The sequence below is a fragment of the Talpa occidentalis genome, unplaced genomic scaffold (genome assembly GCF_014898055.3).
Source record: "Talpa occidentalis isolate TD23 unplaced genomic scaffold, MPIMG_talOcc4v2.1 talOcc4.5, whole genome shotgun sequence".
Classification (NCBI taxonomy): Eukaryota; Metazoa; Chordata; class Mammalia; order Eulipotyphla; family Talpidae; genus Talpa; species Talpa occidentalis.
Window position 1 is genome coordinate 80836769 of NW_023604861.1, and position 144179 is coordinate 80980947.

Genomic DNA, 144179 nt, shown 5'->3' on the forward strand with positions numbered 1-144179 from the left:
TGGAATAAAGCAGAAAGCAATTGAAAGTGATTTAAGTTGGGAGAACAGGGATAGTTTGGCTTCTTGGAGATTTGAAATGAAGAAGGAACAGCAAGAAGTTAATATGGCTAGAATGAGTAAGGAAGAAATGGCTTGAGTTGTCATTAATGAGGAGGCCACAAACCAGATGAAACAGGACTTACACCCTGGTAAGGTGTGCAAATTTTATTCTAAATGTTAGGGAGCTAGCTAGAGAGTTTTAAGCAAGGAATTGATGTGATTATAAATTGGAGTGCAAAATTAAGCATTCTGCCTACAGCACTGAGGATAGTCTTGGGGTTGGTTCAAACTTGGAAGTAGGGAGACCAGTACCTTCTGGAAGATTTCTGTTCCACTGAACTTTTCACTTCTGTTTCCGTATTTTTAATTCTTAAGAAGATTCTTTTGATTCTCTGAATATTCTATTTTATGACAATCTTTTCTTTTTTCTTAAATGAGACTTCTTTTATATTTCAGTTGATACTATAACTTCTTGAAGTTCTATTTTCTTCAATGACTTTCCATTCTCTTGTTTTCAGTCTCATTTTCACTTTGACATCCAAAGATGTCAAGTTCTATTAATTCCTGGGACTTGGTTGGGGGGGAGGAGGGTTTGTTCAATCATACAGACATGGTTATTTCTTAGCTGTTCTTTTTGATTTGGGCGATTTTGCTTTCATGGATAGCTAAATCCTGTTCTTCAACTTCCAAATTTTGTTGCCATTTCTCCTCTCTTGTTTCCTTTTCTCTGTTAAAAATCCCTTTGTGGGGTCTCCCTTGGTGGCACAACGGTTGAGCGTTAGGCTGCGAAGCCGCCTGCACCCTTTGCAGCGCTGGTTTGATTCCCAGCCACCTGCAAAGGTCCCACACTGCTCCACAGACCTCTCCTGCCGTGCTCACTGCTCCCCTCAGCAGTGTATTTCGCCACTCTGCCTGTTCTGTTCCCTGCTCTGGCTCTGGTGAATTCTCCTCACCCTCCCGCGCTTCTGACTGTACCCAGTGCTTGTATAAATAAATAAACAAACAAACAAACCAATAAATAAATAAATAAATAAATAAATAAATCTTTGGGGAAAAAAATCCCTTTGCAGTTGTTTTCATGGGATCCAGGAAGAATCAGAGACACATGGGAACATCTAATCTGTCATTTCTAACTGGAGGTTCAGCTGCCTTTTTTAAAATTTAATGTAAGGTTTTTTTTTTTTCTTTAATTTTCTTACTTTAAAGATTTGAATCCTAAGGTCCAGGGAGGCTTCCCAGGTAGTAGGAGATAAAATGGAGATGGGACTAGGTTTTCTTATTGATGGCCATATATGCTCTTCCCACAACTTCACCCTGACCTGGACAGTTTCAGGAGAGTTGATTTGATAAAGGTGAGTAGATTTACTTTCTGTGGTTTCTATGACCAAGAGCCATGCCTTTATCTCTAAAGTCTGAGAGTTTGGAAATTATTTGGTTCTTAATCTTCTCTACCATTTCAGTCATGAAGCTGTCTTCTGTTCTTTGGAAAGCAACTAGATTTTTTTTTTATTTTCCTTCAAGTAGGTTAATCCCTGAAGAAGTCATCTCATTTTTTTTGCAGCTATTTTCTGTTTTTCAGTTTATTGAGGTACAATTTTGAATAAAACAATGTAACTTTAATGTGTACAATGTGATGATTTCATATATGTATATATTTTAAAATTATTACCACTTTAAGGTTAGTCAACACATTTATCACTTCACACAGATATATTTTTATGTGTTTTGTGAACACTTAACATCTACTCTCACTGCTATTTTCAAGTATATGACACAATATTGTCAACTACAGTCACCACACTGTACATTAGATCTCCAGAGCTTATTTGTCTTATTCTTTAAAGTTTGTATGCATTGACCAACACACACCCCCCCTATATCTTTATCCATACAACCATCAGCAGACATTTAGACTGTCTGTTTCCCTATATTGACTAATGTGAATAATGCTACAGTGAAAATAGAGATACAGATATATTTTTGAGACAGAGATTTAAAAATCATGAGATTATGATGAACAACTTTATAGCAAAATATCTTAAAACTTAAATGCCCACTGACTACAAAATGCACATTCAAGTAATTTATAAAGATAGACTATATGTTTGTCCATAAACAAGATTCAATAAATTTCAAAGAACTACATTATGCAGAGAATGTTCTCTGATAATATTATTAAGAGATATATCAATAATGAAGCTTAAAATATTCCTCCATATTTAGAAATATAATAGCACATTTTTAAGTGACCCAATACTTTGAAGAAGAAACTAAAAGAGAAACTCAAGAGTATTTTGAATTGGATGATGATGCAGCATAGGATGTCACTATTGGTGGAATGCAGCTGAAGTAGTTCTTAGGAGGATATTTACAACTTTAAATACTTTTTTTTTAAAGAGATATCTTTTTTTTTTTTTAAGATTTATTTATTTATTTATACAAGCACTGGGTACAGTCAGAAGCACGGGAGGGTGAGAGAATTCACCAGAGCCAGAGCGGGGAAGAGAACAGGCAGAGTGACGAAACACACTGCTGAGGGGAGCAGCGGGTGGCAGGAGAGGTCTGCGCACCGGTGGCCGTGGAGCAGCCGGGATTGATCAAACTGGCGCTGCAGAGGCTGCGGGCAGCTTGGCAAGCCAGCGCTCAACCGCTGTGCCACTGCTGAGGCGCACAACTTTAAATACTTATATGTGAAAATGGAATGTTTAAAATTGATAATCTAAGCTTCTCCAAAGAAGGAATTAAAGAAGTAGAAGAAATTACTTCTAGAAATTAAAGAAGTAGAAGAAAGGAAATCATAAAGAATAAAAACTTAAAGATGGAAAACAGTCAAAATTGTTCAAATCAAAATTTTTTTCTTGGAAAAATGAGCAATATACCTCTAGCAAGACAAACTGAAAAAAGAGGAAAAACACAAATTACCAATATTAAATTGAAATAAGGGCACAAGTAAAGCACTAACTTTTATAGAACTAAAATTTGAAATTCAGAGAAAGGAGATAAATATCTAAAAAGACAACTTAGCAAAGCCAACATGAAGGAAATGGTAAATCTTAATAACTTAATATCCATTGAAACTTTTGAATTTGAAATTAAAAACTCCCCCAGGGCCCCCTCCCCCAATAAACACCAACCCCTACACACACACACAGAGACACCCGTGAAAACAGAGCAGCAGGAACAAAACCTGCAGAGAGCTGCAGAGGTGAATTCCATCAGGCATTTATGGTTGAAATAGCATTAATCTTATACAAACTCACAACAAAGGAGCAAGTCTCAAATAGTTTTATAAGTTCAATATGATACTGAATGCAAATTTGACTAAGACATTACAATAAAAGAAAATTACTGACCAATATTTCCATTGATTTAGATGATTCCCTAATAAAAACATAAGAAATTCAATGAGTATTTATTAACATACATACATTCGACATGAATACACAATACATTACAAAGACATGTCTTTCCCAGGACTGTAAGTTAACAAAACACCTGAAAATCCATCAATATAATTTACCACATTAATAGCATAAATAATAAAAAAACATATATTCATCCCAATAGATTCATAAAAAAACACTTCATTATGAGAGTTAATGCAAATGAGTGCAATTTAAGTACTAAGGAATGTTTTAGGGCCTGGGACTTCAAGGAGAGAAGAGTGAGGAGAGGGTGCATGTACACCTATGTTTATTGCAGCACTATTTACAATAGGTGAAACCTGAAAACAGCCCAAATGTCCAAAAATAGATGACTGGATTAAGAAGATGTAGTATATATACACGATGGAATATTATTCAGCAATCAAAAAGGATGAACTCATGTCATTTGCAGCAACATGGATGGAGCTAGAAGGAATTATGCTCAGTGAAATAAGCCAGAAGGAAAAATAAAAATATTGGATGGTTTCACTTATAGGAATATAGGGGAACCGAATAAGAGATCAGTGTAAAAAAAATAATAAGAGTACAAAACACAACAAAGCAAAAACAGACAATTATAAATCAGAGACATACTGCAGGGGAGAAGGAGGGAGAGGGATCACAGGGAGGGAGGGAGGAGCACAGGGGACTGAGGTGATGGTGCACTGGTGCATTGGGGAAGGAAATTCCATGGGGACTGCACCTGAGGGGGTGGGGGGAAAGCAAATGTTGTTTAAAAAGGAACAATGATGTAAAAAATAAAAAGAAAGAAAAAAGAAAAAAAAAAACAAAACAAGGAGAGGGTGATTCATAGGATGAAGATCAACTACTCTGAAATGATTTGGTCTCCCTGCCATATATGAAGATTTTTCCTGATAGAAAGTTTATTTCTGGCAAAAATCCTAATTCTGTGTAACACCCCCAATTTTCATTCTTCTGGGCTGTGAAGGGAGTGTTAAGTTTCATGTGAGCCTGTGGGGCCTCAATTGATCTCAGCTTGAAGTCATCTACATGTCAAAATTATATGTCTTGGGAAAACTGTTCTGAATATCTTAAGGAGGCCCATCCTTCATTAATTCCATATGGAAACTACATTAATGACAGGAAATATATTGGTTAAAAATTCATATTGTTCATTTGTTCAAAAATATTTGTTTAGCTATTTTTCTTTTTGCTTATTAATTTAATAAAACATTCTGTTGGAGAAAAGACAGCATACCCATTATATTTTAGTTACTGGGAAGAGCAGAAACCAGCAATTAGAAGAAATGTGTTTTATGTGAAATTTTATATTCAAATCAACATTGTGGATGAAATAGGTATCCCAGTCTAGTATGAAATCTAAGTGCTTATCAATTATACTTCAAGGAAGAAATTTTCTTCCAAGTGGCCATTTCATCTGTATTCTTGGTCATTGCTGAATTCAACACTTGAGAACTGTAAATCGTGAAAATTCCTTTATTTGATATGATTTACATTACTTCAAATTTCAGAGTTGGGAGGGACCTTAGAGATCACCTGGTCCAATTCCCAAGTTTTTCAATGAAAGAAATACTCCAGAGAGGTTAACCACTTAGTTTACAAAGATCACACAGCTAATTGAGACCTGGAATAAGAATTGGGTCCAACTCTTTGTTCATCATTATTTGCTCTATTGTGCTAGATAAGAAAAAATGGTTTATTATTGGGACTTGAAAGGACAGCGTGTCAGTTCTGGGGAGACCAGGTTTATGACAGAGTTATCTAGAAACCCTGTTCCTCAGAAGTTGAGCCTTCTTTCTGCCTGCCACTAATCAGTCTCCTGTGGGAGTTTAGGTCAGGTTGGTGGAGAGGAAGATGGGTACTAATGGGTTCAAAGACAGCAAGTTTAGTAACTGAAACAGAGAAGTTAAGCAACTTTCTACACCTTCTTGGTGAGAGCTTAGTTCTGTGGAAGTTGATTTTGAATATTGTATTTAATCATCTTCTCAGGGCTAGGGCTTTATTGTCATGAGGCTCTCATTTTACTGATTGATAAAGCAGAAAAGCAGAGAAGTGGTGTGCTGTGATGAGAAAGTTCTGTCAGGAAATGAGACTGCCATTACCACCTGTGGCTTTCCTGTTTCTCTCTGCAAGGGTCCTTTTGAAATCTTACATTGCCTTCCCATTGAGTAATTTAGCACCACTTCATTTAGTCATGCACATTTGCATTATCTCTCATAATAAGACATATACCCAACTGGACTGGAACAAAGCCTGTGGTTCCTTTGCTCCTTCTGGGCTGTGTCCATTCCCTGGGGGCCTGAACTCAACTCATCTTACAGTCAGAGTTAGAACAGAAGGGGGTGACTGGCTGGAAAGGGCCTGGATTAAACGAAATAGCAGAATGTGTGACCGATACACAGTACATATTTGATATTTGTTAGCTGCTAGTATCATTATAATGTTATTCTTATGAAGAAGAATTTAGCCCCTTTTAGTTTTAAGTTATCATAAGACCTTATCACTACTAACCAATCCAATGAGTTAATGCTTTGGTTTGCGTAACACAGACACCCAATGAGGGTCTGAGTTGAGCAACCAGGTGAAGCTATACAACAGGGCAGGCAGGTGGGCTATAAAGAGACATGAGGGACACACAGAGAGGAGAGAGATGGAAAAGAAGAGCTTGCTTCTTGGCTTTGGACTAGCCCCAGGGGCTTGGGGATCATGGAAGGAGATGTGTGGGAAAGAGACATGTAGAGACACTCGAAAGAGATAAGTTGGTGAGAGAACTGTGGGGAGATTGACAAAGGCAGCTGTTATCTTGATTTGTGCTTTGATTTTGCTCCTTTTGTCCCAGACTTGCCTGTCCCCTTTTAGTCCCTTCCTATGGTTCCCTGGCAGAAGATGCCTGGGACTTGTGGCAGGCTTTTGGACTTTGTTTGGCAGGACATTAACCCACAAGGAGACAGGGAACTTTGGGTATCTTATTGGGAAATTATTATCCTTTCTTCTCTTTCTCTTTATGTATACTAATCTATTAAAGTTCATTCATGCTAAGAATATGCTTTGTGTTTGTGCACATGGATAGTGAGACCCCTTTAAAGTGTGCAGTTTGGGGGCCCTGGGCTACCCTTCAGTCTGCACACTAACATTTGTACTTTTGTTTTAAAATCAAAATTGCATGTTTTGCATTTTTTCATGTTAATTCCAAAGAGATTTCGATCATCTGTAGGAGTGTCATGAGAATAGAACTTGTCTGGAATTGAGATTGGTGTTTTTAAAATGGAAAGGGATTTTGTTTGAACACCCCAAAATATGGTGATTATGGGCATGAGGTCAGGAAAACATACTTCTTATCCTCAGATAGAAATACAATTAGGGATTCAGCAGGGATCTATGTTGTTACCAACACACCTGGACAAAGCCATCAATTAATTTTAGCAATAATTATAGAAAAATTCACTTACAACAACAGAATACACATTCAAGTGTATAATGATCATTCATCAAGATAGGCAATATTCACAAGAAACTTGAAAGAATTCAAATTATATAAAGTATACTCTATAAACACACTGAACTTAAAAAAATAAGAAACATATCTGAAACATCATCAAATAACTGAAAATTAAACAGCACACATTACCCATGGGTCAAAGAAGAAATAACAAGGGAAATTAGAAAAAAATTATATTGAAAGAAAATAAAACTACAACATATTAAAAATTGTCAATTATACTTAAAGCAGTGCCTAAAAGGAAATATAATATTAAATGTTCCTATTAGAAAAAGAGCATAAGGGCCTGCTAGTGGTGCAAGGTGTTAAGACGCAGCCTGTGAAGCTGTCTGCAGCCTCTGTGGCAGAGTTCCATCCCCCGCCGGGGACATGCCCACATAAAGCAGCTGACCCCTCCTGACTTGCCCGCTGCTCCCCTCAGCAGTGTATTTCAGTCAATCTGCCTGTTCTGTTTCCCACTCTGTCTCTGGTGAATCCTTTCACCCTTCACACCTCTGGCCTGTGCCCCAGTTCTTGTATGCATAAATAAATAAATCTTTTAAAAAAAAAAAAGAGAGTATAAATTCCTAAATCAGTAACTTAAGTTTTCATCTTAAGAAATTAGAAAGAGTAAATATAATAATAATAGGAAATAATAAAAATAAGAGCAGAAATTAAGAAAATGGAAAATACAAAAATGTAATAGAGAAAAAAAGAAAATTGATGAAATAATATCTTCTTCTTGTGATTAGGCATAAAAATCACTTTGATATTTTCATCTGGACTCTGATTTACATGGGTCCATCATAAATGTTGACAAACATTTAATTTTGTTATTTTTCCTTTTTCAGATTCTATCCCTAATGTATCCGTCACACAAAGTCTATCTAATTTAATTGTTGGAAGGTTATGCCTTTTCTTTGAGCGTCACACCGTTCAGCATCAGTGAGCTTGCATGATGCTGACCAAATAGAACCAGACATGGAACAATTTTAACTGCATTATCAACCTGAGAGATGGACCTGGATGTGCAATCTGCTTCTCCACACCCACTGCCACCGCTATAGTCTGAGCCACTGGGATCTCTCCCCGTGAGATACCACAATAGACTCTTTAGTGGATTTTTCACATTTACTCATCTGGCATTTACTCATCTCTCCAAACTGATCTCATTCTGCTCTCCTCCTAGCCAACCATGTTCTAGAATCATTGACCTTTTTTCTTTCTGGAGCATGCCAACTAATATTTCAGTGCCTTTGAGAACACCATTCTCTTTGCCAGGAACATTCTCTTGGCCACCACAACTGCTTCCTTGTAGGTGTCAACTCTCTGAAGAAACATTTTTCTGACCTTTTAAAATAAATTAGTTTTGCTCCCACAATCACACTTTCACATCACCCTGTTGGACCCCTCCTCACATAGTGCCATGACAATGGAGCCTAGTCTTGTTTTGTCCACCATGATGTGTGTAGCATTTAGCACAGTATCTTTAAGCCAGTATGTGTTCAGTAAAGACTTTAGGGTTTTTCATGCCTCTGTTTCTTGTTCTGAAGTCCTCTTCCTTCATCTTAACAAGTCTGGATCCTCTACATCAGTTCCCTTGGTTCTTCTCACCAGTCACCTCCAAAATTCTCCTTAGTACCCAGTGTATGTTCACTTTGATTTGGCATCTACATTTGAGTCAACATAGCAAAATACTTGTTAAAACTAGTAGACTTCAATTAATGAAGTGAGACTTTAATGGGGCAGGAGAAAGGGTCAAAGGGGTATAAGGTGTAGGTGGGGGAAAAAAAAGGATGCTACCTGACATGAATAGTTATAAAAACAAACAGAAAACAGAAAGAATGCAAAGGCATTAGCAAAACCCTTAAGGAGAAGAATGAGAAACCAAAGATGAGAAAGCAACAAGATTTAAGAAACTTTTGGGCACACAGTGCTGACAATTTCTCTAATTGCTAAAATTGGTTCCCAAGAGTCTTTCAGGAGGTTAGGGACTGTGAAGAAAGGATAAGAGAATTGGGAGAAAGTAACCTATGGATGCCATTTTATAACCAAACATATTGGGTGAAGGTAATGATTAACCTTTCTTCCCTCTACCCCACTCCCTGCCTGCATCTTCTTAAACTTGCAAAATAGATATAAACTTGAACTATAGAAACTCAAATTTGCATTCCAGATAAACCAAACTTAGGCCCTATGGTTCCTAACCAGGAGGTGCAGCTGAAGTACCTGGGATTCTTTTTCAGAAAAAAATGTTTCTGTGCTCCATCTCAGGCTTACTTTTTTGTAGGTTGGATAGAGAATCTGCATTTTAATTTGGATTTGCTTTTGGAAAAACCTCTCTTCCATTTTCATCCTTTGGAGCACTGGTTTCCTTGAGAAGATTTTCAGTTGACATGGACCTAACTTCTCTATCAGCCCATGTTTGCGGGAGCATGGCCCTTTTAGGCATGCAAAGCACAGTGTATGGTAGGAAAGGGACAAATGATTTTCTGAAAGACCAGCAGAGGGAGCTGAGAAACAAGAGTTTACCTCTTGCCAAAATTTCCCAATGTCTTAGGATGTAGGAAAACAGTCAACGATTCTCTACTAGATTATAATTTGAAACAGATTAAAGCAAGATCTGAATATCCCAGAAGTTGTCAACTAAAAAGTATTTTGATCCTACTTTACCTCCTGAGCCAGACATGTGGTGCTTATCCCTGAGTGATAGGAGGACAATGTAACAAACACTGGCCAAAGTGGACTTTTGTCCACTTCAAGGTGGAGATAAGGAGAACCAAATCAAATGGAACTTTGGATCACAAAACAAAATGGTCAGTATCTCTCTCTTCATGTTATTCTTTCTAATAACTTAAAGAAACATTTTCCTTCAGGCATTAGTGTTATTCTTTTTGAGAGATGCCTTATTGAAGAGTCTGATGATAAGCCCTTCTGTTTGATCCATAAAGGATGCATCTCATTACCCTTTTTATGTTAGGTTTGCTAATACTTCGAATATATAATTTATAAATGTAAAGGGGGAGTTGGCCATAAAAAGGGAGGAAAAATAATAATTCAACATAGCCTTGCAAATGTGAGGAGAAAAGGAAATGTTTAAGAAAGATAAAAAATCGAATTGTGAAAGGAATGTATTGATGAACAGAATTCATTAAGTTTCTGAGAAAATGGAATAGTAACAATAATTTTGTACTAATGGCAGAACTTCAGATTATTTCCTGGATTTTTGTGGGGAATGGCAACCAGAACCAAATAGAGTACAAGCATTATTTGAATGAGTCCTCATTCTTCAGATGGTAGGTGAAATAGTGATTACAGAGTGAATCAAGCTAAAAGTATGTATAGGGCTATTTATTTACTTAGAGAGGCCTCTGTGATGGGTCAGACTTTTCTGTTCTGATTCCTGTATAGATGAATACTACTAGCCTAGGATCTCTTGAGTTGTTCCATCTGAAGGACATACTCAGCTTTTGTTGTACAACAGCTCCCACTCAACCAGCTGGCTCTGGTCACTGCTAGGTCACTGCCTTTTCCAGGAAGGTGTGTCTGCAACAGGTGAGTGCAGTTCCTTTTCAATAGGTCAGAACCCATTTATTTGGTGATTTCACTGCATTGAAATATTTGTTCCCTGATATAAACTTGGCAACTTTTTCTAGTTTTTATATAAGTGGGTGTCAAAACTAGGGTCTGACCTTCCCCTTGAGATATAGGTGAAATCACCTTTGACTCTCTAACTGACCTGTGAAAAGTGAGAACCAAGATTTTGCTACATCTCCCAAAGGTAGAACAAATTTACATTTTTCTTCAAGTCTTCTGTACCTCCTTGGTTCTCTGCTTCCTACTGGGTTGTCAGGGTCATCACATATCAAATGTCAAACATAGCTACTCACACAAAAAATTACTCACACAATCATGTATTCACTGAAAGGGGCCCTGGGGATGTGATGAAGGATGTCTGGGTGAGAGCTTACTGGTCAAAATGCAGCAGCTTCCTCCCTTTCAATGGCACTGATTTCTCTCTGCTCCCTGTTTTCTGATGGATTTTCCAAGGAGGTCTAATGACTTCTCCTTTTATTCGTAGATCATTTCAACACTTTTATCTTGAATTTTTAGTTGGCTATCATGGTGGTCCTTTGTGGTAGAGATAAATTTTCCCCTAGGTCCTATTCAAATTATTTTTCCAAAGGAGAATGTGCTTCCAAATTTTGGTGCAAGCCATAGGGTAAAATTTTGACAACCTCATTATGTGGCTTAAACTGGTATCTTTGAAAGACAAGCCACTCCCACAGACATTTAGCTTCATTTGCAACTTGACCTCAATACATAGAAATGACTGGTTGGAGAGAGGAAGAGAGTTGAAAATATTTTTAGCAGGAAAAAAAAAAGGATGCTTAGGATAACAACAACACAGAAGGAAAAAATTCAGTCAGTTCAGATGGGCATATAATAATAATGATAATAATAATAATAATAATAATAATAAAAATCTCATTACTTCTTTTCCTCCCTTTCCTCTGCCATTTCTCCCCAAAGGTAGCCACTTTTGACCATTTCTGTTTTTCGTTCTTCTGATGGTTACAATCATAACTTCCCTGAATGAGAGGGATGACTAAGCTCTGAGCATGAGTGTGGGCCATGTGCATTGGAAGGCTTAACTTGAAATACATGGGCAGGAAGTTAGTTTAGAACCACTTAAAATGCTGAAAGAGGAGCCATTTACTGTTGGTTTGCCTTCTCAAATCCAGTGATTCTTAACTCAGCACCATCAGTATTACCTGGGAGCTTGATAGAAATGCAGATTTCCCAGACTCACCCAGACTTACTGAATCAGAAACTGGGAACTGGGAAGGGGTCGGGGCAGTACAGCAATCACCAGGCAAGTGACATATTAACAAGCTTCCCAAGAGAGTCTGATGCACTCTGCTCTGAGTCAACCTGGAAATCTCATTACTGTTGCCAATGATTTAGGAGTAGAGATGAGACCCTGTTCTGGCTAATGAGATGCAGAGGGAGGTTTGTTTGGGGGGGTTCTAAGAAAAGAGTTTTTGTTCTTAAAAGAGATGGGAAGATGGGAGCCATCCTGTCTTCCCACCAGGCCTTGTCACTTGTAGGTGAGGGAATAGGATTACTGCAAATTCCTGTGGTTGTGGGGTGAGCTGACACACTGTACAAGGTGGAGGTTGAGAGCTGGAAAGGATCTTCAGATAACCCAGAGCCCCAGCATTAGCCACGTTGGGGCCATCCTACTGTGGACTTCATTTGTGAATGGGTGAAGAGAGGAGATAAAAGAAGGAGAGTAGTCCACTGTTTGTTCCATAGGATTTTGTTCAGTCACTTTCATACCTGTTATCTCTGATTCCAGGAGGCTTTCAGGACCCCTGACTTACTGCAGTCTTCTGGGCAGGTTCTGAATTGATGTCCTTTCTGTCAATGTTTATCCCTCATGTAATTCCACCCATCAATTGACTTCCAGAAAGTCATGGAAATCCTTGAGCTATGGATCTCTCCTTGACCTCCATTCCTTCTTGTCCATCTTTACTCTCATTTAGATGGGATTTGGAAATGGCAGGAAGAGAAAGGAGTAAGTGTAGTTTGCCATCTTCAATCAGAGGCCCTGTTTGTTGACTGTTTGCTTTTAGTGAGACATATCCCCTCTTGCCCCTTGTGAGGCATTTCCAAAGAAGTACATAGAGAAGGAGGAGAGCTGCTCAGTGAAGTCTCCTCTGGAACACGCTTCTGGAGCATACGGATGCTATGGAAATTGTTCTTAACTCTTACATGCTGTGGCATCTTCCCGAGTGTAGGTTCTTCACGATAGACAGGGACACTGCAGTGGGTTAGCTTGGCAGTGGAGAAGGCCAGCAGGGCTCCTGAGCTAACCTTAGACTGCTCCCACCCCTCCACCCCTCTGGAGCTTAGACCAACATCTTTCCCTCCCCGAAAGTAACTCACAAGATACGTAATATGGGACCCTCAGCCTTAAATAATTTTAAGAAAGCAAAATTTCAATTGTCCAGCACAATCAGATTGAGAATGTATATATAGTTTTAGTCAAGCTCTCAACCACACAGTGTAACACTTACATTAGTGAGAAACCACCACGCGGGCTCTAGGGCCATCTCAGATAAGCATCTGCACTCCACCTTGTGGACTTTTCTGACCCAAACTTCCTTCAGCCTGATGTGATTTTGCCACTGCTAATATTTCAGTTTGTTCTTTGATCCTAGTTGAACAACACATAATTATTCCCTTTCTCTTTAAATGTCAGAATATGACATCTGTTTGTTTAGATGTGTTTGTTTTATGTGTTTTCCATAATGTTCCCCATGTAGTTAAATTCATGTTAAACTCTAGGTCCTGTGCTGTCTCTAACAGGGATTTCCGGAAAGGTGAAGCTTTTGCAGAGGCTTAATGATCTGGAGCTGGGTCAGGATGTTGCGGCTATTACTGGCTCTAGAACTGAGTCAACTTACTGTTTTCAGACTGTTCCTCTACAAAACATGGAGATTAATCACAGCCTCTCATAAGCACGTGATGCTGAGGCTTGATGGGGTGGTAGGCACCAATTGTTCTTTGTATTAGTAAAACCAAAAATCTGAAGTGTAGTCCAGTACACCCCTGACTGAGAATGACAATAATCACTTAAACTTTTACACTTTCATTTTAAAAACAGCTGCACAGTCCTAAGCTTTTCTTGTCTAATATTTACCCACAGTGCACTGGCAGGATACGTAGGAGTGAAAAGTTAGAGCATTTTAAAGCATTTAGAATGTAGAGATTTTTATGATTTCTCCTTCACTTACCCACATGTGATTTGACACATTTTATAGTGATCTATATTTATTCTCTCTTTCCAAAGCCATTAACTTAGTTTTCACTGAAAGAGTTCTGCTTTTTTCCCTTTGCACTCATATTTTACTGGCTTAAGTAGTTGACTTCATTATATAGTTGGAATAGCAAGTACAGCTTATATTACCTTGGGGTGCATTCACTCCAACTGAGTTAATACACCCAATTTTTTTTTGGTGGGGTGGGTGAATGATGTGCTACTCATCATGAGCAATCAGCTGACCTGAGCACCCCTCAAGGAGTTTTACTAAGGACTAGACAGAGTAGGGAAGATACTTAAAGGCAGGCCATGAAAGGGGTCTCTTGTGTGTCAGTAAGATATTCCCTTCAGAACGATCCTCTAGACTGGCTACTCTAAGTGTGGTCTGGACACCCACAGCATCATTACATCTGGAGTTTGTTGGAATGCATAGTCTCAGGCCTCACTCCAGCCCTCCTGAATCATAATCATTTTTAACAAGAATCCAGATTTTTCAGAATCACAGCAAAATCTGAGGGTCACTGCTCTGGGGCCTGCTAGATCCATATACTCTTCTTAGTGTGTTTGTCTGTTTCTGAACCTGGTGTGTGCCGGGGACCAGCCTCCAGCAAAATTTCATGTTAGGGGTTCCTGAAAGGATGAGATGGCCTCGGCGACTTGTTAAGTGACTGAAACTCAGGGGCTGAGGGGAAGGGAAATGAGGAGACACCGACACTTGGTGAGGTGTTAGTATCTTCTGCCGAGAGACTCAGCAGGTCTTTATTTATTCATTATTAGTAATCAAAAAAATACATTATAATGTATAAAGCAGAAACAATTAGTGTATTATGTTCCCATAGACTACTGGCTCTTACAGGTCCCAGCTAGATGGTAGCCTTCAAGGTTAATAGATAAAAAACCAGACCTAACACTAAAACTTATTATTTCAGCTAGACAATTACCTAAGACAGTGGATAGCTGCCAGTGCATCCCTATCAGCTAAAGCCTAAGCATCAAAAGACTATTTTATTCACATGGCCTTCAGCCGGAGACCAGCTGCTGCTCAGCTATCAGAACTTTTTCTACCTACAAACTTCTTAATACAGTCAACTTCATTTAAAAACTTTCCTAAGAAACTTCTAAATAAAAGGAACTTCTAAAAAAGCAAAAGAAGGACTTACTATAATAGTTGTGCTGGTTTGCTTGTCAGATATGTACAATAAATCATCTCCCATTGTCAAGTGGGCCAAATTGTTTAATAACTAATATCTAAACAGGTAATTTTCCATGCCAATTGCTTACAGTCTACTGATACATATAATTTATTGCCTAATGTACTTTTCTGATAATTTTTTCTCTTTTTATGACCAAGAACAAAATGTGAAGGAATGTTAGATCTTCAGCCCCACGGTGTGAGGCCCTTTACCTTCGGCCCCATGGTGTGAGGCACTTTAGCTTCGCTGCTTGCCAGTGTCTTATCTAGCTGGGGCATCAAGGCCGCCTGCAGCAGGTGTGAAACAGAGAAGTCATAAGCATGTTATAACTGGGTTCTCAAAACATGGGAAAGAGTGTTTTGTTAGAAATTGCTTCCAGAACTAGTTGATGGGTCACCCAAGAAAATCAGTTTCATAACCACTGTATGAGTTTCTGCTTGTGACTATAGTAAATTACTACAGATTCAGTGACTTACACACATTTATTCTCTAACATTGCTGGGCTGACACCAAAAGTCGTGGTGTCAGCAGGACTAATTCACTCCGTAGCTTCTGAGGGGACAATCTGTTTTATGGCCTTTTCCAGTTTATACAGCACTGCTCCATTCCTTAGTTTGAAGCCCTGGCCCATATCATTCTGACCTCTGCTTCCATATTCACTTCAGTCCCCCCAGGCCTCTCTCTGGCAATGTCCCTTGTGATTGACTTGGGCCCATCTGGATAATCCGGGATAATGCCCCCACTATCACAACTGCAAAGTCCCTTTCCATGTTCTCAGATTCTGGAGATTAAGATGTGGGCATCTTTGGGGGGTCAGTATTCAGCCTTCTACAGCTCTGTTATCAGATACTGTTTAAGGTAATGTAGCATTATCATTGTTTGATAATGCCTGCCATGTCCCAGGTGCTTTACATACATGAATGAAGCTTAGTCCACACAAGGATAGCTTACAGTAGATGGACTATTGTAGACGAGATGTATCATAGATGAGAAACCTGGGGTTCTGAAATAACTCTGAGACATATCCAGGCTTGGCACCCAGGACCTCTTGAACACAGGCCTACTGCTTGGCTATGTGGCTCATGTCACCAATATAATCACAAGCAATATTCCCAAACTTAACACAAAGTTGCAAAATATCTGGGTTGTATAGCTACCCATTATGTCCACTGATTAAAAGCCTATGCTTATTTTCAGAAGGAATCTTGACATGTTATACAAAGACGGAAGTGATGGTTTTGGTTAAAAAAAACCCAGCAATTTCCTGTGCACTATCAACAAACTGATCAGAGTCCATTTTTAGAAATCACACACCCAGATAAGGAGGGTCCCCATCTTTAAAAATCACAGAAAACCTATGCCACCACATGGCTGAGGACTTCATTTTAAAAGATATTCCTCTGACGAGCTTCCATGATAAACTGGGGGTCAACCTTTGGTGGGGCACAGGGATGAAGCTGGGAGAGAACAGAGATCACAGACCCAGAAGCATTTCAGGGTTTTTTGTTTGTTTTTTTAAAAAAATAAAAATAACTTCTAAACTTGTTCTGAAGGTTTGCTATGGGCAGTGATCAAATTCCCCTCAACTATGCGCGTGAATGAATGCAGACATTTAGACACCTTCGGGTTCCAAAACCATACTGTAGATTAATATCTTCATTGTTTTTTCCTGCCTATGTGTCCAGAACCACACATTTATCTATGTGGGCACAACTTTAACTCATGCTGACTCTAGTTTAACATTGGGAGGTAGTTATGTTTCAAAAGAAAACATGAATGCATTTTAATTGCACTGGTTACTTAAATTTTCAAAGTGTGGTGACTTTTTATGAAACCAGTCAAAACTCGTTTCCTCTTTCTATCATCAGAACTAACCATCAGAAATGCATTCCTCACTATATTTTGAGTTTTGTACTTTATTTTAAGGATGTTATGGTACATTTTCTGACCATTAAGTCAGAAAAAAGTCATGGAACAAGTCATGAAACAAATCACGGAAAAAATAGAGGTGCCTGTTCAGTCCGTGCCTCAGTTTTTTTTTTTCCTTCTGTAAAATGGGATGGATAATACAAGGATTGATGAAAATTGTGAAGGGAAATGGATTTGGGAGGGTATGAAAGTCAAAGGGTTTTCTCTGCCAATGGGTGGAATTAGTTTAAAGTGGAGTGACTCATTTACACTACCTCTCTCCCTCCCCTAGCAGAGTCTTACTGTTCTGTGTGTAATTACTCAATATGAACCATGGGTTTCATGCTTGCACAATCAGCTGCCTTTGTCACTTCCTGACAGCCCCTGCTAAGGTTCGCATGATCTCAGGAGAGTATAAGCTGGCAGAGCAGTGCAGGTTTGGCTTAAAAACATAGTTCTTAGACTGTTGGAGTTGATTTTGTCTCAGTGAGACCCCAGTGGAGAGAAGACTACAAGTCTGCCTTTCTGCTCTCTGGATCCCACTCCCCTTTCCAGGAGGCAGGATTGAACTCCCTGTCTTTCTACCTGCCCCTCCCGTCAGCACCACTTCCTTCCCCTCAATATGTCCAACTGATGAAATTGGGTGTGTTATTGTTTGCACACGTGCCAGCTGCTGGGAGGGCTGGCAAGAAAAGGCTCTTCAAACCACAGCACTGGTGTGTGGTCCAGAATTAGTCACCATGCTCAGAGCCTCAGCACTGCAGTTCTCTATGGACAGACTACGCCCCTCCTCACTCCTTCCCTTATGCCTCCCCAACTGGCCCTAGTGTGTTTTATAGTCTGATAGGAATTCTGAAAATGGAAAGTTAGGCACTTTCTCTTGCTCAGGTTGGAGGAACACTCGAAATGGTTAGCCATCAATCCGCTCACTTTCTTATGAAATGGAGCTTCAAGGGCTTTTTAGGATAAAAAGCCAGTGGAAATTATTTTCTAACATTTATTAAGAAAATGCTATTGGGCCTCCCCAGTGGTGCAGCGGGTTGAGTGCAGCACTGTGAACCTGTCCACAGCCTCTGCAGTGCGGGTTCTATTGCTGGCCAGTTCTAGTCCTGGCTGGCCAGGGAGATACCCACATGGCGCAGCAGACCTCTTCTGTCTCTCCTGCTGCTCCCCTCAGCAGTGTTTTTGGTCCATCTGCCTGTTGTGCTCCCCACTGTGTCTCTGGTGAATTCTCTCACCCTCCTGCACCTCTGGTCTGTACCCCAGTTCTTGTATAAATAAATAAATCTTTACAAAAAAATTGCTATGTGTCAGAAGCTGTATTGAATGTTTTGTTATGTTATCTGATCTTCTCATCAGCTTGCTGAGAGAGATATACTTACCTTCATTTTGTGAATGAGGAAAGTTAAGCTTAAAGAGGTTAACCAATATACCCTGATCACACAGGTAATCAATGAAGGGGGTAAGGTTCAAATCCAGGATTCTTGTTCCCAGGCTCCTGCTCCCTACAATACTTCCATCCCAGATCGGGCTCCTGAACTCCCACCTTCCACATCAACTCCTGAACTTTCCACATCACCTATGAGCACACAAGTGCTCAAGAACAGTTTTGTAAATCAAACAGTTTTGTAAATCACTCTGCAAAGTACAGAGGTAAAAACAAACAACTGTCACAGGGTGCAAACCCACCTTGGACAGGTGGTCAACAGGAACAGGGGTTCTTGCTCCACAAACTAAGGAGAGGTGAGCAGTTCAGGAGTCTGCTGGATGCACCGGGGCTTATGCCCAAGTGAAGGCACCACTGTCTCTGCTCTTTCTTCTTGGAGCTGGAGTATGATGGTAGCTATATTTTGCCCCTTGAGCTAGCTCTTCCAGGCCTGGCTTAGATGCCTTGGTTGTGGTTGATAAAGAGTCTAGGACAGCTGGCAAGTTCCATGAGACTGAGCCCACTGGGAGACAGAGGCCATAATTGGAGCTCATGTTGTCAAGTATCCCCAGCACACAACAAAGGAGGTTATTTATGATCTTGATGGTGTGTGGTCATCCAATAGGGAGAGGCGGACAACTTTTTGCCTTAAGAACATGTTAAAGAAAGTGAAGGCCCTATTCAGAAGCAGGGAGCCTATGATGTTAGTATGCAAGCTGCAAACTAGATCCTTCTGGGACCGAGTCTAATCACAACAGCTACAAACCACCTACCTGGCAAGAAGACGTGTTAAAAACATTACTTGTTGGCCTTCTCATTATCCACTTGGGTCTGAGCAGGGTCCTGCATGCCTCCATGGCTGACTATGTGTGTTAATGTTATAATGACTGCTGCTTCCAAAGGCTCCTAGGGTTTTTCATTTCAAATGCTTTTCTCAGAAGTGATTCTTCGGTGGCACACACACACCCCATATTTGAGGCTGAAAGGATGGGGACTGGATGTTCCTGTGGACCCTTCCTCCCATGGTCCCAGCATGCACAGGAGATGTCACCTGTGCTTTCTGTGGCAGATGCGCCAAAATGAAATGGATGCTGCCCAGGTAGGCATGCAGAAAGGACCACTAGGGCCCTCTAGGGTAGAAGATATCTCCCCCACCCCAAGGGGGCAGCAGGTCAGGGGAAAACAGGGTGGTCATAGTATCTGTGAGCCAGTAAAAATTCCTGAGAGGGGGGGTCACTTCCTAAGGGGGGCCCTTAGAAAGGTGGGTTGTTTGATTGGCCGTGTTGTCCATCAGCCGTCAGAAACCCTGAACGATAGATTCCTGTATTGGGGGTGGACCTGGAGTCATGTGGCCACTGTGTGTATGCCTTTGGCACCTCCTCATGAGTATAGGAACCAGGGGAACAATGAGTCCAAAGATGCTTCCTCAGGTGGAGCTTACTGCAGTCACACCTCAGGCTTCACCACCATCGAACATATCGTAATTCTCCATAGAAGTAGGATTTTTGTCTGTTTGTCTTCTTGTTGTATACCTAGCACTGAGAACAGTGCCTGTGCATCATAATAGAATGATTCATTTTTATTGCTGAATGAATGAGTGGCAGGAAGCAAAGTGGGTCTTTTACTTTGGACCACATGAAGCTGTTGTTTTTACAAGTCCAAAGCAGTCAAATATCATCCAATTTATGTCACTAAATGTATTATTTGACCATAAAAAGAAGCAAAATTTTGATTTTTGGATGAATTTTGAAAACATTACACTAAGTGTAAGAAACCAGACACAAAAGACCACATAGTATATGACTCCATTGATATGAAATGTCCAGATTAAGCAAATACAGAGAGACAGAAAGTAGACTGGTGGTTGCCTGGGGCTGGACACCTGTTTCCCTCCCATAGAAATTCCCTGGGGCTATCAATTCTACCACATAAATTGCTCTTAGGTTGTTTTCCGTATTTCCATGTCTACTGCCAGTGACCTCTCTTCCTCCCTCTCTTTCTCACCTAGATATCTGTCATCATATCCTCATCCTTATCCTAGTAAAATCTCCTCCATGGTTTTCTGTTTCTTCCAGGGTGAAGTCAAAACTCTTTACCTAGGCCTCCCAGGGATCCAGCTGCCACCCACCCCTGTCTATCTCCCCAGCTCCATCTTTCCTCTATCCCTTCCCTTTCACCCTTTCCAGGAGCAACCTAATGGGTTCTTTTTTTTTGCCTCTATAGCTCTTACTTTGTTTGGAAACCGTTTTTGCTTTCAACCTGTTTGCTCCCTAACTTAGTCATCAAGTCTTAATTAAAAAGACACTTCCTCCAGGAAGCCTTCCGTCACTCCCCAGATCCGAATTAGGCCTCTCCAATATAAACTCTCATAACTCCCTACACTTCCCGTAACATATCCCTTCTCACATTATATTTTGCTGTTTACTTAATTGTTCTTTTCTCTCAATAGACTGTGTGCTAAATAGGGGCAGAAAACAAGTCTGTTAGTTCATGAAGATTTCATTAATATCCAGTAAAAATCAGATCTACTCAAAAACTGGTTAGCATTCAATCAGTAAATAGGTGGATTTTTGCTTTGGCTTTGGCAGACGCTTATTCCAGTCTTTTGCGCCAGGTAAGATAAGTAGTTCTTCGTTGTCAGAGGAGCAGGGAGAGGGGAGCAGTGCTGCAGCAGGCAATTTCCCCCCACCACCGAGAACAGACAGCAGTCTGACTTGTGGAGGGCTCCGTAGGTGGCTGCTGAGCTGGGCCTTTCCTGGGGTACTTTTCACCTCATTGCCTTTTCAGTATTCACAATCAACTTCCCCATTGCTCATGAGTTTTTCCAAGACTCACAGGAGTCTACCCTAAAGAATAAAGGAAATTCTCTGTGTGTTTCTAAATGTTACCTTCAAAATATTTTCAGAGTTCCTGAGTGAAAGGTCCCAGGACTGAAACTTTGGATTGTGACAAGCACCCTTTGGGGATGCTGCTGGGCTGAGACTCAGGCCTGCTGTTCCTCTCCCCAGTATGGACAGGAGAACACTGGTGTTTGAGTTAGGCAGGAAGTAAGCAGAGTAGGCTCCAAAATCTCTCAGGGACTGATTCAGGGTTAGAGAAATCCACTATTCCCCTGGGGAGGAATGGAAGCTGGAGGCAGTGGGACAAACTGAGTTGGTGTGATGGACTGGAGTCCGAATTAGCAAATATTTTCTCCCTCCTGCCTTGGGGCTGTGTATAAGTCCTGCCTCACTGACTTTGGGCCTGGTTGTGTGATGTGTGTTGGCCACTGAAATGTGAGCAGGCATGGTTGCAGCGAGATTTTACTTTATTTTTGAAATTGAAGTAACACTACATTATAACATTCTACGTGTAAGGTGTACATCATTTAAACTCAGTCTCTGTAAATGCATTATGAAGTTCGCCACCAAATGTCCAATTCTATCCTGTACCGTACAACTGACCCCTTTAACTCAATTTACCCCTTCCCTTCTGGTAGCCACTAATTATCATCTAAAAGTTTTTTTTTTTGTTTGTTTTAGTATTTAGTTTACCCATTTGCTTTCTCTATATACCACATAAACTGAAATAGTTTCTTTTTTTCTGTATGACATTTCACTAAGCATAAAACTCTCTAGGTCCATCATGTTTTTGGAAATAGCAGAATTTCATCTTTTTTATATCTGAGTAGTATTCCATTGTGTGTACATCATAACTTCTTTTTTTATTGTATGTTTTTAAATTGAGGTAATGTTGCTTTATAACACTGCATATGATTCTGAACTCTAGTTCACACCTCTTTAGATGTATGCCGCCACTCCACCCCCACCACCAGACCCCCATAATCTTCCACCATATACACCATAACTTGTATATTCAATCAACTGCTGATGGGCACTTAGCTTGTTTCCAGCTCTGACTGCTGTAAATAATGCCACGATGAATCTGGGGCTTGAGCAGAAGTTTTGAATATGCTTACGTGGTTCTTCCCTCTTATGTTCCTTTCATTTACAATGAGAAGAACATACCTCAGATCATCACTGCTCTTTTTTAGCACAGTCCCCTAAATGTAAGTTTTGAACATGTTTAATTTGAGATTGGTTTTAGATGTCTAAGCGAAAATGTGCATGATTTGGGATTCTAAGGGTGGTTTAAGCTGGAAATGCAAGTTGCAATCATTTGCAGATACAGGAATTTTAAACTTTGAGATAGGTGAGTATGGATGGGAAAGGGCCCTTTGAGTGAGCCTTAGCCTCCTCCAATATTTAGAGGTTAGAAGGAATCAACAAGGAAACAGATGGAACAGGTAGAAAGGCAGGCAGACAAACAGTGCACTGATGGCTCCTGGGAGCCAAGCAGAGCAAGGGCTTGGGGCTGGAAAAAGTAATTGTGTCCAAAACTGCTGATAGTAAGATGACATGCAGAATTGACCGATGGGTTTAGACACAGAGACATCAGTGTCCCTGATAAGAATACATTCTGTGTGGGCCTCCTCGGTGGCGCAGTGGGTTGAACGCTGCCTGTGAAGCTGTCTGCAGCCTCTGCAGTGCGGGTTCATTCCTGGCTGGCGAGAATCCCACATGGCATGGCAGACCTCTCCTGTCATGCCTGCTGCTCCCCTCAGCAGTGTATTTCTGTTGTCTGCCTGTTCTGCTCCCTGCTCTGCCTCTGGTGAATCCTCTCACCCTCCCATGCTTCTGGCCTGCAACCCTGCTCTTGTATAAAAATAAATAAATCTTAAAAAAAAACATTCTATGTAATCACAGGAGCAAAAACATCATAGGAGAGACATTTGTAAATATAGACAATTTTCAAAACTTTACTCATAAATGAAGGAAAGACATGGGACTGTAGTTAAGGAGGAAAGTGATATCAAGAGAATTTTTAAGCAAGGGGATAAAAAATAATTTGAGTGCTGGTGGGATCGATTCAAGAGAGAGAGGAAACTGATGATGTGTTAAAAATGAAGGAATGGTGACAGTTGGTTTGTCCATTATGACTGGGAGAAGATTGAGTGTGCAGGCTTTATACACAGGGCGATAGGCAAGAGCATGGGGGACTCGTAGACATTATATTGCAGTTGCATCAATTTTCTCAATGAAACAGGAAGCTAGGTCACTAACAGACTGAACATGTGGTGAGACAAAGAGGAAAATATGGCACAGTGAGCCGGAAGAGCCCAAGAATGAATGGATCAAGGCTGTATAGCTTGTGTGCTGGCTGCCAGTGACTGTTGTGAGCACTTTGTACCTACCAGCAAGTAACACCTGACGAGAGTGTTATGAAGTAATCCTATGAAGTTGCCCCAGTTATAGATGAGGACTTTGAAGCACAAAGTGGTTAAGAAACGTGTCCAAACTCATACAGCAAGAAAGTGGTAGAGTCAGGATTTACACAGAGACAGTTTGCCTTTCAGGGACCAAATACTGACCCAGTAAAACATATGCTAGCCTGACATGCAACTCGGTTAAACAGGATAAGGATTGAATTAATGTGTTGTGGAAATACAGCATGTCAAGTGCATGATTAGATTCTTCACAAACTCATGCAGTCATGGTTATTATCAACCCATTTGAAGAGGTCCTAGTGCCCCATAGAGATTCAGCTGCTGGTTAAAAGCTGCAGAGCTAGGAAGTGAGAAGACTGATCCTTGAATTATGTTGTTATGATTCCAAAAGCCCCACACCTGGAACACAATGCCAAAAAACCATTATACCACAATGCCAAAAAAACATTATACCAGGTTTACCTACCCAGCTAAACCTAACTTATTAGTTAAATGTATCAGAACTTTTCCTACATCAGCCTGAGGTCACTTGGAAACTTTATCCAGAGCAAATGGAGAATTGCTGTGTGGTCCTTACAGCAAGGAGAAATTAAAAGCACGTAGCTTTGGGGGAATGTTGATTGTCTTACCATTTTCAGATGCTTCATCTATTTGGTGAGGAAGGCTTAAAGGTTTTGGTAGGAGTCTTGAAGTTTTTTTTTTTTTTTAATCAAAGCTAAAGTGTTATATTACAGAAGAACCCCTACTTATACAAGCACCTCCAAAAAACATTTACCCAAGAAAGAGTGCTCATAATGCATCATCTACACTGAACTGCCACCCACTTCCTGAAACTCAAGGAAGCAGACAGTTTAAAGAAAAAAAAAGCCAAAGGCAGCAGTTGTTTATTACAACCTCACCTCAGTGAGGCCTGAGATTCTTTCGAACAGGAGTTTTGCTTTCCATGACACAGAGCGAAGTCTTTCTGGGATATTTTTGGTAAAACTGAAAGCAAGAAAAGTGGGGTGCACATTCACAAGGCACCGGACTAAGTGGGGCGTGGATAGAGTGTTGGGGGGAGAGTTTAGGGTGCCATCCCCAAATGATATTTGGATGGACCTTTCATCTGAGAGAAAGGAGACACGTTGGCAAATCAACCTCAAACCCAAGATTGGCCGTGAAGCAATCATAAAGGGGGAAATACACACACAGAAGCAAGAGGGAAAGGTCGAAAAGGCCAGAAGGGCACCGATTGTGACAGACTCACCATTTCAGCAGCTACTCACCCGAACCAGAAGAAAAATGTCCCTGAGGTTGCCAAGAAACTGGGATTTCAACCTGAAGATGGAGGCTGGGAAAATAGGTAAGGTCAATTTCTTTTTCTTTTGCCTGAGTGTTTCTTACACTTGAGTGCCCCCCATTTGCATGTTGACCTGCAGGGAGCATGGTCTACTTAAAAATGGGTTTCTCAGCAAATCTGAGGTTGGGGAAAATTTTGTATTCAAATTAATATATTGGTAAAATGTCCCCCAATCCTGGGAGGGGGTTCTCTTTCATATGGAGGTCAGAGCAGAATGGAGTTCCCCGGTATGTGGGATCTGGGGTACTTCAGATGGGCAAAGGCTACCAATCACACACAAAATTGTGAGTTTTTCTCTCTTTATCATGGAAGGATTGTTTCTCTGCTGTTTGAAAACTCATGTGTATTTTGAGTGGGTTTTGATAAGAGCACAGAGTTGAGTCTTTTAAAATGTTTAAATTGTGAGTAACTCAAGGCATTTTGTTTTGTGTGCACATGGGGCCCCCAGGCCCCGGGCCCCAGTCTCTGTGGACTCAGGGGACTCAGGTGGGGGACAAAGAGTAGACAATGAGGACAAAAGAGGAATATGGAGACATTTAAAGGTATAATGTCAGTTTTAGCTAAAGGGACAAAATGAAGGGAATTCTTAGATGGGGGATTGAAAATGAGAGATGCATTTTAGCTTATCTTCCAGACATTGGCATGTTTTCTGAAACAGTCTGACCTTTAATCCCTATCTCCTCATCTCCTCTCTTTAAAGATGGTATTGGTACACTGGTTGCAATCTGTTATGTAATTGTCATCATGCATTTCTTTTTTATGGGTTTCTTCTATTATTAAATTGATCACAGTAATTTAAGGCAATTGTGCTGAAAGAGATTCCCCATGTTTTATACATCTATACATATAGTGAGATTGTGTTCTTGATGGTGGACATAGATAAGTGCTCAGGTGTTTCTAATGGCTTGGAAAAGTTTTGCTTGAAACAAGGTTTAAACTGGGTTTCTAATGGTGTTTAATGTGCTACTAAAATAAGTGGTTCATTACAAATAATGGAGTGGTAATGATGTAGGTCTGAGAAAATATTTGAAAGAAAACCGAGAAGAATCAGAGAAGCCATTTGTCTTGGTAACCAGAGAGGATTAGTTAGTAGTCCCTAAGCAAGCCAAGAATCCTTGCATGTTGAGGTAGTTTCAGAGGACAGGGAGTGTGCATACTTCCTATAAGCAAGAGATTTTTCTGAGATTTATACCAATGTGCTTGGCTAATGTTCATTCTATTATATGTCATGAAGACACAGGTTGGAAAGTGAAACTCCTATGGCCTGTTCCTTTGAAAGTGTTCTGCTTCTATTTTCATGGTTCATTCTACCCTCTCATCAGCTGTGTTTCAACAGATCCTGTTTAAAAGTTGGAAACTTGAGACACTTAATGATTAAATAATATTTCCAGAAATAAAGGAAATTGCCACATTAAAGCTCAAGTCTGCCTATACTTAGACTGGGGATTATACTGGGTGGATTTCAGGATTTCTTCAAATATTTCTTAAATCGTGATCTCATGGATACCTGTATCAGAGTTATCTCAGATGCTTGCCCAAAATGTAGATTCCTGGGTAGCATCCTAACTTGTGAAATCAGGTCTCTGAAGGGAGGCCCAAGAATCTGCCATTCCACGGCACCTGGCCCTCTATTCCACCTGCTGAGGAAGTCCCATTGTACAGACTGTGGACAAAGTTAGGAAGCCAGAGAGTTACCATTCATCTAGCACAGAGTATGGTGTTTGGTTTTAGTGGGCCACAATAAACATCTGTTGACAGAATAAATGATTGACTACAAGCAGGTGATATGGTGCAGTATTATTTAATGAAAAAATAATTACCTAATGAAATATTAATGAACCCTTGTCAGGCTTCCTGCCATTTACAAATTTGTCACTCTGAGATATTGAACTACAGCCAGAATACATTTCATGGATGTTATGTTGATGAAAATTAAGGTCACAAGCTGAGTCTTCTGCGGGGAAAGAGTTACTGACTCACCCTCAGGACCTCTGGCCCCTTCTCTGGCATCCTGTGCTTAGGTGAGATTGTGGGAACTGACTTAACATAGCCAAAAACTCACCTCTTTTGAGGCTGTGTGGAACTGAGAGTCACAACAGGGAAGTCAGTGACTTGTGGTACTCCAGCCTTGACTAATGAGGAGTAAATCAGGTTCTCAACCTATTGGTATTTTGTGCTAGATAATTCTTAGTGATGAGAGCTGTCCTGAGCCTTATCGACTATTGGCAGTATCCTTGGCCTCCACCAGCTAGACAATGGTAGTGCCCTGTACTATGATCAGTGTGACAACCAGAGATATCTCCAGACACTGCCAGGTGTGCCTGAGGGGAAGGGTAACATCTTCCCTGGTTGAGAACCACTGGAGTAGATAATCACCAATAGGGTATGATGATAAGGTCATTTGGGACTGAAACCTGAATATTACCTCACAGTTCACTGTTGAGGTGAATTTTTCAGAGGGTCTTATGAAGATGTAATTCTGGGGTAGAGTGGAGGGGACAGTAGCATAGGGAGGACACCAGGTTGAACACTTTCTTGGAAAATAGCAAGAAAGACACTGGAAAATAGCTCAGGAGGGGGTCCCATATCTTTTTGGTGAACCTTAAATCTTGGGAGCTCTCAGCTAGGGCTGGAGTGAAAGTGAAAGTCTTTGAGGTGCGGGGAGGAGCCCTCCCCTGTGCTTCCATCTCAGAGAGCTGGGGAGGGCTCAGTTGGATGGCAGTGACCAGAGACCACCCCATGTCAGGTCCGATTGTGGTGGGAGAACATCACCAGGCAGATCTTCATCTAACCTAGTTATTGATCCTGAAGGGGATCAGGGGTTAGAAGCAGACTTGACTTGAGGTGGGAGCCAAAAGCAGACCTTTCTTCCTTTGATCGTTTATCAATTTAGTCAAGCAGCCATGACAGCCTTCCATGATCTTCATGCACTGCTATTTGAATCTTTTCCTTCTTTGAGTCACTGTCTTTCTAACTGAGTTATATGCCCCAGAGTGTCATCTCCAAGGGTAATGTCCTATTTTGAATGCTGTGCCAGGCCTGGCACCCCCGATGCCTTGTATGTAGGACGGAGAGGGCCTTGACCACCCAGGGAAAGCCCTCTCTGCCCTGTGGTTTGAGAGTATTTAGTTGGAAGATTATTGGGTGAATTTCAGGACTTCCCATATTGTATCTAGTTGGAGACACATCTTCCTTTTTTCTCAAGTTCCCCCGAACCAAAATAGGGGGAACAGGCCTTAGAGAGCATATGACTTAGATACATAATGAAAGTGACTATGGAGGGGTAGTTATTTATAATTGTTCTTCCCTCTGAAATTTAATTCCAAAAAAATTTATACAGAAACAAAAATTAATTATTCTAGTCTCCCAACCTGTAAAGTGAATAACAACAACAGTGGAGGTTGTTTTTCCCACTAGATGTTTTTCCATTCAATAAATCATTGTCTGCTACAGAGTATAGTTCTTCCTTTAGAAAATCAGAGTAATGCATATATGTATTATTTTTCACAAATATTTCCAGATTTTTTTTTTTACAATAAACAAGTATTAACTGTGTTATGAAAAATACCCAAAACTAAAATTCCAAATGATACATGAAACAGTGGCCAGGCCTGTAGGCGAGGTTGTACAGGCAGTTGATGCTCTTTGGGCTCAGTGGCGAGCCACAAAGTCCTCACCTGATTGTAGATGTACCAACAAGTTCCCACAATGGTCATCTGTAGATTTTATGAACCTCTCATCCCAGGGTATAGGGCTCTTTGGGAAGAGCTACATGGTCCCACAGTGATCAGAACAACATGCACGAGCATATTTCTTCCCTGAACACTAATTGTTGGTTCCCTGGGCTGGGAATCTGGAGACCATGAAGTTGAGGTGAGTTGATCTTCTTGTTTGGAATTCAACTTTGGTGAACACTTTTCTACCATTCACTGCCAAGTTTACAATGGTGCTAGAGGCACCAGTCTGGTGCCTCTGGTCCCACTATCTTCTATTTGCTGTGGGGAAGCCTTGGTGCTGGGTCCTTGATGGATAAATTTCCATATGCCTGCAGGCGGAGGCAGAGACGGGCCTTCCTCAGACAGTGAATACTGACACCAGGAGGTGTCTTCCCAGGGCTCAGACCTGTCTTTATACCTTGTGAGAGAAAATCAGTCTCTATATTGTCATTGCCTTATATGTAGGCGTGCATGAGTGAGTACAAACCCATGTTTTTACCTTACTCATTCTGGACTTTGCACCAGATTGGGGGCCAAGGGCGTTTGGATTGGCAGAGATGGTGAACTCAGTGGCTCTCAGTGCATGAATCTCTGAAAACACATCTAGAGAAAGATGCCTCTGGTGTAGTCTACATAGGCAAAAATACCATCCTATTGGGGTGGGGCTGGGTCTCTGTCGCACTCATCATAGCTCATAACTGAGCACCCAGTGGGAGAACACTGTGGGGACTCTGCCTGTCCCCTTCAGAGATGAGCATGGTCTTTCAAATGAGGAAAATCCATTATGGGGGTGTTGGAAAGATCTTGGGACTGACTGAGAAGAATAAGCTGTGATGATGTGTCAGACACAAGATAGCTTGAGAGGAAAGAAGTGTAACCTCTTGTGAGGCAGCCCTATGGTTGCTGGCTGTACACACAAATAGGGAGAGTGTGAAGAATCGCAGCAAACCTCCGGCAGTGGCCACAGCGATTGAGACTAAATAGCACATGTGGAGAGCCAGGGGTACCATGGGGAGGGCCTTGCTGCAGCATAGGCCACCCAGAGGGATTTCGTCTGGGGATGGTGTGTCAATTTTTTTTTTAAAGATTTATTTATTTATTGATACAAGCACTGGGTACAGTCAGAAGCTTGGGAGGGTGAGAGAATTCACCAGAGCCAGAGCGGGGAACAGAACAGGCAGACTGATGAAGAAACACACTGCTGAGGGGAGCAGCAGGGGGCAGGAGAAGTCTGTGCGCCATGTGGGACCCTCGCCCAGAGGCCGGGGATAGAACCAGCGCTGCAGAGGCTGCAGGCAGCTTCGCAGCCCAGTGCTCAACCATTGTACCACCAGGGGAGGCCCTGGTGTGTCAATTTTGTAGCATCCTTAGATAGCAAATATGATGTGAAAGTTACAAAGAGAGATGGTAATTTACATTTCTTGTCTTACGCTTTACGGATCACCTTTTTTTTTTTTTAACTCAAAGCTAAATTTTCCCTTAAAAACTTTCTAAAAAACCAAAAATCATTTTTAGGAAGAAATTATGCCCATCGGTCTGGCAGCCAAGTACAAAGACAGTTCTGCTTCCTGCCCCTGCGGGCCTTGCATCGGGTGGGGTTCAGACAAGGACACGACTCCAAACACCTATAGATGAGTCCTGGAGGACAAGGACTGTGGGAGCCATAGCAGGCGCCCACAGATGGGAATTCTGGTTGCGGCCCCTCTGTCCCCATCACCCCACTCCTTTTCTTTAAGATAGAGATGTACGTGTCCTAAGTGAGTCCTTGGTTTACCATCCTTCTCACGTGGTTTTCCTATACATCATCTGTGTTTGCTTGGAAAAGAAAATAGTTTTACCGTTTTGTATAATTCTTCTGGTGAAGGGATTAAAGTGAAAGTTCTTATGACCTGGTCCTGCTCATTAGCCCACTGGGCTCCTGCTTCCAGAAGTAAAGACATGTGCACACACACACACACACACACGCTCACACACACACCACACACACACACACATACACACTCTAGACCTCTGCCACATCTTCCTCTGTTCACTTCTTTTTCTTATCTGCCTGGAGCCCTCTCTAGTCAGGGTTCTTGTATTTCGTGCTTTAGTCACAGCTTGGACATCTTGTCCTCCAGGAGTCCTAAAGTCTGTCATTCACTGAAACAAGAGTATAATAAACCTTTACCAAACCATCTAAACAGGAGAGGTTTTAGCTCTTGAGCTCAATGAAGGCCCCTGAATGTGGGTGAAATGGGTCAATCCTGCATGCCAGTCACTCAGTCTTGAAGCAAAGAAATCTGTTCTTAATCAGTAATGTGCAACATCAGTGCTCTAGGCCCTTCTTGGGGAGAATAAACAGTAAAAAGTGGCATTGGGAGAAGATTGTCTATGAGATGAATTGCCCGTTGACTTTTCTTGATGGGAATGTAGGAAGGCAGAAGGATGTGGGACTGAAAATGATGCACCAACTTGGGCCCCTTCTGCTAATTCACAGTGGATCACAGGGCAAGTTGTTTAAGGATAAGACTAACAACTCATATATTAAGAGGAAGAAAATATTTCATTCACATAGTATGTATATGCATGTGCTCAGTAAAATACCTGTTTCCTTTTTTATATAGATAATTTCATTTCTAACTTCAGATCAAACCAGCAATTGTACTCAGACTGCATTATTTTAGTCCCCCCATAGAATGGGCTCACTGAATTGTACTTTGTTGTTATGCTTTGTTCCAGCAAGCAATGATTTAATAATATCTGCTTCTGATTGGGTTGTAAAATAAGAACAAGGAATAGACAATGCCAGTGAGTCCTGTGTGTAACTCTCTATGAATAAAAAAATTAGTAGAGAATTCAGTGCTCAGAAAACCTGTCTCCTTTGAGGGACTGGCATGCTTTCTCGTTTCTGGTGACGTAGCATACTGGGTTTCTCTTTGTTTTGGCTGCCAGGGTGCTCAGAGTTGAATTGTAGATCAATCACAGCAATGGCACTCATCCTATGAGCACACTATGATTTCTTTTGTCTTTGAAAAAATGCATGTGTTCACTGCAAGTGAGTTTTCTATTTCAATATAAAACCCCTTTAATTCCTTTCTTTTAAGAAGAGAGTGCTAGAATCTGTAATATATTACTAAACAACTCCTCAGATAAACGATGGGTAGATGTCATACTTAGTAGGAGTAACTGAGCATTACAATCTTTCTAAAAATGTCCTTTTAAGCTTATAAATGAAAACACAATTCTATGACCAAGCACATGTTTCTCCTGGAGTTACATAAGATGATGTAACTTCAGTACATAGAGGCTGGTCATATTTATTTCATTCACTTATTCATAAAACATTTATTTGTTTCCTTCATATAATAGGTCCTTTTCAAGGAACATTCTCAATGTTGTGTTTTTTATGCTGATAGCACCCTCTCACCCATATTTTTCTCTTTCAAAAAAAAGGGGGCAGTTCACTGCAGGTGCCAGCACAAAGTCTCCATAAGCTGTGAGATGTTCATGTTCATCAGGATGGTGATGAACATCTCACAGACAGAGGTGACATCCACTGCTTCCTACTTAAAACTTACACTATCCACCCTCCCCCACCAAAATGTGCATACACTGATCTTAGTTCCAAATAAGGCTGGTGATTCTCCCCAGCTAGAGTCCTGGCCATTTGCATGCTTCCTTGTTAGTCTGGGAGTTTCAAACTGAAAGAGGAAGTGCTATAGTATGAAGTGTCTGACGGTGATGTAGAATAGTTTTTAATATTTTAAAATTAATACATAACACTTATGAAAAGATTATTCTGACAAAGTTTGAACTAGCTGCCATAAAATGAGCCAACTATGAACAGTATGGTTGTTAGAAAGCTATCTTTGGAGTCAGATTGCTTAAATTTGAATCCCACTATCACTAATTATGGGCTATGTCTCCCTGGTCCTCAGTTTCTTCACCTGTAAAATGGGCATAATCATAGGTTAACCCATGGGGTTCCTGGGAGGAGTAAAAGAGCTGGTCTTTGTAAAATCCTTAGCACTATAGCACACACTGTTAATGTGCTTCACAAACATTAGTTCTCATCATCATCATGGACATAATTACAAAGCAGGTCTGATATCAACACTTTCCAACCAAGTCATTGGTGAAACTCATAACTGGCAGTGCTCAGGGTTTGGTTGTTTTGTTCAAGTTTAGCTCTTCTTTCTTTTCTTTAGACATATGTTCTTTACAGTATCTGCTGACCCACTTTCCTACCCAGTGTCAATCCTTGTCCACAACAACTGGTCTGTATTTCACAAACCATGTCTAGGTTCTTATTCTTAAGACCTCTAAACTCTCAATGAGTAACCCTTAATTTTATCAATTATGCTTGCATAGACATGTAGGTTTTCTTTTTTCCTTTTCTTCTTGTTTTGCCCATTTGTTGCATTTCTTTCCTAACTCAGTGAAGTACTCAAGTTGTGATAATCCAATAAGGGTAACGAGGATCCTGTAGAAAGTCTCTTGTTGAAATGTCAGTGTCTCCATGTGCTGTGAGGAGAAGTTTCTCAAACTTCTCTTGCTTTGCACTGGAAATGAGTGACTGAGTGGTGCACTCCCTGGAAGACCCTCCCTTGTTACTCAGGAGCTACTTCCTCTGCAGCCACTAACATCTCCCACTGTCACGTGGACCTCTGGCCACTGAAGTGAGGTTGAAAGTTGTTTGTTTGGGTCTCACTGGGGCCAATGTTGAATGCCTGTAATCACTTACGTGTGGGTTACAGCAGCAACAGACTCGCTTTCAGTTTACTGTAAGCATCCTGTACATGACCTACTATTCATTTTCAGATCATTCTTATTAGATACAAATGTGAAGAGACAGCAGGACTCTCTAGACGAGGCTTCCATCTTCCTTGCTCTCATTCTGTTGCACCAAGATTCTTGTAAGTGCATAATTCCCCTCTAACTGTCCTGCATTTTGCTTTATGTGCCTGGTCAATTAGGAGCCATAAACCCATTTTCTCACTGTACACAACTCAAAGTTAAGACGATAAAAGCACAGAACATAGTTGTCAACCCCAGTCCATATCAGCCAGCTTCTTTGTCAGTGATCCTGAGATCAACCTGTTTTCTCTACATTTTGGCACCAGTCTCACTTGAAGTCATTTTGAGTTCTCTGCTCAGCTAGGGTGACCTCTGTCCAGAATAGATGGGGCTTGGAGATTCCTGGGATATGAGACTATCAGTATAAAACCAGGAAAGTCACTCTGGTCCTTGTGCTTTGTGTCTGAGAAAATAAGGTATTTTAAGAAAATAAGACCATCATTCTGAGGGGTGCCTTGTACACTTCTTAAATTGCATTTCCAGTAAGGTCATATGGTTTAGTTTAAGAGTGAAATTATGGGAAACCTCTTTAAGCACAAAATTGTTGTTCTTTTTTTTTTCTAGTATCCACAGTTAGAAATTATTCCATATGCTTTCTTCCACCTGCCCGACTCTGCCAAGCTATCTTCCTCCATTAGTTGTTGTGAACTTTTTTATTTTGCACTTACTTCCTCTGGAAAGATCATGAGCCACACCTGTTGGTCATATGGCCGAGTACTCCTTTCCAGAATCACATCACCAAAAATCCTGCCCTTGTGAAATATATATCTGGTCCCAAAGTGTTTCATTCTACTTTCTGAATTTTTTTCCAACTCCACTCCTCCCTCCGTATCACCATGGCCACCAGCTGAACACCCCCCTGAATTGCCCAAACAGGACTAGTTTCCCCTTCTTATGTGAAATCTTAACACTTTGCTTATTTTTCTTCTATTCTGGTTGACATATTTATTGAACACCTGCTATGACTGTACTAGGCTTAGGATGTAAGAAGATTAAAAAAAAATCAAGATCTTGATCTCAAGTTGCTTGCAGTCTCATTGAAAAGCTAGGTACTGAGAGATAAGTAGGGCTCTCACTACAGAAGTTCTGTAAGTGATGTAACTGCCATTTTGTGACATTTAAAAAGCTGTAAAGGGACTTATTTTGTAACTAAAGTTTTCCTCACCTCACTTGAAGTCATAGCCCCTAAATATATACAAGGGATAAGATTTTTGCTTCATTCAAGTCTATAGTTTCTTCTCAAAAAACCACATATCTTTTTCAATCCCAGATTGCTATTCTGATTAGGCACCAGGAGAGGGCGCCTTCAGCCAGTGTAGTTGCAATTCTACACCTAAATTAGGTCAATTTCCTATTTCCCTCAGAAAGCCCTGGACTTGACCAAACGCCAATGAACACAGTTATCTTCATATCTTAACCTTCTGTAGGATAAAATGCCCAGAATTATAATGACAGAGACTGATAATTTAGTCACCTTTGTGTCTTCACTGACAAAAATTGAGGCTCCAGGTGAAAAATGTTTCTTGAAAGAAAACAAACAAAACAACTCTTGAGTTACCTAAGAAGCTGGATCTGATTGGGGTGTGTGTGTGTGTGTGTGTGTGTGTATGTGTTTGCTAGTTCAGCTAGTTTAGCACCAACTTGACTTTGAAAGAGTAAACTTAATTACTCTGTGCCTCGGTTTCCTCATCTGAAAAATGGGAGCAGTAGTTTTACAGGGTTGTTTACAGGGTTGTTTTATACAATCAAATAATGTGTGTAAAAATAATTTAGCACTGTGTCTGGCAATACATTATTGTTGTTTTTTTATTGGTTATATCTCTCTTTGGATGACCTTATCTCCAATATTTTTTGTGCCTAGCAGGTCAGCTGCTCATAGTTTTAATAAAACTGTTTCATCCCCTATAATCATACCATCTCTGAAATCTGACTTTCAGGCTTCCCACTCTGTGACCACCACAACCTATGTGCCAGCCCACCTGCTACAGCAATTCTGTCACCTCCTCAGTTGACATTCTACTGGTTTAACCACTTTTTCAGTATCAATCATCCCATTTACACCCTCCTTATGATAGATTTCTAGTTCTGGCATTGTAGAACCACTAAACAAATACCCTTAAATCCTCCGCCCCCATCTCCCACAGTCAGAACAATCTGGAAAGCCCATAACCCTCTTTGAAGCCAGCCATTCACCTTGTTGATGCCTGTAGCTAAACAGCTGAATATCCTTGGAAATATCCTGAACTGCCTGGAATTACTTGATGTTCCTGACAGCCATCTCAGGTGGGCATTTGACAGAGCCAGACCAGTCCACAACAGTACACCCACCTAGCAAATTTACTTTCCTTTTCCCTAAAATGTTTTCTCTCCTTTAACGCCTCTTTAACACCTCTGTCTGCCATCACTCTCATTTTTGTATTTCAGAGAAAAACAAGTGAAACTGAATGATGCAAAATATGCATATGATTTTCCTCCCACCAAATGCTTCTACCTACTCACATCTACACCTCCAGAATTAATGCCTTATTAATGCCTTATGCAGGAATTAGCACCGGGCCAGAGGGCTCCATCCAGAGGCCTGTATCTTAGGGGATCCTTTTATGGTCTTGCTCTGGCTGTTTCTCGCCCCACTTGAAGTCTGGTGCAACCAGACTCACAGTGCCAGACATTTGGTCGAAGAGATGTGTCCACCTGAGCCTGTACCCTGCTTGCCTTCTATACCCCTTGGGACTATGAAATGCCCAACATAGATGGCCAGAGCTGTGTTTCCCTGGGTCCTCTCAATGGCTGTCTCCTGAATGTCTGAACAGAGCTTAGGTGTCTGGGCTGGAGTGTCCACATTGGTGTGTGAGGTTCCTCATTGTGAGACATGGAGTTAGGGGTGGTAAGAACAGGGAGTTAGGGATGGTAAGAACAGGGTGGGACAGAAACCACCATTTCTTTTCTTGCCACAGGTTCTCAAAAGTGGTGGACTTGCTTCTCATTCTGCAGTCAACGTAATTAAACACTGATAAATGCTAAGTGAACAGATAGGCAGCAAACTTTAGGACCTGCTGTCAAGACAGGTATTTCACCTGCTCTAAGCATGAATTGGAGTAGCCTAGAAGCACTTATTTTTAGAACATCATAGGCTCTCCAAATTATAGACCACTTTTCTTTCCATGTTTTTCACCTCTATGGTCTCCCATTCCATCCCCAAAGGGTTTAAGGAACATCCCCAAAGGGATTAAGGAACATCCATCCTCATTCAGAGTTAGAGAGGGTGTAGGACTTACCTCACTCAGTGATCCAGGGGCGCTGGCCTAATCCTAACCAGACTTCTCATTCCCAATTCAAGCCTCACTGCTGGTTTGCAGGATAAAGGACATAAGATAGAAATGGGAGGGGAATAGGAAGAGCCAGGAATAACTCAGGTGTGTAAATTAGGGCCCTAATGTTAAAGGTGAAAAGAGAAAGTGGAGGATGTGCAACATGAATGAATGTGGTTAAAGAACCAAATGGGCGTTTAGTACATTCTGGAAGATGGTATGGCCTTATTATTCTCTCCTCTTCCTTTTCTCGTGTCCCACCATCTTTCCTTTCTGTTCCAAATGATTTCCAAGCAACTCATGCTTATACATAGAATACCCAACCAACATCTGCATCATGCCAACATTCAGTGTCCTTCCCTTTGTGTGCATGAACTGGCCTCACAAATCCCATAACCCTCCTAAAACTGCCTGAAAAATTGTATGTTCACATGCAGATTCTCAAAAAGGCCTGTAATCTTACAATGGTTAAGGTCACTACCTAATATTTTCATGTATAGAAAAACCCCTCAGTGAGTAACCCATAATTAGCCCAAATATAATGGGATGAGTAAATGACTTATACCCTTTTTCCTTTCCAAATGACTTACATCCTTTTTCTCTTTTCCTGCAGTAAAAGAGAAAGCTGGGTGGAATTACATAGAGTCTCTGTCCTCAGTCTTTTTCTGGCCAAGTCTTCCTGGCCTTTGCCAGCAGGAGGGTGACTATAACTGGGAAAATAATAGAATTGCTTCTTTTTTATTATAATATATATATATATTTATGTCATTCTTCCTTTCTGTACAATGTTGTGGCAGAACAGTAGGTCCCAGCCAGCCACTGTTTGCATCCTATTGATGCATAAACTGAAGCTGACTTGGCCACAGATGGCAGCAAACTCAGCCCAAGCTGGGATGTGTGGCTGGTGCAACCAGAGTTCTGGGGCTACCTGCTGGCAAGCATGGAGAACCATTTCATTAGCTTCAAACTAACGTGATTGTGTGCAGTAAGCAATTGAATTTTGGACCCTACTTATTGTGTTGGTGCATGGCTTTATTGTAATTTCTATCTTTTCATTTGGTCCTTATATCACAAAATACAGATTACAGAATTACCTTCTATGTTCTGACTTCTCTAAGGGGGGTAAAATTTGGGAATGTCATAAATAAGCATGACTTACAGCAGTTCATGAAATCAGCTGTGCAAATTGTGAAACATAAGCTGAGGTTCCATGTGTTTGGTAGCAGTATAAAAATTTTAAGCTGTTCTTTAAGATAAAGAAAAAAAATATGCCTTCCATTTCAGGGGGAGAACAGTGGTTTCCACTTCCAAGTGATGTGGGGTCCATTTATTTATTTAATGTAGGATTTAGAGGCTAGGTACTTCTATTATTACTTTACTGATAAATGTCATCAGCCTCTTGGGGCTGTTTTCCCAACTCCTCTCTCAGAGGGTTTCCAACCCAATCTCCATGGGTGGCGCTATGCTTGACCTTTGAAATGCCCTGGGGACAAAGCTAACCTGAGTAGGGTGACAGCTGACTCGAGTTGTATCTATCTCATTTTCTCTCAGTGTGAGATTCAGGAAGACTTGCATTTGGAAATGAGCTCTGCAAATCATCACAGGGTACCAGAAGAAAAGCCCTTAACTCTGCTAAGAACTCAAGACCTGCTCAGTCCAACTTGATTTCTACTCTTCTTGAGCCACTTTATAAAATTCCCTTGGATTTTTGGAAATGTCATTCCTAAAAAATTGTATATTCACACAAACGCATATTTTAAATATATATACATATACATATAGACACATATTGTGTCTGTATTTATATCATGGTTTATCAATCTCAACACTCTTCCCTTTTGGGGAAAATTCTTTCTTGTTGGGAGCTGTCCTGGACAATCTCTCGATTCCACCCACTTGATGTCATCTCAAGGGATGGTATATGCCAGCTGTGACAAATAAAAATGTCTCTAGACATTGCCAGAAGTCCCTTGGAGGATAAAACCTCCCTTAACTGAGAACCACTGATCCATTTATCATCTGTCTATAAATATATCCACCCATGCATACATATATACATCCATACATCCATCTTTCTCTTTTTATTAAATTAGCTTATTCAGCATCTGTTTCTTGCAGCCAAAAAAAAAAAAATCATTGACGAAGACAAATAAGAACACAGTAAGTTACAGCAGAACCAGAATTGGATATTAAGTGTCCTGAATAAAACCCAGTAGGATTTTATTCTACTTTCTACAAGAGAACTCCTTTGCAGAGTCCAATCCTACTAACTCATCAACACTGTACTATCTTGATGCTAAAATCCAGGACTGCTGGAATTAAGAGATTGGCTTTTGTGGGAGGAAACCCCACTGGCTACATTCCTTTATTTGTTGGGAACACCTGAATGAGGCATTTGGGTGAGGATCATGGACTTTCTTCACATAAGTGTGGATTTTCTGCTGGAGACAGCAGAGCCATGGCCTTCCCTGCCCCCATAAAAGGGACAGGCTAAATGAAGGGGCACCACCCACTGTTCTGGGGTCCTGGTCCCCTTATGATCTGGGGAGACTTAGCTTGCTATGTTGGTCTTTCCTGTATTCCCATGTTTTTTGATGCCAATACCACTCACCTTGCCCAAGTCTCAAGGGATGGTATATGTAACTTTTTTGCTTTTCATTCAGCACTTGAATTAATTCGAAAACATTGAAAGTTCAGGAGGAAGAGAGAATATCAGACAGTTCTGTGTAACACACATGCAACAAATGTGAACAGATGAAAAAACTTTTGAAATTGGCATCTAGTAAAATGTACTCATTTGAACTGCAGTTATATGAGTTTAGACAAATACACAGTCACGTGACAGCTACCACACTGGAGACATGGAATAGTTCCATCACTCGAAAGCCTTCTCTCCTGCCATCTCCTTTAGCCAACACTTCTTTGCCTACCCTGACCTTGAACAACCACTCCATTCATCTGCTGTTCATCCCTAGAGTTTTGCTTTTCCCAAAATGTCATATAAATGGAGTCAGACAGTCTGGAGCCTTTGGAGTTTAATTTCTTTTCTTCAGCATAATGTATTTGCCACTCACCTACATTATTGCTTGCATCCATAGTTTTGTCCTTCTTGTCCTTTGCTTGGATGTAGCCACTGGCCAGTTGAAAGGTCAAGTTGAGATTGCTCCTAGATTTTGGAGATTTAGAATAAGCTGCTATAAGTACCTTCGTTTAGATTTTGGTAAACACATAAGATCCCAGTTCTTTTAGGTAAATTTTGAATAGTAGAACTGTTCAGTCTTAGGTAAATGGATGTTTAACTTTGTAAGAACTGCAAAACTGTTTTCCAAAATGGCTGTACCTCATTTTGTATTCTCACCAGCCATGGGTAGAGGTTTCAGTCACTTCTCATTCTTATCAGACCTTGACACTATTAGTTTTCAAATTTTATTTTCGTCATACTAATATGTTTGTTGTAGTCTCTCATTGTGACTTTATATTTTCCTAATGACTGATGATGTTTAGCATCTTCTCACTTAATGAGATGTCTACTTCAAGCTTTGCCCATTGTCAAAATTGATCTGTTTATTTTCTTATTGTTTATATATATATAATTCCTTTGTTAGATGATTTACAAATATTTTCTCCCAATCTGTGGCTTGTTTTTCATTCTCTTAGTGCCCTTCATAGAGGAAAACATTTTAATTTTCATGAAGACCAATATCCATGTTTTAGTTTATCGATTGCATTTTTGGTGTCAAGTTGCTTTTGATAATCCTAATTCTGTAGATGTCAAATGTGTTTTATAAATATTACAGACTCCAACTCTCTTATTCAACTCCTGACTACAATGGTTTAGAGACATTTTCTTTTGTTTTTCCTCTCCAATGTTGCCCACATGAACACACCCACACACTCCAGCACTGGGAACACAGATTTCCTGTGTCACTTGAGCCTTTAGCCTTCCCCCTTCAGGCCTCCTCTGAAAGATCATGAAAGTCTTTTTTTTCCTAAAATATTTTTTATCTTGCAGGGAAAGTGCTGCAAGATTGGAATGGTCAGTTCTATTTTAATGTCATTCTGGATTCTCTTTCTCAAAATTATGCAAGTAGAAATGGCATTCTGGGAATTCATCCCCTCAAAAAATACCATCCCTGGTAAAACAGAACTCATGCTATATATCAATGGAATTTAACATTCAAGCCAATTAATTAGCTATGTTTACTTGTATTTGGAAACATCTCCCCACTTATTCAAAGGAGCAGATGTTTTTATAGGCAGTGCTATGTCTGAGTTCCCACTTCTCTTAGGTCTGATTCAAAGTCAGCCTTTTTTTCAGAGTTGATACATAAGGGGAAGAGCAGAGTAAAGAGTTGAAGGAGAAAAAATATGATTCATTCTTGAGTACATACTTTCTTCCATTTTGTAAATTTCACATTAAATACATACTATTACTTTTCTAAATGTATTCCATGCCAGTGTATTATAAGACATGTTTCCTTATTTTATGTTTCATGAGTCTCCATTTAGAGGATATAATGAGTATTGTAAAATTTTCCTTTAAAACAAAACCCAGCCCAAACATTATAAATAAATTTTCACCTTATGCTAAGTAAAATATGTCAGAAAGAAAAAGATAAATATTGGATGTTTTAACTTGTGTGCAGAATATAGAGAAATCAAACCAAGGATCAGGAAAAAGACAAAACCTGCAAGCTGACCATAGATCTGAGGCATAGAGCAGGGTAAGGGAGGCAAGGCATAAAAAACAGGGGAGCAAAGAACACAAGGGACCATGCTATGGTGATGGATCACGGGTGCTATGGTGGTGGGATAACTATGGGGACTGTACCTGAGGGGAGAAACCAAATACTCTCCAAAAATTACCAATGATGTAAGGAAAAAAAAAAAAGATTTCCTATCCTATAAGAGGTGCCAGCCAGAGGGACTGGGAATTGGGAGCGAATCCTGGGTGTCATGGTGTCAGTCACCATGTCCCTGCTCTCCGTTTCCTTCCTTCCACTTCCTGTTTGTCCACCTGTGCTTCCTGCTTCTTCAGCTTCTGTGCTCATGACTTCAATGCTTAGTTCATCCTTCAGTGACCACGGGCTTAAAGCAATCACATGAAAAAGAATGATGTTTGTTCAGTTCTTCTATGGGCAACAAGAGACTTGATGTAGAGGCTATGAGAACTGCCCAGTGGTGACCAGCCACAAAGAGACACAGCAGACAGTGGTCAGGCTAAGAAAGCTCAGTCCAGATAAAGATGTCAGTGTGGCTCCCAGAAGCATATGAAAAACTAACATTTTTGTAAAGACTTTGGGTGATAAAAGGGAAACCCCCTAAAGTTTTGTTTTCAGACAGCTAATAAAGTTTGAAAGCTTTGAAGAGGAAACAGCAGGATGTCAATGGCAAAACCTCACCAAGTACAATGAGGCAGAGGCTAAAATGGATAGATTTGCTGGTATATCAGAATTTTGATGAAAAAGTAAAATTTCAATAATTTCCCACAAAAATCAGTAGCCCTAAGCAAGACATTGACATTGATTTCTTTTCTGTTTAATTAAATTTCATGAATTTTAGATTGATTTCTTTTGTTGAATCCTAAAAATTTTATTTTAGCAGAATTGCAAAATGTCACAGCAATGGAAGTTTAAACATTCCACACCCCTCAATTACATGTTAGAGTAGACATATCAGAGATCTTCTGTCTTATTTTGTTTCTTAACATGACTTACTGGTACATCAGCATTTTTTCCCCACACAGTTAAAACACCAAACACTTGCTTGGCTTGATTCCTAAGATGTATGGTTGGTTCTGTTTTCAGTAGCTGGAATTTTAGGAACATGGAGCCATCTCTTAATGCTCCTATTGGTTTTAGATAAACATTATTTACCATCAAAGAAAGCATTCTTTTATTTTTGACAATGTTTTCTAATAATAACCAGTGTTGAATGCTATCAAAAGTAAATTTACAATCTTTTGAAAATGTGTGGCTTTTTAGTTTTTTTTCACCTATAGATGGGATAATTCATTTAATAGTTACTTAATATTGAAGTATCTGTGCATTCCTGGAATATTCTTGATATTTGGCTACCTAAATGAAAAAACAGGCACATCTCTAACATTTGTGGAGTTTATAGTCTTTATAAAATTGTTTTTATAAAATATATTAGGAAAAAAAATAAAAAAAATAAAATGTATTAGGAATTTTTCCTTACTTCGGATGCAGAGACACTTTTGCTTATGCCTGCTTCCTCCATGGGTTCTTCATTTGTGTGTTCAACAATTAAATGATCTTTCTTTTTCCAGCTTCATTGAGGCACAATTTATATGCCATAAAGTTGTAACTATACAATTCAACGATGTTTTAGTATATTTATAATTGTATATAAATCACCACAATCCAGATTTGGAATACTTTCATCACCCCAGAAAATGTTCATGCCCATTTACTGTCAATCGCTGCTCACCCTCAGCCCCAGGCAATGACTGATCTGCTTTCTCTTTTCTAGCATTGCCATTTCTGGGTATTTCTTATGCGTGGGTATTTCTTATGTTATATGCTGTCATTTGCATTCAGTTTCTTTCACTTTAGCATAATGCTTTTGCGGTTCATCACATTGTATGGTGTATATTCATTCCTTTTTATTTTGGAGCCATGTTGCCAGGTGGTCTAGCCTGCTTTGGTGGACTCTGGGGTGTTTCCAGTTTGGACATTATGAATAATTCTATTAGGAATATTTGCATACAGGCAATTTTGTGGGTGTATGCTTTCACTCTCAAGAGGAGATTCTTAAGAGTGGAATTGCTGTGTGATACTGTAAGCTCATGTGTCTCTTTTGAAGAAGCATCAGTTTAGGGAGAGTAGCACCCACTCTGATCAAGTTTCTTTTTTGTTTTCTCCTTGTGGAAGCCTCAGGTTAGTTGAAAAAGTGCCCTTTAATTTTACTGGTACAGTGAACTGGTTCAGGAGCCAGCAAGATAAAGCCACTATATTTTTTTTTTTTTTTTTTTTGGTCTGGCCTGTGTAAGTTGTAAGGCACATGCCCCAGCCAGGCTTGTGCTCTGGGAGCACTACCAGAGGTGTCTGAAGGTCTCTATCTATTCCCTGCCTCGGCACTGCTGCTCTTTTCCAGGTGTGTTTGTACAGACTTTGCAGGACCTGCCTCGTGCTGGCTTCCGTTCCCCGACAGATGCTGGATTGTGGGCAGAGCTTAGTTCAGCTCTGCTTATCCCACATCTTACAGAAATCCCCATCTCCCCACACAATAGCAGGTAGTAAGCATCCTTCTTTACTTTTACTTTCATTTCACATTTCCCCTTATTACTGCTGAAATAATTCTTTGCTTATTCAGTGGAAATTTGGAAATAGGGTAGTTACCACATCAGGTCAAACCACGGGGGATTCTAGAAGTCTGTCTGAGCTCCCTCAAAATACTCCTCATGGTGCCCCAGACATTCCTTCTGCCTTTTGTCCCAAGGCCTGTCTCTTTTATACCAACGAATATACTGAGTTTCTGTGGCTTCTGTGATATCTGCATGACAGCTCCAGGCTACACTGATCCTACTCTTGTTACTTTCTTTCTCAAACTATTTTGGAATAGTCAGTTTTTAACCCAATTACCTAAATTTTAATCTAACCTACATAAATATGACATTTTCCCTTGTCATTATAATCCAATAAAGCATCCTCTTTAAGTCTATATATTATTCTACTTTATGGCTACACCATACTCATTTGTTGATCCCCATTCAATCACACTGGAAATTTCATTGCTTACATTTCTTACTAAAACCTTGTGAATGTCTCATAAATAAATTTAATATACATATATTATCTACTTAACTAAATTACTACAAGATTTTCTTGGTAGAAAGGGCATGGATGTACTTACAGTTGTTTTTTTAAATTTATATATTTTTTATGGAGGTCACATTGGTTTATAACACTATGTGTTTCAGGAGTACCAGCCACACCTCAACAGATGTTTATACCACACCGTGCCTGTCACCAAAGAGCTAATTACCAATCAAACCCCTTTACCCATCCCACCCACATTCACCCTCTTCCCCTCTGGTAACCACCTTCTAAGGTTTGTCTTTGTTTTGTTGTGTTTGCTTATTTTCTTGGTTTCTTTATATTCTACACATGAGTGAAAGCATTCTCATCCTGACTTATTTTACTTGGCATATAAGTCTGATTGAGTTGGAAAGAAATTGCCAGAAGATGAGGGTCTGTAAGAGTCAGGAGCTAAAGTATTAGCCACAACAAATTGGCCATACAGTTGCTTGCACTGTCAATCCTTGAGTAATCATTGTATGACTTTTGTCTTTGTATCTCCAACCTTATATCATCACCGTGACTTCTGATGGGATCTTCATTACCCTAGTATTGAAAACCACAACACTCTAAGCAGGGGCATGCCAAAACATATGAGTCCAACTAGAGTCACCTAGATTATGTTGTTGGCAACGTCCATTTTTTTTTAAATCAATTCAGTAAATACATCCTTGGGAGGCCTATATTCTTGGTATAGAACTGGAGTCCTGCCTGAGCTGGCAAACTGAATTTGAATCCTAGCACCTAAAACAAGATTATGATACAAAGTAGTTGACTGAAAGATATTTTATAGGCCAAATTAAAAAATTCTAGTTGAAAATGCATTCAAGATGCTTTATTTCCTTTCTTTTATTTTACAAGTAAGGAAATAAAGGCTCAGAAAGGCCAAGAGAATGACATAGCTAGTTTATATCTGAGCCAAAACTTGAACCAGGGTCTCCTGCTGCCCAGTCAGATACTCCTCTTACTGTACTTTGCTGTCTGTCTCTCTACCACTGGCAAGAAAGCAGTCATCAGCTGTTAGCTATCTACTGTGCTGCAGCGGTAACCTATGCACTACCACTTCCTCTAACTTCTGTCACTGCAAACATTGAGAAAAAGTCACATTACTTTCCTTTTGGTCTGTACTAGATCTCAGATATCCTCAACATTGCTCCCAATCTGAAGGAATTGTCAGGCAAGATGGAGCCTCTTTGCTTCCTTGCAGCAGCTGTTTTTCAAGATGGGACTGTCTACTCCTCCTTCCCCTACCCTGGGAAATTGTGTGTGTGTGTGTGTGTGTGTATGTACATACCATCACCACTACTAACTGAGTAGAAGTTTGCTTTACAGGAAATACTATCCATAACTGGAAGCATCAGGAGTCCCCCAGTTTTTCCCCTTCATTAACTGATAAAATGACAGTGAGGGGAAGGGGAGGGCAGGGTCTGTCTGGGAGGGAATGTGTACGTGTGTGGTATAACATCTGTGTAGTATCATTTTGCTATGTTCAGAGGAGTAGCTAACAGGTCTGGAAATGCAGGCCTGGGAAAAAGAGCAAGTTGAAGTTCAGGGCAATGGTTGATGTGTATGTGTGGGGGAAATAGAATTAAACGTAATCAAATCTATTTTTTAAAGTTAGTAGAAACTTGAAAAACATTTTGTATTATTTGCAGTGTTTAAATAACAACATAGATAAGAAGAATGAAAAGAATGAATGAATCCTCCTGTTTATCTATTGCTGAAAGTTAACAATTATCAAATTTTGTCACATCTGCTGTATCTATCCCTGTCTTTGTCTTTTTTCCTTTCTTTGTTGGGCTATTTTAAAGCAAATCCTAGATACTGTCTAATTTTATTCATCTTTTAAAGCATGGATGTTTAGTTTCCCAGCCACATTGCTTTAATGATACCTAACAAAACTAATTTATTGATATCATCTACCCATAATCTAATTGCCAAATTTTTAATTGAATCATTTCTTCAGGTTGTAGGATAAGAGAAACATGACTTGCAAGTAAGGTTCATTTCCTTGCAAGAACTGTGTATTGTTCACATTCTCAGTAGCATTGCAGTGTTAAAAATCACTACTCCAAAAGACCAATAACAACCTAGGGACAGACTGGAGTGACGTTGTTAGGATGGGTAAAAACTTATAGCCTGGTCAAAACCTGGTGCTTGACCCATGTGCCAGTCCTTGAGTTTTGTCCTGGCTGGTCACTACCATGAAACGCTGGGATCATAGAATTTATTTGGGCTTATAAAATACAAATACATAAATCATCCTAATGAGCCCTTTGTAAATGCCAGTGACTAAGCAAAACCGCTTACCTAAAATGAATGGTTTTAACAATGGAAGGAAGGGTCAATACTTGGCCTACTGCGCTTCTGCTTCAGCATTCCACATGAGCAGTAGAAGAGCTTACTGGGTTAATCATCCTGTGTCCTGCACCATACAAAGCCCTTATGCTGATGTCCGGGAAGGCAGTCACCTTCCATATATAGTTAAACAGCCACATTGTCAACCTGAAGTAAATGAACCACCCAGTTGCCAAAGCTCCACTTTGCCTTATGCTGAGGAAGAGGCAGCCCCAGGGAGTGTTTAGTAGGAAGCAGTCACAATTCTGCAAGCTTCTTGTTATTAAGCTTGGCTTCCTGTTATGCAAAGATAGGCAGAGGGGCTGGTGAAGTGTTGCAAGTGGCAGGCACACATTCATAAGAGGCAACCTCACTCTAAATTCGTAAGAAACATACAAGCTCCAGAGAATGAACCCCAGAGGGGTGGCCCTGCTATCTGTCCGTAGGTCCAGCAAATTTGCCTGAGTGTTGAAAACTTCGAAAGCTGCAAGAAGAAACAGGAAGCCAATTGTCTCTCTCCCTCTCTTCCTTCCTTCCTCATCTCCACCCACTCTGTCTCTGCCCACCTCTCCGCCTTCATATTGAGACCACATATTTACCACTTACTGCAAAAGAACAACTAACTATGCTATGTCTCTTTCCAAAACAAAATTTGACAGAAATTCTCTCCTGTCAAAGAAGGAAGGATGTTTCTACAAGGTATAGAACATGGGGAGACAAAAAGTTAAACCCACTCAATTCCTGAGTTTGGATGCAGGTGTTCAGGGAACAGCCTTTAGATATTTCTTTGAATGTGGTTATATCCAGTTGTCTCCTAAGCCAGTGTCCTGGTCAAGCTGTGTGATTTTATTTGAGGTACCCAGAGCAAGTCTTTGCTGCCCCAATCTTATAGCTTATGTCCTTTTGTAGGGGCAACATTTTTCACAACCAAATGAAACACAGAATAAAAAAAAATTATGTGACAAATTTATCTTTAAATCTAAATGCCAGGTTTTGCAAGTGGAAAGATTTTAAAAGTTCCCACTTTTGTGAGTGGTGGGTGCTTTAAAAGGAGGATGGTATGTGTTGAAGAAGTAAAAGGGAAGCAGGATAAAGAAAACAAGCCGGGAGATTTTCAGTCATCTAATTTTCTTCTTCCTGCAGTGTAATAACTGAGGGTCTGCAGTGATTGTGTGGGTGTGTGAGAGATGTGAGTGTATCTATGTACTCAGGGTGTGGGCCAGTGTTTATGAACCTTTGTTTATCATTTCCAGGAGGCAGTGATGACAGGGCTCCCCAGCCATTCCCTCCTCGGCCAGGTACAACTCCCACCCTGAGCTGCGGTGTGGCCTGAGGGCTGGGACCACACTGGGTTAGCTTGTGTTCCTTCATCCCGCAGCCACATTGGCTTTAGTGAGAGTCCTCAGATATCTTCAAATGCGCTTTGGAGAGAGAGCTGCTGAGATGCAGCAGTTCTACCTAATAAGTCCATGTTCCGGTTGGGTGTCCACACAGCCTTTGTGATGGGCTTGAGGTTTCAGTTCTTTTTTTTTTTTCTGTCACTATTTCTTCAAGGCTGCTGAGCTTTGCAGAGCAAAGGTTGGATGGAAAAAGTCACACAAAGTGGTTTATGCAAAACACTGGGGCAAAATTGATGGAGGCAGAGGCAGGTGTCTCACATGGTGGGTGAGAGAGAGTGGGTCCATTTCTGGCCCAGAGGAGGATGGCAGCATCTCTTCTTGCTTCATTGACTCTCTGATCCTGTGAATAATTCCACACTGGTTCCCAGTGAAGATGCCTTTCTTTACCACTACAATATGTGCTTCTCTGTGGGATGTGTGGCTTACAGGTGGATGTTCGGCTTAGAAAGCAGATTTCGAGCTGTGTAACTGGGGCCAATAATTTTACCTCTCTGAAGTTCAATTCCTCACCTATGAAACAGATGACAGTACAGTGCCTTCCATAAAGAGCTAGTGAAGCTGGCGTTGATGTGACTGGCACATGCTAAGTTTCAACAAACAAATCGGGGATGTTGGTCACTATCAGATCCCAGATCATATCTTCTGCTTGAGTGGGTACAACTGAACAGACCCAGCAACCTAACAACTAGGTAAGTCGGCCACTTATTGTGTCAAATATAAAATGCCTGATGATGGCTGGAATTTTTTCTAAAATGATATTTTATTCATCCAACAAATATTAAATAACCTTCAATTGGCCAGATGTTGCTCTAGGAGCATGAAAAAAATTTATAAAACTCCCTTCACTTGGGTATCCTGCCTTCTGATGATTTAGCTTCCATTCTATATTCTCCATCAGTCGCACTCTTTTCTTAGCCTGATTTTGCCAGCAAAAATGTCTCAAACAGATGCAAATTTCTCCAAAACACTTTGTGGATCATTACTGACTACTCATTCCCCTTCTCTTACACAAGAGACTATGACAGTGCTGAGGCCATCAAAACTGGGGCTGGGATCGTGTCAGCCACTGGCAACAAGTGGTGTGGGGTATGCGTGTGCCAGGGTGCACAGTAAATATGTTAAACCCCACAAGTGCCAAGCTTGGTGTTTTAGACAGATTCCTCTATTTTTAAAACCCTGTGCATCCCCTAGAACCTAAGAAATGACTAACAAATTAATTGGTAAAGAAATGAGAGAAAACAAGTTTTTTGCTATAGAAAACCCATGCCATCTATGACTCTTTTATTTTAACATTATCCCTCCTTCACACACACACACACACACACACACACACACACACACACACTTACACTTCCTCTCTTTATTCTCTCTGGGTGACTCTTCTGAGTCAAACACTGTGAGGGTCCCCAGGAAGCTAAAATGAGTAATATATGGTCCTAGCCTTCAAGAACATTTTTATAGCTCTAGCATCTTAAAACTTGCAGACATGTGATAAAGCACAAAGAGGTTTATTCTTGAGGAAATAAGGCCTTCAGTTAACTTTTGTAGTCAAATGTACCTTTCTGAGAGAGAGAACTGAGATCAAAAATTGAACACTTCTTTAAAAAGGACCTCTCACTTTTGAGTAGTGCTTTATACCCTTAAAGGAACTCTTGCAGAGCATGTGTGATTGTATAGATGTGCACTGCATGAGGGTCTTTTGCAGAGAGGGTGAGCAGTTCTGAAATTCTGTGGTCGCTCCTCTCACCAGTCCAGTTATCCTAGTGTATAGCTGCATCCCTCCCCCTAGAGACAGAGGAGCCAATTTCTCCACTCAGAGGTACCATCTGCACCCCAAGGTTGCTCCTGTCCTTGAGGTGTGCAGTGAGCAAGAAGTAGCCCTGGATCTTTGGTTGGCACAGGATAATAGCCACTCTCATTCCCCTTCCAGGAAGCAGCTGCCTGCTCTTCCTCCCAAACTTTTGGGGGTAATGGATTTACTAGCTATACTTCCTTCCTGCAATACTTAGACCTGCAAGCGCTCCTCAAAGTCCCAAGGAGCACAGGAATGTTTTCTCTCTTGTGTTTAAGCTTATCAACAGTATCTCAAGCGAAAAAACACTTCTCTCAGTGCTCAGCATTTTCTCTGGTTTTTGAGCATCTTTTGTGTTACTTTTAGATCTTAGATTTTCATGACTTGGTTTTCACTTGCGTCTCTTTTCTTTCCTGACCTCTTTCTTAACTGACAGGCTTTCCCCATCAAAACTAGAATTCTGAGGGCATCTAAAGCTCTCAGTCCACCCTCACATTTCATTGTGTTCAGTACTGGACCACCCCCATCCTGCCTGATGAAACCCACTGTGTTCTCTGATTTCCTTCCCTACTTCTATGGAAGGGTCTCCTGGGGCTGTGAGTTATTAGGAACCGTGTCTGACTCATCTGATATCCCAGAACCCAACAACACAGTCACTGGTACACGACAAGTGCTCAGCCAATGGGCCTTGAATGAATGGATGGAAAAGACTGTCTGACCTGAGTGTCTCACCCCAGACCTCACAGAAGTCTTTTCTTCCAACTCCTCCCTGTGAAGCCAGTTTCTGAGGTGCAGTGCTCAGCCTCACAGCTACCTCCCCAGCTTTCCCCCTCCACCCCCATCTTCCTAATTCAGACCTTGGGATTCATACCTGGAATCATATACAATGTCCCAGTAGGCTTCCCTTTTCCTTTCCCCCCTTATTTATCCTCCTTTCATCCTTTCCCTGTTTACTGTCATTTAGTATAAAGTTGAGTCCCTGCTACGACAAAAATGTTAGTAACATTAGCCTACATTTAATGCCATGTTTTAAGTTGTGGACATTGGCTCATTGTTACTAATCACTATAGTCATTATGAATAACTAGCCACACCACAAGATATATGTAATCACAATTCCATGGAGGAGGAAAATGAACCTCACCTAAGGCTGATCTAAGGCTATAGATCTAGAAGCCTGTGCCTTTCTGCTGTGTCACCCTGCCTTCTCTTTGTCAGGCACTGTGTTAAGTTCTGGGGACACAAGGATGTGCCAGGCAAAAGCACCAAGGCAGAGTCACTGTCTTCTTAACAAGTGGACACATGACTTCTCAATTAAGAGGGAGCAGAACCCCTGGAGCAACCGAGTCTGCCTGGAAGGCATCTCATAGGAGATATGACCTTAAGTAAGTTTCAAAGGATAAACAAGAACTTTCAAAGAGGTTGAATTGGGGTTGGGTGGGGTAGGTGGGGAGAATATTTCAGCAGAGCCATAGTCCTGGGTAAAGTGCAGGCTGGGTATAAAAGAAGAACATGCCTTTATACATGCCCCCAGTGTGAAAATGCAGTAGGAAAACCACAAAGGATATTGAACCCCATAGTAGGGAGTTCAACCTTCATCTTTTAGGATGAAGGTGTTGGGGGAACATTGGAGGCTTTTAGGTAGAAGAGTACTCTGATGAGATTTGTTTTACGAACACTCTCATCAGTGGTATGGAGGTGAGAGCGGTAGGATGGAGACAGGTCAGGATTTTATAAATGCAAGGAGAGGATAAAAAGCCCCCAAAACTGATGGGGTAGAGAGGAAGGCTGGATCAGAAAGAGGGAGGTTGTTTGTGAAGACTGCATATGGGCAGTTTGGTTGGTTTCGTAGGAGGACGTCACTTTCAGCTCATACAGAGATGTAGAGGTAAGGCAGGCTCCTCGGGTGTGTTTGTCAGCACCAGCAAGGGAATGGTTGGAGGGCAAAGGCAGTTCCACCAGTAACATGCTAAGCTTAGATTTCCACCCAGAAACTGCAGACAACTGGAAGGATGCATCTGCAGACCAGGATAGAAGTCTGGGGTGAAGCCATGTGAATTCTCCGCCCTCCCTTCTCAATTGAAATACAGTTCTCAGGAAATATAATACTCATCTCCACAGAATGAGAAAATACCTTCCAGAGTTCCCACAGCTTTGAGTGAACTGCTCCCATCTCCCACATATTCAGAGTTATCTAATATAAAATCTAAACTGGGCAGAGATGAAAGCAGATAAAAGAAATATCTCAAAAGTAGACCCCGTGAGATTTTTTTTTGACTGATTATTTTGGAGGCTCAAGGTCAGAGGACGAGGTCAGAAGATGATGAGGTCAGGGTCAGAAGATGATGAGGAAAGGAAGTGATAATGCTTCCCCAGTTGACTTCTCTGTTCATACTTCCTTCTTTAATTTTTCTCACTCCAGCTTGAGGCAAAAAGCAGCTAACTTCTATGGCAAAAAGGCATGCCTGGGAATGTGGCTCTTCTTCCGTTTCTATTCTCTCCTTTGTGATATCTACCCTCACCTGCACACAAAATTCAATTACATGACTAATCTGTATTTTAATCTAGACCTATTTGCTAAGGTACAAGAAATGGCCACTGTGGCTTCTCAGATCGAGGTGGAACTTCTCTTTCACAGATGCTACTTCTCCGAAACCTCCAGCTAGATTTCTCTATTTAATACAATGCTGTGTCTCCTTTATGGTCCAATTTGCCTCATGCTTAGTAATGACAACATTCAGATTCCAGAAATTGCTGATTAGAAGAAATGTCTTTGATGATAAAAATGTCCTTGTGCTGTCCAGTTCAGTGAGGCTGTGGGGCACTTGAAATGTGGCCGCTAATGACCAAGGCACTGAATTTAATGTGTTTTGACTCATTTATTCACAGCCAGTGGCTACTCTATTACACAGAGCAGTGCTAGGTGCTTGTTCTTCCTCTTTCTGTGAGAGTAAGGGGAGTTGCTGACTCACCTGAGGCCCTCATTTCCCACTTCCCAGTGTGTTCTGTATAAGTCCTTCCTTGCCTTGCCTCCTTGGTCTGCTGTAGCCTTTTGTCCAGCCCACATATGGATCAGGCCTTCTTCCCCAAGGTCTGGGTACATGCCCCCAGTGTGCAATGACTGGCTTACAAGCAAAGCTTATCAGCATTATTATTTTCATTATGACAAACAGTTCCATTAATAGCAACAGATTTCTTTGTTTACTTTTTCCGGGAACATGTCACACCCACAAAGAAGAGAGACTGTTCAAAAGAAAAAGAATTAACAAGGAAAGTTAGGCAAAAGTAAGTCACACTCTAGACCCACGAAGCTTCTTCCCCGACATTGGATCCTCTCACAATAGGCCTAGGAGCAATGTAGAGGGCCCAGGTAAGAGAAAGCTTGATATGGACTGAAAGTCCCCACGCTTAGTCACTGGCTCATGAGAGCCACAGCTGTCATGTCTCCAGCATTTGGGGTTAAGTCCAGCAATGCGGAGGTCCAACCTGTTACTCGTGACACATGGCCCAGTGCCCATAGTCATACCACGTATGTAGGAATGGTAACATACCCCAATGACTGAATTCTGTGCTGAGTTCTCATCAATCTACTTCAGCGCCTTTTTGGATCCTGCTCCCCTTGTAGCACATTTTCAGTGTTGTTAGAGACCTTTGGTTTCTCCCATCTTCCAGGTGGGTCCTAACAATTTCTATGGATGCCATGGGGCATCCACCTGTTTTCTTGCTCCCTTGTGCTGGCTCCAAGGATGGTATCACCCTTGAAACCCTTGACATTACCTTGTTATGTACATTCTAGCAGGGATACCCTTCCTCCCCACATTTGATGCTACTTCAGCAGGGTGGTCACAGAAGTCCCAGCAGGCTGGACTACTGAGGTAAGGGAGAATGGCCCTGCATCTGCCAGATGTCTCACTAGTCCGGTTTCTCCAAAACTTCTTTTAATCTCTGACCTCTTTCTAAGACAGAAATGCATCTCTGCATACTACAGCCTCTGACCTAAAGAGGAAGAACTGTATATAGTGCTTCTCATTCATTCTTCCCCCACTGCATTCCTGCTAAAATATTCCCATGCTTCCTTTAGCTCATTTGCATAGCCTTAGACTAAATGATCAGTCCCAGTGGCTGTTCTTTGAGCTACAGGTGGAAGACCTTGAAAATAACAGTTAATGGAGGAGCAAGACCTAAGAAAAAAATTTTAACTGAGGTGCCAGGACACACTGATATAAAGCAAACTCTTAGCAGCATGCTGCCAAATTGTCATTGAAATGTCAAATTACTTTTTATTGCAACTGAATGTATCCCCTTTTATGATGACGTCTGTCCAATGGGGGTTGAATAAAGTATTTCTTACCCTTGGTATATAACATAGTCTGATATTTCCAGGTCCTTGGTAGGAGGTGAAGGGTGACTGTAAGCTGGCATCCAGCAATGAGAATATGGGGCATGTGACAGGAACACAATAGGTCAAGGGAACCCAGTTAGGGCAGAGTCCTCTTTGAACAACAATACAAGGCTCAATGGTAAAACATGTAAATAGAGGAATAAGTCTGGATATAATTAAAGTCCATGGAAGATTTTTTAATGCCATATGAAATTCTGGTACTTGAAAGTATACATGAAGAAAGGTTGGAAATCACAGACCCGAAAGGAGATAGAAGAAAGAATCAAAAGCAAGGGGACAAGAGGTTGTTTCAATGTATCATTGATAGGAATGAAGGAAGAGCAAAAACTTGTTGATAGAACGACGTTTTGAAATAGAGAGGGGAGCTGAGGAAACTCTCAGAGATGACCTCGACCCTTACAGTAGGAAGTAGTCATCTGTTGATAAAAATCATGAGTTCCATCTGCTTACTTTGGGCCAAGACCTGTGCCAAGTGGTTTACACCTATTAACTTGTTTAATGTCCACAATACTTCCACAGAGTAGGGACCACTATTAGTTTAACAACGAGGAAACTGAGACTCAAGGAAATTGTGTGTGTTCCCATGACGAAAGAAGCAGGAAATGAAGAACTGGTTTCTAATGGGGTGAATACAGCAGGATGAAGGTGGAGTTGACTTAGTTCAGCTATATTGGGAATGTTCTGTGAATCAACAAAAGAAGAATAAAGGGATTGAGCCAGCAGACTTTTCCCAACAAGGAGAGGAATACAGACACCAGGGACTGGTGAGCGTGGAGCTCTGCGCCGGGAGACAGTGTGTTTCCAGGGCACTGGTGAACTTGTTAGGCAAGAAGAAAGGGCAGGCTCAGAGGGACCCCCAGCACATGATTAGATGGCTGTGGAGATAGGGAAGGAAAAAGTTGTCCTGGGTGGGAGTTACCCTGAAGACAAGATGTGGAGACCTGGACCTAATCCAGGGACAGGCAGAGCTCATGTGAGAAACAAAGCCCAGCTACACAATGGTTAGGGGGGGTCTGAATTCAAATTTGACTTCAGCATTCTGTTAGGAGATTCATTTTGCTTTCAAATGCTTGTGTGCTGTCAGCGACGTGGGTGTGACAGCCTGACTGAAGGGTGGCAATTCAAGTGAGCCTCGGTTCAGCATCAAGTGCTGTCAACACAGCCAGAGGGCAGTGGCCAGAACGGCACTCACACTGGCCAGGAAAATTCAGGAAGTGCCAACTTCCTGCACACTGGCTGGGAGGACAGGGCCTGGGGGTTTCCAGGGGTCTGAGCGCAAGGACCCTATGATGGGGAGGTCAGTGCGAATACGCCCCCTCCTCCTCTATGGAAGAATGCCCAGCAGCTTCCGGCCGCTGCTGCAGCAGCATGGGACTCACTCTGAGCCCTAAGAGCAAGGCGTTATTTTCTTCTCTCACTTGGTAGATACTAACTCCCACGCAGGAAAAAGGAAGCACATTTTGTCAGATGCTGCGGCCACTTCCTCTTCCGAAGGCTCCAGCCAATCTTTCGCTTTGCAGAACTGAGGGGCCAACACCTGCGGTGGGACTGCCTGTGCGCTGCTCCGCTGATTGGTGCCGGGTTTCCCTGCTCCACCTGCCCTTGGTGGGTGCAGGCCCCCTGCATCACCTCTGCAGGCCACTGGGGTTTTCTGATATACATCTGGACCCCTGAGTCGGCACTGGCTGGGGCCCCATCCGCTTCTTAGCCCCCTTGGGGGTTCCTCTTCGTTCTCTGCCCATTCTTTGCACACTGCTTCATGTCCCTCAGCCAGCCTGCCTGTCTGTTTTTCTCCTTAGCACGGTCAAGGAGTGTGATGACCGGCGAGCAGATGGCGGCCTGTCATCCATCTGCTACCCCCAACCCACTGGAAAGGCCGATCAAGATGGGCTGGCTGAAGAAGCAGAGGTCCTTCGTGAAGAACTGGCAGCAGAGATACTTTGTGCTGAGGGCACAGCAGCTCTACTACTACAAGGATGAAGAGGACACAAAGCCACAGGTACCCACCAGGCTATTTGTCCCCCTTACCAGGGCTCTCCTTTCCAGGCTCACAGCAGGCAGGTGTAGAGACCATAAAGGCAGTGAGTGTATAGACTCACTGGAGCCTTCGCGCTAGGACTGGACACTCATCCATTGGAGAGAAAGAGAGGTCGCTCTGTTCTTTGTTAGATCCATTAATGGAGTACAAAGATGAGAGTGACCATCTTCCACAAAGGCCTGAGATAAGCACAGTGGAGCTCCCCTAAATAAGGCTGTAAATTAAGGCTGCTGGGCTGGACTTCGTGGTGATGCAGAGTATGAGGGTTCAGAGAGAATGGATTTGGGTTCAGGAACATTGTCTTTAGGCTTTCATGTATTTGAAATAAATACATATTTGTTGAGTGGTTATTATGCACCAGACACTGTTCCAGGTATTTGAAATAAATCAGCAAGTAAAATAGATTAAAACACCTGCCATATGAAACTTAGAAAATAGGGTGGAAGACAGAAAATAAACACAATTAAAAGAATAGAGTTTGTTAGAAAATGACTAGTTCTATGAGGAAAAAATAGAATGGGCTAAGTGGGTTCAAGAATTGGGGAGAGTTCTGCAATTTTTAAAAGATTGACCTCCTGAATAGGAGGAGATTTGAGCAAAGGCAAAGGAGGAAAGATAACAAGCCAGGCAGGTCTTTGGGGAAGAGCCAGGGCAGAAGGAACAGCCAGTACAGAGGCCCAGGGGTGGAGCATGTCTGATGTGTTTAGGGAATAACAAGATGGTCAATGTGGAGGCAGAGCTAGAAAGGAGAGAATTACATGAGGTCAAATACGGGATGGTGGGGGGCTTGGTCAGGGCACAGATTACAAAGGGCATTTTAGGCTCCCATGAGGAGTTGGGTAGTTACACTGAGGACAGTGGGGAGGATAGCATGGTCCTTAGAAGAGAAGGAACATTCTTTGACTTTTATTGTAAAAGGATGAGCATGTTCAAAAATAGATTCAGGGTCAAGGGAAGGAGGTAATATAGGTAAGAGGTTATGATGCTTAGAATCTCAGTGGGAATTATGGGCTGGAGGAAAATGATCAGACTCTGAATATATTTTGAAAGTAGGACAAACAGGATTTCCTGATGGAGTGGATGGGGCTAGAGAAGGCTTTCACCCCAAATCTTGGGCAGAGGTTTCTTCTTCCCACTTCATTGAGTCTTCAAGGTCAGTGCGGTGTGGGAGACTTAGAAGGGTTGCTGTCAACAATGACTGTGGAACTCCAGGTGCAAAGTGGATGTCTCAGGGCCACCAGGTGGAAGAGGGCTTGTGCAGAAGGAACTTAGTAGAGAAAACAGACTTTGGAACCTTCTGTAACCAGGAAAAAAGCCCCTAAGAAGGGTGAGAATGTTGGGGAGGATGACAGGCTAGGGAAGGAAATGAACAGGTTGTTTTGGAAGAGGACTGTGTTCTTTAAGGGCAGGCTTGAGGGACTGTGACACATCAGCAGCACCTGGTTAACCAAACCCTTCATTGAAGGGCTGGGGTGTTAGTGTATGTCACTAAAGAGACGGGAGAACCCACCACAGACCGGTTTTTGCCCAGTCTCCTGTGCAAGCATGGTAATCAGACTTTCTTCACTTTATGTACAAACCAGGCACTATGAGGGTCAAGCAGGGCAAGACTTGGGTGACTGGTGCTTTTCTAGCAGATGCAGGAAATATTCCCATCTGCAGAAAGTAAGGGAGATGGCAATAATGCTTTCATGTTCCCAAACAATGGAAAGGGCAACTTGGTGGGCTTTACTTTCATGCAGCATTGAGGGTGAGAGATACATTAAGTTTAAGCTTGTGTTCTTTTCCTGCCTCGACTGCTGTTTGACCATGTAATTTTAAAATTTTTCTGGACCCAACTTTCTTCTTTTGTAAAATGGGACAATAATACCTGTCTTGTGTTTGTCACAGGATCAAATAATAGGAAGCATGTGTTAAAAAAAAAAACTGTTTATAAAAGCATAAGCTGATAAAGTATAAAATAAATTATTGAAGGCCGTAGCTTTTCTCCCTTAATTCACAGGACTCAAAGTCCTGTCAGGATTAAATTCGTCTAGGATAATTAGGCAAAGCTTCTAGGATGACAGGTATGCTTATTTTTAGGAAATCTATTAATATGTCAAATCAATAGGTTGAGATCAATAAGTCAAATGAGAAAAACCATACAATCCCTAAAGAGATGGCTGAAAAAGGTATTTGATAAAATCCAATACTCATTTTAGATTCAAAAAATTAAAACTTTTAAGAATAAAATTTCTTAAAACGATCAAATATTTTCACTTTATATGGTTATGTATATTTTGATTATAAAATCTACATGTATTCATAGTAGGAAATTTGGAAGATACAGAAAAACACAAAGTGGAAAATAAAAATGATCCCATCAGTGTGGTAACTTTAGCTTTTTTCATACATATATATTTAAAAACTCTTCTCAGAGAAAAATTACTATAATAATATTCTGTGATTTAAAAATCAACAATGTCATGATTAATGTCTCTTATTATTAAGTATTCTCCTACAGTGGCAAACCAGTGTCCATACCTGTTATATGGATATTCTATAATTTTTAACCTACTGGAAACTAGTTGAGAATTTGGGCTGAAGTTTTTGTATTATACAAACAGGAGTTAAGTGAACTTTCTTATAGACTTCATACATTCATAATTGTCTTATTACAAGAAAGTGTTCTTATCATACTATCATTTAACATTATTTTGAGATTCCTAGGTAGCTCACATATCTGTAAATAAAGTGAAAGTTAAATACATGAGTTAAATTCTTGGGGAAAAATAAAGGTATGTTTCCATGGTATCTTTCACATTATTCATAATTCTGGTGAATTAAAGACTTAAATTGTAAAAAGTCAGTTCATATAAGTACGTAGAAGAAAATGTGGTTCTCTGCATAATCTCCAGAAGGCAGATGGGGTTTTCTTTAAATCAGATTTTATAGATTTACCATTTGTTTACAAAACTATGATTTTAGGACAGTGTAACATGGGACATGTGTATGTGTGTGTGCTTCACTCCCCACCACCCAATTTCTTTTTTGTTTTTAAGATTTATTTATTCATGCATATAAGAACCAGTGTACAGGCCAGATGTGTGGGAGGGTGAGAGGATTTACCAGAGACAGGGCGGGGGAAAAGAACAGGCAGACAAACTGAAATACACTGCTGAGGGGAGCAGCGAGTGAGGCTGGAGAGGTCTGCCGCGCCATGTGGGAATCTCCTTGGCCGGCCTGGATCGAACCCCCGCTGCAGAAGCTGCGGACAGCTTCACAGCTCTGTGCTCAGCCTCCTGCGCCACCAGGGGAGGCCCCCCACCACTCAATTTCCACTGCCATTGCACTTACCAAATTGGCCCACTCCACCCATGCTCCCACCCCCTTCCCTTCCCTTCTGATAATCATATTTTTCAAGAGGCAGGAGCCATATTTTTGTTGGAGGCAGGAGCTTTAAGCATTACAACAAAGATAGCACAAGGAAAAGACTAATTTAATAGGATAAATAAAAATGTGTCTACCTTAAAAAACAACATAAGAAAGTGGGAAGGCAAATAAACAGACAAAACTTTGCATAACACGTGGTAAACAAAACATTTAGTTAAATCATTCTTTCAAATCTACAATTTAACTCCAACCAGCTCAACAGAAGAGTGGTGGCCAAATGACGCAAATGGAATCTTATCAAAAAAATATAATGGCCAATACACGTTTATTAAAAAGTTTTATCTCAGCAATAAAGACATGCAATGTAAGCCAATGAGACACCACTGTCTCCTTATCAAATTGGCAAAGATTTTTCCAGATGTTTGAGTGTGATAAGGAGAAGGGAGCAGGGCTTCTTATACAAAGCTAGTGGAAATCAAAATTCACACTTCTGGAGAGTAATATATGCCTTTGTCAGACTCTTCGACTCTGTGTTTCTAATTCTGGGTTTTAATAAGAGTATGATGAAGATTAGCATAGATAAATTAATCATGCTATTTATAATAATAATGTGAAAGCCATACCCAGGTAGGGGTTAAGTTTTATCAGGGGTCTTTTCTATATTTACACAGTGGGTACAAAGCTTTTTGAAATGGAAAGATATCCAGAAACTGTTTGGTAAAACAAAAACCGAAAAGTGCAGTTTACAACAGAGGATTATGTATGTACTAATCCCATTGTTGAGGGGGAAAAAACATAAATTTGTATTTATGGGAAAGACTTGAAAAATGCAGAGATATTAACAGTAGCTATATCTGAATATATTTTTTTATTTTTCTTTTTTTTTTCAAATTTTCTTATAACTGAAATATAGCTTAGTTGTAACTTTTGAAAGAATACATACATTCTATTTCTAAAACCTACCCCCCCCAAAGAAACACCTCAATAAGTTTGGAGCAATCACATGAAAAAGATCCTCATCTACATTGATGATGTGTGTGTAAGTTTGTGAAACTTCTAGAAAGTTGGCCGGATTTCCAAGGGCCAAAAGACACACATACACAACTAAAAGACCCATAAAATATAACTTTACACCCATCCTTCTGGTTTTAAGAGACTATCTAAAAGAAATAATAAAATATATGCAATTCTATTAATAATGGGGAGCATTGGACCTATTGTCCAACAAAGGAGACGAGGAAAGAAATAATGGAACCCTGTATGACAGGCCCCTGGGCATGTAGTTCTGGGAAACTGGGGGCTCTGTGCAAGATGGTCTGTGCATTTTCTTCACTGAGATTTTAGAAAGGTCTGTGCAGCTTTGACAGCACAATGTTCTGGAAACCTATCACCTAGTTTCTATAACTCATTCGGATAGTTTCCTCTCAGGGAGATTGTTTAAAACAGAATCCCCACACACTGTCCCGAAGTCTCTGCTATGGTGATTGTTTTAGAGACTCAGCTTGGCCGTACCTTCGTCTCATCTCTCCCCCCTTTCTGTGAAGTCACCACAGGTAGTTGTGTTTCAGTGGTACTAGCAAATATTTAACAAGCAGTTTTCTGGTGGGGGAGCAGATGTGGATGTAGCATTTGCCAATTTATGTGGTGTTATTCCTTCCCCTGGCCCCACAGTAGATTCTGGCTATCAAAGAGACCTCACTGAACACAGAGCTGAGGAGATGTGCAGGAGCACAGTGCTATATAGTATTTCCAGCACACAGACAGAATAGACATCAATAACCAGAAGAACAGAAATAATAGTAAACAATAGTAAATAACTAAGAAGTAATGAATTTTGAGGATTATTACCTTTATTTTTAATGTTTCACTGTAAGTTTATATAATCCAACTTTTTTATTATATATATTTTCTACATCATTTTTCATTTTTGTACAATGTATGCATTTTCATCTTGGTTATAGTCCCCATAAAATTCCTACCACTTTGTTTGGATCCTACTCCCCGCCCTGTAGTGTGTCTCTGGTTTATAGTTGCCTGTTGATTTTGATTTTTACTTTATTATAATCCGTCTTCTTCCTGATCCCTTTTCTGGGTCTTCTAAATTCCTACTATGAGTGAGACCATCCAGTATTTTTCTTTTTCTTTCTGGCTTACATAATCCAACTTTTAATAATGACTGTGTTTAACAATTAACTCACAAAATTCCTGAAAATATGAAAGTTCATTCTCCTGAGTCAATATAAGTTGGCTCTAGCACACTACTGCCACAATTGCTCCCTGCTTCATTGGACTCCAGCACATGGCTCCCCTCCCCACCCTTTGTACAGAGTCCACCCTAATAAACTTGTAAAGTTGGTGAATGTTGACCATGAGCCACTTGGCCCTTCCTTGTCTGGGACAATTCCTCTTTCCCCATCAGTGTCCCCACCCCAGCCCCACTATCTCTTCTACTTCTCAATCTTCCTCTCTCCCACTCTGTTCATTCACAATGGTTGTGCTCAAAATTTGGAAAGGGTTTGCAATTTGCCATTGATGGGTTGGTATGAATCAGTTTAACAACGACGGTTATTTCTTCTGCAAGTAAGCAGAACTTGTAAGTGAAGTTTTTCTTGGAATTCTGGAATCCTACTGACTGAGATTTAAATTATAACTTTCCTGTTAACTAGCTTTATGATCTTTGACTAGCTTATTCATCTCTCTGAGACTTACTTCCTCACCAGCCAATAGGAAAAAAGTCCATATTGTCCCTCAAAACGTTCTCTCTCTCTCTTTTTTTTAAGATTTATTTTTATTTATACAAGAACCGGAGTACAGGCCGGATGCGTGGGAGGGTGAGAGGATTCACCAGAGACAGAGTGGGGAACAGAACAGGCAGACAAACTGAAATACACTGCTGAAGGGAGCAGTGAGCCAGACAGGAGAGGTCTGCAGCACCATGTGAGATTCTCACCAGCCGAGCAGCCAGGATCAAACCCACACTGCGGACAGCTTCACGCTGCCGTGCTCAACTGCCTGCGCCACCAGGGAGGCCCTCGCCAGTTCGATCCCCGGCCGCTGGGCGAGGGTCCCACATGGCGCACAGACCTCTCCTGCCCCCCGCTGCTCCCCTTAGCAGTGTATTTCGTCAGTCTGCCTGTTCTGCTCCCCGCTCTGGCTCTGGTGAATTCTCTCACCCTCTCGCGCTTCTGACTGTACCCAGTGCTTGTATAAATAAAATAAATAAATCTTTAAAAAAAAACAAAGTTCTTAAGGCATTTAGCACAGAACCTGGCACCTGGTAACTACTCAGTAAATAAATATATAAATTGTATTTACATGTTTATTTTATTTTTACTATTTTTGGAAGAAATGACTTGGGGTAACAAATAAGAGTTTTCAGAGGCACTTAGGAGAGGCAGGCATGTCCTCAGTGTCATGTTCCTTGTCTTCCTAATAAGCAAGATTCCCCCTGTCTGACACTGACATGGCCTTTTTTCTCCCCTCCCCTCACTCCCTCCTCACCTACCTTCTCGTCTTCCTCTTTTTCCTCTTCCTGTTCTTGTTCCTCTTCTCTTACTTCTCCTTCTTCCTCATTCGTCTCTTTTACTTCTACTCCTTTGGCACTCAGTCCCAGCCATTTTGATTTCCATACCGTGAAGAAACAGTCATTCAGGCTCCTGAGCTAAACCTTAAGGCACTTTTGCCTTTATTACTGCTCTCTTGCCAGTCCTTTCCTTCCATACTTTGTTCTGTAGTAAAGGCACACATACTTATTCAGCTAAGAATCAGACATGCTGCTTTTGACAGCCAGCACCATATAAACCAAGTAGTGTACCTGAATACCATGAACTTTCCTGCTGTCACTCAGACTGGCAAAGTAATAAATCTTGTATGTTCTTGACATAGAACTGCCCTGGGGATCTAATGATATATTGCACACGAATGTGTGCTGTGGGCCTCCCCTGGTGGCGCAGCAGTTGAGCGCTGGGCTGCAAAGCTGCCCGCAGCCTCTGCAGCGCCGGTTCAATCCCCGGCCGCTGGCAAGGGTCCCACATGGTGCACAGACTTCTCCTGTCATGCTCGCTGCTCCCCTCAGCAGTGTACTTCGTCGGTCTGCCTGTTCTGTTCCCTGCTCTGGCTCTGGTGAATTCTCTCACCCTCCCACGCTTCCTACTGTACCCAATGCGTGTATAAATAAATAAATAAATCTTAAAAAAAAAAAAAAAGAATGTGTGCTGAATTGACAGAGCACTGAGCATACATTTGGCGGAAGTGACTCATTTTTCTGATAACGTATTTATTCATAAGTGGCAGATATCCTACAACACCCTCTCTCCCCATTTTGGATCTGTGCTCCCTCTCCTCCTTACTCCCAGGGGGACATTAAACTGAACGGTCCCCACTACCTCAGCTGGGATGGTGAGAAGACAAACTGGAAGCCCTCTTCTGAGGTGAATTACCACTCTGCCACTTACTAGTTCTGTGACATTGGGTAAATTCTAGAACCTTTCTAATGCCCAATTCCCTCCCCTTATACACATCATAATTACATGTTGCTTGGAGGATTGCTGGAAGGACTAAATGAACAATCTATTCAAGGTGCTTAACCAAGGGGCAGACCCCTGGAAAGTATTTCCCAGTACTTGCTGCTACTAAGCAACCCCAGGCCCTTGAATGGCCCTTTAATGGTTGTCAACAGCTGCCCTGGAAGCCCAGCCAGCACTGTGGTCCACAGGCCCAGCATTGCCTTCACAAAGATCAGGTATCTGTTTTGGCCAGGTGTCTGGCCCTTGGAAAAGTGGAAGAGGCAAGTGTTGTGATGGTACCCTGTCAGGACCTCATCCTTTTCTCTCTAGACACCTTGCTTGCTCTCAGTAGCTATTATTTAATCCCATGGAAGCCTGCATAGAAGAAGGACCCCATTCAAAGCTGAGAGGCTAGTTTTCCGTGTTCCTCTCCACTCCTCTCCTCCCCCACCCTCTCATCATCCTATCTGTTCTTCAACTTAATATTATTCATAGTTCATAGATGATAAAATTACTGCTAATCTTAAACACTTGACTTTTGGTATTCCAGGGTTGCATGTATCTGCCAGGAAGTACGATCAAGGAGATTGCAACAAACCCAGAAGAGGCTGGGAAGTTTGTCTTTGAGATCACTCCAGGTAGGTGATAAAAGGTGGAGGCAGAGATGGATTACATTTCCAGTTTACTTCTGGAAACTTGAAGTTAGTGAGTCTGTCAGCTAACCAACCAACCAACCTAGGGAAAGCACACACTAGTTCTGCTTTTGGTTAACAAACCTACACTAGTTGATTAGCTATCATCATGTGAACTTAGTGGGTGTGCATTCAGTCCAAGCTCATAGGCATTTCAGAGGGCCCGCTTGGAGCCAGATGTTGCACTAGGCACTGGGACTCTGATCTGAAGAGTACATCATCCTGCTAACTAAAAGAACACAGTCTAAAAGGTGAAAGGGACATTTGCTTAAAGCTAAAATATGAATTGAGGGGCCTCCCTGGTGGCGCAGCAGTTGAGTGCTGGGTTGCGAAGCTGCCCGCAGCCTCTGCAGTGCCGGTTCAATCCCTGGCCACTGGGTGAGGGTCCCACATGGCACGCAGACCTCTCCTGCCGCCCGCTGCTCCCCTCAGCAGTGTACTTCGTCATTCTGCCTGTTCTGCTTTCCGCTCTGGCTCTGGTGAATTCTCTCACCCTCCCATGCTTCTGACTGTACCCAGTGCTTGTATAAATAAATCTTTAAAAAAAAACTTAAAAATAATTTTAAAAATGAAATATGAATTGAGCCAACTGAAATTGCCATTTTGGTAGGTCAAAATTGATCAGCAATCAAAAGTTTCAGGTGGTTCAGCATGTCCTAGGAGAAATGAAAGTTTAGACTCCTTTAGTATGTGTTAGGTACTGTCATTTACCTACTGCACACATGGCTAGCACACTGGGGAGCAGTTCTTCCCAGTCAAAAGTTACAGTCCTTGAACACATATATCTCAAGGATAGTGCATTTGTGTTTCTGGTAATCTTCTCCCAGACTACTTCTCCCCATCTCTTGCTCCTTTGCAACCCCAGAACCGCACATCTGACTGGGAAACCAGACTGCTGACACAGCAGGGGAGGCCACCAGTTCCTTGAGTACCCCTTCCCTTACCACTCACACAAAGCACCTGTATGCTTAAGAAAGCTGATGGAGAAGGCAACAAAGCAGAGAGGTTAGACATGCCTAGCCTGGAGCCAGCCTGCCCTACCGCTTTTTATTCAGCCCAACTAGTAATCAAATGGCACCAGGCTATTTAATTTCTCCCTGCCTCAGTTTCTATATCTGTAAAATGGGGATACTGATGATCATAGTGAGGATTAAGGAATATATGTGAATATTTTGGTATTGGCCTGGTCTATAGTTACTGCCATGTAAGTATTTGATATCTCAGGGATAACTGGAGGAAATTATAATGTAGAAACCAGTCCTAAAACTGGCTGTAACCATTTATAGACAACAAAGAAAAATTTATTTTTAAATTGCGCTCTTTTATCCAAAGGTTCATCCATCTCTCTTCCTCTTCAAGGAAGAGCCTATTTTTTTGGTCTCTCCTCGCTGGGAAAGCTCTACTCCTTTCACGTAAGGCTTCTTCCATCTGCAAGTTCCCATTCCCAGCACAAATCATGGGACAAAACCACCCATGCTAACACATGTCTGAGAACCTGAATTTTCAATCTTACCCTGCTGAAAGCTACAGCGGCAAATTTACTGTGGTCTTTACACCAGAAGTCCATTTCCCTCAAAGATTGTTGTGTTGGTTGGGGTAAGATGAAGATTTGTCCTCTCATATTGCTCACACTTGCAGGGACTGCAGAAGGAAATCTTGGAAAGTGTCACACACACACACACACACATATGCAGACACAAAGGATGTCTCATAAGGACAAGTTTTCTCAAGCAAGAGTCAGGTAGGGAACCATTTCCTAAATACACTTTTATCTCTCAACGCTTCACCAACCAAAGTGAGACAACCCTTTCTGTTATGATGTAAAGAATTTTCAGTTCCTCTTTTTGTCATGCTCTTGTGCAAGATGATTCTTGCACAAAGTTGGTAGAAAAAGTGTCCTTTCTACTCATGGCCCCCTCTCTGTGATCACCAGTTTTAGTTTCATAAAGGTCACAGAAACTTTCATTATAGTTAGTGTTTGCCTTTATTTGGGGGCAGCCAGGCCTTAGGACAAGCTTCCTTCTTCCTGTCTGCCTTTGACAGGGTGACTATCTGTTCTCCTACTCAGAGGGAGTCACTTTGGATGGGGGGTTATTCTTTCTATTGCATATGCTGCATTTATTGTCATAAAAACTGATGAAATGTTGTCATTCATTCATACAGAAAATCTTCTGAGCACCCGCCATGAACTAGGGCACTAGTTTAGGAACTTGGAAGCCAGCAAAGAATACAACAGCATGCATGCAGCTTACAGTCTGATTGGAGGAAACTGACAACAGACCAAATATATGAGTATATTGTAGTCTTTATGATGAGATAATTGCTATGGAAAACATTGAAGCAAAGAAAGAAAAACTGCTGGCTGAATGAGGACAGTGGGGATTGATTTGTCATTTAAAGTGGAGTGGGCAGAGTAGGCATTACTGATGTGAGGAAGTGAGCTAAGTACATGTATGGAGGAAGAACATTCCAAAAAGAGGAACAGTCAGTGCAGAGTCTGAAAGCCTATTTCACACACTCAGGTGACATCAAGGAGGCCAATTAGAATGGAGCGATGCAGGAGAAAAGAGGAGGGGAATGGATGAGTGTGAGCCCAGATTATACAGGCACTATTAGGAAATTTAGTTTTTATGGTGGAAGGATGAGAAGCTATTGGAAGTTCTTAACTTATGACTTAAAATGGTCTGAATTATGTTTTAAAACTCTTTTTAGTTGAGAATTAAAAGGAGAAAGGACAGAGAGCAAGGAGACCAATGAGGAGACAGCTATAAAAATCCAGGTCAAAGATAGTAACAAGTGGGTGAGAAAGAAACCAATTTCTGGACACATTTTGAAGGTGTTAGAGGATTTCATTAAGTCCTCTAATGGATTGGATGTGGGAAAGAGAAGTCAAAGTTGATGCTGAGGTTTTTGTCCAAATAAGGAAGATAGTTTTGCTGAATTTTGTGCATGGTGCAAGTTTTATGAGGAAAGATCAGGGCTTTAATTTCAGACATATTAAGTAGTTACCTCAATTTTAATGATAAGTAAGCTAGTTTTCAGTCTGATTTCAGGCTATTTCTGTGATAGAAGTAAGGGTAGGATTTAAGGCACTTAGAATAGAGACTGTCCAGTCAATTTGGAGACAGGATCAGATGCTAAGAAAGGTTCCATGAGAATGTGACAAGGACGTCTTTCAGATTGTTCATGTGACAACTGAAGAGTCTGCCAGGGATCAAGGTGAACTATTAAGGCAAGGTAGGGAAGGACACTTGACACATTTTGGCCAAGATCAAATTTGCAGCAATGTGGGTTAGTGGGAACCCTATTGCGTTTGTCAGTAATTTATTGAGGACCAATGGGCATGTCCTTTCATGTTTGGGCTTCAGTTGCATAGTCTGTAGAGTTATCTGTTATTATCTAGAAAGGGTCCTAGAGCCCTGTTTTATTTCAAAGGGAGACCGAGATTCTTACCAAATTCTTTGATTCTTTCCTGAGCACTTTGTACTTAACCATTTTACTTCTGGAAATACACAGGGTCTCAGGATGTTCCCGAATGGCCAGGGCTTTCATGGACTCTTCCTTCTGGTCAGGACAACTGATGATGGATTATAAGATGGATTCAGAATCAGGTTATCCCAAAGGGTAAAAATTTGAGGCTCAGTAACGTTAAGATAGATCCAAGAGACAAGAACCAAAGGGAAATTGTAAGTGTTTTGTTGCCTTGAAAAAAATATGTTTGGGCACAACTGGGTTGCTATATCAGGCTCCTTTTCCGGGAAATGTCCTGACATTATGAGAATAGGGTGATGGCTATAGAGGCACTTCGAAATTTAATAGTATCCTTTAATTGAAAAGTATTGCTTTTATTTTCTTATTCTTCCTAAGGCCTATGTTTGATATTCTTTTTCTCCTTCTCTTTTCCCTCCCTATTTTTCTGTCACTTTCTGTCATTCTTTCTTTTGATCTCCTCCCAACCTTTTCATTTACTCTCCCCTTTTGTCCATCTGAGAACAGCAACCTATGGGAAACTACATATGTTCATCTGTAATCTTGTGTTTAAAGTGAAAATGTTATCATAACAAACTTCATTTGTCCATCAAGTATATATTGAGAACCTAGCTACCCTTTGCAACATCTTGTGCAGGCAGGAGGCCGGTAATCCTGAACAGGATGCATCAGTTTCTGAGAAAGGTATACACACGTGTTCATGCTCTCTCCCACCTGAGATGCCTCTCCCCTCACCACTCCCACAGCTGAATGAGTTGGGGAGGGGGCTTGGGAAAGTATCCCTGATTGGAGGGCCTACTGAAGTCTTTAAACTTGTATAGGTTCATGCTGACTCTAACACTGACACTCCCCTTGAACTTCCTCTTCCTTTTCAGTAGAAAATAGCTTCTGTCTTCCACAGGAATAGCTCTCAGCCAAATCATCCCTGTTTGTAAACCACTGTGTTCAGTGGTTTGTCTTCATAGCTAGGGTTTCAGCAAAAACACTGAGAATGCATCAACATACAGTTCCACTGAGCTTAAGCAGAGAATTTTTTTTTTAACTTCTTCTGGGGGAAACCATTATTTTTTCTTTTTCTTTATTTTTTTTTTACGTCATTGTTCATTTTTAAACAATTTTTTCTCCCTCCCCCCCTCCCACCACCATCACCTCTCAGGTATAGTCCCCATAGAATTTCCTTCACCAATGCAGATAAAGTTTTCTAGTTGTTTGACTGGTGGTTTCATTGACCCAAAGAAGCAATTCAAGTTCAGTTTCCCTTGCTTTGGCTCCTTTACCATTCAGAGACCTTCATTAGTGTTGCTTCTTCCTCCAGCCTCATGGGAGCAGAATCGTATGGGACAGGACTCCTATATCCTCATGGCCAGCTCCCAGGCGGAGATGGAAGAATGGGTTAAATTCCTTAGGAGAGTCGCTGGCACACCCTCTGGAGGTAAGGACCCCTGCAGACTTCCTGGGCAGGTGTCTGTGACTTCTCGGGGGTGGGGACATGGGAAGAAGTATCTGGAGACATGAACCCTCCTTGAACAGTGGCCAGAGGAGACCAGAAGACAATTCTGAGATCTTGCCCATTGTAAGCCTTTAGTTCCCCTTCCCGGGTCCTCTCAAAGAGTCCACTTTACATTAGCTGAAAGGGCTGCAAGTCCTTCGTTCTCACTGGCAAATGTGTATGATGTCCTGAAGCAGAACTTTCTCCTCTCTGGGCCTCAGTGCTCTCCTCTGTAAAACGAATGTGTTGGTCCAGCTGTCCCCATTCTCACAGCACAAACATTCTGCAGCACTGGTGGGGTGGGAGTTGGGGGATGTTGATGACAAGAGCTATGGTGAAAGCTATGTGAGACTGATCAGTCCAAGAAATTAAAGCCACTTTTCAGAAGAGGGCTGGTCAGACCAGGGGGAGGGTCAGGCAGTGCATCTAGAGATTTACAGCAAGGTTGTGGCATTTTTCTGGGTTACATGACTCAAGTATTTGAGCAGTCTGGCCTGGGGATCCTGGTGATATGTCTACACAGGGGCGGAGCTGCTTGCCAAAAATCGATGTGAAAAAACGTCTGAACTGTGCACTACGTGAACACAGTATGTGTTTTCCCTTTCATAAAAATATGAAAGAACTGACATGGGTGCAACACACATGACCATTTTCCTTCAACTTTGTAGGAACACACATATTTGTGTAAGCCCCTGCCTGGCTGCGTAAGAGAGAATTACTTCTCTACTGGGCTGCCCATTTTTTTGGAAATCATTTAGGTTGGCTTTAGCATCTCATATTTATTTAACTGACTATTTCTTTAAAAAATTATGAGCCCCATAAGAGTTTTGTGGAAATTTGAACAAAAACAGGAAAATATCACCCTTAAAACCACCAGAGGTATTTTTATGTTTTCCTTGCAGCCAGTGTTCACATAGGCATACTTTTCTACCAGAACGACGAACTTAGGATATATGCAATTAAATACCTTTTGTTTCATAGCTTAAGGGTTTCCCCGTGTAGCTATATAATCCTCATTGATGCAGTTCCAGGATTATTTGGTTACAAGAAATAAAAATTACCTCCATCGGTGTTAAGCAACCAAGAAGGATTTACTGGGTAGGTGCAGTAGTTACTGAAAGAACCCAAGGGCAGAACAGCCAAGAGATCAAGGGCTAAGAACCGGACCATTAACATTGTCCTTACCCTGTAGTTCCTCTGGGACTCTGAAGATTTATTTTTCTTTTCTCTGCATGTCTGCCTGTTTTTGTCTAGTTAGGAGCCCCCTCCTGCTCTCAACTAGTACTATAGTCCCAAATTCTACAGTACCAGCCCCAGTTTTCCTGTACTCTCCCTTGAGTACCACGGGGGCTGAGCTCAGTCTCCACTGAGAAAACTCCTGAGAACTCCTGAGAAAGAGCATCTACTTGGCTCAGCTGGAGTCAGGAGTGCACCTATAGATCCAGGAACTGGGACAGGGAGGCAGTCCTTAGCCTGTGATCAGCCCAATGGGTGCTGCAAAAAAAAGAGGCAACCTGGCCAGAGCAACCAGGCTCAAGTGTGTCAGTCACAGCCATCCTAAACAGCGGCATATTTCTGCAAGAGTAGCACCTTTCATGAGCCATTCCCTGTTCCCAAACACCTACATTTTACCTACTCAGACAGAGATGAGGGGTTTCTCTACTAAAGCTCTGTGGCATGCTATTCAGCGCACATAGTCTTGGCTATGGGCTTCCTCGTTGCCCTAGAATGATACTGGGAGCCACGTTGACATTTTCTGCATTCCCCTATGTATCGCTCTAGGCTGTTGGCATTGCCTCGGGGACGTCGCCTGCTCACACACCTGCTGTCCATGCACCGATGCACTGTGATAGGCATTTAAGCCCTGTGTGGTGCTTGCTCAGCCGGGCCATGGCTACATTCTGGAAATGCATATGGGGATTTCACCCTCACCCCACCTCCAGGCCACCACTCTGAGAAGCAAGTCAAGCATAAGTCCTGTAGGCAGCGGAAAGTCCAAGCGAGGAGAGATAAGAGTACAGCACTATTTATTTAGTCAAAGAGTGGGGTTTGGCTCTGATGTGGCATTGCAGATGTTGTTAAAGCCTCTCATCGAGCCACAATCATAGATCTCAGGATGAGAAGACATTTTAAGATAGCAAGGAGTCCGTCTCGGGCCGCAGGGCTGGTCAGACATTTGCTCTTCCTGTTTGTAAGTCAGGAAACTTGTATCCCAAGGAAGTAAATGATTTGTCCAAGGGACCCAGAAGTTGAGGGGTCAGGCCAGGACTCTCCGTAGGTGGCTGTCTTCCAGCACAGTGTGGGACTATAATTGTAAAGTGTCTCATCCTGGGTCTACTGGATTGGCAGGGCACACCTCCTCCAACATTATGAAGTCACTAAGATAACTGAAACTTACTATGGCTTTCTCCACCCAGAATCTGCCCACTGCTCACCACCTTCACTTCTACCACCCTGCCTGAGGGCCAACCTTTCTTGTCTGAATTGCAGCATTTGTCCTTAAACTCATCCCCAAGGTTTCATTCTTACCTTCTTATAGTCTGTTTACAACAGAGCAGTCAGAGAAAACTCTTTTCTGCTTGGCACTTTCCAATAGCTTCCTTTCTCTCTCATAGGGAAAGTCAAATTGACTTCTAACACAGAGCGCCCCATCCCCATTACCTCTGTGATGTTGTTTTCTAGAATCTTCTCCACATTCATTTTACTCTAGCTTCACCAGCCTCTTTGATCTTCCCCAAACCTTCCAGAAACATTGCTGCTGCCGGGCACTTGCACTTGCTATTTCCTCTGCTTGGAATCCTTCCCCACCCCCCACCCCCGCCCCCAGGTAGCTACATGGCTTGGTCTCTTACTCTCTTCAGATCTTTGCCCAAACATCACCTCAGTGAGCCTCTCCTGAATAATTCCATCTAACACTGAGCCCCTACTCCCCCTCCCACCCCATCCTTCCTGTCTTCTTTCCTGCTTCTCTTTTCTCCTAAGCATTTGCCCCTTCTAACATAATAAATTTTTACTTGTTTCTTCACAGTTGATCTTCCCTCACTAGAATGAAAGCTTCAGTCTACCTGGAAGGATTTTTTTTCCTGTTTGTTTCAGTGCTGTATCTCAAAACCTAAACAATGCATGACAGGAGGCACTAAGAAATGCCCTCCTCTTTCCATGGTGCCACTCCCTTCGCTCTCTGCTTGATTAAAGGTCAGCTTATCCGAGAAAGTAAATGGGGTGCTCCCAATAGCATTATCTCCTTTCAAGTTCTTTAATGGTGTGCTTGCATGAAGTTGTTTTTTTTTTTTTTTTTTTTTTAAGATTTATTTATTTATGTATACAAGAACTGGGGTAGAGGCCAGAGGTGTATGTGTGTGTGTGTGGGGGGGGGTGGTGGAGTGAGAGGATTCATCAGAGACAGAGTTGGGAACAGAACAGACAGATCCACGGAAATACACTGCTGAGGGGAGCAGACGGCGTGTCAGGAGAAGTCTGCTGCGCCATGTGGGTAGCTCCCTGGCCAGGGTTCGAACTCGTGCTGCAGTGGCTATGGATAGCTTCATAGGTTGTGTCTTAACCCCTTGCACCACCAGGGAGGCCCTTGGGTGAAGTTCTTAATGACTCATGGGCCCTCTTAGAGAAGCTGACAAAAGCTATGGAAACTTTCCTCAAAAAAATATCTACACAGAAGTTCTGTGTTGAACTGCAGGAGATTTTCTGACCCCAGTAGTCCATCTTTACCCCTGAGGTAATGGATCTCTACTTTAAGACTTTGAAGTCAATCTAGAAACAGTTCTGCAGAGCCAAAGCCTGTATCCTTTTCTCCCTTGAGAGGGAGAAATGACCCCACAGCACACCCAACTTCCTCCCTTTTGCTCCTCCTGCCTCATGGCTGACTCTGAGCATTCCTCCCACCTTGTGTGATTCTGGGACCAAATTCATGTCTGTGTGTGTTTTGCAGGGGGAACACTCCCCCACCTGTATAAGCAATTCAAGGACACCAGCTACTTGTGATTCACAATTTAGCTCAAGTCTACCCAGAGATAGCTTCCGATTCCACTGATTGAAGGCTCAGTCCCACAAAGCTGCCCCCTCCCATGCACATCCATCAGACCAGCCAGAAGATCCCTTATGCTTCCCACCAATGGTTTTAGATTGGTGGTTTCAACAATTCCTTCCTTGGATTTGATAATTTGATAGAGCAGCTCGTAGCAGTTAGGAAACCAATTTACGTACTAGATTACTGGTTTGTTATAAAAGGCTTATCTTTGGAATAGCCTCTCAGAAGAGAGGGATGGGGCAAGGCATGGAGAAAGTGTGCAGAGTTTCCAAGCCCTTGCCAAACCTGCTTCTCTCTCCATATCTCCATGTGCTCATCAAAGGGAAGCTCTCTGAACCCCGTCCTTTCGGGTTTTATGAAGGCTTCATCTCGTAGGCCTGCCTGATTAAATCACAGGCCATAGTGATTGATTTATCCTCTAGCCCCTCTTTCTTCCCTGGAGGTCAGGGAGGGGCAGAGCATTCCAACCCTCTAATCAATCACAAGATTGCTTCTGCTGGCAGAGCCCTGTCCCTAGGTGCTTTCAAAATTCACCTCATTCACATAACAAAAGCTACCATGATATCTTTCATCATGGGCAATTCCAAGAGTTTTAGGAGCTCTGTGCCAGGAATAGGTTTTAGACCAAATATGTACTTCTTATTATAAATCATGGTATCTCTCTCATCTTGGAGAGTAGCACCTTGGTGTTCCAGTCTTTTCCTTTGCAGCCAGCCAATTTATCCCCTTTTTTCCCCATTACCCTCTCCTAAGAGTCTGGTAGAAATTTTTAGACTAACTCTTTTCCCCCAGAAGACCTGGATGTATTTCTGGATTTTCCCAATTAAAATAGGAGCACGGGAGGAAAGGCACTCACATCTCCGCTCCTAGCAACTTGTTCCCACACTCACAGCTGCCCATGTTCTCGAGGCCACACCCTCCTTTTAGTAGAGGGCGCTGCCTTTCCTGAGTCCCCACTTGAAACCTGGTCCCTGGGAGCAGGCAGTCCGTGTTACAAAGTGTTCCTCGGAGGAGACCTGCTTTAGCCCTTCTGGAGGCCCGCCATCTGAGGTTTTTCTCGGTCTATTGTTGGGCGAGTAACTCTGAATGAAATTGTAAGGCCCTGGGGCAGGTCCCACCTTTTCAACATCTTTGTTTGTTTGCCAACACTAAGCAGAGAGTATAAAAATATTGCGTTGTTATCCGCCTTGGGTTCCTTCCCTTCCTCTCACTTCTTAAGTTCTCTGCATTCTTTAGAACATGATTTCACAATGCCCAGTACAGTTTAGCCTGTGCTTTTTCTGTGAGTCATTGTTACTCTGTTTGTTATGGCTCTTTCTCTCTGGCTAAACTGGACATTCAAATGGATGATTTTTACCTGTTTTCATTCATTTTCTTGTCTCTCTTCCCCCGAAGTTGCCAACACCAGACAGATAGATACCTATGTATTCACTCACTCAACAAATATTTCTTGAGCATGTGCCATGATCCAGCACAGTGCTAAAACTGGGGGTACAACAGTGAAAAAAAAGTTACCAGAAAGAAAGAAAAGACAAATTCCTTTCTGTCAAGTAGCTCACAGTCTAGAGGAAGACACAGACATTTAGCAAAAATCATGAAGAAAACCATAAAATTACAACTGTGAAAAGTACCTGCCATGTGGGGAAAAATATATCAAGAAGTTCAGGGAAGGCTCCCCTGAACTTGTGATGATTAAGCTGAATTTGAAGGATTAGTAGAGGCGAAGTAGGCAGAGAAGGGGGAAGAGGAACAGTATCTCGGTCAGGAGAATAGCATGTGCAAAGTTCCTGTGACAGAAAGGAGAACAAATTCTGGAGTCAGAGGAAGGTGGAAACAGTAGAGTCGCCTTGTTCAAGTTGCTGATCTTCCTCCTAAAGTGGCTTAGACAAGGATGGTGGTGGTGGTGACAGAGAGAAGTAAACAGGCTTGTGAATGTTTAGGAGGTAACATTGCCACAGGAGTGAATTCAACATAGAAAGATAATGAAGTGTCAAAGATGAGTTCTCACTTTCTGACCTGTGAGTGAGTGGAGGGATGAACACTTGGTGGGCAGCATCACACAACCCAGATCCCTTCCTGACAACCCTGCCCTGATCCTGTCCATCCCCTGCTGTGGTGCTGAGAGTCCATTTCAAGTCTCCTAGGCATGCCTGGTAGTGTTGCTGCACTATTTGCTAAATCTTCTCAAAGGGAGGGGGGAAATCATCTCAGTTTACCCAAGAACCCACCTCCACGATCATTCTCTCTGAAGGCTTGACTGAGCCACTTGCAACTGAAAGCGTTTTCCAGGGAAGGGTGGGCTGGCTTCATCAACGCTAAGTGAAATCCTGTGTTCCTGCCAGAAGCTTTGATATATGGAGCAATGCTGGTAAGGGCTGTGTGTGGGATTTAAAAAAAAAAAAATTTAACCCACCTCCATGGTATCCATTGAATGGCAGTTGACAATTAGCTGTTAAGTAAAAGGAGGCACTTATTTTTATTGCGGGTCCTGACAGCTTTATGTTCACTCTTTAAAAGCCAAGAGTCATGTGTGTAAAGGTGATTGGGGAGGGGAAGCGGTGTGGGAAGAGGGAAGAGAGGGCCACGGGCAGGTGCCGACAGATCCCATGGTTTCTGTGCCGGAGCCAGAACCCGAGCTGTATTTACAAGCATGAGCTGATCTGAAGGCAAGAGAGGAGGGTGCTTCCAGCTGGGGGAGAAGAAAAGGCCTGAGGCTGGCCCGGCAGAGGCTGCTCTCCTCGGTCCACCATGCCTCATGTTCCCAGGATGCGGCGGTGGGAACTGGGCTGTGACTTTCCTGCCCTAGCACTGCTCTTTTGCTGGAATTTCAGAAGGAAAACCCCCAAGCTCCAAAAGAAAGGTATTTATTCCCTATTTTTTATTCAATTCTTCCTCTAAAAGACACTTTATCCAGTACCCTCCTCCACTCTCCTGTCAGGGATGGGGACGCTCCTGGAACTGAGTCCCTGGGAAGCAGGCGCCAGTGCAAGGTTGGCAGCCCCAGCGGGGAGGAGAGGGCAGGCCATCTGGGTGGCCAGGCTGGATGTGAGCAGAGTGTCCATGGGCTCTTATCCTGAAGGAGGAGGATTAACATTCCCAGTCTAGAAATCAATCAAAGCTAGCCCTCTAGGGAGAAAGGACCACTTCATACTCTGGAGTGGACCAACAGGGTCTCATCCTACATGAGCGAGCACCCTGGTTTGCTTCAGTTTGTCTAGGATCGGTTTGTCACACTTTGAAAAAGGAGGTGACAGTGAATCCTTTCCATTTTCATTTCCTCAAACCAATCTAGTGTCCTGGGGTTTTGTAGCCAATCTGGGGAGGGGACTTAGGAAGGAAATGGTAGAGGATGGCATGTGAGCAGAGTCTGGGCAGCTCCCTACCCCTTTCCACACCCCTTGAGTCTTGATGTCTTGAATGTTGCCTAAATAATTTATTCCACTCATTTTAAACAAAAGGAACAAAAACACTTAATTTAGAATCATGAGGCAAATATGACCTCAGACAAATTCCTAATCTGAGTCTCAGTTTTTTCATCTGTAAAATGGAACAATAATAGCTACTTTGTAGGGTTTATATGAAGACTAAATAAGAGCATATATGAAAGCTCTGGGGGAATTCATCATAAAATTAGCTTAATTAATGTATTAATAGTTACAGTAATTACATTACATATTATAGTTACTTAATGTTTGTATGTGTTAAGCTGGAAATGCCTCTGTTAACGGTGGACTGGACCTAAGTGATGAGCAGTTCTGAGTGAATGAGTGGCTGGCAGAGTGTAGAAGGAGCAGTAGGGCACTACTTTCCTGAAGGAATGGGTACAACCTCAGAAGACTTGACATGGAACAGGGAGCCTGGGTTTTGCCCCTGATATCCTGGAGGTGGAGAACGGTCTTTATTACCCCCCACCCATGCCAGTGTCTACTGTCTTCCTCCTTCACTGTTTCTTTCCCTAGTTTCTTGGCATTTCTCAGTTCTTCTAGTTTCCCATATTTAGGCTCTTTCATATTCACTCAGGATCAAAAGGTTGCATTTGGAAACTGGAGGTCAGAAGTAGGTAGAACTCAGGATAGGGTCTTTGGGTTCTCAGGGACAGTTTAGAGGCCTCCTCATATGTGATCTGAGATGAAGAGTAACAAAGCCTGTCCTAGACAAACTAAAGCAAACCAGGGTGCTCTTTCTGTCATGTAGGATGAGACCCTCTTGGTCCTGAGGTCTCCAGAGCATGGAGTGGGCCTTTCTCCTTGGAGGGCCTAGCTTTGATTTCTAGACTGGGAACTTTAAGTTTGGGTCTTCATCATGTTGATGATATTTAAAGCCATGAGATTATGGAGAATTATGTGTAGCTGAGGAAGGGAAAGTCTGGGGTAGGGAGAAAAGGAACAATCATCGAAGAGGCTGAGAAAGAGCACCCAATGAAATAAATGGAGAACCAAGACATGGCAGTGGACCAAAACCATGTGGAACGACATCTTAAGAAGGAGGGGTGATTTGCTGTTCACCTGTTGTTGATAGAGAAGTTAAGATGAAGACTGAGTATTTGACCCTTGAATTAAAAAACGTGATGGCTGCTCATCTCTTTGACATGAGCAAGTCTGAAGAGTACTGATCAGAAGCGTGTGAGCAGTATAGACAGGTCAGAAAAAGGGAGAAGTGGTAGACAGCAGGTAGTAACAGCAATTTGTGGACTGGTCCATCATGTGCCAGGCTCTGTGCCAGGAACTAAAAATAGATGGAGAGCCAGACGGGCTGTCTGCCTTTGAGGAGCCCGCAGTCTGGTGGAAGAAAGAGATGCTTAAATAAATCATTGTAAAACTGCATGAGGAGTGACAGGATAGAGGTCTATACAGAGAGCTGTATGAGCACAGGGAGGGAGTGACCAATTCCTTCTGAGCAGAAGACGTCTGAACACAGGCTGCAGGAAGATCAGGTTTCTAGGTGGAGAGGAGGAGGAAGAGCATTAGTTCCAGAGTTTTCCAGAGCAAAGACCAGTTTTTATTCTATGATAATCTCCAGTTACCAAGGAAGCTGGCCCAATTCTGCCGATATTTGCTGATAATATTTGTGAATTCCATTGGAAGAGATTTGCAAGAAATGTCACAACAGAAACCGCAGGGCCTCCCTGGTGACCCATGGGTTAAGTCTCAGTGGGCTTGACCCATGGGTTAAGCCATATCACTGCTATGGCTTGAGATGGATCCCTGGTCAGGGAGCTAACCCACATGGTGTGGCAGACCTCTCCTGTCTCACCCGCTGCTCCCCTCAGCAGTGTATTTCAGTAAATCAGCCTGTTCTGCCCCCCACTTCATCTCTGGTGAATCTTCTTACCCCTCATACCTCTGGCCTACACCCCAGTTCTTCTATGCAAAAATAAATAAATAATTTTTTTTAAAAAGAAACCATAATAATTTTGACAGTGAGAAAAGAGATAGTTTAAATGTAGTTAGAATGTATAGATCTGATTGGAGGGAAAGAGAGATGTTGCATATACTTCTAACACACACTTTTACTAATTGGGTTAGTCAAGTTCAGGTACCTGGATTAATGCTGTCGCATCCTCAGTGCCTAAGAAAGGGCTGGTGTTTGACTGTTTGATTGACTCACTGAATGATATTGCCTTTGAGGAATTACTACAGGGGAGGCACTAATTTGGGAGTATTGAGGGTGGGATGAGAGTGAGATTGGAGAAGACACTGGAAGAATTCTCTTTAGATGTTGGACTTATGGAAACAGAAGAGAGACACAGGGGAGAAATTAGTAATGGAGATAGAGATGGTGGAGATAGAGAGGTTGGAACCAGGTATGCAGGTTTATAAGTTATTACTTTGTAGGTGATGTCCAAATGTTTGGACTCTCATGAGCTTCCCCCAGAGAATGTCTAGAGTGAGAAGAAGTCTGAGTTGGAATTCTCGGAAGAAGCACATGGAGGAAGGGGTCAGTATAGATGACCTCAGGGGAGCCAGCAAGGACATGGGAATAGAATGAAGGTGGATGATCTGGAAGCCACGTAGGGAGGAAATGCTGAGAAAGGAGAATTAACACCATTTGAGACTCAGAGACTACCAGTTGAGTGATAATAAACATATCTCAGATTTCACCATTAGAAGGGCACTAGGAATCATAGTGAGCAGATTTGAGGTGGGAAAATGTTGCTAATGAAATCAGATGGGGATGTGTTGAGAGGCTGGGTATGAATGACAAGTGAAGAAGAGAGGCTACCTCTCTCCAGAAGGAATATATTTTCCTAAGAATATATTTGGTAAAGAGAAGAAAGGAAAATATTGGTTGTCTGCATGAAACAACTGCGATAGGTGCGTTCTTACAATTGAGAGAGCAAAAATTAAGATATAAAAAAGAAGTGAGATCCTGCAACAGGTAGAAAGTGATGGAACCCACAGTTCCAGAAAGCATCAGAGTGGTGTTCTCATTCTTCTTCAAGAGAGGACAGGTAGGGGAGGAAGGCAGGGGCTGGAGATGAGGGAATTCACTAATTAAAGATGTCCTCTACTCCAGGAGATAAGGGAAAGAGGAGATGGGTCACCTGCTGAGATAGAGGAGAGGAGATGGGTGGAGAGTGGTGCAAATTTGAAATCAAGGTGGCACAGAGATTGGAAATAAGTTTTCATGGTATCATTCTTCTGTGGCCCCATATAGCTCTCAGCAGCCTGAGGGAGGAGTGCAGAGGGGAATGGGACTAGGCAGAGTGGAGGTGTTGGTGGGAAAAGGTCTTAGGAAATGAGTGTACTAGTTAGCATGAGATTGAAATGACTATGAGATGTGGAAGAAATAGAGGATGCACTCAGGACAAGCTGGTAGACTCCTGTGAGGAGAGACACACAGGGCTATGAGATGGAATGTGATTAACCTGCAAAGTAGAAATCTGCCTGGGGACCTCAGGAATGGGGTTCACATTTGCCATGTCTGACTTACATTGTTTGGGATATCTTTCCCTGTGAGGGTTCAGTTGGCCTCTTGAACCCAAATTTCAACTGCTCTGTGATTGATCTACCTCTTCCTATGATGTACCCCTTCCTAGACTCCTCAAAAGACATTTTACAAATGCCATGTGGCCTGCTTTTTAAGACTGAGCATTTCAATCATTACCTTCCATTTATTGAAAATATCTACCCAGTTCTTTTCACAGATAAGTAAGAATCAAATTCTATGTAGTGACTGGCATTCTCTAATTGTTTCTCTTTATTTTGCATGAGGCCCTTTTGTTTTCCTAACTCAGTGGTGAGCTAATTGAAAGGAAGAATGTAAGCACATCTTACATTCCTTGTCTGTGTGGCCCATTCCATTTGACCCATTGCTGTGCTGGCATAGGGTAAGGGCACTTGGTGATATTAGCACAAAGCTGAATTCATCTACTCAGGAGATCCTACTAGTGTGTTTGCACCAAAGAAATTCCAAAATGATCATTAATCATGGAAAACATTTGTTTAAAGATCAAATGATTCATTAAATAATTCCCAAAACTGGGGTCTTTCTGGTGTCCTAGGGGTTGTCTCAGCATTATCACCAATATGGCCTGAGTTTGAGTCTCAGCCAGGGAGCTAACCCACATGGTGCAGCAGAATCTCACCTGTCTTGCACTCTGCTCCCTTTAGCAGTGTATTTCAGAAGATCTGCCTGTTCTGTTCCCCACTCTGTCTCTAATGAATCCTCTCACTCCCTGCACCTCTGGTCTACACCCCAGTTCTTCTATGCAAAAATAAATAAATAATATATATATATTTTAAAAAGTAATTCCCAAAATGTGGGGACTCTCTTCCTCAAGTCAGGCACTAGGGTAAACTCTAGGGTAGAGAGGAAACTCTCCTCATCTTCATGGCATCAAGAGCCTACACAGTCGTGCAGAGGCCACAGGTACATATAAGAAATTATAACACAATGTGGAAAGGGGTTAGGATGTTCAAGAGCAATAATTGCTCAGAGAAGGGAGGAAGTTTTGGCAGAAGTGATAAGATTTGTGTGGGGACAAGGAAGACAGGTAGATTCCATTGGACAGGAAGGGACTCGTCCCCAAGGCCAAGAAGACTGGAGAGCACAATGGGCTTTGGGCACATAAGGTTGAGGTGCCTTTGAGGGCATGGCAGGAAGTCAGACAGGAAAGGAAGATGCCAGCCAAGCTGAATACCAACCTAACAAATGCCTGCCCCCATTTTCAACTTTCAGTGACAGAAATATTTAACCAAACAAAGTTTCAATGGAATGCAATAAAGAAAACAGACAATAGCCCAGCAAATCTTCTGGGAGTAGGGAGACATACGCCCATCCAAACCAGCCTTGATTCGTTGCCCTCCCTTCTTAGCACCTGGTGAGATGGGGGGGGGGGCTGCAAAGGACCCCCAGGGATTTAAGTGATAATTTGAAAAATTCTACTATAGCAATTGAGAAAGAAGTAGATGAATATCAAAAACAGGGGGAATGTGTTCAGGGAGATCAGTGGTTTAAAAGGTGAATAGCAGGGTTGTGAATGTTAGAAGTTGTAGGTGAGAAGTTGTAGGTGAGAGAGGGTCCAACCTGGCCCAGGGCCAGTGGGGCATGGGAAGGACACAGTGGACTCAAGAGTTCACTATAGCTCTTTCTTTACACATATTAATTAGAGGCTGAATATAGGGTACCAGCAGGGGAGAGAGAGAGAGAGAGAGAGAGAGAGAGAGAGCGCACAAGCACAACTGACTCATGGGGAAACCAAAGGACTTTGGGAACTAGTGTTCTAGGGATTGTCTGGTGGTTGTAGCAGAAGGATAATCAGGCAGGATGGAGCTGAAGCCATGACCTGCCTCCTGAACTCCCAGGACACTGATGACCTGGGGGCCTGGTGGGAAAATGGGGAGCCAACAACTGTCCTGATTTATAAACTAACCTGTTACACCACTGGAGAATGAGATTTTATAAAACCAAATGCTGAAAAGGCCGGGGTGGAGCTGGTCTACACATGCTTTACTGGAGGCAGTATAATTTGGGAAAGTATTTTTGGAAAGCAATTTGCATACCATGGAATCATAAAGATGTCCAAACCACTTGACCTAGTAATTCTGCATGTGGGAATTTTCCCTAAGGAAGTAGTTCAAAAGAAAGAAAGCCTGTGTTCATCTATCTAAATGTTCATTAATTAATTAAGCAATTAATTAGAAATTCTACATTGCACTACATACATTCCAGGAACTCTGCTAAGTGAATGAACACGTTGGGTGTGGCAGTGTTAACATAGTAGAACATAGTAAACAAACTAAATTATTCAAAATGCCACAATGACTTGCTCTAAAATGACACATCCATGGTTTAGGCTATGATGTTTTCATGTACATGACACTAGCAGAATTCAAAGTGGCCGGCTTGCTGCTGTGGTTTCAAGCACATTCTCTTGAGTTCACTGCCTGGGTTTGATTTCTGACTGTACCCAGCTTTGGCACCTGACCTTGGCAAGTACATTAGCACCTCTAAGGCAGTTATGACAACAGTACCTCTTCTTGTGGTTGTGTCAAGACTAAACAAGAAACAGAGTGTACAACATGCTTAGCATAATCCCTAGCACATAAGTACTGGAAAAAGTGAGTTGTTATTTTATATGTAAAATATATAAAAATGTGGGTCAATGCAAAAAAGACCCACAGAGACTGCCCCCAATTTATAATCCTAGAAAATATAGATGATTTGTCCCCTTTCTTTGTTTAGTATCATAGTAGTAAAAGTAAAGAGAACCAAGAAAGAGGCAAAAGGGTTCATCCAGGGCAAGTGAAAATGATACCAGGTCCTGTTCTCTTCCCAGCGGTGTTTGGCCAGCGTTTGGATGAGACTGTGGCCTACGAGCAGAAATTTGGCCCCCACCCAGTGCCCATCCTGGTGGAGAAGTGTGCAGAGTTCATCCTCGAGCATGGCCTGAATGAAGAGGGCATCTTCCGACTACCTGGGCAGGACAACCTGGTGAAGCAGCTGAGAGATGCTTTTGATGCTGGGGAGCGGCCCTCATTTGACAGGTATGTTTGTGCCCCCCTCAACCTCTCCTCCACCTCACTTGGGTAAGAGGACCTCTTATGGCTGCTCAGCTCCGGGACTTGCACAGACACCTCTAAGAGCCCTGGCTTGCAACAGAAAGAACCTTTTGTTTTGCTCATAATTCAGAATTTGGAAGCCTCGAGCACAGATAGAACAGTATGCCAATGCTTTGGGTAGAGGTGATGTGAACAAGAACGAGAGCCGCACTGGGCAGTCAAGAGATGTTTAGGATGTAGGAGAAGGGGAGGTGCAGAGTGTAGGAGGAAGATGTGGCTGAGCACAAGGCCCTGCCCTTGGTCAGAGGCTGTACTGGAAGCTGCATTGAGTTGTATGTATAAGCTCAGTGTGGTGGAGCACACACCATGTTTATAGCCAGGGACTCCAGTAGGCTTCCTCAGCTTACCAGAAATGGCCGGAGCAGGCTTCTTGCTAGTGTGGAAGATCAAAGTGCTGTGCAACTCTGGCTGGGTTCTGAGCCTTTGGAGAGAGCATGGACTGACAGCTTGGCAGCCTAACATTCTTCCAAGGCTCCTCTGTGGAGGTTGCCCAGTTCTGTTCGGGGTATATCAGGTGTTATTTCTTCCCACCACCCCCTTCTTGCCCCACCTCCTAGGCTTCTGGCCCAGTTTTTCTTCTTTGCCATGATCAGCCAGCACAACTCCCACCCTGGCTTGTACAAGGCCTGTTGTGCAACATTCATCCTACCTGCCTGTGTGTGCTTGTCTTGCTGGCAAGAAAGAGCCATTGTTCTTTCCCCACAGACCAAGATTTAGCAAGAGGGGCCTGTACTCTATCCAGTTTCTGAAGGCTGAAGTTCCCCAAGAATTTGTTGAGGACTGAGGAGTAGGACCAGTGCTCGGCTCGCTGAGTGTCATGCTGTGTGACAGTGTCATGGCCCCCTCTCCCTCATTTCTCACTCCAGTCACCAACATAGCCCATTCCCCAAGAATCTCTGAGCCCATCTGCTTCTCTCCATTCTTACAGCTATAGTAATAGTTTAGACCACCCCGTGTCAGTCTTTGCTGCCCTTGGCATGCAATAGGTTAATTGCCACGGGTGCTTAATTTTAACAAGAAAGCAGTAGAGTTGTAATTGAACTATCCCAAGTTATAGGCATCAAATTTAAGGATCTTTCAGTACATAAATTGCACTTCATTATAAGGCACCTGTTCAATTAACCTCACTGCCTTTATATTCAGTTTTCTCCTATGTGTTTAATTGGGTTTGAGTTGATCAAGAGATACAGACAGGGTGTTGCCCAAGCAACATGAACAGTCAGCCAGGAGGAATAGAGGTGAATGTGGGGTGTGCTAGTACCTACCTGAGGCTTCAGCTTATATACCTATAAAGTCAGCCTGGTGTGGTCAAAATCTTTTATTCCTGTGAAGTGTTGGGGGCTAAAGGAGGAAAGTTACATACCCTGTCCTGACATCCCCAATCCCAGAACTAAGGAGTAGAACTTACCTATTCAGCATTAGGAAAAGTCACCTAGAGTTCTTTAGGGTCCTCCCAGGGTCAATTTTGGGGTCCATAGGAGTCTTGGAGGTATTCATCCAGACCTTCTATATGGTTGATTTAACTGTTAATTCTCCCAAATTGCCTCACTAGAGTGAAGAAAAACAAAGGCATTCTTATTTGTTAGGTCTAATGCAGGTGTATCTAGTTCTTATTAAACATAAATATGAACTTAAAAACCTCAGGACTAATTAAAAATACTGAGCTGAATATTGCCCAGCCACAAAGTGAATGTACTTCTGAATCCTTTATTTCTTGCAAAACAGCTGTACAGGTGTGCAACATAGATCAGTGCTAGGAGGAAGGGATGGGGTAGGGCACCTGAGGGGTCTTAGTATCTGGTGCACCAGGTGTTGAACTCAACCCAAGACCATGGATGCTGAGTAATACTGTCAGGCTAACTGCAATGTAGGGACACAAGGAGAATCACTTTTGGATTCTCGAGGGAATACTGCTTCTGCAAAGTGTCAGCTAGATGTCTTTCTGCCATTGTCTCGGAAATTTCTTATGTGTTTTATCAAGAGAGCTTTGCCCAAGGATATATTTAGGCTATGACTCAGTAGGGAGAATCCCCACATTAAGCGAATGGCTCCCAACCCCAGTTTCCTCAAGGCAGCAGTGGAGCATAGACAGGGCTCTGTGCCAGTTCCTGTTCTCCTTTTGAGATAGAGAGTTCACAGGCAATGAAGGGGGGAAGGGGAGGGGGAGCTTTGCAGAAGACAGTTCCAACCACTGACTGTCAAAACCAAAAATAATTCACTCCAACACCAGGACAGAGCTTTACAATCAAGTCCTTATTCCTGCTCCCCAGATGCCTCCCTTCTCCTCCTGCCAAATCCACTCTTCCCATCCCTCCTCCAGGATATATTTCTATCCAGCCTATTCGGATCTTCCTTGTAACTGAAACCATGGAGATGCTCATATTGTCTGAACATCTTACCACATCACATCTTTTCAAAATACCACCAGGACTCTCTATTAAGAATATCAGTTTTATACCTCAATAGTGAGATGATACTCAGCTATTTCCAAAGAGGGCAAGACTGAATATATACTTTCCCATTAAGTCTGATTGCTATTCTTGGAATTTTACTACATAATGTCTGATTACAATAACTCAAAACAATGACTGGCTTGCAGAAAAAGAGAAGAAAAAAGTGGAGTCTGCTGAAACTATGTGATCTTTGATCACCTACTCAAAGAGGAAAAAGTGTCCTGAACAATATTGTAGAAATCGACCAGTCTCCTTCCCTTGATAAAAAACACCAGAGAAATTGGGCAGAGTTGAACTTCCTGAGAGCTCCTGCCCCTTTTATAGTTGCTCCAGTTCCTGACATAGTATTTTGCACCAGTAGATTCTCTCAATGTTTGTTGATCGAATGAATGATTGCGAATATGTGATGAATCCCAGAGCTATCCTAAAAGATTTTAAAAAGGTGTCTATTTTAAGGGATTAAAGAAATCAATGGGCTATGATATAAAGGAATTATTACATGAAAAACTAGAGATTCTGTAAAGAATGCTAACTTGTCAGATATTAAATGACTTGGAGGAAGAAGAAAGCAATGGAGACTAAGATAGTGAAAACAGCTTTAATGAAGAAGTAGACCTTGAACTCTGAGGCAGTTGGGTAAAAGAGGTGAAAGAAAAAGAGTTAGAGGTTATTATTCCAAAAGGGGAATAATAAGCTTGGCTTATTTTCTTCTAGAGACACAGATGTGCACACAGTGGCCTCCCTGTTCAAGCTCTACCTCCGAGATCTGCCAGAGCCAGTGGTTCCTTGGAGCCAGTATGAGGGATTTCTGCTATGTGGGCAGCTCATGAACGCAGATGAGGCAAAGGTTTGTATATCATTAGAGTTAGTTGTCCTGCTTTGGAGGAAGATGGCAGTCACTGAACAACATTTTGGCAACAGTGGTTTGGGGGATCCCATACTTTTTGGTGAGATACTTGTCAAAATGGAGCTTTCTCTGAAAAAATAGGCAGGTGAAACCATTCATGGTGACAGCATTTTTTGTGATGTAACAAACCAATAAAGGTAGTAGAAAGAGGAAGATCCTCAAGCAAATGGCCTTGCTGAGAGCTGCTGGGACACAATGACAGGTTGACAGCCTAGCGGGCAGGTGAGAGTTCAGACTATGCAAACTCTGAAGATGTCTGTGTGTGTTGGGTATGGGCATATGAAGAAGGCAGTTGCCAGGGACAGAAGGACAGGCATCTTGCTTTGTTCCTATAAGTACAGCTCTCTGAAGGCTTGTATCCCCATCTGCAACATAATGCTTGCTAGAGTGGACAAGTTCACCGGTAGAATTTTTTTTTTAAGATTTATTTATTTATTTATACAAGCACTGGGTACAGTCAGAAGTGCGGGAGGGTGACAGAATTCTCCAGAGACAGAGCAGGGAACAGAACAGGCAGACTGGCAAAATACACTGCTGAGGGGAGCAGCAGGCGTGGCAGGAGAGGTCTGTCGCGCCATGTGGAACCCTTGCCGGTGGCCAGGGATTGAACTGGCACTGCAGAGGCTGCAGGAAACTTCGCAGCCCAGCACTCAACTGCTGTGCCACCAGGAGAAGCCCTCACTGATAGAATTTTTGATCCTGTATAAATTGTTTCCAGAAAGGGTGTCTAGTCAACAGTCACCACGCTGGAGTCATGTGAATTAAACCAAGCAACCAACAGAAGAAACCAATAAAACCCAATTAACAACAATAAAAATTTCATGGCTTTTAACCAAGATTTGAAAAACCAAATGACCTATGAATTCATTTGTGCTACTGGGGTCTCACTCCCCACTATTGGAAGGTTGTTATTAGAACTAAAGAACTATGTTAAAAGCACTCTCTAGCAAAGTGGAGCACATGAAACCTACAGTGAAGACCTGAATTTAACTTTGATACTGCCATTCAGCAAAGAATGCATCTTCTGTGAAACTCAGATTATTTACTTAGACCAATAGAACTTCCTACAATGATGGAATAGATCAGTACTACCCAATATGGCCGCTACTAGCCACACCTGGCTATAGGGCACATGAATGTGGCCAGCGCAACTGAGGAGCCAAGTTCATAATTTAATTTTAATTTAATAGTCATATAGTCACATGTGGCAAGACATTGTTGTATGGAGCAGCTCAAACTTAGAATATTTCATAATAACATCTACTATCCTCAGGGTTTTTTGGAGGACTAAGGAGGGATAAGATATAGGTGAGTAACATTTTCCAATTATTAGTTTAAGTGGAGATTTGTCCTCTGCTTTACTGCAGAATTTGTTATAGAGTATGCTCTCCAGAAAAGTGTGTGTGTACATATATGTATCTACATATTCACAAATATATAGGCATGTGTAAAAGAGAGAGAGAGAGAAAGAGAGAGAGAGAGAGAGAGAGCAATCTCATGATTTTAGTAGATCTTAGTACAAGAAAAAAGGCAATTTGGTATTTCAAAACTAGGAGAGAAACAATTATAATGCTTCAGCTAACATGCTGTAACTATTGTATTTATTTTTCAATGCACAAAAAATAGGTTGCTTCATCTTGTGTAGGATATATTTTAAAAAGATTTATTTATTTATGCATACAAGAACTGGGGTACAGGGCAGAGGTGTGGGGGCTGAGAGGATTCACCAGAGATGGAGTGGGGAGCAGAACAGATGACCCACTGAAATAGACTACTGAGGGGAGAAGCGGGCGAGACAGGAGAGGTCTGCTGCACCATGTGGGTAGCTCCCTGGCTAGGGATTGAACTCATGCTGCAGTGGCTGCTGATAGCTTCATAGTGCTGAGACTTAACCCCTTGCTCCACCAGGGAAGCCCTTGTGTAGGATATTTTGTGCATAGCTATGAATTTGGGGAGGAGGGCAAAAAGGATATGGGAAGTCTAAGTAGTCAACTCACCTTCATGAAAGTAATAATATTTTATGAAATAATGTTTAAGAGTTGGCTAAAGAGATAAATCTCTCAGGTGGTATCTCATCCTGCAGCTCCAGGAAGAGTAAAGGACATGTGTGGATGGTGTTCTAACATTAAGACTCTTACCCTTGACCTTTCTCACCTCAGACTTGCTTCTCATAACTTTTCTCAAGCTCAGCATGTCTGAGGGTTTCTAACATGTGGCATTGCACATCTGCATAAGGCAGAGGGACCACAGCCTCCCTCACAGATGAGGACATGGTAGGGGCAGTGAAGAGAGTCTATAGCCACCTCTGGCAAGAATTCACTTGACTAAACTGAAGAGGAAAGAATCTCAGTAGAAGGGGCTGTCTGGATACAGAGGGCATGCACCAAGTTGCTGCCTGCAAGCTGGCAGGAGTTGCTGCCCCAGATTGCCATGAATTGATGCTCAGTTGAAGGATAGCCTGCATGTCTCATGTGACCTGGTGAACCGTCACAAGCCTGATGTTACAGAGGGTGACTGGAGACCCTACAGGCAACTGCAGCTAAAGAGAACAAATCAGCCTCCCTGTCTTCTCCCTGCACGTGCCTTCCTTGTCTGCATGAACCTGACACTCAAGCACATAACGGAGCCTGATTCCTGCACAGTCTGACCTTGCACAGTCTGACCTTGCACTTATCCTTGTGCCCCACCAGGGCTCAGCAAGTCCCAATTGTTTGGATCCCTTCTTAGAAGTGTCCTTCTTTTATTACTACTTCTACAGTGATTTTGAGATATTTGGTTGTGGTCTGATTCTTTAGTGGAGAGTCACATCTTGAGCATTCAGGAAACAGGCAGTTATTGTGCATACAATCATCAAATGGTCCTTGCGTTAGAGTAGCTCTGAGTCTGGGAGAAGGGCAAAGATAGAGACAATTAAAAAAAAAAAACACTGTACAAAAACAATGAGCCTCTCCATACTATTTTTCCAACTTCCTATGAATTTCTCATCATCACAAAATAAAAAAAAAAGTTTTTAAACCCATAAAACTGTTGTAGTAGGCATGACTGCCCAAGTTATTCTGCACTGATCCACCAGTTGCGTTCCAGGTCTCATCTCTGGCAGGTGAGCAGGCTCATTTATTGATGCTCAAGATCTCTTAACATATCAAATGTATCAAGTTAAAAAAAAAACCTCTCTTCCCAGGCTCAGCAAGAGTTGATGAAGCAGCTCTCCAACCTTCCTCGAGAGAACTACAGCCTCCTGAGCTACATCTGCAGGTGAGCTCCCCCTCCCTACCTCTCTCCTCCCTTGTCCTCATAGTCCCCAGCCTTCAGCCCTTGGCAGAAAGAAATCCCAAGTTGAAGGAGTCTGTGGTGTCAGAGATGCTGCTTCACCAGACCTTTGGAAGGTCAACTATATACACAGCACTGAGGTAGTTTCCTGTGCCCACAAGAAAATGTTTTTAGATTGAATATTAGTTCATAACATTATATAAATTTTAAGTATATAAACTTTTAAATCAACATCTGTGTTATGTTCGATATAAGCTTCCAGTTTCTATCCATCACCACAGACTTAACCCCTTTTGCCTGATCTACCCAGCTCCCGGTCCCCTTCCCTTCCCGTAAACTCTGTTTGTTCTTATAATTTGAGTTTGCTTTTGTTTGGTTCAGTTCTTTGTTTGCTTTTGTTTGGTTCAGTTTTGTTTACATATTGATTATATGATTTTGTCTTTCTCCATCTGAATTATTACACCAAGCATAATATCCCCTAGTTCTATCCCTGTTACAAATGGCAGGTTTTCATCTATTTTTTTAATAGTTGAGTAGTATTCCATTGCACAGGATAATTTTTTTTAAAGATTTATTTATTCATTTATAGAAGCACTGAGTACAGTCAGAAGTGCAGGAGGGTGAGAGAATTCACCAGAGACAGAGAGGGGAACAGAACAGGCAGACTGATGAAATACACTGCTGAGGGGAGCAGTGGGCGTGGCAGGAGAGGTCTGTCGCGCCATGTGGGACCCTCGCTGGCGGCCAGCATTCGAACTGGCACTGCAGAGGCTACGGGCTGCTTCACAACCCAGCACTCAACCGCTGCGCCACCGGGAGGCCCTGCACAGGATAATTTAAAGGATCCCTGAAAATTTAATCAGCATGCAAAATGAACATTTCCTGCACAGATGTACCACAGCATTGCCCAGAGTTCTGGCACAGGCAATGGAATTCATCATAGAATCATCTCATAATGGTTCTAGAATCATCTCCCATCTTCCTGACTCTTAGACCATAATTCAGTGCCCTAGAGACAGTCATTCCATGCCACCTCTTTTCTTTCCCTTTCTGAGAGCCTACTGTGTGGCATTACTGTGGCAACATGTAGTGGCTTGTGGCAACACCCAGACCTGGCTGATTTGGAGACCTGTGCCAGTCTTCAGATGACTGAGTGAAAGGAGCCCTCCCTGATGCTCACTGCAAAAGAGAAGACCTTTCAAATGTTCCAGGGTCGTTCACTGTGAGGGCGGGTGGGGGAGAATAATCACATTGTAAATATCTTAGTGAAGCCTTGTTAGAGAGCTGTTTTAGATATTGTCAGAGAGAGCTGAAATTTATCTTTATTTTTAATAAGCTGTTGTAGTTTATAGTTCCCTGACTGGAAAAGTGATAGGGACTTAATCTGTAGGTCAGAAAATTCAATACGGGCCTCCCTGGTGGCGCAGGCGGTTGAGAACCGTGCTGTGAAGGTGTCCACAGCCTTTGCAGCACCAGTTGGATCCGGCTGGCCTGCGAAGGTCCCACATGGTGAGCAGACCTCTCCTGTCTCACCCGCTGCTCCCCTCAGCAGTGTATTTTATCAGTCTGCCTGTTCTGTTCCCCGATCTATCTCTCTGGTGAATCCTCTCACCCTCCCACTAATCTGTCCTGTTCCCTGGTTCTTGTACAATTAGATAAATAGATAAATAATTTTTTAAAAGAAAATTCCATACTGTAAATAATATTTTAAAATTATCCATAATTCCCTCACTGAGCAAAAATCACTATTAATACTTGGGTTTTATCTAGTTCCTTCCTTATGGATGTTTTTCTCTCTTTGTTAGATGTTTATATACATTCATAAAAATATAGGGGAACAATTATTTTATACCAAACTGAAATTTTACATATATTTATAAATGTCATACATGTGCATGCATACATATATGTATGCATGTATATACACACATGTATGCACAGTGTGCATCTTGCTTGATTGTCTGGACTTTATGTTATATTGTGAATAGTTTGATATGTCACACAATAGGATTATAAATGATTGTAATAATTCATAATGTTTCTCATTTGCACATGCCATCTGTTTGATAATTTCTCTGTATTTGGAATTTTATGTTTTATCAACCTATTCATTAAAAATGGTTTTTGGAGAGAGTTCTTAGAAATTCCTTTGCTTATCTGCTCAACTTTTTGAAATAGTAAATCTGAGATTTCATGCCCCAAATGGGTGAAATTATAGTAAATATTCACTATTAGTTATTGAACATTTGCTGAGAATTTAAGATGCTTGGTGCTGTAATCAGAGGATGAACAAGGAAGTAGCATGAATTCCCTCTGAGACTCTCTTATGATAAAGATTTCCTCCCTGGAGACTTGGGTGGGGTAGATGCTGTGAGCCTGGGCAATGAACCTTCAAGTTAGGAGTGGCAGTCAACATGCACGTTAGTCCTTCTAGCCTGTTAGCTCCCTGAACTGCATGCATCAGCATTCTGCTGATGCGACCTTTACCCCTAGGGGCTGTGCAGGCCCCTCCTGGTTTCTCTTTTTGCTAGATCTTAACTCTTTTGAGAAGAAGCAAAACTCTGGTAGGGTGGAACAGGCTGGTCCCATTTCTGAGACCAGAGTAAAAAGCTGGGATTGATCCTTGAGCTATCATTAGTACCTGGAAAGTGCTTCCTTCTGGTCACTTCCTACTTCCTACTCTGAGTTTTCCTGGCTGCCCATAGGTTTCTACATGAAATCCAGCTGAACTGTGGCGTTAACAAGATGAGTGTGGACAATCTGGCTACTGTGATTGGTGTGAACCTCATCAGGTCGAAGGTCGAAGACCCTGCTGTGATCATGAGAGGTAGGGCTACCCCTGAGGTGAAGGCAGCTATAGGAGAAACAGCGACAATGACTGCTAACTCCTGGCATTCTCAACTCCTCTGAAATTGCTAAGAATTTTCAGCTGATTTTGTCTGATTTTTAAAATAGCTCTGTGAAGTAGAAAGAGCAGGAATAATGTTCTTTTTTTTAGATCACAACAGAGAAGAGAGGTTAGAGATGTACCCAGTGGTCACAGTATAGTAGGCTAGCATGAAAGCAGTTAGCTACTATTTCTTAGTCTTTTATTATTTCTAAATATCCTAAGCCTGAGAGAGCAAACAAGTTTCATTTTATAAGCCAACTGCAAAAAATTTTGCTTGTAAGGTTGTGTTGAAAAGGCTTATCAGGTTTGGTCCAGTGAGCAGAATTTCTGGCATAGAGTATCGATGTGTCCACGGATTTGGGGAGGCAGTAAGTCTAGCGCATAGGTGTAGTATGGGGGATAAGAAATCAGATGTCATATTGAGGCCACATCAGGAGGGAAAGGTGTCTCATTTTCTCTCCTGCAAGTTGCCTATTTCCCAATCAAGACTGACCCAGAGGATTGTAAGATGGAAATAACCCTCTTCACCCCTCTCCATGTCCTTTTTCTATCCCATCCCATCCCATCCCATCCATTCCCATCCCTTTCACCTCTGTCTTTTACTCCAAACAATTAAGAGAAGAAAAATGATGTACTTTTGGGCCTTGTGGTTTTAGAACCCAGTTAGGAGACATTTCATGGATGGAGAGAGACCCTTGTGTCTCTGCATCCCGGCCCATGGTTAACAATTACTAATCTCCTTCTTCTTTCTTTCAGGGACTCCTCAAATCCAAAGAGTAATGACCATGATGATCAGAGACCATGAAGTTCTCTTCCCCAAGTCTAAGGATGAACCCATATCACCTCCTTCTCAGAAAAATGACCCCAAGAAACCTCCAGTGGCTCGAAGTTCTGTGGGCTGGGATGCCACTGAAGACACTCCAATTTCTAGGACAGACAGCTGCAGTAGCACGGTAAGGTGCATAAAACCTTCCTCCTTCTATCTGACTCTTCCTTGAGTCCAGGTAATTCTATGTAAGAGCTGCTCTGGGGTGGTAATTTGGGGAGTTTTGGACGATCCTGCAGTAATGGGCATGGCTGGTACAGGTCCATTCGAATATATCTAGAAAGCCTGACATCTTTCAAGATTTAGTCTCTGTTGGCATCTTGGAGGTAGGTTTAGTGGTTTGTGGAACAATGGGTGTCCTCACTGACATCCACTCCAAAAGAGAAACCCTTTCAAACAGTCCAAGGAAGTTCACTAGGGAAAAGAAAAACATATCACATTGTACATTTTTTAGTGAGAGTTGTTGAAAATTCCGAGTGAAAGTCCAGAGAGAACTGGTTTCCTGCTAACCCATGAAACGTGATTCCTTTCTCACAGCATGTGATGTGTTCGTGTAACATTTCTCATTCCATGATAAGTTGTCTCAGCAATGTCAGCCCCTTATTTGTGCTGAAGGGTAGGGGTGCACGTCCCCAAAGATGAAGAACTTTGCAGATTCTGAAATGTAGACATTTGAGGGTGATAATTTACAAAGGTCAAATTTTTTTATATTTAGAAATTATAGATGTTGTATATATGTACACACATACAATTTTTATACATATACAATTTCTATAACAACGTGATTCTTTATGTGTGACCAAGAAATGAATTCACAGTTCTGCTTGGCCAGGAAATGTAAGTTACTTATATTACTATTAATCCTGGTGATGATTTTAAAAGTATTTTTAAAAGGGTAGATTAGGGTCATAGTTATGATTTTTCTTAAGTGATGTCTGTTTGGATATAGTGTATCTTACTGATGCTCTAAATTGAATTAATATTTAGAAATGCTTAGGTTTCACATAGTGAGATCATCCTAGTAGTCCTTGAAAGTAACAATTATTATGTTTACTTGACAGGTTTCTGCTGTTTATTGAAATAGCAATGGCAGCTACAGGCTAGCCCTGTCTGTCTAAATAGATTCCTTTTGGGGTCCTTGCCATAAATCTGGAGGACAGAAATTATCACCCATGTTTTATGACTAATCCTCCTACTTTTTCTCTTTTCAAACTTTCTGAGGTTATTTATCTCAAAATAAATTCCCAGAAATTAGATTTCTGAATCAAAGGATAAAGAGATTTTTATTTGTGATCTTGATTAAAATTGTTAAATATAAATTGTGCCATTTTATACTTATGCCAGCAATATAGGGAAGGCCCTGATCATTATCTTGGGAACTTGACAAGTGGGAAAAACCCATGTAATATCCATGACCATTTTTCCTAGACCAGCAGCTCAGATGTAACCAGCCCGACTGGACAACGACACAGCGATGAGTTTCTGGAAGAGAGCAGGGAAATACTAGGAGATTGGAAGTTGCATTCACGAAAAAGGACTCAGACACTCCCTAACCGGAAATATTTCTTGATGTCTGCTTTTCAAAGTGCCAACAGCAGCAAAGTGGAAATCTTTAAAAGTGAATTCTGGTCACCTTCAGAGTCAAAGGCAGGGGAAGGGCACAGGAGAACAATGTCCCAAGATGTGCCTCACTTGTCTGACTTCCAGCGGACTTCCACCTATGATAATGTCCCTGCCCTGCCTGGATCCCCTGGGGATGACGCGGTGGTATGCTCCCCCCATGCCTATGACTGCAAGAGGGACACCCTTGTCAGCCCGAACTCTGAAACTGGATTTGGAAGAAAGGACTCTGGAGAGGAGGAAATTGAATCATTGCAGAAAGTGGTTCAGGAGCTGCAGAAGCAAATAGAAACACAAAAGCAAACATATGAGAAACAGATTAAAGAGTAAGTCACATCCAGAGGGACCCTGGACAACCACGTGGCTGCCATCCTCAGAAGCAATGGGGACTGATCTTATGTGGCAAATAAATAACATTATAAAACTTCAGTTTCAGGAATACAGTGACCATTAGTGGTTGGGCTTAATAAGGTAAAGGGTAAAGGGAGTGATGACTAAATCAGTGAAAACACTAAGCTTTATATTAAATTTATGAAAAGTTAAGTGTGTAACTTAAAGAGCTTAAAAATTGTTTCGTAATTGTGGTTCTTTAAGAGCCAATATGTTTTAATGAATTAAGAGAAACTTGAAAATTTTCCACATCCATGTACTTTGTTATTTCTGCAAATATTTATTAAGCACCTACTGCATGCCAGAAACCATCCCACCTGTGGGAAGTAGCACTGAGCAATCTAACAAAAGCCCCTGTGTTTATAGAGCTTTCCTTCTAGAGGGGACAGACAATACAATGTAATATTTTAATTACTTTTTGTAGTTAAATTATTAATTAAAATATTACAAGAGGTAATTAAGATATTAGTGTATATTTTAATTACAGGAGGTCATTAAAATACATACTATAGGGAGAAATGAAGCAGGGCAGGAGGATGGGGATTTCAACGAGGAGATTTTAATGTTAAACAGATGATCAGGAAGGCCTCACTGAGGAAGCATTCAAGCAGAGTGCTGAAGGAGATGAGGGAATAAAGAGGCAGAGAAACCCAAAGGTGCAGAGGATGTGGGGAAGGCAGGCCTGGTGTGTTCATACCCAGGAGGAGCAGGGGTAGACTGGACCAGGGTGGCAAATCTGACAGGACACACCAGAGCATATAAGCATATAGGACCTTGACAGTCTCCTCAAAGCTGAAACAGAGCTTCTGGATGACTCTACCTAACTGAAGCTTTACCAGATCACAGAGATGGTTGATTTCAGGCTGCAGGTGGCAAGCAGCAGAAGGCCAGTGATGAGGATATTGCCACAATTCCTAAGAGGTTTAGGCACAGTTTGCTCTTAGATAAAATATTTTCTCAGGGCCTTTTTCATACCACTCCTTTTGCATGAGGGAAAACCTCAAAACCACTTAGCCTATATAAACCCCAATCACTACCCAATAAGGTAGTGAAATGTGAACTAGTGGGGTTTTCAAATTACAGGGACTTTTAGGTCCATTAAGACATGAAAGGAAGATTTGTGTGAGTCTTAATCCTTTGTTTACTATAGAGGACTGCCTAGTTAGAAGCAAAATGTGGCTCTTTTGTCTAAGAACCTGAAATCAAGCATGTGTAGAACTACAAGACTTGAATGACAGCTCAGCAGTGTCCAGAGTTACCCCAAGGAAGACCCCACTGTGCTCTAACCTGGAGGTCACTGACATGCAGGAAAGCATTAGCTGCCCAGAGACAGCTGCTTCTCCTGAAGGGAGTAGAGTCTGAAGAATCTACCTGTTCCCAGAGACTCCCCATCCTTGGCAGAGGGAGGAGAGGTAATGGGCCAGTGCCTGATCTAAGCTTAGTGCTTCAGACATAGCTTCTGACATAATCTCCATAGCATTCCTGTGAGCCAGGTAACATCCCCATTTTAGAGAAGAAATGTGAGCTCAGGAAGTATAAAAGGATACCTGAACTAAATCTTTGGTGAGACTGGGATTTGAACCTGGGCTAGTCAGACTCCTAAGCCCACACAGATACCACCTGCACAATGTTTCCCAGAGCAAAAGGGATATGTAGAATTTGGAGAAGTATACTTTTAATGGGAGTGTCAGAAGGTGTGAGACCAATTTAACATGACAGGAGCTGTTGCAGAAGCAGGCCAGGCTCTGAAGAAAGGCCATTTCACACAGATTGGGCCCTTGAAGATAGAAGCCAGGCATGGGCTCAGATGGGAACTCATGTTTCCATAGGAAATTGGGCAGGCTAAAGGGGATCAGGCAGAGAGCAATTCACAGAATAAAACTCTGAAATGAACTTCTAATCATATAATTTTCCCATTGGCCTGATATTCTCTCTTTTGGCTTAAATAGGTTCTTATGTACTCTCCTTCCTAAGGATTAATTCAGCATGGCCTAAAAGAGGAACACCTGGAACTAGATTAGGATTTTGGCCAATAACAATGAACTTAGGAATACTGGGAACTCAGGAATAAAACAGAACATTCACTTCAGAAGTGAGACTGGGCCTGCCAGGGCCACTTCTCCCCAGTGGGCAGTTCCTAGTACTTCTCCAAGTCTTAATCCCTTGACCAAGGCACTGGGAAGAGAAAACTCTGGCCTGTGTATATCTGGTGTATAGTGTATTAGGAATCTGGAATATGGATTTGGCCTCAGCTGTCAGTTTGGACAAATGCAAGGTGCTATGGGGGGTGAACTATACACACATTAGAAGTGGTCCATTCTTTCTATGGCTTTATTATCTGGTTGAATATACAAAGCATAAAACAACATGAGATGTCACAAGATGATGTCAAGCTCCCAGACCAGCTCTGGGACCTCAGGTTCACTGGGAATTCCTCATATTGGTGGGGAGACATAAATTACAGGTGCAGGTTGGATGTGGGATGTGGCAAGGGAAATGAACAGAAGAGTTTGTAAGCCAGGGTAAAGACTGTCTAGAGGGAATGCCTTGTTTTTTCACTTTTTTTTTCCTTCCGTTAGGCTTGAGAAGGAAAATTTTGATGTGTGGACCAAGGTAGTGAGACTCAATGAAGAACTGGACAAGCAGAAGAAGTTATTTGCAGCTTTGGAAATCACCCTCCAGAATGTGGAGCGCTCCCGGGAGGATGTTGAGAGGAGGAACAAGGCCTTGGAAGACGAAGTTAAGCAATTTGTTCAATCGATGAAGGAATCCAAGACTGATGCCTGAGGGTCCCAGGACAACTACAGAAACAGGCCACAGTGGCCCCATCCCACTTCCTTTCTCAGTGCCACCCGGTGACTGGGAAGTAAAATTTTTCCCCAGGAGAGAATTCTCTCTCCCCAGGGAGAGAACATTTGGGGGGCGGGGGGATCAGCCCATCTCCTGGTAAATCAGTCAATGGAGTTTGCAGGAAGATGAGGATGAGTAGGGATGCGTGTGACACAGGGATAAACTCCCTGTGTTTATCTAATCCCTTGTTTACTGTAGACAACTGCCTATTTAGAAGCAAAATGTGGCTTTTTTGTCTAAGAACCTGAAATCAAGCATGTGTAGAACTTCAAGACTTAAGTGACTGCTTGGCAGTGACTAGAGTTACCCCAGAGAAGACTCCACTGTCCTCTAGCCTGGACGTCACTGACATGCAGGAAAGCACCAGCTGCCCAGAGACAGACCACATCTCAGCGTCTGGCACCAGGCTGGCCCCATGGAGGCTATACAAGCCGTTGGTTCTTTGTTTTCCGTGTGGAATAACCATGGTAGCTGGATGGCCTCGGGATAGCTCTGTGCACAGGGGCAGAAGAAAAAGTCAAATTTTAAAAGCTCGCCCATCTTGGGCCATGTTTTAGGAGTGCTGCAGCTGCTAAAGACAGAACCTTATTCTGCCACTCCCACCACAATGTACACTCTGCAGGAGTTGGAAACTCAAAAATATTATGAGACTAAAAGAAGCCATAAACTGTATTTATGAAAAAAAGTCAACAGGAAAATTATATTCAAATAAAGTAAAGGGCAAAAAGCAGGACTATTGGTAATGTATACAATGCTTTTGTGAGAATTAATAAAAGATGCACCCTCTCTGGGGACATGGCTTGGTGAGCAGGGCACGGGCTGGGTGCAGGTGCTATTTGCCTTTCAATAGTCATAGCAGTGTATGGCGGGCCTGGAAACAAAGGTCTTCCTGCTGCAATGTGACTCCTGATTGGGAATATAACTAGTAATAATCACGGTAATGATACATCTCCTATTTGACTGAAGGTCAAGTGATTTCACCCTTTACAGAGACAGGAGCATTAGAGACTAGCTGGGAAAAGGGGCTTTCCTAGCAGACAGCTGACTTTTTCCCCTTCTCTATTAGGCCCCTGAGACTCACTAGGTAGGACTGTGGAGTCATTGATGGTATGTTTCATTGCGACAGATGGTCTCTGAGCTCCTTTGCCACATTAGTAGACACTATCTGGGTACCCACCACCCCGTGATAGGTATCATTATTAATCATGGACCTGTACTACTGGATGGCGATGTCATGTATACCACAAAACACATAGAAGATAAACTGAATAATGCTGAGATAAATACAAACATAAACATATGTTCTCACTGTGCTTTCTGCTCAGGATACCACTGGCCCAGTTTCCCAGCAAGTATTACTTGTATAGTTTTACATCTTTCATTCTGTGGCTCCCATACATTTCACTTGAACTCTTGAAGCCACGTGGCTTACTTAGTTACTTGGACTCTATGGCTCCCACAGAGAGAGGTTAGCCTTTCCCATTATACATGTCTCCTCCATTATTCCTTCTTCTCCCTTGTTCTCTCACTTTTTTTCCTCCAATCCTCATTCTCTTCTCTTTGCCTATTTCCTCCCTTCCTATGGCCATGGTATATTACCCACAGTGTAAGAGGTACAGACAGTGTGTGTGTGTGTGTGTGTGTGTTTCTCAGTCCTGCTACTCAAGCCCTCCTCCTCCTTCCTTCCCCAGTCCCCTTAATTTGCTTGCACAAGTTTGGGGGGAAACTGATTTAGAACATTATTAAGTAATGCTATGTTTGATTTCCTGGGGTTTGCTTGTTTTTCAATCAGTCACCAACCTGGAAATACTTATTGAGCACTTAATTTACACTTACAAGTGTCTGCAGTTCTGCCAGGTTCTCTGGTGGGTCCCTCATACCAACTCTTTGGGGCTGAAACAGAGTAGAGTATGGGAGTAGCCAGCTCTGCTGGAAGGTACAAATGCAGGCCCTGTGGTCTGTTTGGAAATGTGTGTTGCAGAACCTCGCTGGGAATGGAGGGAGAACTCAGGCTGAGAAGAGTGCCACGTTTGGATCCCAAGTCCCTCCTGGGATAAGGAAGCAGCTTAAGAAACTGGCGTGTCAATTCCTTGGAATATCAATTTCTCTTTGTGAACAAGAGGGACCTGACTTAACTTCTCTCGCCACATCTTGGTCCTATGCCAGCCTCCACATTTTGAGATCACACAAAATGGAGTTTTTCCAGGCCCACAGGCCCTTGTGACTCCAACGAACAGCCAGGAAGAAAATCTGGGTCTGATGTCCTGTCTTCAGGGCCCCAAAAGTTTATACATGGGCTGCATGGAAGGTAGCTCCAGGTCTCCCCTGGACCAACGTGACAGTTTCTGAGAGGCTGACTCAGAGTCTGACCTAGGTCCTTGGTGTCTATAGCACCCCAGAGAGCCCACATTGACTTTGAAATTCCTTCCGTGGGCAGAACTCTACTCAGTCTGCCTTTTTCCAGCCACCCCCAGTCCTCCCACACCTTAACCCCTTTCTACCTGCACAGATACTGAGGACCTAAAAGCTCTGCAATATGGACTTTAGAACTCCTGTCCTCTTCCTACCAGAATCCTTTGTTTTTGTAAGCACAGCAAGTATCAGAGCACTTCCCCCTGAGTTTGAGGCAAATCTGACTGTTCTCCAGCAGGTTTGTGCACTGAACAGTACATTTGTATTAAGGGGGTCAGGGGGCATGAGCCCTCTCAGTCCATTCAGGCTGCTATAATAAAATACCAAAGACTGTGTGGCCTATAAACAACAGAAGTGTGTTTCCTATTTCTCTAGAGGCTAGAAGTTCAAGATCAGGGTTGGGTGAGGTCCCTGTACAGAGTTGCAGACTGCTTATATCCTCATATGGTGGAAGGGGCTAAGAATCTCTGCCCTCTTTTTAAAAAAATCTCTTTTATAAATCGCTAATTCCATTCATGAGGGCTTCCCCCCTATGACTTACATCCCAGATGCCTCACCTCCTGCTAGAATCATCTTTAGGGGTTAGGATTTCTACATATGAATTTGTTGCTGTGTATGTATGTGGCATGGGGGGCGGGCATGAACATGCAGACCATAGCAATTCCCTGCCAATTGGTTTTGGTCATGGTCTGAGAGAGATGGAATGTGTGTAGCATTCTCAGGACAGAGCCAGCTGCAGAGGATGTAAGCAATAAATGCTTTTGTTGTTATTTAGACTAATGCTCAAAGCCTTGCTCAGAGGCCCCTCCACTCAGAAAATCACAAAGCAGGAAACTTAGAAGCAGCCAAGGCCGCTGAGAAGGGGAGGACCAGGAGTGCCCTGGCACAGCATCCCTCGCCTGCACCCCTCAGACGCAAGATTAGAGGATGTGCGTGTACTGATGTTGAGTAAACTTCCACATTCCACCACTTCCTCTGACGATACCATCAGTGGTCAGGCCATGTGCTTGCTGGGGAGCAGAGAGATCAGTGAAAGGCCGCCCCTGCAATTCGTGGGCTGCCTTTGCAAGAATCATATGAAAGCCTCCTTTCTGCCAGGGATGGCTGGGTGCAGGGATCCCAAAGGATGAGATTCAGCTGCCACTCAAGGTTCTAGACTGGCATTTGGTGGGCAGCAGAGATCAGAGGGCATGTGTCTGTGACGGCTCCCCAGGGTGACTTCAGGCAAGAGATGAGCAGAGAATGCCAACCTGAGAATGCAATGCCAACCTCTCTTTTCTGTCTGCAAACTAGCTTAGAAACAATCATAGAGGCCTTAGAACTTTAGGCCCATAGAACTACCCTTGAGCTTGTCTGATCTAACCTACTCATTTAATGTATTGGAAAAAAAACCTGGAGGCATAAGTTCAGTGGCCAGTGTTACACAGTGATGAAGAAGAGGATGAAAGGTGAGTTTTGAGAGCTTGTTTGGAGGTTCTAGCAGGGGAGCGCAGCTACTCGTATACCCTCGACCGAAGACCGGTCCGTCTCTATTCGGGGAAGGCCGTCCTCTTCGACCGAGCGCGCAGCTTCGGGAGGGACGCACATGGAGCGGTGAGGGAGGAAGGGGACACCCGCCTAGCCAGCCAGATCAGCCGAATCAACCCTGGCGATCAATGGGGTGACAGATGTCGCAGCCAGATTGCCCTCACATCCTGAAAGGTGAGTTTTGAAAGCTCCTCTACACGCGGAGAAACCCATGGAACATGGGTTTGCTGAGTGCTTCCAGAACATAGAGCTTGGCTCTTAGTCACAACCAAGACCTACCTTCTAGGATACCATTTTCCACCCAGTTTGTATTTATGAATGCTGTTCCAAAAGACTGATTCTCAGTCTTGGCTGCGTAACAGAATCACTGTGAGGACCCTTAAAAAAAATTCTCATGCTCAGATCCCACCTCATATCATTTGAATCAGAAACTGGGCAGGGTGGGGGTGGGGGGTAAAGGAGGGGAAGGAGGTAGAGTATAATATTTTTTTTTTCTTAAAAGTGCTTCTCAGATAACTCTTATATGCAGTCAGGATTGTTAAGCACTATTCTAAAGCTGTTAAATTTGGCTCAAGCTATGACTAATGATCACATTAAATCTCTGTTCCCCTCTCCAACCAACATAATAAATAGGACTCCCTAGCCTCCCTATTTGCTGATTTAACGTGTGCTCATTCATTTAGAATAAGAGCTGCCTGAGAGGCAGAAAATGGATTTATGTGATATAACATCCCATTTGGCAGATGGGGAAAACTGACTTGAAGATGTTACCCAAAAATCTCAATATAACAGTATTGTGAGATGGAAGAAAAAGAACACATTGGTCTCACCCCTCTTCCTGGCACTGAGTTCTAAAACCCTTGTGATTTCCTGGGTGGTAGGGATGTCTTTTGTTCTAATAAGCAACTCAGTAGTTGTGGAGGGAACAGTGGCTCCCAGATGAAAGCTGACACTGGAAAGACCAGGTCATGATTAGAAGGTTGGAATTTTCAGTCCTGCTCCCTATGCTCTTGAGGAGAGGGGCTGGAACTGGGATTAATGATCAGTCACACCTTTGTGATAAAAATACTGAAATTATGGGGTGCAGAGAGTTTCCAGGTGGAAGAACATATCCACAATCTGGGAGGGTAACACCCTGACTTAATGGGGACAGGAACTCCTGCTCTTGGAACCCTTCCTGACCTCATCTACATCACTTCATCTCTTCACCCATATCCTTTATCATATCCTCTAATAAACTGGTAAATGTGTTTCCCTGAATTCTGTGAGCTACGTTAGCAAATTAATTGAACCAGAGGAGGAGATGACAAGACCCTCAGCTTTACAGCCTATCAGTCCAAAGCACAATCTGGATAGTCTAGACTTGTGATTGGCATCTGAAATGGGTGGGAAGCAGTCCTGTGGGATTGAGTCCTTACTCTGTGGGATCTGACACTATCTCCATGTACATGTCAGAATTGAGTTAAATTGTAGGACACCCAGTGGATGTCATAGGCAATTGCTTGGTGGGGGAAAGCTCCTAGACATGGGTGTTGAAACAAAGGAAGACAGGGGTTTTCCTTTACAAGTATCTTAGTCATGAATAAATCCAAAGAGTTGGAAATTTCTTAAGTATATGGGCATACTCTCAACTAGCTTGAAGGGTTGACTCAGTAAATGGACAAAGGAATTCAGCATTTCAAGCCTTGATTTCAAGAGTCCCCAAAACATCTCTGGCTAATCATCTATCTCCCTTTTAAGCCCATAGAAGATCTAGGGGCCTTTAGAGTATTAACCACAATTGTGACATGATAGTGAGACAACCATGAAATCACCACTGCTTGTTAATATCACCTTTACATTTGTTATCTGATTCCTAGTGGAGCTTCGTATGATAAAAGAATGAGATACCAGTCAGATAAGTTGTGTTGTGACTACAGGGATGGAGCAAGTGTTTGGATGTCACCAAGGAATATAGTAGAGGAAACCTTGGCCATCTGGCAGGTCCAGGCACACCACTGTAGACATTGTGAGAGAGAAGACCTTAAAATAGGAAGGGGGCCACAGGATGGAGGGCTGATTTGCCCACAAACCTGGCACGTGGTCAACATTGGCATTCTGACTTCCTTTTCTGCTCTCTTTTCTCCCCTTTACTGATTGGTGTCCTCTAGACCTGCCCAGAACCACTGTGTTCAAACACCCTCCTGGATCCTTGATCTGCATCATCAGCATCTTCATAACTACCATTCATAAACAACAACTAATATTTATTTTCCTTCTGTGCTTGGAATTTTATGTACTTCATCTCCTTTAAATCTTAAATTCACTCTTTGAATTTAATGCCAGTCTACCTATTTTACGGATGAGGAAATTAAAGCTTCAGTGCAGTAGAACTAGAAACTGAAGCTAGCCTGTCCCTCTTGTTCAGATTTTTAAAAAATTATTTATGCATACAAGAACTGGGGTGTAGATCAGAGGTGCAGGGGTGAAACAATTCACCAGAGACAGAATGGGGAGCAGAACAGGCAGATCTACTGAAATTCATTGCTGAGGGGAGCAGCAGGCGAGACAGGAGTGGGTTAGCTCCCTGGCCAAGGATCGAACTCATGCCTCAGTGTCTGGTGATTGCTTGATGGTGCTGAGACTTTAACCCCTGTGCCACCAGGCAGACCCTTCTCCTACTTGTTCAATGTTACTTAGCATGACCTCTAAGTAATAATCAACTAAACCGAAATAAAAGGACATTTTTAAAGAAAGCTTATACAAAAGGTGGGGGGAGAAAGAAAAAGTTTATGGGGCCCATGAAAGAGCTTTTAATTTGCCTATACTAATTCACTATCATGTGGAGGAAGAGCTGCAGGCAGGGCCTGTCCCACAGCCCTGAGTCACAACCCACTCGCTGACCCTGAAAACTGCTGAAGACCATTACCAGGTCCTCTCCTGGAGTCAGTTTAGGATTTGATTCACCAGCTCTGCACTCAAAATATCTCCTGAGAGTAATTCTACTAGTGGAGTCTCTAAACAGCCCCTCTTCCACAGTGTTCGAAAGTGAGTCTCTCCATGCTGAACATCTTCACTTATTCTCAACTCTCTTTCCATGTGGACATTTTTTTTTCTCTTCCCTGAAGCTAGATGGGCCCCAGGTGACCTATTGAGTATGTCTGAAGACATCCTGGTGAGAGAGAGAGAGAAACTCTTTATGCACCACAGAGAGGATGCCATGTGGATGGGGTGCTGTTGGTGAGAGAAAGAAGAGGTCTGAATTATCTGTTCTTTCTTCAACTTAATATGTGGCATAAATAAAATATAGGCTCCACTCCTGTGGAAGATTTTAGCCTAAAACAGCCCATTCTGGCAGAAGACTTGCAGTCTGTGTGTGGAGTATGGGAAGGTCTTCAGAGCATTTCACATGGCCTGTTTCCAAAAACTGTCCAGGTAGATAAATGAGCAGATGTGACTGCTTTGGAAGCCAGACCCTCATACTGGATGTACTTCCTGGACTTGCCCCCTGCTTCTTGAGCTTTATCATTACTGCCTTTTCTGTTGGTATATAAAGCTTTTATTTCCCCTAGACGTCACTTCTTCCTGGTTGCAAAAAAGAGAAGAGGTTTGCCTGTCATTCTCCTTTTAGGGGAGGAATTGGGTAGCACTGGCCCAAACCAGCCAGCCTGGGCCTGGATACCAGACACATCCTGTGCAAACTCAACCTTGATCACCAGGAAACCAGTGGTCTGGATTAAGTACTGTGTCTACTTAGGGCTGTATATTACCTGAAAAAACAAAAACAAAAACAAACCAATCCTAATCAGAAAAAAAGCCAAACTCTGCAATATTTTGTTAATCACCTTTGAAATGCTGGTTATTAAGCAAAACTAATACACTCAGAATTCTAGCTATTACCTTCATTTTTCTCATATAGGATTTCAAGTTTTGGGCCCAGTTATATGCACTTCAGTTGCTTGACGTGCTATGCTTGCTACTTATTTCGTCATTGACAGTCACTCTTGTGCTCTGCTGAGAGTATTAGAATCCTCCCAAACAATTCGAGAGTTACTGGCAAAATAAAGTACTAATGATCATATAGCATCCAGCAGCTGCCCTGCCAATCCTGAGATAATTGATCTTTATACAAAGATAATCTGAGTACTTGTGTTGCTAGTGAAATCTTTACTTATTACAAATAAATTGCACCCAAGTTATGGTAGAATGTTACAATCCTAATCCTTTTTTCCTGCATTTAATGTGTTTTACAAGAGCTACATTTGACTAGAGAAAATTTGTAAAAGTAGTATATTTATGGATTGCTTTCTACTCCCTAGGCATGGTGCAGTCTTTTACCTGCATTATTTCAATTAATTCGCATACCAAACTATAAGGCAGTTGTTAGTGTCATCTCCATTTTATTAGATGAGAAAGCTGAAGATTTGAGAGGTTACCCAATTTGCTCAGGCTCACAGTTAGAACTATTTCAAAAAGGCACATATTTTTTTCAATACATTTGAAATGAGTATATGTCCAATAGGTGTTTTTTCCAACACCAACAAGAAATTCACTTGATTCTAATACTATCTACTTAGAGATAGCATCACATCCCACAGATGAAGGGGGAACACAAGACTTCCTCCCTTTCTCCCCCGAAACACTTCAGGTGACAATCACAAGCCCAGGTTGTCACTGTATTGCTGGCCAACTGGCCAGACTGGCGGTTCTCATGGCCCCCCTTAGGTTTAATTTGTTTGCTGGAGTGACTCACGGAACTCAAAAAAACATTTTACTCACTAGATTACTTGTCTACTATAAAAGGATATAAATCAGGAAGAATCAAATGGGAGAGATGCACAGGCCAAGTTACGGGGAAAGGGTGCAAGCTTCTGGGCTCTCTGAGCATACTCTTCTCCTTCTCCTCATGTGCACCAGCCAGAAAACTCCCAGAAGCCTCACCTTTTGGGTGATGGATGTTTCATTCCAGGGGCATGGCTGACTAGATCGCTGGCCATTGGCTATTGACTCAACTTCCAGGGATCAATGATCAGACCAAGGGCAGGGACAAATGAATGTCCCAGTGATTGCTATCTATCTTCTCTCCCTACCATTCCCATGTAAATTATTATTTTTAATTTGCATCAGTGTATAGTTTAATTCATATAATTTAATTTCATGTGTGAAAATTAAAAGTAAAGTTACAAATAATTAAAAATAGTAATACTACTAACATTTATTGCCTGTGGAACTGTTCGGTTTATATTAACAAGTTAATCCTAACAACCCACCCACCCCCAGAATCTCCTCCCCAACCCAGACCTAAATAGCCTTATCCCCCTTTTACAGCAAAGTATTTCTCTTCTGTTTCTGCTCTTGCCTTTTTCTATGACTCTGCAAATTGTCCAAAGGAAAACATTTTCTGACAGCTTCTGGGGTTGTAGGTGGAGCTGGGGCAGGTTTAGGGCAAGCTAACACTTTAGAAGTCTCCAGTAATTGGTGAATTGCTCATCTGACAAACTGGTCTTTGGCAAATTCATCTGCTATCACATACTGAGAGCCAGGCTTGGCCAACTTGAAATAGATTTACTGCAGACCATATGGAAGTGAGGAGGGAGGAAACAGCAGATGTGAAGTTTACATCTGGCAGGAAAAAAGAATCACAGAAAAGTTACAAGTCATGGCAGAAGCCTGTCTGAATGAAATGGACCCTGAATGAAAGATCGCAGCCCAGGAAGGGGGGAAGGAAGGGCAGTGGTTAGAACCCATGCAAAGAGGCCGGAGGAGGAAGTTCACATTTAAGAATATTTTTTTTTTTTAAGATTTACTTATTCATGCATGCAAGAACCGGGATACAGGCCAGATGTGAGGGAGGGTGAGAGGATTCACCAGAGACAGATTGGGAAACAGAACAGGCAGACTGACTGAAATACACTCTGAGGGGAGCAGTGGGTGAGACAGGAGAGGTCTGCCTGGCCATATGGGTATCTCCGTGGCCGGCCAGGAATCTAACCCCCACTGCAGAGGCTGCGGACAGCTTTGCAGTGCTGAGCTCAACCGCCTGTACCACCAGGGAGGCCCGAAGTTCACCAGTTAGAACCTGGGCCTGGGTGCCTCCTGCCTTAGGGTTGTGCAGGCAGTTGCACAGCCCAGGAGGTGGGGTGGGCGTGGCTCCATTCTGGCCTGCACTGTGCCTCCTAAGCTTTGCATGCTGACTGCTCACCCAGGGGAAAGGGGCTTTTTCTGCCAGGCAGAGGCATAATGGGCTCAATGAAAAAAGACCTGCAAGGCTGAGCCAACCCAAAGTAGCCACACTTCTTAGCTCGCACCAAGGAGCCATATAGGTTACCACCTACACACGGACATCAGGGAGCAGAAATGTCTGTGTAGCAAGCAGAGAATGAGTTCGTTCAGGCACACCACCCTCTTAACACACAGCCTTTTTTATTAGGTTATGTTAAGTTATTCTTATTTTCAATAAAAATATTTTTATGTTAACAGCAATGGGCAGTATTCAACCTGATCCAGAAACTTTGAAGGCCAGAACCTATACTTGACCGGCTACTATTGCAGTAGATTTGTGGGAACATGCCATACAGTTGTGCCTTCTTTATCACTATGAAGATTTTACCCCCAAATACAGTTAAATTCCCCAATGATCTGGGCTGGAACTCATGGCAGCAGAGGGACCCTCTGTACCTGGGAAAGAGGTAGTTCTGCAGTATAGATTCCGGGGTGCTGAGTGACTGCTGGACCCCTTCTTCCTGCATCACCTGACTCACCATTCTGGTGATGAGAAAAGGCACCCCTGGAGGGAGAGCATCATCAAAGACAGGAGTGGAGGAGACTGCTTTTCTTAATCCCCATGGAAAGCTTTTTTAAAGCACTCATTGCCTTCTCCCCTGCAGTTCTATTTATCTACCTGCTGTTGGAAGGTGGGGCTGACCTGATCGCTCTGTGTGTGTGTGTGTGTGTAATTTACATCTTTTGATTCTGAACAGTCCTCAGAAAAAGAAAGTGGTGGAAGATGGGCAGAAGAGGTGGTAATAATGAGGTGACTCCCAGTAGGTGAGGCTTTGAGGGTCAATCGTAAAGAGACATTTAGAAAAGCATGGAAATATCCATTGTACCCCACAGGTCCATAGAAATTACCAGTGGTTAGAGAAATGTCCTCATCAAGGGAAAAGTGACTTTTAAAAATATTTATTATTTTTATTGAGGTAACATTGATTTACAATACTGCTTATGATTTGGGGGCGATATTCGCACCTCTTCAGATGTCACCACATCACACCCACCAGCAGAACTCCTTCTCTCCCCATCCCCTGGTAACTTCAGTTCTACAGCCAAATTTCTAGGGTTTGTCTTTGTTTGATTTTCTGCTCCCTTTGTCTAGTTTTTCTATATTCCGCATATGCGTAAATTTTTGGTATTTGTAAATATTTGGTATTTGTCTTTCTCCTTTTGATTTATTTTGCTTGGCATAAGCCCCCCCAGTTCTATCCATACTGTCAAAAATGATGAGTTCATTTTTTCTCAATAATTGAATGGTATTCCATTATGTGTGGTCTACATACACAATGAAAGATGGATTTTTTTAGGTTTATTTTTAGATGAAGTACTTTTTTTCTTACATAGTTGTTAATTTTTGGACAGAATAATATTTCTCCTTTCAGGTATAGCCCCCATAGTTCTCCCATCACCATAGCACCCATGATCCAACACCACAGTTCCTTGTGCTCTTCCCTCCCCTGTTTTGGCCCCTTACCCCTCCTCCTGGATGCCTCAGATCTCTGGTCAGCTTAAAAGTTTTGTCTTTTTTCTGAATGTTTTGTTTGACTTCTCTATATATTCCACATATAAGTGAAACCATCTGATATTTATCTTTTTCCTTCTGACTTATTTGGCATGACATAATCCCTTCTAGTTCCATCCATGTTGCCACAAATGGCATGAGTTTATCTTTTTTGATCACTGAGTAATGATCCATTGAGTGTGTATACCACAGGAAGGTTGAATTTTTGAATGCAACTTGTGGAGCACAAGTCTAGTTGTTAAACCCATGTGAATGAGGAACCAGAAAGTCAAGACATGGTGGACCACTCCTGCCACCAGTGGGAGCTCTAGGTTCATGCCTTTCTGTCACCCTGAGGATGGGTGTGCTAGAACAAAGGTGACAATATTTTGGTGTGGTGTGGAACTAGGGGGTGGTCCCAACAGTCAGAATTTGTTTTCCCAATATTGTATTCTGGGAGTTTTATTACTCCACACAGCTGGTTTGGTCAAAGAGGCCTAGGGCCTTCCCCACCTCTTCAGCTCCAATGCATTATGAGTTTTAATAATACAGATGTAGGGAAGAGGAAGCGGTCTCAAGGCTCAGAGGCCCAAAAGTCTAGACAACCTGGTTCCAGAATGTAAACTTCAACCTGGCTGGGACCCAGAAAAAAGGTATCCATCCTATGAGCCCCAGACACCTGGACTGGCCCAATCTCTAGGTTTTGTAACAAAAGCCTTGTTGGAAAAAAGCCACCTTTCTTCGACAGCCCCCTCTGCATATTTTCCATGAGAACCAGGGCTAAGATGATACTGAGGTCAGTGTAGGTGAAGGAGGGAATTAGAAAATGGGTATAGTCAGTTAGGAACAGTGTGCCCCAAACCCAGCCTATTTAACAGCCTGCTTAAGAAACACTCATGAATTAAAAAAAAAAAAAAGTGGAGTTCGCAGAACACCAACATAACAACACAATAACAATAGACCAAAGCTGAATTTGGAAAGCTAGGTTGGGTGACCTGGAAAAACTCAGTGGGCCTCGGTAGCCTAGGGGACTCCTGTGGGCCCAACGAATCGGCAAGTGACACACTGAGATACCCAATGGCCAAACCCCCACGCCTTGCCCACTATACCCATATAAGATCCTGCTTCTTGCCACCTCAACAGCTACCTACTCAGGACCCCTTTCCACTCAGAGAGATTTCCTGTCCTATTGCCATCTATCAATAAGTCTCTTGTTTTTCCGTAACTTTGGTCTCAACATTGAATTCTTTCCTCACCGAAGACAAGAATTGAGAAAGAGCCTGCCTGGGGTCCTTCGACTCCCGACTTGCTCAAAAAACCTGAATTATAAGGAGCCTCCTCCCCACCCAGATGTATTTCATTAATACTAACAAGATTATTTATAATTCCACAGTTCTGAACATATCCAATTTTCTACTCCATCCAAGTCATTGTTTTAGGGAGGATGGTACAATTGTAGAGTTGCAGCTGCCAAAGGAAACACCTGCTGAGAATCAAATGAGGACAGATTCTTCACCCAGAGAACAAGGCCCAGCTGGCAACACACTGGTTTTACATTGCTGCACACATCACAGCTTGTATTACTACATTTTTGTAATATTATGAAGATTGGTCTCATCCACTCCCTGTAAGACTCATGGGGCAAAGGCTGTGCTTATCTGGTTCATGCATTAGATCCCTCCCTTATCAGAGTTCCTGGCAAACAGTTATTGACTAGTCTGGTAGTTTCCAAACTGTGTGCTGTGGCAACCTATCCCAGGAGGCACAGCAAACTCACAGTATTTTGTCCTTTTGAGGCAAACATGGAGTTCTGCAATAACCAGGGAACCTGAAACAGACTACCAGCATGAGGTAGTTCAGTTTCAGTGTTAGAACACTGGCATTCCTTTCAATATCATCAAATCCTTTGAAGCTGAGCTTTTGGTTCATGCCTTGATAAAAAGTCAGTGTCTCACAAAAATCGACATGGAACTTGAAATGAGTGTTCTGATTCTAAGGCTTGAGAAATCATGCAGTACTCAAGTTTACATCCCGTGACTATGGTTCTTTAAAAATGCAATAAATATTTTTTCTTTTGCTATATGTATATTTTTTAAACAGTTCCTAAGTGATTAAGACATAAACTGAAGCTGCTTAAACTTAAATTACTTAGCTGTTTAAACTTACTGTTTAAAATTACTATTTAAAATTACTAAGCTGTTTAAAATTACTCAGCTGTTTAACCTTAAATTACTTAGTAAATGGCATATGCTTCAGTTTTTCATTTGATTCAAGGACTCCATGAACTGCTTATGAGAAAAGAGCACTATAAACTGAGGAAGTTTGGGAACCTCTGACTTAGTCATTATTTGTTGATTGACTGATGGACTCAGATCACTATTCTGGGGTTCATCATTTTGCCTATGAGATCATTCAAAATGAACAAAAAAGTACCCTGTTTTGCTTTATGCTATTACTCATTCTATTAATTATCATAAAGATGACTGTGATGGTACATTTTGATAATCAGGGTTAACTATCATGATTAGCTGCTAATTATACTTTTATTACTATTGCTAAAATTCATTTTACCATTATGCCCATCATTATATGTGTAGTTTATATAAATTCTTCCATTAAGTGATGATAAAATCTTATGAAGTAGTCATTACTAGGTTCATGACTCTGGATCCACTAAATAAATAATTTCACATGAGCAAATAAATAAAGGAAGTTTGCTTAGTTGACAGTTCAAAGTGACTCACTACTATTGTTAATGGAATGAATTTTGAATTCACTGACAATGCCCTATGCTAATAATGGAGGCAATTCCCCATCAAGTATTTATGTTGGTTATTAGTAGAATCTGGGGGAAAGAGTGACTATATGTCTGGGCCACTTAAGAAGAGAAATGAGAAACACAGACCAAGATCCACTACAGAGTGTTTATTTAGAGATACACAGATATATCGAGCCTATGCCATGAGGTCACCACCCCCCATCTCTGAGATGCTGGTGGAATATACACCTTGTCAGAATTCTTCTCGCAAAACCCCATGAGGCAGCTGGAAGTCAAGTCACAGATACATTCACAACTGACTGGAGAGTAGGTGTCTGCTTTCTTATCTCCCCACCACGCTCCTTTCTCTAGTGATGTGAAAATGAAAATTCTCTGAATCCAAAGGGGAGGTTCTGCAAAGAGGAGGATGCACAAATATGAATCAACCTCTTTCCTTCTGGAGAGAAGGGGGGAGATACAACCTTTGTGTGATCTGCCAACTATAGAAAATATAGTTCTTCAAGATTTACTCTCAAACCTTTTTGAATAGCTATTGTGGAAATGTCCTGTTAAAGATGGTCTTTGTTATTAATGTGGAATTTTTTTTTTTGCAGTGGTCATTGAAAAACTAGGTATCTTGGGAATTCAATTTTGGCCTGTTTCTGTGGGACTTTAATAACAATGGGCCTTATTTAAAAACGAGTCTTTTTTTTCTTCATTTTTTAAATTTTTTAAATTTTATATATTTTTAACATCATTTTTCACTTTTGCACAATGTATGCACTTTCATCTTGGTTATAGTCCCCATACAATTTCCACCACCCTCTTCCCCAAAGTTCTGGTGTGCCAGCTCCTTTGAGCCCCGGGAAATTTCTTTGCCTTCACTGGAATGAACATCAGAAGTGCTTCCTGAAAACTCTTTCCTGAACTAATCCCGATGGAGTTCCCTGCTATTGTAATCAACTCCCCTGTGTACATAAAGGTGTGGTAAATTCAGCTTTATGGGGGCAAAATAGGAAAAAAAAATGTAACAAGGAAACGTGACAAAAGATCAAAAGAGGCTTCAGGTCTCTAATGGTGGGCACACACCATTCCAGGTACTTTGCATGCATTTAATCCTCGGCATCTAAAAGGTTTGTGCTTTTATTTTCTTTACTTAGCAAATGAGGAAACTCAGGCATAGAGAGATGAAGGAACCTCTTAAGAAAGCCAGTAAGTGGCAAAGCCATTTTCAAATCCAGGCAGGCTGGCTCCAGAACTCAGGCTTTTAACTACTGAGCCATAGTATAGTGCCCCTTCAGGAGCAGAAAGGAGGCAGAACTGGCTGAGGGGTGATTGCATGGTACAGGTTCTGTGTAGCCTGTAGTTCAGGAATTACTTAGCTCTTCCTTCCCACGCCTCTGATCTGCTGCACAAGTGAAAGTAAATGTACTTTCTACTATTCAATATTTCAAGAATCCTTAGAAAATCTTTGAACAAATACTTTCCAAATGACAAATGTGTGATATTACAGAATCACTTTGGGGTAAAAGATTGATTAAAAGTGCAAGAAGATTAATGGCTATTAATATAACTCAGTGCAAGACTTTATTAATATGATGTAAGATTTTTACCTTGCAACTAACGTTTAAGAAACTATCATTGAGTATTAGGGTATTATCAAAGAAGAATATCCACAGTTATCTGAATATACTATAAGAATGTCTCCTTTTTAAATTACAAATTTGTAGGAGGTGAAATTTTCTTCATCATTTAAAATAACACATTGCAATGGATCAAATGTAGAAACAGACGTAAGAATACAAATGTCTTCTATTAAACCAGCCATGAAAAGATTTGCAATTGAAAAACAATGCCAGTCTTCTCGTAACATCAAATTTGATTTTGGAAAGTAGCAGTATTCACAAAAATTTGAGTTTATTAATTTTAAGATAAATGTATACATATATACTTAAATATTTCTCCACTTTAATTTCTAAGATAACAAATATTGTTAAATATAACTCAAAAAAACACAAGCTCTTCAGGGGCTTCAGTAACTTTGATGGATGTCAAGCGATTCTGAGAAAAAAATGTTGAAAAGTGTTGTCCTATAACATCTCCACTGCAGTGAATCTGATTCTCCTGGTTGAGGCCAGCGGCTCTATTTTAGAAACATTCCTCAGGTGATTCTGATCCACAAACTACATTGAGAACCATTGAAATGCCTCTTTGTCGAAGAAAGTTCCATTCCAATGTTAAGCTGTACAGGCTTAGAGGAGCATTGCAGAGATTACAAACTGGCATTGCGACCACAGGTTGGTTTGGTTTGACTTGGGTTCAAGGATTAGAGTCGAACAAGTCGATCTTTCTGCTACTGATGTTAAGTTATTGTGTTAGTAAGGGCACTAGCTCTAACAGGCTCAAATTTGCTGTGGATGATTGATTACATATTATTGGCAAGTATCAAAGCTCAGAATAACCAGTATTCCCCCTTCATTTTTTACATTACTGTGTCTTTTTTACATTACTGTGTAATCATGCAAAGAGTAGTTATAATAAACTCCTAAGAGGCTTATAATAGAAATAGCTGCTCTGTTGCTGAATTTTCATATTTGATCTTCATTTGTCAAGCCAGTTAAGAAAAAATCACTTCTTCATGTGTCATCTGTAGACCTAAAAACATCTACAAAGATAAGCAGTTGTCATGGCAAGAAACAACAAACCTAAAGGTGATGGATCATGGGGCTAGGTTACTGTACTTGCCGTATGAATCTGCACTGCCTTCGAACTTTACTTACCACACGTAGCTTTTCAACACTATGTCCTGGGTTGCCTCAAAAGCACTTTGCTTCTCACTTTGCAACTCCTCAAGCCAGTGGCACTCAACCACATTACGTAGATCTCTACTTACTAAATAATCTTGCTTGGCAATATTAAAATATGGCTTTTGTTCAAATACATGCATGAGAATTTGGAAAATGCATAATGCATAGCCTATAGGATATGGGATTTGGGGATTTTTGTTTATAACAAAACTGTTTTCTGCTCTTTAAAACAGTGTGAAGCAAACCTTAGGATAAAACTACAATCTTGGTCACATGAGGTTGACTTTTGATATAAGAACTTGTGATATTTGTCATCAATTCTTCCACTGACTGGTTATATGACTTTAGTTAAGTTAGTTAATTTTGCTGTGATTAAGTCCTTTGTCCAAAGAGCAAGAATTCCAAAGTGAGCTTTAAAATCAAGAAATGAGAAGCCTGTGGGAATGGGCTTTGGAAGCCTTTTTCAGGAAGATGATGCTGAAATCAAACAAGGAAGTCCCTGCTTTTCCCAAAACTGAAGCCAAGCAAAAGCTTTGAAGGCATGAAAGCATTGCTGAAAGTCACTCACAATCAAAGAGAGAGAGAGAGAAGCAGGGTTGGGGGAGAGAGAGATCTGTGCAATATCTGCCTTCCAATGGCTCAAGACACTGTAGCTCCAAAGGTAGCCTAGACATCCGCAGAAGAGCAGCCCCTTGAGAAACAACTTCACCGCTACATCACTGTCATCAAGTTCCCTCTGGCCACCGAGTCAGCCATAAAGAAGATAGGAAACAACAACACACTGTTCATTGTGGATGTCAAGACCAACAAACACCAGATCAAATATGCTGTAAAGAAGCTCTATGATATTGACATGTCTGAGGTCAACACCCTGATCAGACCTGATGGAGAGAAAAAGGCAAATGCTAGACTGGCGCCTGACTAGGATGATTTGAATGTTGCCAACAGAACTGGGATCACCTAAACCAAGTGCAACTGACTAATTCTAAAAAAAAAAATAAATAAATAAAAAAAAATCATGATAAAAAATTACAAAAATGAAGAGAATGGAGAGAGACCTATAGTTCTAACTAAAACATGCTGTTTAGCCATCTTGAGTCACCAATAGGAAAAAAAATATTTCCTACTAAGAAATATTCACCATGCCTACTAATATTCTTCAAAATGTGATTTTAGTGGACTACAAATTCATTTTTAATTATCCTCATTTACTTAGACTTGTCGGAATTAATGGAAAGGAAGCCTACACTTCACTTCAAGTATAGTGAGGGTTGTTTCAAAAGGTACCCCCCAGAGAGTCTGATATGTGCTTCCTCTGTTTGTGGGAGAAGGATCACAAACTCAAGTCTGAACCCCATCCAGGAAATCTAGGAGACATTGGTGACCACATCTGGCAGAGGAGTCAAGAAGAAGTCACTGTGGAACAGGGACGGGCTTGCTCTTTCAGACGTAGGCAGGGCAAGAAATATATGTATGTTCCTTGTGGACCCAAAACAGGCAGATTTTTTCAGATACTATCTATAGAGATTTCAAAAAATATCTGAAAACTCATCAGCATACTTCCCTATCTCCTTTCAGAAGCTGAAGTCTAATACCCATCCCACTAGTTATGAGCTATCTGGCCTGCCTTAGTGACTCAGTCCTACCAAATAAAATGTGGTAGAGGTTATATTGCATGACTTTGGAGGCTAGATCATAAACAATACAGCCTCTCTCCTTGCTCACACTTTTGGGACACACATTCTGGGTAACTTCTGCTGCCATATAGGAAGTAAGGTTATCTTGAATTAGCCATATTGATAGGCTGCCTGGAGAGAACACAGAGAACCCCAACGAGGTCCAGCCAGGTGCCACAAGTGTGAGCAAAGAAGTTTTGAGATGACAAAACCCCCATCATATAAATGAAAGAGATGTTCAGGCATGTTCTCAGTCAGGCTTTTGACAGGAACTTGAAAACAAAACAAACAAAAACAAAACCCCAAAGAACAAAACATGTGACAGCTGAAGCAAAAGATGTAACAGGAGCTGGTCTCATATAAATATTATGTTAATTAAAACAGATGGGTCTGGAGCATAAACAACATAACTGCAGGGGGCTGGTTTTTGTTCTGCCTGGATTTCTTAATATAGTAACTCAGTTCCCATCCTGTTAGCACTCTTCTTATCAAACATTGAACTGGAGTATAAGGAAGTTTAAATTACCAGTGATTGGAGATCTGTTTTCTAAACACTTGAAACAGATGGTTTATTGCCTGAAAAGCATGCTTCTTTTCAGGGAAGGGAGTGTTGAGCTTGGTTATTTCGGGAGAATATTTCGTAGCAGATCATGTATTGACATGAGGTTTGCCACACTGATGGACAGTTTCCCACATCTCTGTTCCTTCTGTTGAGTTTGCCTACCGGGCCAAGGTCTCATTCATAGCATTACCTGCTTGCTTCTTTGACAATTGCATTTGGCAAAAGCCGAGTTACTCCTTCTCTATTCCATAGCTTCAGAAAAAGGGCGATAATCATGCAAAAAAAATTGTAAAAAATTGATGCCATCTGAGAGCATACTACCAATAAAGGTTAAAAATGCTGCCATCTGGCCAGCAGTTAAGTAACAAAAAAATATCATTTTTCTGCCCTTTTTTTTGAATCTGGATCCAATCCAGGATCACACAATTCATTTAGTTGTCATATTTCTTTTGTCTCTTTCAATCTATAACAGTTCCTCAATCTTTCTTTCCATTTCACTGACATTTTTAAAGAGTACAGTCTAGTAATTTTGTAGAATGGTCTTCAAATTGTCTTCCTCTGATGTTTGCTCATAATTAGCTGCATTATGTTTTGCATTTTAGGTAGGGATACTAATAAGGGGTTAGAACTGGATTTTCTTACATCATTTCCTTGCCGTGCAAGAAAATTTTTCCTGTGTTCTGTAATTGAAAATTTCCTGCTGAATCCAGATTTGGCAAACATGCTTAATGCATCCTGCCAAAATAACCTAAATGTTTTGACTTTCAGAATTGTATTTAAGAGTAAAAATGAATTGGGGTGTCCATATGTTTCTGGGCTCTCTTCTCGGGATAAAATGAGCACTTTGGATTTGTGTTAATGGCCTAAGGAAGGTTAAGAGAGGGCAGGAACTGGTTCTTGTAAGCTGACAGTTTGGGAGAGTGAGTTAGAGATAATCACATAATCCATTTATAACCACCCAAGTTAACAAGCTCTCACCTTCTCCAAATAGGCCCCTTATTTACAAATAGTCACCTCTGTACAAAAGTGGACTTTCATCCATGTGACTAGAGTCACATGCAGCCAGTCCCATGGTGCTATTTTCTCAGAACACCATAAAGATGAATTAATACGAGGTGCACAATTAGAGCATGTGATATATTATTAAGTGTATAGTCTGAGCTTTGGAAATAAGTTTTTCTCTTACTTTAAACAGACTACCCAAAAATAACTAGTAGCTCCGTCAGCCTGATGCAATCCCAGTCTCTGACTGCGGACAAGAAACTTCTAGTACATGCAAGGCTGGTCCTGCACCACCTTGCTCAGGTCAGATCATGTGTGGAAAATGGATTCGGGCCATGCTGTGAGCAATGGCCACACATGGAATTATTTATAGGAGAGAGTGCATCAGTTGCTAAAGAATTCAAAAATCCAGTCTGAAGAATGGCTTTTCAGACCTTTTTAGTCTTTTGGCCCTGGCCTTGTGTTTCTAGCTCCTGCTCCCTCATGACTAGAATGTTTGTTATCAGTTCTCCTGACATAGAGAGACAAGAGGTGTGGTCCAGGCTGCCGCACACACCAGATAACACCAGGCAGGCGGAACGTTGGAGGATCTCCCAAGAGGTGCAGGATGATTGTCTGATTGACAGGATTTTAGTCCACCTGAATTCTTTTTTATGCCCTCAAACCCCATATTCTGAGATAAGAATGTATTTTCTTTTCCCAGTACAGACAGCAGGTTCTGTCTGTCCACCAGTCTGTTAGCCCTTTAGGAGGTAGGGCCAGCCCGGGTCAGGCCTTCTGTTCATTTTGATCCAGCTGAGGAAGTCTCCTCTGTCTTGCCATGTGATCAGACACATGCATTACTGCAGGAAGAGGAGAACATTGGGTCTAGGTCAGGAGGGTTATTTGCATACCAGAGGGGCTGTCACAAAGATGGACCAGATGTGTGTGTGCAGCTGCAACAGCGATGAACTGAGACTTATGAGGAACCGCAGGAGAGACCTCAGTTCCATACAAGGGAGAACTCGCTAATAACGTTCTGCCTGACTTTGTCTCTCCTAAAGTGACGTGAGCATAATGATTTAAGCCAGTTGTTGAGCACAATTGAGAAAGAACCCTCTACGGATGTAGGTAAGAAGGTAATGCATTCCCATTTCATTTCTAATTGTTGCAAAATACATAAAAAGTGCTTTGATGGAACGCTGGAGTGCATGAGACACTCTAGAAAAGGTTAAAAATACCCTTCTAAGCCTGAGATTGCATGAGGTTCAATAATCAAATTTCAGTGAAATTTGTTCTGAATATTTACTCCAAAGTAATTCCTCTTTATTCTTATTCATTCTAAATTCAAAGGAGAAATATTTCTCAGTTATCAACAGTGATAAGACAATTTCATTTTCTATGCACATCTCTGGCATTCATGGGATTTACAGAAAATTGGGAAAATAACAGCATATAACAGCAGCATTTAATGCTCTAGTGAAACCAGTTAGAAGTCAAAACTAACTTATCCCTTCAGGCCATGCTCTACTAGTGTGGCAAGCGGTTTCAGTCCATCAGGATGGACTTTAAAACAGAAAGGTAAGAGACAGGAGAAGAGTGTAAAACATGGGGTCTTGAGGAAAAGTAAGCTGCAAATAATTATCAACAAAATAATTTTTCCATTTTATTTGACAAGATGACTCTGAATGTCCATATTTGGTTTATGAACACAGTGTAAAATATTTATTTCCATCTTCATTTTGATCTAGTAATTACTACATAAATTTGGACATAGATAGTGAGCAGGTTTTACATGAGAACATAAACATGCTGGTGTGACTGTGGTATTAGCTGCTTTCCCACATTTGTGCAATTTCATGAGATGGACATGGGCTTGCCCTCCCTCCTCTCCCCACTGAAATCAGGCCAGGCACTCACAGAACAAGTCCAGTGTGGAAAGAAACATGCTGATCACCTGATCACAACAAACTGTCCTTCTTTGATGAGTTATTAACTTACAGATACATTTCCACACCCAGAGACAGTTTTTCTTGCTACTGTCGTGGGGTGCTATCCTTTCTCTTCCCATCCAATGTGTGACCTCAAACATTCTTGTTGGGAGCAAGAAAATGCATACGGTTATGTTCCCTTTTCACTAGAACTGCCAAGAGTCAGCATGGTGACTGAGGCGAGCCCCATCCTTAAAAAGGACAAAGTCCCTTCTGTGTGACAAATTGCAAGGGGGTTTGCCACCACACGTTGGGCTTTGTGGTCTGTTGTTGAGTCAAGCACATTTCCTTTCTATGAAAACGTCTTTCATTTGGAGGATATAGATTCCAAAGAAGACCAAATCACTTACTAACAGTGCTGGAAGAAGTGTTTTTCCAGGTCAAAATTTATTTAGAGGGAAGAAGTAGGCACTTTGAGGCTGATACTTGGGAATCACTAGGTTAACACTTTTTTAAAATAAAGGAGTAATTGGTCTAATGACAAACAGATTTTTCTGATCCAGTCTTTGAATTTGTGGGTCATGGCAGTGAATTAAGATTGTGGGAGGCACCTACTTTGGGGAATGAAATGATCCAACCATACACTTTCTGCACTCACTGAGCAGCTATCAGTGGCCCTCATGGTCTGACGAGAGTTGCCTCATGCTAAAATGACAATGTCAGCTCATGGAAGGACAACTTGTTGATTAAATATTTTCAGGAATGCTTACATTTCCATTAAAACTGTACTATTTACAAGTCAGTAAATAGGCCAGGGACTCACAGCCTGCCTACAAGACACAAATGTACAATGCTATATAGTAAGGTTCCTATAAAATAACAGGAAATTTTGATGCAAAGAGTGAGATGAAATACAGGCCATATATTGTAAAGGAGCCATCCTCTGGGCAAGACAGTATTTGAAGAGCAGAGACGACTATTTCATCCAAGAGGGAGTCACAAACATAAAAATAATAAAACATTTGGTCATCTACACTATATTACAAAAATAAATATATCCATCAATAAATAGTAGGAAGCCTAGAAACTTGTACATGAATACACTGGTTGTGGCTGCCAAGTCCCTGTGCCACAAGTCTCCTCCAGGGTCATGTGGGTTTATCAAATTCAGTGATGATAATGCTGCTGTAAAAGTGTAAAAACAGCCGGCGTAACAAGAAGCAAAGATATTAGGGAGAGAAGATATTAGGGAGCTCTGCTTTCCTAAGGAGCTGATCCACATTATGGCTTTGTGTTAATGCAGTGATGCAAAAGAGTTGTAGACACCTTGCAAGAGACCTGATGGAAGCTGGTTTATGTCTTTGCATTTTTTGATGTGAAGAAAGAAAAAAATGCACTTGGAAACATTTGAATAATCAGTATGTGATTTTCTGTAACTGTTTCCATAGAGAAGAGGAGAATCCTAGAATGCCTGTGCCCATGTCAAGACTTCTCCGGGACCCTGGTGGAGCAACAGAGGGCATGATGGGAGCAGGGCCTGGTGCAGTGTTAGTGTCTAACATCAGTGTGCCACTAGCAGCAGGGGCCATAATCAGCATACTTGGGACCTGAGAGCCAACTGTTAAGTTTTCAGGAATTTTGCAAACTGAATGACATCACTTTGGTAGCTTGAAACAGGCCATGCAAGGAATATTCACACTTTTGAAATCCACAAAGCAAGGCAAGTCCCCACAGATTTTTAGTTGGAAAGCATTTACTAGCATACCACCACTGCGCTAAATATCTTAGACACACAAGGAAAATTTTGGTTGGCTTTTATATAAGTAGAACTATCCTGTTTAGCTGAGGTTTTACTGTATGTTTGTTACAGTATCCTTTAGAAAGGATAAGAAGTACCATATGAGTTATGCAGTGTGTACCATGGGTGTGAAGGATGTACCTCATCCCACTGAGAGCACTAAGCATGGCTATCCAAAGCCAGTTACACACGCACAAACACACACACACACACACACACACTCACACACACCAAGTAATATGAAGGCTATTCCACAAATGAATGATACTGAGTTGCACAGCCATCTCCAATTTGTCACACTGATGGTCAAGATACCACTCTTCCAGGGGCAATAGATTCCCCAGGATTTACCATGTGGACACCAGCTGACAGTGGATATACAGAACTGATGTCAATTTGGGCAAGCTCTTCAAAATAGCTTCTCTTGCCTCAATTTTCTAGAGCAATACAAGTTTATAACCTCCAGAGATTTGTGAAAGGGAAGCTGATGGTGTCCCATGGCTTCAAAAAAAGGTCAAGACTTCTGAGGAAAACATTCAAAGGGGTGTGTGAGTTAATGTGCTGGAAACCACAGTCCAGATTCCAGCAGGGACCATTTGTGGTGTCTGCTGGAGGTGTCAGAATGGCTTGAGAACTTTAAGCCCTGGTTCTTTATGCACAAACTAGTGTTCTGCATAGAAGGTTGTGGACAGAGCCAGAGTCCCTGTGTGCTTCGAACTGGTTAGGTGCTGGCAGCCCCATGCCACCACACCTTAGTCCCGGCCAGTCTCAACTGGGGAGACTGCAAAGTAGAAAGAGTGGAAAGACCATGGAGTAAACCTGATTTCAAAATTCAGGCTTTGCTTTTGAGCAATTTTCTTGTCTGTCTATTAATTTGTGTATTTAAATATATACATTTAAACTCTGGTTCTTTTATGTACTAAAATATTCTTCACAAACAACATATTTGATAAAGGGTATTGTTATAATAAAGTCAAATTAAATATCAGGGGGAAAGCTAAACTTAGAGCACTAAGTCCTTTCATTCTGAGAGGAAAAGCCTTCAGCCTACAACAGGGGCAATGAGGGCCAATGAAGACAGGGGACCCAGGAATGGGAGGAGATAAGGCACTTAGACAGAGAAGAAAGAGGGCAGGATAAGAGCAATAGCAGACACAAGGGAGAAATGTTAAGAATTAAAGAAAAAAAGTGAAGAGTCCAACAAACCAATCTCTTCCGATTTCCCCCCTCTCAGTCTTTGGTAATTTTATTTTGTCCTGAAGATTTAATTCTCCAATTAGAACTTCTTTTCATTTTATCAACACATCCTAGGATGCCATCTATGTCCCTTACCTCTCCCCCTCTCAACCCTCCCCCTCCTCCATCCTCTTCATCAATAAAACCACACACGCGACCTCACCTTCCTATTAGCTCAGGAATAGACATCACCCTGAGATCCTCTCTGTTTTCCTTCCTTGAACAGGAAATACCCTCCATAGCACACTGGGCCCCTATCGGTTCAATTTCTGCTATTTTGCAATTATGAAATTTTGCATTTTTGTTTCATTTTTGTACCTTAAGTCCACAGCCTCTTGAAGTCATTTGGTTTCTGTATCAAATAACCTCTCCCCTCAAGCATGCAGCATCCTGCTGCTCTGAGCAATGGCAGAAAATCAACAAAAGTTACAATTCCATTTCCAATTGTAGTGGGAAATCTAATACTTCCTATGATGATTACATTTTTTGATTTAGATCCTACTCAGAGACGAGGTGACAGAGAACACCCCATTGGCTTTTAATCTACACACACTTGACTGAGTCACCCGTGTGCGTGAGTATAACCCTTCTAGAACAAAGGTTCTAGAAGTTTATCTATGTACACATATACATACATAAATATCTATCTTCTGACACTGCATTTCTCTTTAGGGGTTGTTGCTCTGAAATTGACATAGAGGACGAGTAATGCAGGCTTGCCACTTGTGATAAAGATGGCATCGCCAAGAAATGGCAAGTTCAAAGAAAAATGAGTTGGAAAGAACAAGATTGGAGAATAAAACACAGCAGGTCCTCAAATAACTTTTGCTCAATGTTGTTTTGTTACAATGTTGATGAGCAACAAAATAATCCTGGCCAACACTGACCCAAACAATGTTATTTAAGGACCTGTCTTCTTTACACATGGTTTTGCTTTGACCATGTTAGCTGAGGTCTTACATATGCATTTCCTACAACAAACTGACCGGTCTAATTCCCTAAGGCCACAAGCCCCTATGATCTGTACACCCTTATTAAATAATCTCATTAAATAGCAACACCAAATATACACATGTACAGTTATTAAATAAGCTGCAGGGCTCCTCTTCTATCTACAGCCACATTCGGAGACTGCCATGCCCTCATATTTAAACTTGTAGGTGACAACACCTTTGTCTAAATAGAGGATAGAGATGGGCTCTAGCTTGGTGGGCACACAGCAGGCTTTGGAAGCCTTCTGGGAATTCTTGAGGTGGACCAAGGCCTGGATAATCGCATGCTTTGTGGGTGTGAGGTGCTCTGCCAGGGGGTAGTTGCAAACACCACGACATTCATAGGCTTCATATCCAGGCGGAGCGATGATCCAAGAGTCCCAGCCAATCTCCTTGAAGTCAATGTAGAGAGGGGTCCTCTTGCAGTAGTTTCCCTTGGCATTCCGTCTGATGCGGGCGGTAGAGTCGTAAATGATGTTGGACCTCATCTGCAGCAAAGCCTCTTCCCCAGGTCCACTGGAAAATCCATCCAGGCCCAGGTTGTCCAGCTCCAGAAGTTGCTCATGGGAGATCATTTCATTCAGTTCCTCCTTCCGCTCTTTCTCACTGCTTTGGTCATCAGAAAACACGACAAGCAAAGGAACATGCTTATTCTGGGCACTGGTGTCTATTTCCAGTTGTCCCCTGCCAACGTCCTCAGTTTCATCACGTCTGCTCTCAATGTGGACCTCCAACTGGTGGTTGGATGAGCCTGACTTTTGCCAACGTCTGATGGCATCGGTGACATCAAAAGTTTCCCACTCACTGTTGGTTCCATAGATCTCCCCTGACACTAAGGCCAGCATGCTTCTTTCACCCTCATTGTCCTCTTTGCTTTCTAGGACTTCAAAAATGGTGATCTTCCGGTCCACTCCCTCATATATCAGGCGATCTCTTTGCACCAGTGTGTACAGCCTGAGTTCAGCCATGATGACCTCCTCGTGGTGAGGGATGGACACATTGAAAAGGAGAGGGTATTTCCGGAGTCCATTAAAACTGGCTGGTTGGGAAAGCAGATCTGAAAAAAAAAGACAAAAATCAGATGTTCAGTATGTCTCAAAGAAAAACAGATGCTTATTTATGTGATAAGAGGGTCTGGCCATGCAGGAAGTTTGATACAGAGAAAATGGGGGGAGAACATCAATGAAAACAAGCCCAATGTTAGCATTCCTGGACACAGAAAATACTGAAAGGTCAATTGAAGAAGGCTAAAATGAGCTAAGAAGCCAAGACTAAAGTGAAAAATGACTGTCTAATGAATGGGAGAAAACTCTGCCTAACCTTGCTTGAGTAGTTTATCAACCACAGAATTATAGAAATGGGAGGGACTTTTGAGATTGTGCAGGCAAGCCCACATTTTTCTCACCAGTGAAGAACTATCTAGCAGGATGTGTGGTGGTGATTCTTTTCTTGATGCTTTGCAGGGATGAGGACGTCAGGACATTTTATATTTGTATTTGTAATGGGCAGAGACCCACACATACTGGGCACTGGTGTGTTCCTAAAATACTCCCATCTAAATTGGGTAAACTACGTAGCCCAAGGCCTAAGCAGACCTGCCACCTGTTTTTGGAAATAAAGTGTTACTGGGAACTGAACTTGTGCATTCATTCCTATATTATCTGTGACTACTGGTGCACTGTCATGGCAGAGTTAAATAGTCACAGCAGAGAACATGATTCTCTCCTCTCACCCTGGACAAATACTCCCCTAAAATGTTATTATATATCTGGTCTTTTACCAGAAAAGTTGACTGATCCCTGCACTAGACATCAAAACCTGGCAAGGTCAGCAAGAGAGCCATGAACCAAGAGAGTCATATTAGTTGAATGTGTGTGAAATGAAAGAAAATTCAGTATAGACTGGTTACCTTAGTCTTATACCTTTAGCATCTGGCATGGAGTTTGGCACCTATGAAGAATATTTATGAGATAAATTTTTAAAGTCCCATTAACCTTGGAAGCACACTTCTGAATATTATCATGTTGACTTCCTGCCTGAGAACTCTACAGGAATCCAAAGTTCCTGTACACTTGCCCTTGGTAACACATGTCTACAAGGAATCCCTGAGGGCACGTGTCATCATTCAAGGCTCTATCACACCAAAGATGCTAAGGGACAGTAATAGAGGGGTTATCTGCCATCTTGGCAGCATTTTTCCAGCTATATACCATTTATATGAATTCATGATTTCTGAGGGATCTCTATTCCAGATTATAATATTTAACATTTTTCTTTAAATTTACCTGATTATTTTTATACATGCTACCTCTTTTAGACCTATCCTAAGCAACAGCACTCATGAAATGAGGGTTTTGAGGTGACAGTTATGTTTTTTTCCTAATCCACATTAATATAAATATATAATGATTTCACGTGTACCTCTGGTTACCACCAGAAATCACTTCAAACACTGCCAGTGGAAAACACTGGTCAATTTAAAATTCTCACATGATTATTAAAACCAGCTATAATGAGGTTTTAGACTCTTGATCCAAGCATGCTTCCATTTATCTCTAAAGTACATAGACTGTTACAATTGCTCAATTGCTTTTCGTTTAAAGATTGAGTAAATTGTAAAGCCTCCTGGTTGAAGTAGACTTCTATTTTCCCTACTTGCCAAAGCATCCTTTTGTTGTATTGTATATTGCACCTTTGGATGTGCCCTTCTGATCCTTGGAAAGTCCTCTCCCCTCCCCTCCACTTATCCCATTGTGATTCTTCCCTGGAAGAGCCCTCCTTCTTCACCCCCTTATCTGGAAGTTCATTTCCTTCTGGGTCACTGGAGTACTTATTCTCTATATCTCTCCTTTGACCTTTGTCACTTACATCCTTGTATTTTAGTTGTCTTTTTATGAATGGATCTTCCCAACTAGTTGTCATCATGCCACCAGGTATCACAGTTTCAGTTCCCTTCTCTGCCTCCAAGCTACGGAGATGCCTTAGACAAATGCAGAACTTAAAAAATATTGATTAATTGATATTTCCAGGCATTGGGCCAAATTGGTTTATGGGCATGGTATATATCCTTAATACATCAGGTATCTTGGAAGTTGTCCTCTGACAATTTATAAGACTATAGAAGACTTGATTTTCCTTGGAGAGGGAACATGACAAAACTAAAAATAAGGCAGTAGGTCTGTTGCCCCACCCATGAGAAAAGTTCAGAATAAAAGGTCACTATAGTGGGAAGAAGAGATTACAAGGGAACACAATGAAAGTTTTGATGATGATGGATATATTTGCTCTCTTGTTTATGGTGATGATTTCACTGGATGCATACATAGAGCCATGATTATCAAATTATATACTTTAAATGGTGAAGTTTATTGTATGTCTACTAGTCTCCAATAGAGCTATTGAAAATATGGTAAGTAATAGATAAAAATGTTACATTTCAGGGCAACAGAACTAATGTTTGTTGAGTAAATTTCACGTGCCAGGTGCTTAGCAAATATTACCTTATTAATTTCTTAGAATAATTTTATAATTCAGGTATTGCTTTTCTGTTCCTTTGCACCAGAAAAAAAATCCAGCCAGCCTCAAGGTAGAGAACTGATTGCTCCAAAATGACAAGGAGAGGTTCGAGCAGTGGTAGGAACTGAAGTAATTTATTTTTTTTATTTTGGAAGTGGCACTTGTTACCCCTGATTAATAGGTTTGGGGTACTTTTTTTTGTTCTATTTGCTTGATCTTTCTCATCTAGGGGCTGCAATCAGCAGACTCAAAGTGTCATAAAAGAGACTGCAGTAAGCCCTCAGGGACGGCCCAATTCAGAATTCATGGTCTTGGTGCTGCACATTTGCACCCATAGATTGGCAGATCTGAGAGCAGATCAATGCCCACTGAGAGAGAATTTCCTGCCCTCACTGGCCTTCATTAATAAGTTATATGAACTCTACTTCCTGACCTGGATCATCTAAATCCTCACAGAAGTGAGAACTGAAAAAAAAAAAAAAAATCTCAGTTTTCCTTGGGCTATGTAAACAAATTCCTACCCACACCCTGAACCTGGCATTTGGGTCTCAGTGCTCAGAAACTCTTCATTTTCCATTCAGACTTGCTTTCAAAAGGAATCTATCGTTTCAGCTAACCATCTCCATTAAGTCAGAAAATGTGGTTAAATAATATATCCAAAGTGATACTAGATGTAAGAAATTTTGGTGGTCAAATTCCATCTCAAGGACTGAGCAGTATATACTCAACATTTCCTCCACTGCCTAGAATTTAAGGAATTTATTAGTATTAGCTAACATTTGTTTAGGACTTACTAGAAAATGGAGTGCTTTCTTACTCTCACCTCTTTTGGATTGCTCAATGCAGAGTATCATCCCCATTTACAAATAAGGAAATTGAGGTTCAACTAAATTAAGCTAATTACTCACAACTACTGTGCCATCAATCCACTCTCAAACTTCTGAATCCTAAACTATTTACTTGCCACTACTTTAAGAAATCTGGCCAATATTGACCTAAAGTTCCTTTTGTACCTGGTTAATGATTATAAAGTATAAGTAGAAAATATTAAAAATTGGTTTCTTTAGACCCCCAGACTTTACCATAAGTTTTTTTTTTTTTCCCTGCCAGCATATTAACCAAAAGCTTAAATTGTAAAGTCGTTAGATTTAGTTATTGAATTTAAAGACCTAGGGTGTCAGGGGGCAAAAAAACACTTTTCTCATCAATATGTAAAGCTTGTACATTGATCTTCATAAAGACACAGAAATAAGCTGGATATTAATTGGGCCATACACACTTGTTTTCAGGGTGTACGTGTCATACAAAGCACAAAAGTTTAGGAAGAATCGCTAAAAAAATAAGTTCCCATCCTGCTTGAACATTTCTTAAATAAAGTCACATAATGGAAGCACTTTCAGAGTTTGAGCAAAACCCAAGTCAACACTTTCTCGATTTTTTCTATTTTCATTTAAAGTTAAAATTGTCGAAATTTGTAGTCAATTAAAAGTGAAGTGGAAACCACGGCCTAGCTGGAAAATGACAAAGGTGTGGTAGTAGCTCAACGTTCATTTTTCATATTACTTGTGTCCAAATTAAACAGTTTTAAAGACCCAATTATGATGTCAAAATGATAGACACTTTATGCTTTTGGATGAAAAAGACATTTTTAATACCTTTTAATACCATTGGGAAGATGACCATAAAAGTGGTGTAGATACAGACGAAAATATGCATTGTGTATCTGTGTACAGAGGCAATCACCCTTATCTATATTATTCCCAAGCATTGCACATTTACTTATCACTTTTTGAAATGTTCACTTACCTTCATTTTTGAAACTTCTAATGATGTTAGCAGAGGGCATGGAGGTCCTATCTACTGCAAATTTGTTGTAGAGTTCCAGCATGTACTCTGGTGGGTCAACCTTGGCTGAGTCCTGCATGGGGATGTCAGACAGGTTCAACGTCTTGAGAAACTCATTCTTCATGCTCTGCAGCAGTGTGTTGAAGTCGACCCCATCTTGCTCTGAGAAGACATCATCAAAGAGGGGCATATCTTCTTCCAGAGGCGACCGCTCCAGGCTCATGATGGGGCTGCTAGAAACCCAGTGAGCGCCCAGGCAGAAGAGAGTGCATAGCCGCAGGACCAGCAAGCCCATGACTGCTCAAGCCCCCAGGCCAACCCAGGAAGGTTTAGCGCTCCTGGTCTCCAAGTGGCAGTTTTATCTTACAGAGTGTAAATGTCTCCTGTCACTGGAGACAAGTTTGGAAACTTCCTTTCTCTCTCTCTCCTCCTACCCCTTCCCCCCCATCCCAAGTCAGGTTGCAGTAATTGGATAACAAAATCCCCTATAGGGGCCTAGCCTTTCTTATCTCTCTAGTATAAACTTGTGCACCAGATTTTGTTTCTATCTTGCAATCCCTTTTTCTTTTAATGAGCATTTTGTAAACATTTCCACATTCTGACACTGGCTGAAAAATTGAACAATTTTCTCCTTGCAAAGTCTCTGCTTCTCTGCTTTTCAATTCACTTCCTTTTGTCAGGAAGGCCTAAATTCTGCTTTTACGTGGTTCAATTTCACATAGGTATGTAATAGGCATTAAGATATTAAGAATCAGCTTAATACGTATCAATGACTATACCTATTAATTTAAGGGTTGGGGTTTCCAGCCTATCCTCACATAAACATTCTTGAAGAAAGATCACATAGCTAGTATCTCTAAGTTAATTGAAATAAAATTTTAGAAGTTTTTAGGAAAAAGAAGTAAAATTTATTGTCAGTAGTATTTTTTCCAACAGATTTGATCTGACTAAAATCACTTCAGATAAATTAAGGGAGGTGTTGAATAATAATAGCAAGGAAAATAATAATAGCAAGGAAAATATAATATAATAACAGCAAGGTCAGGAGGAAAATTGGACATCCCTTGCAGAACTCTGGTTCTTTATCTCCTGTGGGATATCCTATGTTCCTGAGACTTCCCCTCTGCTTGGGGTTAGAGAGACTCTTCTGTTAAATATTTGAACCAACTTCTCCATCATAAATGTTTGCAATTTTGGCTGATTAAGAGACAGAATAGGAAGCCACCAATGACCACATCTCACTACTTATCACTTCTTGAAATGCCGGGTCCTTAGGTGCTTTCCTACAAGCAGACATTGTACTAAGTGCTTTGCATACATTGCTGAATGTGCTCTCTACAAGAACCCTCTTACTATCACCACTGCATATAGGGGTCACTAAAATTCTATAACTTGCTTCAAAATGACAGTCAGGATTTGAATCCAAGCAGTCCAACTCTTCTGAAAAAAAGAATATGATCAGACTTTGTAACCATTGTTCCCCCAGACTGGGGCATGAGTAGTGATGTGGCCCCATCACTGCAATTAAGTCCCAGATGAGCCCTACCCCAAGGAGTCCACCATCAGTAGGCAAGCAATAATTTGTAATTGATGTGGAGCTCTGGTCCTTCATCCATGCAAGGAATTATTAAAGTGACCAAAATCTATGCCAAATTCATCTTTTTGGTTCAATCAACTTGATGACCGAGTGGCTCCAATAAGAACGTGGTAAACAACATTGTTAGGAAGATAAAAAAAAAAAATGCCAATTGTCTTGGTCTGGGAAACAATGGAGTTGACTGTGTGTCTGGTTTTAGAAAGACAAATCAAGTTCATCTCACATTGCAACCTAATCATTGGCAATAGCAGAATGTGTGCTGTTTTTCCCGTGGGGGCAGTGGGACAGACTTTTCCCTAACTTGTTCAGTATCCACCCTGTGCGGTTATTTGATACACTGGAACACTTTAAGTTCCTGAGTTAAATTCCCTTACATTTAAACCAATAGATTAGCTAAAGTATCTCTATTTCCCTTTTTTTCTCAGGTCCTTAAGGTTTATAGTCTCCTGATTCTTTTCTTTTCTAAAATACACATTCGCCACATTTTTTTGGAATTACCATAGAAAGAACTATATTTGCAGGAAGAATTCCTCCTCAAAATCACCTGTTTGTTGGGGGCCTCCCCAATGGCACAAGGGGTTAAGCACCACACTATGAAGCAATCTGCAGCCTCTGCCGCAGGAGTTTGTCCCCCCGCCAGCCACATGGCACAGCAGACCTCTCCTGTCTCGCCCACTGCTCCCCTCCGCAGTGCACTTCGGTCAATATGCTGATTCTGTTCCCCACTCTGTCTCTGGTGAATCCTCTCACCCCCTGCATCTCTGGCTCTTGTATGCATAAATAAATAAATCTTTAAAAAAAAATCACCTGTTTGTTTAGTCATTGATCTTGATTTAATGCTCTAATTCAGTGAAAACTTCTGTTCTGACATTAAAAAGAGAATTGTAAGCTGAAAATAGACTACCCTGAACAGTCCACAAGTGAGTGGGTCCAAGGGCCGTGACCCATCCTATGGGTAGGACATTTGAGCATGAGGTTTTTGACAGCATACCAGCAGCATCCTGGTATCACGTCCTGCATCAAAAGCAGCACCCGTTTATCTTCACACACACACAGATGTCAACGCACACTCCAAAACTCTGAATGGCAGGCATGTTCGCGTAACTGCCACAGGACAGCAGAGTAAGTGGCGGTACTTACAACCCGGGAGACTGGTTTCAAAGGTCAGGAGGAAAATCGGACATCCCTTGCAGAACTCTGGTTCTTTACCTTCTGAGGGATACGATATGTTCCTGAGACTTCCCCTCTGCTTGGGGTTAGAGAAACTATTCTGTTAAATATTTGAACCAACTTCTCCATCATAAATGTTTGTAATTTTGGCTGATTAAGAGACAGAACAGGAAGCCACCGATGACCACATCTTGCTACTTATCACTTCTTGAAATGCCAGGTCCTTAAGTCCTACACCTGTGTGAGAGTAGGAGAGGAAGGAGGTTGGGCTCCAAGTGTGAGGCAGGGTGCATAAGCTTCCTTCTCTTCTAGGTCTCATAATCTGCATGTTAGATGCTGAATCTCTATCTCCATGCTTTTCTCTTGGGACTTTTCCTGATGACTCTCATCTGAGTCTAAAAGGTTCAAATATTTCCACATTCCTCCTGCATCTTGATTTTTTACCCTATTACTTGGCATTGACCTCATTAGTTTGAACCCCATTTATTTGGGAGATATCAAAATTTATTTAAATGGGTTGAGCGTCACTATTTTGCAGAACCAAAGATATGACAGCTATATCTGGACATCTTAAAAGAAACCACACAAATAGAAAACAAAATGTGAGTTACACATCATGCTTTTCAAGCCCACTGCAAAATGCTTCAGAGTCTCTGCTATATAAAGTGTTGGGTCAACTTTTAAGATGAGGCCCAATAACTGTACCAACTTGAAGCTCTAAAACTCATGTCCATTGACTTCTCAAAGGAATTTGTGATGCAGACAAGGCTAGACCCACTGAACAACACCTTTACGAATTTTGTCATTTTTTTTAAAGATTTTTATTTATTTATTTATACAAGCACTGGGTACAGTCAGAATTGTGGGAGGGTGAGAGGATTCACCAGAACCAGAGCGGGGAACAGAACAGGCAGACTGATGAAATACACTGCTAAGGGGAGCAGCTGGCGAGACAGGAGAGGTCTGTCACGCCATGTGGGACCCTCACCGGTGGCCAGGGATCGAATCGGTGCTGCAGAGGCTGCAGGCAGCTTTGCAGTCCAGCGCTCAACCGCTGTGCCATCAGGGGAGGCCCCGAATTTTGTCATTTTCTGTGAGTGTGGGCAGACCCCAAATAAATGTAATCAATCCATTCTCCTGATAGGCAAGAGGTCAATGAAAATAACAGTTTCATTGTTGGAGTGCCCTCCACCTTGAATACCTCTTCAGAAGCATTACATTACTCTTGCTGTCCTCTCAAGAGTTTTCAGGACTTTGGGGGTGCATCTTTTTTAAATTAGGTGTGATAATAAAAATAATTAGCTAGTTACATGACAGGTCCCAGCAAATGAAAACAGATACTAGCTATATCACCAGAGCAGGATCCAAGGCCCATGTTTTACCTCTTGAGCTCTGGATCCTGAGGAGACTGGGGTGGGATGCTGGGGAAGAACTTAGGCAGAAGTTATTTCCCAATTTTGTAGGGGAATGTTTTAATATTTTGGCACCACCAAATATCATTGTAGTATGCATAACAGATGAATATAAGTTCTGCCTAAATATTCCTAAGCTAAATTCCATTCAAATTTACAATGCAACATGAAAATAGATTACCTGAACTAATTTATTCCCTTTCCTGCTTCTAGAATCTGTACTCTGGCTGCCCTCTCATTCCCACAGTCCAAATCTTGCTCACTCTTCCCAGCCTACAAAACCATTTGAGGGTTCCTTTGGGTCTGGAAGGGTCAGATAACTCCTGCTCTTCTCCTCTGATAACATCTGCTTCAGCATCTCTCTCGAAGATTAGCAGATGCCTTGACAGTGGCAGTTCTAGTCAATTCCATATTCTAGAGTCAACATTTTTGGTAAAGTTTTCCCTTGCCTCTACTGAACCTCAGCATTTAGGTTGCTGCTTTTGCTCACCTGAAGTTTATCAGTTCATCAAGTGTTTCTCTCGCAACACACAGAGGCCATCTCCTCTCTCAACTCCTCCATGTATACAATTTAACAGCAGCTCCCTCCTTCAATAGTGTACTACGTGATCCTTTCACTCTACAATAAGGCATGTGATGTGGGTTGTTATCAACAATTAGGTTAACAGTAAAAAAATTAGTTGTTTGTAATAGTCTCTCAGCAAGATTTCTCATGTATATGTGCCAGATAATATTCAAGATCAAAACTTGGGGAAAAATAGACCAAACCCTTTACCTTGTGGAGTTTGTTTTCTAGTTGGGGAGGAGAGAGACAATAAACACACACACACACAAATAAAGTGCCTGTCGGGTGGCGATAAGTAGCAAGAAAAGAACAAACCAAAGTGAGGGGCTAGAATGTGCCATCGAGGAGAGGCTGCTGTTTCACTGTCAGGGCCAGAGTGTCAGCCTGGCTGGCCCAGAGAGGAAGAGCACTGCAGGCAGAGGCACTAGCTATGCCAGGACCCTTTAGCATAGTTGGGGGGCTTAAAGCATCATCATGAAAGTCAAGATGTTGATAGAAAAATGGCTGAGGAAGGAAAGTTAGAGGAGATGAGGACCAAGAATGAGCAGGGTCTGGACCAATTAGGAGGTCATAAATTGTTTTTAAGTCATACTATTCTCACCCAACTTTGATTCTTGCTTTTGTTCACTGAATATTCCATCTTAAGAATTTTCCACTATTACTACAAATTATAGTAATAGTCTAATTCCAATGGGTAGATGTTCTATAACCTTGTAAGACAATTATTTAAAGTAGTAAAGGAAAATGTATAATTCTATTGAAATGTAAAGACATTAGATACTTATATTTTAAAAAACAATAGCCAACCTTTCTTAGAAACATATTTATTTACTTGAAAAATGGATAGAAGAAAGAAAACACAGATTGGTCAAACAATTTTTTTCTCCATAGAATATCACTAATCTCAGAAATACATGGAGACTGATAGTCTGTGCTACTTCCCCTTTTGCCTGGATTGAGGTAGTAGGCTACATTCTGCCCTATTAAAGACGAGTAATGATTATCACTCATAGAGTTGTGTTTTTGTCTGACTAGATCAATAGAACAAAAAAGAGCCTGGGAAAAACTCACGTAAGTGTGAAAAATTTATATATAATATCTGTCATTCTAGATAAGTGGTAAAAAATAGGTAATTTGATAAAATGTAGAATCATTTATTGGAAATATTGATTGCCTACTTCACTTTTTATACAAAAATCAATTCCAGATGGATTAAGGGTTTAATGTGAAAAAAATTTTTTTGAAACTTTCTCTTGGTGATGTAGAGGACCTTTGGAGATGTCCTGGGTGCAGGGGGATAGGGAGGGAGGACTTTTTATTTTAAGAACTAATACCTGCTGTTTCCAACTCTAGAAGATAACCTGGAGGTATATGATCACCCTGTCCATCTTTACTCAAAAGGGAAGAAAAAAAAAACCAGTCCACATTTAGAAAAAGTATCAAAATTGATGTTATTAATCAAATTCCAAAGTAACAAAATAGTGTTGTTACTAATAGGTTTAACAAGAGTTCTTTGGAATAGTGAGTTCTCTGATAACACTTTAAGTTAAGTCTGCTACATGTTTCTCCTTTCAGGAACATTCACTTAGTAAAGTAAGCTTTATGTGTTACAGAATATATATTATCTGTATCCAAAGTAACATTTTCATAGCTCTTTAAAGCTAACAGAATCTTTTTTGGCATGTGCTTCTTAGTAGTAAATGCTAAAAATGAAAATGTCCACTGACCTAGGATATCCGAGGAGTGGAATAGACTGTCCATCAGAGTGCTCTTAGGATCACTAGAGGTGTTTGACAGCTGTGCTAAGCAACCAGGGAGTGCAAAGACAAAGAAGTAAACCCAGCCAGGGCACAATGCCACCACACTGAGATAAGTCAAGCCCTTTAACACCAGAGGCTGCTAAGGGTTTATTCCACACTCTCAGCAAGATAAGCTGCTATTCACGCCTCACAAGACACTCAGATCTGGAAAGCTGCTTAGAGAGAAAACTAAGAGAAGTGAATAAGTGTAATTATTTCAGTGAAGAAAATTAGTAAATTTCATGTTGTTTTCACTCTAGTTCCACAAGGAACCAAGAAGAGCTTGTCTCCTGGTTTTTGCAAATATATTAACCTGGAAAGAAGGAGAGCACTAATCCAGGTGCCAACGCTGAGTCCCACTCGGTGTCTGCCACGATGTGCTCATTATCTGAGCCTGACTCTGTGGGAGGCACTTAGTTCCCCCATCTTCCAGGTGAAATTGGTTAAATGAAAGGTTAAATGAATCACATGGTTGGAGAACCTTGGTTCAAACTCCTCCCTCTTGCCAGTACTCTCTCCTATTTGTCTAAACAACATTTGTTAGGCTGCTAGTCAATATAGTTAGATTCTAAAAAGGCAGATAGGGTATGATATAAAAACTTGACTATAGGATTATATGCACAAATGTGGTATGGCGTGATGGTTTCTGCAAACCAGCTGTTAATGTGGTTTCCTTGAGGACTAAATGACTCCTCTAATGATTTTAGATTTTGTAGTTTCAATTTCAGATGTTCTGTCCTGCTTCCCCAGAAAGACTGGCAAAACATGAATTCATGTTCTTTTATTCATTAAGAAAATATGGTCACCTCATCTGCATTTCAAAAGAACAGCTCTTTGAGTAATCACCAGTAGTACCTTCTAGAGAGAACTGCAAGGTCAAGGCAAACCATACTCATGATACTATTAAATTTGGAAGGTGACTATTAAAGATGATGAATACCTGGATGAAAAAAGAAACATGATTTAAAAAAAAAAAAGAATTATCCCAGGAAAATCAGTCTAGAAAGATCAGCATCACCGTCTGAGACTATACAGCACATAGAAAATTACAAAAGTGATGTTCGGGCGTCTATACAGTGTAGCAGATCTCAGGAATGAATGGAGAGAACAACTGAAGAGAGAAATGCCAAGCCTCAACCAGAATTCCCGAAGTCTTCCTCAATCCCTGCTTCTTAGTTTCACAATCCACTAAGACTTCTCCAACTGAAAACTGTTGAAGGAACAACAAAGTTCAGCGGGTTAGCCTCGGACACTCTGTAGGAAGAGAGGAGGAAGGAGAGTGAAGTCAGGGAGACCTGCCTTATCGGTGGGCAGCCACTCTCCTGACTATTTTCACTTGACAAGTTCAAAGGTTGCATGCCAGCAGGGTTCCTTTAGAGAAGGTCTTCCGTATCAGAGCGATAGCCTGAGTGTGTTGTGACAAACCTGTTGCTGAGCATCATACATTTCTTTGTGAACCAGAGTCTACATGTGACCCATCTTCATTCAATTCCATGCATAGAACAAAGAGAACTTGAAGCTGTGTATAACTTTTGGTTTTAGGTAATGATGGAATGGCTGATTTATTTACAGCATCAATCCTCTGGCTCCCAAGAACTTCTGCCTTAAAAGGTTTAGGTATCTCTCCTAAAAAATCTCTTTTTATTCCTTCCCTTCAATGGAAAAAAGGTCAGGTTACAGAAAGTCAAGTTCCAATCTAATCACATGATGTCATAAGACAGCAATTCTTCTTAAGCAATCCTTACAAAGCCATGCAAATACATAACTGGAAAATGACAGAAGGAAACTTTTGCCAAGTGCCTTCAGTTAAGTTTATTCTGATGAAATTTGTACTGTGTGGAAATCCAGGAGACACAAGCTATTTATGTGTTCCTTCACATGCTCTCCAAAATTATTTTGTGAATTATTTATCAAAGATTAGTGTGTGAGGTCTATTGGTTAATTACCTCTAGGGATTTTGTAGAGTTGGGATTAATAATAGCACCTAAAAGATATCCTAGTGAAGGATAACAACAGAATTCTTTAAATAAACAACCAAACAGCTAAATGGAGTTTGAATAGAAAAATTTAAGACTTGTTTTAAGGAGATTTTGTCATCACCTGATTCTGGAACACTGGCCACACAACAATCATTGGTTTATCTAAATGAAACATAGGAGTGAACTCCATGATAAAGTCAAATGACCAAATTTGTAATAAAAAGAATTCCAAAATATGCATTCCCAAGCTGTTATTCCAGACACAAGGATCATCATTCTCTGTTGCATCGTTGACATACTTGTGAGTTGTATCAGCTTCCCTGAGATAAGGTTAGAATGCCTGTCTTCTTGAATACCACAGACAACTTGAGGGCAGAGGTTGTATTCCATTCATTTCTCCCTGGAACCTAATATGAAGCTTGGCACATAGTATGTGCTCAATGAATCAAGAAAGGAGCATACTTGTGACATTACACCCTCAAATATTTGTCAGCTTTGGGTTTTGTATTGCATGTATGGAGAATTAAATTTGAAGATGTTCAAAATAATCTAATTAAAATTAAGGCTCCTAACTTTCCTATAAGTGCCAATCTTCCTCAGAATTGCTGGTACATTCTAATCCCTAAAAGCACTTGCATCTCTGGGCTCTCATCTTCTATCCCAAGTCACATATATTTACACTCCTTCCTTGTGGGTCTCCTTTTAAACTACTGAGGTTCTCTTCTGACTATTTTTCTGTGGATTAAGCCAGTCCTTGATGCCTGGAAATCTTGATCCTCCAGGTGGCCAATGAGTTAGGTAGGGCCCAGGCATCCCCCAATGACGACAGCACATCCTTACCCGCCCACCACTCCCTTCTCTAGGCGTGCAGGCAGAAGGTCTCAGGACCCCTTCTTTTTCTTACTGAGTTTTCTTTGGGATTGTTTTTGTTCCTTGACATGAATTGAAGCATGGCCCTCAGAGAAATAGTCAAGGAGACTGCTGCTGCCCTTGAGTTCTAAGCCCTGAATCTGCTAATAGGTAAGGAAAGAATGTTCAGCTCTCTAGTCCAGTCCAACTCATCAGGAGACAACTTTAGACTTGGGACAAAATCCTCAAAGAAATAATGAATTTACCTGGTACATGGTCCTTCTACATTAATGTTTCTCTCTGGAACTCGTGGTGGTGATTATCAGGAGGCTCTTTGAGAAGTCTGGAATTTTGAGCCCCAGCCAGAGGCAATTTATCATGGCTAATAATTCATCCTTCACCACCACCACTAGAACAGATGTTTATTAAGCACCTACACTGTGTCATGCACAGTGGCAGTAGGCTGGCTGGGGAAACCCTGCACTGGTGGTACAGACAGGCATAATAATGACAATAAAAAACTGCCATGTTTTCAGGTTCTATTCTGTGTCAGGCATTGAATCTCATACTTTATAGTCATTATCTTATTCGATTCTCCCCCAAACTCTATGACCTAGATGCTATCATCCTCTCATTTTATAGCAGAAGATGAAGGTCAGAGAGCTGGGATGAAGACCCAAGGTTGACACCAGCTCTGTTCAATCCCAAAGCTTAGTCATTCACTGCAATACTGCTCTGTATCCCTGACAGGCACTGATTTCATGGAGTGAAGGGGTGGCAGAGAGAGAACAGCCAGGAGGAAGAGGACAAGGCATAGGAAGGGGAACACCTTTGTCTGTAATGCAGAAAGAGGAAATGATGGGTGGAAATACAGTCGCATGTGAAGTGGTAGGAGACAATGAGACATTTCATATCTAAAAACTTGAATTCTTTTGGGAGGAAAGAGGCCAAATTACTTGGTGGGAAAAATGAGTGAAGGGTGGAGTAGGAGTAAGAAGTATGATGATGAGGATGATGCTGAGGATAGTAATCATAAAGCAGCAAATAATGAATTCATTAAGTATCAGGCTATGCACTGCTTGATTGCCAAGAGTGATCCCATTACCTCTCACAGTTCCATGAGCTAGGCACTGTTTTGCACTCCAGTAAAAGGAGGCTTGAGGAAGTGAAATAAGCCACGGTGGAACATATGCTAAGACATGAAACTGGGATTTCTATCCATGAGGTCTGACTCCAGAACCCAAGCCACTTACAGAGAAATGAGAAGACTGCTCAGAAATATGTAGAAAGATGACCCGTAACTTGCCTTTCACATAAAAATAAGAATTGGGAAATTGGTGCTCTGGTAGATGGTTTTTGGGGGGATTTTGCAGGCATAGCACTCTTGAACTGAAAAAGGGATGGTAGGGTAAACAGGACAGAAAGGTGGTTGGATACAGGGAAACTGAAGTTCAAGAGAGAAATTAGGCATAGAGTTTTAGTAGAATTAATATATCATACATTTTTGATACATTACAGCTTCCAAAATTTTGACTTACTAAGTGATACTAGACAACATATATAATAAATCCCATATTTGGGGCCTCCCTGGTGGCATAAGGGGTTAAGCATTAGCACTATGAAGCAATCCACAGCTACTGCAGCACGAGTTCAATCCCAGGGAGCTACCCACATGGTAGCTCAGGGAGCTACCCACATGGTGCAGCAGACCTCTCCTGTCTCGCCCACTGCTCCCCTCAGCAGTGTATTTCAGTCAGTCTGCCTGTTCTGTTCCCCACTCTGTCTCTGGTGAATCTTCTCACCCTGCGCCCCACACCTCTGGCCTATACCCCGGCTTTTGAATGCATAAATAAATCTTTAATAAAAATAAATCCCACATTTATGGATATCACTGAAATACCATTTCCATCTGTAAAGTGCAGTAAAATATAACACGGATTTTAAGCAACCCCTATAGAATCTAAACCAGGCTATGCAAGAATGACCAGAGCCATTTCCTTTATTATTAAAGTGAAATCTACTTCGGATTTCCACACGACTAAGGTATTATTGTAAATATCAGGCAAAGTAAACTGGGCCTGCAGAACAGCAGAAATGATGGCAAATTGAGGCTGTTCTGTGACAGAATATGAGCTGAGCATACAGGTGAAAATAATGGTCTGCAGCACCAGAAGCAGTCACCTGATGGCAGGATGATGTCCTCAGTGGACTTGGTGAGTGAGTCCGAAATTGAGAGGAGGGGGGCCTTGTGAAGAAGGTGCCCCAGGATGAGAGGGACCTGGCAGGGAGTCTTCAGATAAAGATTGGCTTCTGCTTTATCTCCCTTGCAACTTGGTACAGAGCCAATGGGAGTTTAATTTCTCCATAGGAAGAGGTTCTCTTTCTTTGCTGAATCATTGCTGTTGAAGAGGTTTTGCTAAATCGATAACCATCTGTAAAGGACAGGAACTGGTTACCGTGCAGGTTGTCTGATCCCATGCAGACCGGGTAAAGGAGGAGTCAGAGTCCTCAGTGGCTTTTTTCAGGTCTTTTATTGGGGTTCACCAGGCATATGGCAGGCAGGGGTGCTGGGGGGCCGGGAGGCTGGCAGGCCTCCCAGCCCCCAGCAAGTCCTCACTCTATCTGGGCTCTCTGGTGATCTCGGCTTCTCCTGCTTTCTTGACTTCTTGGCTTCTACTGGCGTCCCTGTGACGCCGCCCTTGAAAAAGCACAGTCTTAGCCCAGGTGAATCCTATCTACATCTGCCCACACCCTGTTCCAGGTGCCCGCCATCAGGCATGCATTCAGGACAAGGATCCATCATCTATCCTGATGGCGGGAGGGCAGAAAAGCCTGACATTTTCTTTACCCTACACCATCTCCAGAGGCTTGGTAAAACTCTAACCCAAACTGCACCTATCCTTATGCCAGCATGGCCAGTGTTTCTCAGACTTTTCCCACCCTCTCACGCCCACCATCCTCCATCAACTCTTTCTCCTCCCAGCCCAACCCATATGCAATTCCACTCTGCCTATACAGGGCACACTTGTTTCCACGCTTTGCAGAAGGAAACTTATGCAGGGACTTCATCCATGGGGATTTTAACAAGAGTCAAACTTGGGAGAGTACCCTTGATAGCATCTAACTTTAGTACCCTGCTTGATAGTGAAATTCCCACTTCAGCTGTGAATTCTATCTGCAGATAAGTTTCCATTCTTTTCAGCTGTGAGGATGTTCATTTTTATGGCTGAAAGTACCATTTGAAAATATATTGCCTGTAATCAGACATGGTTTAGTCCAGGATTTACTGCTGTTTAGGGTTTGGCCCTTAGTTCAGAAAAACTTGACATTGCTCTGATTAGTAATTTTCTTACCTCCTCAAAATCTGACTTTTGTGGTCTATAAAGCAGTGCTAATGATGCCTGGCATAATAAAGCTTAGTTCTCATAATTGTTATTATAAATGTAGAGATCCGTTAAGCTCCAGGGTTTGAAATTGTTTAGTCTTCCCTTCAGGTGAAATCTTATTTAACAATTTAATATCTTTTCTCTCTTTCATCATACCCTAAGTTATGATTCCATCTTTTTTTCAAAACTACTTAGAAATTTTTTTGAAAATATTTAAAGGAATACAC

At 41.7% G+C, this 144179-nt stretch overlaps 2 protein-coding genes across 3 annotated transcripts; one reads left to right on the forward strand and one right to left on the reverse strand.

Moving 5' to 3' along the window:
- Positions 1 to 24424: 24424 nt before the first annotated feature.
- Positions 24425 to 100187, forward strand: ARHGAP25 (Rho GTPase activating protein 25). Of its 2 annotated transcripts, none has more exons than XM_054701685.1 (11): positions 24425 to 24888; positions 56301 to 56500; positions 64967 to 65054; positions 69913 to 70029; positions 83913 to 84120; positions 87363 to 87495; positions 90737 to 90810; positions 93531 to 93652; positions 94472 to 94668; positions 95970 to 96487; positions 99131 to 100187. In XM_054701685.1, exons 1-11 carry the CDS (start codon positions 24639 to 24641, stop codon positions 99336 to 99338), a joined length of 2115 nt encoding a protein of 704 aa, XP_054557660.1. In that variant the 5' UTR covers positions 24425 to 24638; the 3' UTR covers positions 99339 to 100187. The 2 variants fall into 2 exon arrangements, with proteins under 2 accessions (XP_054557660.1, XP_037383427.1); XM_037527530.2 differs by lacking the exon at positions 24425 to 24888 and adding an exon at positions 56038 to 56106.
- Positions 100188 to 125802: 25615 nt separating this feature from the next.
- On the reverse strand, positions 125803 to 131640 carry BMP10 (bone morphogenetic protein 10). Its single transcript, XM_037528823.1, has 2 exons — positions 131157 to 131640; positions 125803 to 126891 (listed from the first exon to the last, which is right to left on the reverse strand). The coding sequence occupies exons 1-2, from the start codon at positions 131488 to 131490 to the stop codon at positions 125951 to 125953; spliced, it is 1275 nt and encodes a 424-aa protein (XP_037384720.1). The 5' UTR covers positions 131491 to 131640; the 3' UTR covers positions 125803 to 125950.
- Between the last annotated feature and the right edge of the window lie 12539 nt (positions 131641 to 144179).

Bases quoted from the DNA above. Each gene is read 5' to 3' on its own strand.
- ARHGAP25 (XM_054701685.1), top strand. From the start codon at position 24,639: ATGGACCTTTCATCTGAGAGAAAGGAGACACGTTGGCAAATCAACCTC. The intron at 56,501-64,966 runs GTACCCACCAGG...TTGGTATTCCAG, and splicing joins AAGAGGACACAAAGCCACAG to GGTTGCATGTATCTGCCAGG. The intron at 84,121-87,362 runs GTATGTTTGTGC...ATTTTCTTCTAG, and splicing joins GAGCGGCCCTCATTTGACAG to AGACACAGATGTGCACACAG.
- BMP10 (XM_037528823.1), bottom strand. From the start codon at position 131,490: ATGGGCTTGCTGGTCCTGCGGCTATGCACTCTCTTCTGCCTGGGCGCT. The intron at 126,892-131,156 runs GTAAGTGAACAT...TTTTTTTTTCAG, and splicing joins TAGAAGTTTCAAAAATGAAG to ATCTGCTTTCCCAACCAGCC.